This window comes from Camelus ferus, chromosome 15 (assembly GCF_009834535.1).
Source record: "Camelus ferus isolate YT-003-E chromosome 15, BCGSAC_Cfer_1.0, whole genome shotgun sequence".
NCBI classification, from domain to species: Eukaryota; Metazoa; Chordata; class Mammalia; order Artiodactyla; family Camelidae; genus Camelus; species Camelus ferus.
Window position 1 is genome coordinate 55,096,240 of NC_045710.1, and position 110,003 is coordinate 55,206,242.

Below are 110,003 nucleotides of genomic sequence, written 5' to 3' on the forward strand. Positions count from 1 at the left end.
CACATAAATAAGCATATGATTCTGTTATGGGTTGAATTTTAGCCCCTAAAATTCATATGCTGAAGCCCCAAAACCTACTACCTCAGAATGTGACTGTATTTGCAGATAGGATCTTTAAAAGTGGTTAAGTAGAATTGAGCCCACTGGGGTGGGCCCTAATCTATTCTGACTGGTATCCTTATAAGAAGAGGAAACTTGGACAAATGAAGAGACACCAGGGATGTATGTGCCCAGAGGGAAAAAGCATGTGAGGACACAGTGCGAAGGTGTCCGTCTACAGCCCAAGGAGGGAAGCATCAGAAGAAACCAATCCAGCAGGCACCTTGATCTTGGATTTCCAGCTTGCAGAACTTTCAGAAGGAAATTTCTGTTGTTAAGCCCCTGAGTCTGTGGTATTTGGTAAAGTGATACAAATTCTAAATGTCTTCCTGAAACCCTGAAGCAAACTCTCCTCCTGACCCCTTAGATCATGATTCCTTCAGAAAAGAAAGTCCTGTGGTTGGCAGGGTCTTCCTGAGTTAACCCCATCCACATCTCAGAGGTGACCACTTAAAACAATTTTTGCTCTTTAGAAGACAGTACTCCAAAAAATGAAAGGAGAAGCTATGGACTAGGAGAAAGTATTTGCAAGATACAGATCTGATAAAGGCTTGTCTCCAGAATACATAAATCACCTAAATAGGACATGGACAAAAGATTTCAACTGATACTTCACATTTGAAAAGGTACAGATGACAAATAAGCACTGTAAAAGGATGCTCAACATCATTAGTAACTAAGAATATACAAATTAAAGCCACAATGAGCAATCACTGTACACCTACCTATTCAAGTGGCTTAAAAAACCCCGACAATACCAAGTGTTGACAGGAATGTAGAGCAATAGAAATCTTACGCTACTGGTGGGAATGCCAAATGACATAGCCACTAGGGAAAACAGTTTGGTAGATTTTTATAAGGTTTAAACATACTCTTGCCATATGACCCAGCAATCAAATTACTAAGTATTAAACCAAGAGAAATAAAAATGTTTTTACTGAAAGACTTGTGTGGGAATGTTTATAGCAGCTTTATTTATACTGTCTCAAACTGGAAACAATCCAGTGTCTCTCAACTGGTGAGTAGATGAAGCAACTGTGGAACTTCTGCAAAATGGAATACAACTCAAAATTGAAAAGGAATTAGCTATCAATATAGGTAACCAAATAGATGAATCCCAAAAGCATTGTGCTAGAGAAAGAAACCAGAAAACAAAGGCTGCACGCTGCCTATTCCATGACTTTTTGGAAAGATGAAATTATAAGGATATAAATAGACTGGTGGTAGTCAGAAGCTGGGGGATTGACACAAAGGAGGCTGGATGAATTTTGGAGGGATGATATATAATGCTATACAATTGTGGTGGTCCTTACATGACTGCATACACTTGTGAAAATTCATTAAATTGTACATTTTAAATCAGTACAGTTTACTGTGTGTGAATCATGCCTCAGGAAAGCTGATTTAAAACAACAAGACCCCCTCCTGCCTGGACCTGGGGAGAGGATAACTAGGTTATGACCTCCGGATAGATACAGTCCCCTGTGCCCTGACTCCTGCTGGCTAATTCTGCAAAGGTCCCTCTACCACAGTGGTGGCGCAGTGAGCCCCCAGCTGTCCTTGTAGGTGGAGAAGACACTGCAATCACTCACCAGCAGCTATGACAATATACCTTCCACTGAGGTAGTGGGAAAGCAGGGAGGTGATTTTAATGCACATTAAAGTTTGAAAACCACTGGTTTAAAAGAGGGGTCTTTAGAAGTAATGTATATGTGCACACAGGAGACGCTATCTCTGTGTGTGTGTGTGTGTGTGTGTGTGTGTGTGTGTGTGTGTGTGTGTACAACCATCGTCTTGGCTCCAGCTACCTTGTCTACCATTTTTTCCCTGTGACTCCAAAGCCTCTTCCCCATCAGAGTCTCGTCCCTTCTCCTTGGGCTTGTGGGATCATGCCATTGTTTCATCAGCTGCTGTAATACTAGTGTGAGTTGCTGAAATATGTAATAGAAGAGAACAGATCTGACTGTATTTGATCTATTCCTTTAGTTTTGACTACTGTGCCCTGATATCTAGGCTCAGTCTTGCTAGCGCTGCACCTTTTGTGAAACAGTGTTGCCTTTAGCCTGAAATCTACAGGAGAGCCTATTCTTGGGGCTCTGACCTTTAAGGATGTTAGCACTTCCGAACTTATGTAGTGATAGCAAGTTGCACAATAGAGAATAACCTTTGTTTGTTGGAGGTTTACAGGGACACCATGGCCTGGCCCACATTGGTGACTACAAGAACAAAGAATGCCTGCAGCAAGTTTGCAACAACCAACCACACCCCTCCCCTGTTTTTTTTTTTTAATATAAAAGGAGCCTATATTCTGACTGGAATAGGATGTTTCTCCAAGACATTAGTCTGCAATCCTCTCAGTCTGCCAGCTTTCCAAATAAAGTTGCTATTCCTTGCCCCAACACCTCCTCTCCTGATTTATTGTCCTGTCCTGTGGCGAGCAGAATGAGTTTGGACTCGGTAACAAATCTATTGCTCAGTTCTCAATGTTACGCCCTTATTATCATCCACATTTTACAGACAAAGAAACAGGTTTCTTTCTTTTTTTTAATTGAAAAACAATCAGTTACAACATGTTAATTTCTGGTGTACAGCACAATGTCTCAGTCAAGCATATACATACATATATTCATTTTCATATTCTTTTTCATTAAAGGTTATTACATTACATTTCATTAAAGGATATTGAACATAGTCCCTGTGCTATACAGAAGAAATTTGTTTTTTATCTATTTTTTTATATAGTGGTTATCATTTGCAAATCTCAGACTCCCAAATTTATCCCTTCCTATCCCCTTTCCCCTGGTAACCATAAGATTGTTTACTATGTCTGCCAGTCTGCTTCTGTTTTATAGATGAGTTCATTAGTGTCCTCTTTTTTTCTTTTTTAAAGATTCCATATATGAGTGACATCATATGGTATTTTTCTTTCTCCTTCTGGCTTACTTCACTTAGAATGATGACCTCTAGGTCCATCCATGTTGCTGCAAATGGCATTATTTTATTCTTTTTTATGGTTGAGCAGTATTCCATTGTATAAATATACAACAACTTCTTTATCCAGTCATCTGTCAATGGACATTTAGGTTATTTCCATGTCTTGGCTATTGTATACAGTGCTGCTATGGACATTGGCATGTGTGTTTCTTTTTGAATTAGAGTTCCATCCAGATATACACCTGGGAGGGAGAATGCTGGATCATATGGCATATCTATTTTTAGATTTTTGAGGAATTTCCATACTGTTTTCCATAATGGCTACACCAAACCACATTCCCACAACAGTGTAGGAGAGTTTCCTTTTTTCCACACCCTCTCCAGCATTTATCATTTGTGGACTTTTGAATGATGGCCATTCTGACTGGTGTGAGGTGATACCTCACTGTATTTTTGATTTATATTTCTCTGATAATTAGCAATATTGAGCATTTTTTCATGTGCCTATTTGCCATTTGTATGTCTTCACTGACAAATTGCATGTTTAGATCTTCTGCCCATTTTTTGGATTGGGGTGGTTGTTTTTTTGTTATTGAGTTGTATGAGCTATTTATATATTCTGGAAATTAAACCTTTGTCTATCGCATCATTTACAAATATTTTCTCCCATTCCATAGGTTGTCATTTTGTTTTGCTCACGGTTTCCTTTGCTGTGCAAAAGCTTATAAGTTTGATTAGGTCACGTTTGTTTATTTTTTATTTTATTTCTATTGTCTGGGTAGACTGCCCTAGGAGAACATTGCTAAGATTTATGTCAGAGAATGTTTTGCCTACGTTTTCTTCTAGGAGGTTTATTGTGTCTTGTCTTATATATAAGTCTTTAAGCTATTTTGAGTTTATTTTTGTGTATGGTGTGAGGGAGTGTTCTAACTTCACTGATTTACATGCATCTGTCCAGTTTTCCCAGCACCACTTGCTGAACAGAGTGCCTTTTCTCCACTGTATGTTCTTGCCTCCTTTGTCAAAGACTAATTGACTGTAGGTCTTTGGATTAATTTCTGGGCTCTCTGTTCTGTTCTATTGATCCATATGTCTGTTTTTATGTCAATACTATGCTATTTTGATGGCTATAGCTCTGTAGTATTGCCTGAAGTCTGGGAGGGTTATTCCTCCAGCTTTGTTCTTTTTCTTCAATATTGTTTTGGTAATTCTGTGTCTTTTGTGATTTCATGTAAATTTCAGGATTATTTGTTCTAGTTCTGTGAAAAATGTCTTGGGTAATGTGATAGGGATCACATGAAATCTGTAGATTGCCTTGGGCAGTGTGGCCATTTTAACAATATTGATTCTTCCAATCCAACAGCATGGGATATTTTTCCATTTCTTTAAGTCATCTTTAATTTCCTTAATCAATGTTTTGTAGTTCTCCATGCATAAGTCTTCCACCGCCTTGGTCAGATTTATTCCTAAGTATTTTATTGTTTTGGATGCAATTTTAAAAGCGATTGTTTCCTTACTTTCTTTTCCTGCTATTTCATTGTTAGTGCAAAGAAATTCAACTGATTTCTGTATGTTAAATCTGTATCCTGTTACCTTGCCGAATTCTTTTATCACTTCTAATAGTTTTCGTGCGGAGCTTTTAGGGTTTTCTATATATAGTATCATGTCATCTGCGTATAGTGATAATTTTACCTCTTCTCTTCCAATTTGGATCCCTTTCATTTCTTTTTTTTTTGCCTGATTGCTGTGGCTAGGACTTCCAAGACTATATTGAATAGAAGTGGTGAGAGTCGGCATCCTTGCCTTGTTCCAGATTTTAGTGAGAGAAACAGGTTTCTTGTCCAAATCACCCAGTGGGAAGTGGACAGCTTTCAGGCCTCCAGCTCCAGGGACCCCTGGGCGATATGGCTTCCATAATTTCTCATGACCCTTCACCATCCAAGAGTCTAATTCTGAGTATTCTCTTTGTGACCTACCTATCAGAGTGAGGAGGAAAATGGGGCAAAGGGGTGAGGGGACTGGTAACAGGGTTTCTGCCCCAGGGTATTTGGCTGGGGACAGTGGGGACAGAGTTGGGGAAGGTACACCTCTGCAAGGGAAAAAGCTGCTAGAAGTGACAGTGTGATTGTCATCGTCAGAAGACCACCTCAGGCAGCGGTCAACCACGCTGTGGGACTAGCTACAAGACCTTGACGGAAAACCTCATCACGTCAGAAGAGCCACAGGAAATTTCACCACGTGAAATCCTGGAGGCAGAAGACCAGGATTTCAGTCTTGACTTGTTTATTAGACCTTGAGTGAATCACAAATTTCAGCAAACACTTAACCCAAATAAGGCCACATATTCCAATATGTTTTGTGAAATGCTACACAAGAATAAGATATGCCCAAGTTGGCAAACCTTCACTAGAAGAGCAGTCATTGCAGCAGGGAAGAACGGCTTATACCGCCACCCTTCCCGAGGCAATGCTGCCGCTGCACCCCTTGAGCATGGGAAAGAAAGCAGGCACTTGAAAGGTTTTTCTGGAGGCAAACTTTGCTCCAAAGTAACTTGCTGGCCACTCATTCTATTCTTTCTAACCTGGCACAGCCAAATGTCAGGGTCAGTTACCACTGGGCAGCAGAGTTAGAGTGGATTCTATTTTTTTTTTATATGGTTCTGTATTTAAAGAAGACAAAGGCATGAACTGGGAAATAGTGGGGAGGTTTGGGGGAACCACAAGAGTTCAGGAGTGTCTGGAAGATGGGGAATTTGGGGAAAGAGATGGGGTAGCAGTTTGATGACAGCCATGCTGCAGAATGGGTCTGTGGAGTTCTCTTTTCTTTTTAAACAACTTTGTTGTGGTATAATTTCTGTACAGTAAATGATACATATTTCAGATGTACAATTTAATGAATTTTGATAGATGTATACAGTTCTGAAACCACCACTGCAATCAAGATAGCTAACATTTCCATCACTTGGAGTTATCTTTCCAAAGACCCTTAACCTACTCTGCTCTGGGTTTAAAGCGGTGGTCCAAAGTGTGGTCCCCAGACCAGGAGCATTGGCCTTGCCTGGGAACTTGTTAGAAATGCAAATCTTAGGCCCCATCCCAGGAGTATTGCAGCAGAAACTCTGGTGCTAGAGCCCAGCTCCATCTTAATAAGCCCTCATGTTGAAGTCTGAAGTGTACCTAAGTTAACTATCTACAATAGCTGAGAGATGGAAACAACCTAAATGTCCATCGACAGATGACTGGATAAAGAAGTTGTTGTATATTTACACAATGGACTACTACTCAGCCATAAAAAGTGATAAAATAATGCCATTTGCAACAACATGAATGGCCCTGGAGAATGTCATTCTAAATGAAGTAAGCCAGAAAGAGAAAGAAAAATACCATATGATATCACTCATATCTAAAATCTAAAAAAAAATCTAAAAAAAAAAAAGACAAATAAACTTATATATAAAACACAAAGAGACTCACAGACATAGAATAAGGCTTGTGGTTGCCAGAGGAGAGGAAGGTGGGAAGGGATAAACTGGGAGTTCAAGATTTGCATACTGACTGGTATATATAAAATAGATAAACAAGTTTATATGTATAGCACAGGGAATTATATTCAATATCTTGCAGTAGGTTATGGTGAAAAAGAATATGAAAATGAATATATGCATATTCATGTATGACTGAAGAATTGTCTGTCCACCAGAAATTGACACAACGTTTTAAACTGACTATAAGTCAATAAAAAAAAATTATAGTGTGCCTAAGCTGGAACAGTGCCCCCTGCTCCGAGCTGGCCAGCTGCCTCCATCATTTATTAGTCCACCCTTTAGTGTGGGGTCCCCTGGGTTGGTTCCCCAAGCCCTAGAGAAATTCTCTTCTCTGACACAGTGGCAGGGAGGTGAGGACTGACCTTTGAATGATTAGTTGGGATTTTATGCACAGTCAGAGAAACATCTGGGAGGGACAGACTTCACAGGGCTTGCTCAAATCTAGTTGCTTCTCTCTTTGGGTTAAAAAAGATCTGAAAGCCACCCAAAAGAGGTCCTCAGAAGGCACTGAGTCATCCAGTTCTAAGGTGTTACAATGTGTTCCTTGCTGGTTCTGCAGGCTCGTAGTTGCTCCCTGCTTGTTCCCATTATTCAAGAACAGAGCCTCCCACCTGGGCCTCCTCTCAGAACAAGGAGGCCACGGGCACATTGAATTGCTGTAAATCCCTCAGGGCCACCAGCTCCAACACCTCCGACTCCCAGATCCCTCATCCGGAAACCATGTCTGCTTTATCTGCACTTTGCTCCTAAGTGCTACCTAGAATTTCAACCATCCCTGTATGTCTTGTCTTTCTTACAGTCTAAAGTACTTGGTACATAGCAACGAATTTAGGAGGACGGTACTGCTCAGTGGTAGAAGCGCATGCCTAGCATGCATGAGGTCCTGGGTTCAATCCCTAGTACCACCATGAAAAAAGCAAAAACAAAAACAACCTGATTACCTCTCCCTGCAAAACAAAAACAAACAAAAAACCCTCCAAAAGCAAAGAATTCAGTAAATGATAGTTACTAATATTGTTATTATTATTGTGTGTGCAACAGGGGGAGAAGCGATGAAGGGCATTTCAGGTACAGCACGGTCAGCTGCATAATTTGTAGGATCCAGTGCAGAGTGAGAAAGTGAGGCTGGGCCTGAGAATTCATTCTCTTCTTCCCATGGGCTCACTGCCCCAATTCATGTCTGAGGGGTGATCCCAAAAGATTGCAACCTCTTTGCAAGGACATACTCAGAACCTGTGTCGGGAGTGGGAAAGGGGCCCCCACTGAGTCACCTGCTAAAAATCATCACCAGAGCACTGTCCAGCCCAGGGCAGGGATGGTTGCCACCGTCCTCCAGGGAGCACGCCCCACCCTGACCCTCCTGACTCATGCACCCAGGCCCTGGCTGGGGCTGGAGGGCAATGGAGGAATGACCCAGCTGTCACCCCAGCAGAAGGCAGCTGCTGTCATGCAGTGGGGAGGGGGATACTGGGCTCCAGGGCAAGGAGCAGACAGGCCAAGAACTCATCCCAGGGAAGGTGTGGAGGTGGGATCACACATGAGCCGAGGCTGTGAGCCCCTGTGCATGCTCCATGACCCCAGTGGACTTACAAGTTCAAAGACACAATTATTAAGAATTTCAAGGCAGCAACCATGGAGCCCTCTGAGTGGGGAGCCTTGTGTGACTGCGCCAATCATGTGCCCGAGACCCGTCCTACGGGGCAGACTATGTAAAGACATGGCTTGCCAGTGAATCTGCAAGATGGTCCGCTGTCAGAGAAGGGTAAGTTCTGAGGGGGCAGGCAGAGGAGGTGAGGCTAGAAAGACAGACAAGAATATAATATTTAACAGAGAGACATCAAGCTTTCATTTAAGTTAAAGGATATAGTAACATATAATCAACACAGAAAAATTAAAAGATGGGACTGTGTCAGTTTCCTAGGGCTGCTCTAACAAATGGTCACACACTGGGTGGCCTAGGGCGACAGAAATGTATTCTCTTGGAGCTCAGGAGGCCAGAAGTCCAAAATCAAGGCGTCGGCAGGTTGATTTCTGCTGGAGTCTCTGAGGGAGAAACAAGCTGATGCCTCTCCTGGCTTCTCCTGGCTTCCTAGTTGCCATCAATCCTAGACCATTCCTTGGCTTGTAGACACGCCAGTCCCGTCTTCACCGCCATCTTCACTTCACCTCCTACTCTGTGTCTTTGTCTTCTCTTCCTAGAGGGACACCAGTCCAGGATTAGTTCATCTTGAGATCCTTAACTAATTATGCTTTTTACAAATAACGTCACTTTCTGAGGTTCTGAGTGGACATGAATGAAATTGGGTGGCGGGTGGGGATGCATTCTTTGACTCACTACAGGGACAGTAAAAAGAAGAATAAAATCATCCTTGCTTCTGCTGCCAGGAGCTAACACTGCTGATCCTTTAGGATCTAGCTTTCCACTATATTTTATGTATGGCTGTAGCTTGTATTTTCATTTTGTGTAATGATGATCTCCTGGGAGACAGTGGTGTGTTGGAGCTGTTGGTTCTGGCTCCCGAGAGGAAACTGTCTCATTTCAACTTCCTATTCAGTGACCTCATGTTGATAACCAGAAATCAGCCATAATGGGAATATTTACATCACAGAAATTGGCGAGTATTACAAATCAGGGCTTATTTGTTTATTTTCAGGAGAGTCCATTTAGTAGCTACATCAGTGGATTCGTACCTGGCAGAGAGAGTGAAGGGTATTCTAGGAAAGGAATGATAAGAGACAAGGCAAGCCTGCAGGGAGGCACTGGCTTGTTTGGAAAAGCCACCCCCCCCGGCTGTCCCTGGAAAGGGCTAGCTGGGCAGTGCTAAGAGCTAAAGGCTGGAGCGAAAAGATGGGAGACTGACTTGAGGGGGCCTTGTGAGCCATGCAAAGGTACTGGCAGTTGAATTTTAGAAAGATAAAAACTTTGGCAATATAAGATTTCCTTCTGGAACTGAGCCCAGCTAATCCCACCAAGCTGCAAGTCTTTGGAACCAGTGGTTCCAGTAAACACACCTCCTTCTAGCCTGCATCTCTTTAAAAATAAATAAAAACAAACAAGCAAACAAAAACAAACAAAGCTTTCCCTGCCTTTTTCAAACCCAGTTCTCCCTGGAGAGCACTAGGCTGTTCATTCACCAGCTCCATCTATGGCATGGGGGCAGCTCGGCAGAATTCTTCCAGCATCTTGTTGCCCTTCCCCAAACATTTTCCTCCACCCTCTTCTAAAACCCTTTCTCCTTTGGGACAGAAGCAGCCTGTCTCACCTGGTGTGCTCTGTGAGCTTCTTCCTGGTCCTTGAGCTTCTAGGGACCCAGATCATGGTGTTTATGCCCAGCCCAAGTTCTGTGTCATCCTGGACAACTTTAACCATGAGGCGGATCCATCTTCTGTCTGGATTTAAAGTAGATTTAGGTTCATGGCCCAGAGGCTTCCTCTCCACATGATGTCATGCTCTGCAATTTCAACGTTCATTTGGTGGATCCACAGTCCAGACATACACATTTTGGAAAAAGACAGTGTATTATCTTAACATACAAAGTGGTATACACATAGAATACTTAGAAAAAAGGATCCGATTTTAGACAAGGATGTTTATTACCAAACTTCTTATAATAGTAAAAATTTGAAAAATGCATAGGGACTATGATGGAATGTAACATCACCTCTTCCCTGGGTCTCCAGCCTGCTGGCTGGTCCTGCAGATTTCAAATTTGCCAGTCCTCATGACTGAGCCAATTCCTTAAAGTAAGTCCTTCTCTGCACACACACCCACATACTATTGGTTGTTTCTCTGATGAACCCTGACTGATAGAAGGTGCTACACTTTTCTTCACTTATCCACGTCTACGACCACATCTGGACCGTGATCAGAATCAGCACAACCTCTGAAATCTTACACCCACTCGGCACGTCAGATGCCACCATCTGACCTTACACCTGCATCTGCACGTGTTCCTGCAGTCTCACTGAGACCTCGGATCCTGTCATCCCTCTGTTTTCTCACCATCCATCGACTTTCTTCTGGTTGACTCCTTTGTCCGTCCCATCCAGCTGAAGCTTCCACAACCCATTATTTCAGTCACTCACTCTCATGCCCAAACTTTCAACTCCCTTCTCCTTGCCCTTTTGCAGCAACTGCCTTGCCAGGTCGCCAACTAACTCTGGATGAACCCTGACAACTGCTGCCTTCACTTCTATACCCACAACTGATGTATTCAGGTTCCCTAGAGAGGCAGAATTTCCTTCTTCCTCTGGGAGAGGTCAGTACTTCTCTATTAAAGATGTCAATTCATTGGATGATTATGGAGCTTTGCCTGGTTTGAAAGACCCTGATGAAGGTGCTGAGGATCCCAGAAAGTTGTAAACTCTGATGGCCATGTAGGATCCGGATCAGAAGGCAAGAAGATCAGGAGGGAGGAAGGAGAACTCTTGGTGTGGTGGTGGGGTGAGGTTCTTGGCTGCCCTCTGGGAGGAGAACTTAAAAATGTGTGGTCCAAATGCGTGGCCACTGTTACAGAGGATCATTACTTCCTGTCCCCCTAACTTTGTTCAGTGCCAGGACTTTTTGGAATAACTTCTGAAAGAAGCTTTTGAATTTAGAGTCTCAGGTCAAATGCGATACTATATATTTGTTCATGCAGTCTGACAATCTGAAGAATAAAATAACTCCATCTGGGCTGTCAAGGGAATTTTATTTGAAGGACTTAACTTGGTTCTTGATATTGCTAACACTGTTGTTAGGTCTTGTGCTAAAATTACCTATACAGTTGCCCACCAGTCAAGAATTGTGAAGGGTTTGAGATTTTACCCGACTTGAAAGCTAACAAGACTGCCTTGTGGATGCTGGCAGAAGACACGAGACTCCTGGGCCTGAGACAAAGGACAGTTTATTACTCACAGCAGTAGCCATAACCAGGGTAACATCATTTTTGCGTTAGTTCATCAAAACCGTTTCCACGGGGTGACATGAAGGAGCCAAGTAATGTCTGCACATGTAGTGGGTGACATTACAAGAGAGGAACCCCAGGTTTAAGGAACCCATATCTTTTATAGTGGATAGTAAGCCTACCTGAACTTTGTCCTGAAGGGAGACACTATCTTTTAAAAAATTTTTTTAAATCGAAGTATAGTTGATTTACAATACTGTGTTAGTTTCAGGAGCACAGCAAAGTGATTCAGTTATTTATTTTCAGATTATATTCCATTATAGGTTATTGCAAGATATTGAATATAATTCCCTGTGCTGCACAATATATCCTTGTTGTTTATCTATTTTATATGTAGTAGTTTGTTATCTGTTAATCCATATCCCTTTTTTGTCCCTCCCTCCTTCCCTTTCCCCTTTGGTAATCATAAGTTTGTTTTCTATGTCTGTGGGTCTGTTTCTGTTTTGTATATAGATTCATTTGTATTATTTTTAGATCTCACATATAAGTGATATTATATAGGTTTTGTCTTTGTCTGACTTGCTTCACAAGTATAAAATTCTCTAGGTCCATTCATGTTGCTGCAAATGACAATATTTCATTCTTTTTTATGGCTGAGTAATATTCTATTGTATACACACCACACACACATCTTCTTAAGCCAATCATCTGTTGATGAGCACTTGGGTTGTTTCCATGTCTTGGCTATTGCAAATAGTGCTGCTATAAACATGGGGGTGTACCTATCTTTTCAAATTAGAGTTTTGTTTTTTTCTGGATATATATCCAGAAGTGGGATTTCTGGGTCATATGGTAACTCTAGTTTTAGATTTTTGAGGAACCTCCGTACTGTTTTCCATAGTGGCTGCACCAATTTACATTCCCACCAACAATGTACGAGGGTCCCCTTTAGGGAGACGCTATCTGTATTACACTGGAGAGGAAACAAATTTATCTCACGCTGTGGAGGAAGACACTATCTCTGCCTTCCAAGGCTGTTTCCTATACAGACAGCCTTGAAAAAGATAGTCTGGAATAAAAGCAGGTAGAGCTCTGATCCCAAGATATGCAGAAATGCCTGAGAACTGGAGAATCGTCTCCTAAGGTGACAAAGCTCTGATAAATGATCAGCTAGGTGGGTGATTTAATTTCCTTTGCTCCCTGTTTCTTTCTTCCATCAGACCTATAATACACAGGTGACTTTTCCAGTTGACCTAAAATGTCAAACCTTCTATTACACCGGCATTTTAAAAAATGTCTCAAAGATCTGACCACTATGGATCTGAAGTTCTCACCTAAAGGGAAGTTCAACTTGTCTATAATGATTAGTTTAATGAACCTTCACTGATCAGGTCTTCAAGCTACTTTGAGTGTTTTACCTCAAAGCTCTCAGGTTCTTTGTCAGCTTGAAATTGTGTGAAACTGAATCAGTTTTATTTACTTGGACCCAAATGCTGAACCTAAGAGATGTATAAGGAATGTTGAGAAACGTTCCTAAAGAATTTTCTCAAGTTTGAGAGAAATAAAATGCATATAAAGCTTTGCAGATAGGAGTTGTAAAACAGAGGAGCAGTACACCCCGATGGAAGATTTTTCTGAGGCAGTGGAAGAGATTAAGTTTCCACATTGTGAACATCCTTCTATATGCCACCAGTCTGGTCATCTTAAAATCTCAGTGGAATGGAGATTCACACTCTGGCATCTTCAGATGCAGATGAGTTATTAGCAACAGCCCTGAAGATGGGACTAGGAACTGCAGTTCCATCAAGCCAGTCCTCAGCCCTTTCTGAGACTAGAGGGCTGGAGTGGAAGCTGCATCTTGCTGCGGTCGCCTGTACGTTGAATGAAACTCACCTTGTTTCCGGTAGGATGGCTGACTGAATCAAGGATCATTATCTATCCCAAAGGCAACTACATATAGATTGGACATTATGGAGCTCAATTCATTGTGAGATGGTTTGAAGAAAAACTTAGCTTAGTGAAAGAGACCTATACTGGATGGGCCAAACAAGCCCAACCAAACCCTCTCTATTGAATATAAATGTCAGATCCACAGAGAGACACTGGCAGACCCCCTGGTACGCAAAGCTAGCAGGTTTGAGTTCTCTTTGAGGCCTGCTGGTTACCCAAGCCCTGGATCCATCAGAACCCAGACAAACTGAAGACTTAAGAAGAATAAATAGATCCTTCATGCCCTCACATTCTCTTGTGTCCTCATCTCTGTTCCTGATCTATCTTTTAAATCTTAAAGAAAAGCATTATTAGGCCCTAACTGATTAAAAGGCCTTTTAATCAAAGTGTGAATAGACCCAGAATCAGGTAAAGAAGTAGAGAATAAATCAAGGATTTTCACATGAGAGCGAGAGAGAGCCAGCGAGCGAACGAGCTGAGACTCCAGCCCAGGACATCATAAATACCAAGTCGGTGGGCTCGTGGGCTGGGCTCGGGCGGTGGCCGTGGGGAACAAAGGGCCGGCGGATCGGCGGGGAGGGGCGGGGTGCGGCCAGGCTGGGCCCTGGGGCTCCGCGTGCAGCAGCTGCCCCCGGGCGCCCCCGCCGCCGCCGCTGCCGCCCTCCCGCGGAGCCAGCGGCCCGGTGCCAGCCGGCGGGCGTCCCGCAGGCGGCGGCGCAGGGAGGGCTCGACGCGCGCGCGCGCGCGCGGGGCCCCGGCGGCCGCCTAGGCGGACAGCGGCCCCCTGTCGGGTGCGGCGTTGGCAGCCCCTGCCCCCAGGCCGGGCAGTGGCGGCCCAGGGCCCCGCGTCTACTTTCGGAGCCCCCCTGGGGCTGCAGGCGAAGGCCTGGGCGGCGAGGACGACGAGGGCCCAGTGAGGCGCCAGGGGAAGGTCCCGGTCAAGTGCGACCCCAGAGCTGGAGATTGATACGGACGAACTCCTGGACATGGAGGGCGATGGTACTCGGGCTGCCAGGGTCAAGGAGCTGCTGGTTGACTGTTATAAACCCACTGAGGCCTTCATCTCTGGCGTGCTGGACAAGGTCCGGGGCATGCAGAAGCTGAGCACACCCCAGAAGAAGTAAGGGCCCTCCACCCAGATGAACAACGGTGGCGCCCACAGGACAATCGCGGCCCCGGCCTCGTAGCAACAGCAATACAGCCAGGCCCGGTGCCATGAGCAGGGCTCCCCGTGCCCCTGGCCCAGGGCCCTCTTCCCTGTCCCCTTGGTTTTCCACTTTTGGGGTTTTTTTATTATTAAACTGGTGGGATTTTTTGTGTTTTTATATTGACTGTGGCACGTGCCCTTTAATGAAGCTAGGACACGCCTTTGCCTTTGGTACAGTTAAGAAAATTTTAAAAAATTTAAAAAAATATACATACATACATACCAAGTCGGTCAAACATCGTTTGGTAAGAAAAGAAGCCAGTTTCACTGTCTGTCTGCTAAATAGAAAGGTGGAGACTCGCTCCCAGATGCTCCAGAAGTTTATGCGACATGGCCAGCAATGTATGGGAGACTGAAAAATTTCAAACACATTAGAAACTTTTAAAGCTTCTCTGCCTCACTAGGGAGTCTTCCTTTCCCATGACTTTATTTTCTATTTTATTTTTTTTCTAGTAAAGTAGATAGAATTTTATTTCAGGTTATAACCTTAATCATCATTCCTTCCCATCTTCAGGAAATTTCCCATTAAAAGGTCTCTTGACACGATGTTCTATTACTGGATTAGTAAACTGAGTGGATCCTGTTTGACTGGTACCCCATGACTTGAAATACAACGTTATGCTGACAATTCCCATGTTTTATCTCCAGCCAGATCTCTGATATGAAACAAACAAAAAAAAAAACAGCTCTTAGAACCAGCTGTCTACTTGTCATCGCCACTTAGATTATTGCAAATGTTTCAACTTAGCTTGTCCAGCAGGACTCTCTGGATCTACCTACTTAAAGCCATTCTTCCCCATATTCTCCTCAATAAAAGGTACTACCTGTTTGCTTAAGCCAGAAACTTGGAGTCATTTTTCACCTTTTACATCCAATCTACCAGAAAGTGCTGTGAGTTCTATCTCCAAATGTGTCTTGACTCTACACTTTCCTTTCTCTCTGCCACCATCATTCTTTGCTACATCCTCTGTCTTTTGTCTGATTGACGCAGTGGCCTCCTAACTGGTTACCAACTCCTTCTTCTGCTCTCTTCCAATTCATGCTCCAAACAGTAGCCAGAGGGGCTTATAAAAATATTTACACATTGAACCGTGTCACTCCCCTACTTAGTACTATTTAGAACTTAGAATAAAAATCCCACCGTCCTGTCATAGCCCTCTAAATGCTCCATGAATCTGCCTCATTTCACACCCCTTCCTCCATGCTGCCCCTAGTGGCTTGTCCTTGCCCAAATGTTTCTCACTCTGGGGGCTTTGAGCATGCTGGTCCCTCTCCTGGGAGGCTTTTTGGCCCCACTCTGTCTGGCTGGCATCTGGGGATGCCGTGTGCATTGTGCAGTGCCCACTTGAGCATCCTGGCTGCCCTCTTTCCTGACCACACAATCCCAAATAGGCTGCAGCTTCTGGCTCTCAGGGCATCGCATTCTTCCCTCATAGCATGCGGCATAATTTGGATTATATATTTATTTGTGTTTTTAGTTTTTAACTGTCTGTATTTTCTCTAGATTGTAAGCTCCCTGAAGGTAGAAATCGTATTTGTCATGTTAACCGCTTTGTCTCCAGGCTTAATACAGTGCTTGGTATAATAACTACTCAGTAAATTCCTGTTGAATCAATGAATGAAGAAAGGAATGAATGAATGAAAGCCTTCAGGGCAAAGGGAACCGAGTCTGACAGGCTGAGTAATGATGGATGGATGGTACCAATACAGAGAAAACTTGAAGCCCCGGGGAGCGCCACACTGGGTGCTTCCCTGAGAGTCCCATCTGTCAAGGCTCTCAGAACTGTGTGCTGATTATCCTCTAAGTGGGGTTAAACATTAACGCACCATTATTACCCTGAATGTGAACTCAGGCTGCACAGTGCTCGACCTTATCTCTTGAGATGATCCCCGCGACACAAAATGAAGGGAGATGAGTGTTCTCCTGCCTCAGCCATAGTGACCCTCGGCCTTCCTCCCACCTCTCACACCTCATTCCCTGCCCTGATATTCTTTGCTCTTTCAAGCTGCTACTTTCTGCCTCGGCTGCTTGTTTATTTTTCTGCATGCCCAGAGGCTGAGCTCTTTGCACTTTTTTTTTTTTTTTTGATTCCTGTGTTCCAGAGGGGTCTCAGGCATTCTGGCCCTGGCCTTGGGCTCTGAGTGTTGAATCAACAGCCCCAGTGCTTCGGTCTTTCTCTCTGGGTTTGCCCCTAGTGAGCCCCTACTGCCTGCCAGCCCCACCGACCAGCACTGGCTCTCATGGATCAGTGAGTGATGGATCTTTGCCACCCGCCACCCACTCTTTGAGACTACACTATAGCCATTCCTCATAATCTTGTGGTTTGAGAAAACAGGCATTACTTCATCACCAGATGCCTAGAAAAACCAACCCCCAGAATAAAAACAGGTCCTCCCTAGAGTCTCTTTCTACTTCCTTTCTAAACTTTCTTTTTGGTTTGTCAATAGCAATTAGAACCATAACTCAATAGGTGTCAAAAGTTTCTGCTGGAAAAACTGGTAGCATTTGCTGTATGTATTTATTATTACATTTTTATTACATTTTGTAATGATTGCACATACTGTAAAATTCATCGTGTCAGAAAAGGATAACACAAAATGTTGTCTCCCTCCCTTGCCCACACTGTCCCCACATCCTCTTTGTAAGTTTCTTGCATAACCTGCTGGAGATCTCTGTGCTTACAAATATGCATATATTTTCACTTGCTTTCCCCTCCTCCCCACTTCCACGTTGTTGTCCAACTTTCTCTGTCCTCTAAACAATATGTTCTGCATCAATAGTCCAAAAGATTTACAACTTTTTATAGCTGCATATAGTACTCCATTATTTAGACAAATCATAATTGGCATTAATAAAATGACATGTAATTTCACACATATTCAAGTATATTTGTGAATACATTCCGAAAGTCAAAAGATACGTCCATTTTAAATTTGACAGGTTGTTAAATTGCCCCCTTGAGTCATTTACAAGACTGCCTGTTTCCATAAACCTTTGTTAGTAGTTTCTAAAATCGTTCAAAATTGTCAATCTATGAGCTGAAAAATACATTGTCATTATTATTCTAATTTGCATTTTTAAATCACAAGTGATTTCAAGCATATTCTTGTATGTTTAGAGCATTTATACTTTCTTTTCTGTGAACTCTCCATGTTGTCCACTTTTTCAAATGAGACAGTGTTTTTTCTTATTGATTTGTATAAGTTGTTTATATTTTAAGGAAGTGTATTTATGATAGGTTTGTCTTTAGGAATTAAAAAAATTTAATGTAGCTAAATTCATCTTTCTTTCAAGGCATCTGGGTTTTTGTATAGTGCTTAGACAAACTTTAATTGGAGGTTATTGCAAAACTTTTCCCATGATTTTTTCTAATAATTAATTTTTTAACATATAAATATTTGCTTTGTCTTGAATTTATTTTGCTGTAAGCCATAAGATAAGAATCCAAATTAATTTTTCTTTACTGATGGTCACCCTAATATTTCAACACTTTTTATTAGTTAATCCATCTTTTCCTCACTGGCTTGGAAAACCACCCTTTAGCATATACTAAAGCCCTGTGTGTCTCTGGTTCTGTTTCTGGGCTTTTTACTCTATCTCATCCTGATTTAAACTTCTGCCATTATGTCAAAGAGGTTACAGCACCATTTTAGGTTAGTGTTAGGGATGCTGTTGGTATCTAGCATAGCTAACTGGGCCACGTGGAGACTGAATTCTCAATCCTGAACTAAGTCACTCACCATCCTGCACTTTGCCAACTACAACAGAAGAGCTTCTGACACTTATGGAGCAATGGACTGAGGACATCTAGACACCACATCCCTCTCTCAGTTAAGCTCACAATGATCACATGAGGTAGTGTGTTCCTTACGTAATTTTAGTGGCAAGAAACAGAGACTCTCCGGGGGCTGGTTCAAATAATGAGGGGTGCATTCTTTTCTGTATAAATAAGGGGGACATGAAGCCCTCAAGACCTCATAAGAATGTCTTATGTTTTTTTCCTTGTAAATTGCACATCGTTTACATAATTTAAAAACATAAGTATACACAGTTAATTTTACAAGGTTGAATGAGTGCATATTTAAGGACCTATATTGAACAGACTGTAGCATGCTGGCCTATGACAAGGGCTGGGGAGGGAAAAGCAACAGGTATCAGGGTGGAAGAGTTTTTAAAAAATGAAAATGAAAAGAAATAAACTACAAGAGGAAGGACCTTTCATAGGCTGATGAGAGTGTGTTATGCATTGAAGAAGAGTGAATCATTTACGTCTGAGACTCTTTAAAAACTTAAAAGTCAAAATCCCAAACTCCAGGCAGAACCCACAGTTCACTGGATTTCTTGAGACAGGTCTCCACTTGTCGGGTAGGTTACGCAGGGATTGATTAGAAGTCCAAGCAATGGTGAGCTCTTCTCATAGGAAGACTAGAAAGCACAGGGCAGCCAGGTCCCATGGTCACTTTGCTCCTCGTGACTTAAAGGAAGGTCCATGGTCCGGTGGCACGGCTGTCACCTGGGAGACTGTTAGATGTACAGAATCTCAGGTCTCAGTCCAGATCTGCTTAATCAGAGTCTGCCTTTTAACAAGATTCCCAGGTGATTAGAAGGAATCATTAAAATTTGACAGCCTCTGCTCTAGGACATAGTTTGGGAAGAGGAAGATTGTCTAGGATCCAGTGCAGCTCTGTTTCCTGAGGCATTTCATTGTTCCTCCATGGTGGTCACACACAGCTTTGACTGCATGAGGGAAACAGTTCTGAGTGGTGACAAGGTTTAGGATGTAGCCTCAGACAGAGTGGCCAGAATACAAAGAGGGTGGAGGTGGATGGATTTGGACAGGTCCAGAAGCTATGAGACCGTGGCGTTAAGTAGTTGTCCACAGGACCACTGAAGTCTCCCAGGATTCTGCAAGACTTGGATAAGACAGGGAGACTATGATCCAGGTGCCCAAGACATCTGAGCAGGATGTCAGTAAAATGAGGAAAGCCCTGGGGTGACCATTTGGAGGCCATGAATCTTAAAGGAGTGGAACTTGTACTCAAGGACAGAACCAGCACTGGCATTGGGAGTACCAATCTCACCTCCCAACCCTCAGTTCTGAGGTGTGTGAGATGAGAAGACTTTAGAGGAGAGCCAGGGTGCAGGTAAGGTCCAGAGGTAAAGGACACATTTTGTGGAGAAGCTAAGGATCTAGGAGAATTTCTCTGGCACAAAACTGGGGCTCCAGAAGGCATGCTGTAGATTTGGGGATAAGGAAAGTGAGGTAGGAAATCAGACAGAGGAGAGCAAGCTTGGGGCAATACAGGGAGAAGATGTAGGAGGAAATGAATGACTGAAGGGGAGCCAAGATTTTGGGAACTGTATCAGTTAGGATAAAGTAGGTTATACTGCTGTAACAAACAGCCCCAACATTACAGGTTGATGGAGACTCTGCTCCATGTCATCTTCACTTAGCGATCCAGGTTGACAGAGGCTGTCTCTGTCCTTCCACGATAGCCTATGCTCAATTTTTTGTGTCTCCTTGCTGGCATTTTCATTGACCAAAGCAAGTCACATGACCACATCTAAATTCAAAGGAACAGGGTTATAAAATCCTACCATGAACTTGGAGAACTAGGAATATTTGGTGGCTAGAACTAATGATTACAACAGATAGTAACTATAACTTATAGGGATGTGAGCCACAGGGTGAATTAAGTTTTAAGTTTAACAAAACTTTGTTTTAGAACAGAACTCAGGGACAAAGCCATGTTGGCATGGAAACCAGCTGCCTTTCACTGGGGGTGGCTGAGACCTGATGACGCTGGAAGTTTGGGCCTGCTCTGTGGACATGAGTTAGTTCTCAAGATATTTCCGGAGACTTTGTAACCAGAAATCTACACAGACATACACAGTTCCTAGGATGACATGTCAACCCTAAAATGTTGGTCTTTGTAATTAATGTTTTCAGGCCAAAGAGATATTGGATAAATAACTGTCTCAGCTAAAAACCAAAGAACGGGGATGTATTGTTCTGGATGTTTTAGCTGACACTTTAATCTTGACTCCCTGAACTCCCATGTCTCCTTGAGACACCAACCCGTGTTGCAAGTGGGAGCAGCCAACCCCACATTTTCCCTGTTGGTTAAAAATCCTAACAAGAGTGACATCACACTGTCCTCTCTGATAAGACTGAAACAAAGTTTTAATGTTCTTGGATTGACCAATGAGCAAGTGTTCTGTGGCCTTCTGGAGTGCCAGCCTTCTAGTTCTGCAGAAACATAAGTATTAATTCACAAATGTTGACCTCATGAATGTTAGCCACACTGGGTTCTGGGACTGTAGATCTATGTCATCTGTTGTGATTAGGCCATCAATCTATAAATTCCCTGTCAGGATTTCTCTGCTGGAGGCAGATGCTGGACCCCAGGATCTTTGAAGCAGTAATGTAGGCGATACTGTTGGTTGAATACCACATCCCTTCTTTTCCCGAAAACAGATCACTCCCCACTAGAGAACCACTGGTGTAACCCACCAGTGATAATCTTATTCTTTTTTCAAGATAACTGGGTTTAGAATGGGTATGTGGCAATTTGACTAATGAGATTAAGGGAGCTGGGAGTTTCAGGATATTTTTTTTTTCCTTAAAAGAAAGAGACTCAGGAGGAGACCATTCCTTCATCTTTCTCTGTGTCTTGCAGTTTGCGGATGAAATCTGGACACGTTGCTGCTACCTTGCTACCAGCATGCAGAGGAAACCCGTTCAGGGAGTGAGTCAGGGTGAAGAAATTCTCAGAGGAGTGGGTGCAGAGTCCTGAGTTACCCAGCCTGGAGCCCAGCCCACCACCAGGCAGCTTTTTATTTGAAAACAACAAGTATCTTTATTGCTGGAGCCAGAGTGTTCTGTTTCTTGCACTTGTAATCATCCGAAGTCACTGGGAAAGAGTGGCACAGAAAGAGGTATGGTCCTTACTCATTCCTGCTGGGACAATTGCCTTCTTAATTAAAAATAATACATTGCCCGTCATAGAAGTGACAAGAGGTTAGGAACTTTACTTGGGTTTTTGTCAAGTTCATAAGAAGATCAATGAGTTCCTGCTGCCTAGAGGGCAGGGATGAGCAGCTTACAAAGATAAGGACCAAATGCTTCTGCGCCATGAACAGATCAGAGAAGTACATAGGGATCAAGCTGGTGCTTAGCGGGTGGAAAAGTCAGATTTAGTTGCTAAGACTGACAGGGGCTCAGCTGATCCTCCAAGCACGAAGGCCAAAACACCCAGAGTAGCTACCACTTGGTTTTTACCATTGACTGCACATGGGAACCACTGAGAAGCTTCAAAAAATATCGATTTGAGTTCTCTGCTCCCCACTTCCCTCTCACCCAAGATTCTGATGTAACTGGACTGGTGTGTGGCCTGGGCATCTTTTTATTTGAACTTAAAACTTCATTTTTGGCGGATTCAGGTATCTAACCCCAAGTTCTTTCCACTCTATTGTGTTGCCTTTAAATTAGTAGGTTCTTTTCTTAATTTAATTCCATTTTTTGGTAAATAGGAAATATTTGTACTTGGTACAAAAGACTACCCAATAAAGTCTCTCTCCTACTCCTGTCTCCCAGTCACCCAGGTCCTCTACTTAGAAGAAAGTTTATGACTATACTACCCAGGTTAAGCTTATTTTCCGTTCCTTTTTATACGCTGATGATAACTTTGTATGCACACTGCTCTAGATCTTACGTTTTTGACTGAACTGTATCTTATAGATTATTCCTTATTAATAGTCTGTTTGTTTTTTTAATATATGATGACTAAGTAATCCCATTGTATGAATGGGCTTTAATTTACCTAACCAGTCCACAAATGATACGATTTAGGTTGATCTCACCCTTACAATGACAAATTACGCCCCAGTGAACAAACTTCCACGGCATGTGCAGGTAAACCTGTAAGAAGAATGGGGTATCAGGGTCAACGAGCAGGTGTACTTTTAAGTGAGGGAGAGGGTCAAATTGACCTGAAGAAGGCTCTGTTCTCCCATCAACAGTGTGCTGGAAGAAAGGGTACCTCTTTCCCCGTGGGAAGGTATGTTATCATGATTTAACTTCTGCCAAACTGATGGGTGAAAAATTGTAGGTCAGTATATTTTAAATTTGCATTTTCACTATTCTGAGCGATGACAATCGTCTTTTCATATATCAGAGTCATTTGTTCCTTTCCTATGAACTCTTTGTTTGTATCCTTTACCCAAGGGTTTTTGATTTCTTTTTCTTATTAATTTGAAGAAGCTCTTTCTACAGTAAGACCACTCTTTCAAAGAGCAGCTAAGGGTGAGCACCACTGTCACGGAGACTTCCCCGTCCCTACCCCTTACAGTCAGTCGTTTATCATGTCCTGCTTGGGTTATCTCCTACTTTCCTCACTAATTTTCACTTCTCTGTCCATCTGCCGTAAGCCCAGTAGTGGCCCTCAGCGTCTTTTTCCCAGGACTCTGGCCTCACTTCCCACCAATCTGTCCTCTGTGTAGCTTCCAGCCCAGGCGCTGTGCTTTTGAGCGCTGATGGGATTCAATGACTTCCCTTTTAGCTGAGCCCTCCCTGCCCACTGGCCCAGCTTCCCTCCTGCCATTCTCCACTGAAATCTGCCCTCTAGACCAGAAGACTGCATACCATTTGGAACAAACCAATCTTTCCCATGTCCCGAAGATTCTGCATTTGCTGTTCCTGACACCTGGAATTTTCTTTAATCACTGAATTCTTATTATACAGAAAACTTGATATTATGAGTGATGTGATTAGGAAACTGGTATTCAGGATCCACCATGAACTGAAGTCTTTGCATATTCCACCTCATGAGCTCCACTTTGCAGATGAGGAAACTGGGGCTCAGAAAGGCCCAAGACCACACAGTGTTCCCATGGCAGCCTCAGCACGGCACCCATGCTCTTCTCAGGCAAGCTGTCTGGGGTATATTTAGCCCTATGGCCATCAGGATGAGGGACCACACATTATAGCCCTCACATTTAGGATGGCAATGGAGGGACGCCTCCTGGCAGTATTTCATAGTGGCCTTTTCCTCCCTGACCGTGACACTGAATACATCTGTGAACAGGCACTGGGTTACAGAATGTGTGCGGAGAGAGTGAATCATCCAGCCAGGGCAGTTCATTCATAGTTAGTTTTCTTGGTGTCATTTGGCTCACTGACTACTTTCTCGTTCCCAAAGAGCACAGATGTCTTATTTTTACTGTTCATTTTTGTTTGTTTGTTTCCTAGATTCCACATATAAGTGAAATCATAAGGTATTTGTCTTTCTCTGTCTGACTTATTTCACTTAGCATAATACCCTCTAGGGCCATCCATGTTGTTGCAAATGGCAAGATTTTTCTGTCTAATAGCTGAGTAATACATATTTCATTGTATATATGTGTATATATATATATATCTTATTTATCCATTCATCTATGGATGGGCATTTAGGTTGCTTCCATAACTTGGCTATTGTAAATAATGCTGCAAAGAACATAGGGATGCCTACATCTTTCTGAATTAATGCTTTTGTTCTCTTTGGAAAATATCCAGAAATGGAATTGGTGGACCATATAATAGTTCTATTTTTAATTTTGGGGGGAACCTCCATACTGTTTCTCATAGTGGCTGCGTCAATTAACACTCCCACCAACAGTGCACGGGAAGTGGGGGTTCCCTTTTCTCACATCTTCACCAATACTTATTTGTTGTCATTTTGATGATAGCCATTCTGGGCAGAGGACCTGAATAGATATTTTTCCAAAGAAGACATACAGATGGCCAACAGGCACATGGAAAGATGCTTAATATCACTAATCATAAAGGAAATGCAAATCAAAACCACAGTGAGATATCACTTCACACTTGTCAAAATAGCCATCATCAAGAAGACAGTGGGATTTTTTTTTTCTTTTTTGCTGTTGAGTTGTATGAGTTTCGTGTATCTTTTGTACATTAACCCCTTATCAGATACATCATTTGCCAATATCTCTTCCCATTCAGTAGGTGGCCTTTTTGTTTTGTTGATAGTTTCCTTCACTGCACAAAAGCTTTTTAGTTTGATGTAGTCCCATTTGTTTATTTCTGGTTTTGTTTCTCTTGCCTGAGGAGACAAGGGACTTCACTAAGCTAGGACTCCCGACTCCGTGGGCCTGTTTCCCTCAACTTCCCTTGCAACTAGGGCATAAGCATGTGGCCCAGGCTCTGGCAACCAGCTGTAAGATGTCAGTTTGGAAGCAAATAAGATAAAGAAGGAGGTGCATCGCAGAATTCCTCCCAGCAAGGATGCTGAAAGACAGATATCCAACAGTCAAAGGTGGCTGTGGCATGTTCTGGCTATAAAATCCTGTGCCCAGGACCAGGATTTGGGCAGAGATGCCTGTGCCCAGTGGCCATAGCAATAGCATCTTCATCAGTGGAGTCTGATGGTAAAACTTGGGTATGATGCTTGGATCTAAGCTCCTCTGAGCTTGATTCTCTGACCTTCCTGAAGATCCTGAAAGGAACTAAACTACTCTTCAGTAATTCCTTTTCTGCTTAAACTAGCTTGAATGGGTTCAGCTTCCAAATCTGATGGATAAAGTGAGGTTGTGGTGTACCCTGAGGCTCCCATTTTTCAGTGTTAACTGATTTCAACACCTCTTTTACCCAACCCCCCAAATTCACACATTATAACTGAACTATGAAACACAAGAGATTGCGCAGACCGTTAGGGCCCAATATTAAAGAAAACAGGATGCAAGGAGTCCTAAGTATTCATATTCAGGGCAGGCCCACTCTCAGTCTTTGCATTCTGTACATAATCCCGTCACTAATAACATGCTGCAAACTTGATAAATCCTAATTAGAAAAAGAAATACTTGGCAAGTAAAGGTCTTTTGGCAAAGTGGCCTCTTCCCAGGACAGCTCCCTGGAGCCTAATGGTCAGGCTCAGGTCAGTTCTGTGTGAGGCAAGAGCCAGTCTTTTGTAAAAGCTGGCATTGTATACATCAGAGCCGTCTTGGCTGACTTTGGCCCGCAGCTCTGCCTCTTCCTCCTCCAAAATTCCACCACATGGAAAGACATACACATGTTTGGCTCTCCATGATAGACTTTTCCATTCTGTAATAATTGTTTTATACCTCTGATTAAACAGCTAATCCCTCAGAGGCAAGGACCACATCTTGTGTTTCTTTTGTATTTCTTCACCGTACCGAGCAGACAGTCCTGAACACAGCAAGGGTTTAATAAATATTTGCTGGTTGATTTCTCTTTGGGGGTTGTGGGATGTAAATTACACAGGTGTCTCATTACTCTTCAACAATTGTGTGTGTGTGTGTGTGTGTGTGTGTGTGTGTGTGTGTGTGTGAAAGAGAGAGAGACAGAGAGACAGAGAGAGATCTGAGAATCAATAAATAATAAATGGAGTTTGGAGTCCCAAAAGTCAAAGATTCAAGTCTTGCCTTGAGTGAGTAATCCCTTTTAGTTTGTCATGTATACATTGGGGCTTATAACAATAACTACTCCAACCACTTCCTGGGGTTGGGAGCTTCTTAAGAGATAACGTGCACTTCAGGCATCTTGTGATTATTAACTGGCCCACAGGAAACGGGACTAGAGAAGGGAGTGGAGAAGAGGCTCTAAAATCAGTATGTGGAGAAAGGGTCATAGCTGACATGACCCATTGCACTTGGCCCCATCTGCCTGGGGCCAGTGGGTTTTGCAGCACTGGACTATTGGGTTTCTAAGTATTTCTAGGCAGTGGGCATCCTTCTCTTGATCCACCACTCCTAGCCAAAGCCATCTGCTTAGCATGCACAAGGTCCTGGGTTCAATCCCCATTACCTCCTCTAAAAATAAAATAAGTAAATAAGTCTAATCACCCCCTAACCAAAAAGTAAATAAATAAAATCCATCCTAGCCAAAGCCATCAATTCCACCCCAGACTTTAAACCATCTAAACGTATAGCCTGACTCTCTGTCCCACCCTCACCTTGGCTCAGGCCCTGATCCTATCTTCTGGGTTCAGTCTCTTTCTGCCTCTGGTCTCAGACCTCCTCTCCTTCTCTCCACTTAGAAGGCAATTATTGCCCTAAAAAAGCAAGTTAGAGCATATCACTTCTCTAAGAATCTCTTTTGGAGAGCTAAACCTACATATCTATAATGTTCCTATATCTAAAGAGGGAAGCCCAGTTATAAGACTGTTGCAATCTGGTGAGAGATGCTGGGTGCATAAATCGTTATACAAAATGTGAACAATGGTTATCTCTAAGATTTTTTTTTTCTATTCATATAACCAACCAACATTCAGTAGGTGACTACAATGAGACAGGTACCATCCCAGGTGCTGTGGAGATGAGGAAGCAACATAGGTGCAGATCCCGCCCTCTTAACGTAGCTCACTGGCTAGTGAGGAGAGAGTGAATACACAGAAAACCCAGAGGAAATCAGCGTCATGTGATAGTGACTTGGGGAACTACTTGAGATAAACCGGTCAGGAAAAGTCCTCTGAGGAGGTGATATTTTGGGTGAAATATGGAGGAAGAGGCAGCTGGACACAGACTTGATGAAGAACATCCCAGGCGGAAGAAGAAGGGAGAGTGAAGGCCCTTGCGTAAGAAAGAGTTTGACTTAGTAAAAGACTTAGTGGTCTTTGTCAGGAATTTGAAATTTATTCTAAGATTGGAAGACATTAAATGGCTTTGAGCCAGGGAGAGACATAGAGTGGTTCATATTTTAAATGGTCACTTTGGCTCCTGAATGAACAAGTGACTGACTATAGGAGTCAGGCATGAATGGAAGCAGGGTGCAAGGTGTGACAATATAGTATTGGGGTGTGACAATATAGTATTGGTTCTGGCTGAGTTGTTGGCGGCTTGGCTAGGAGGTGTCCAAGGACATGGAGAGAAGCCGATCATAAGGTCTACTCTCTGGGTCAAATTGACTGATTGCTGATGGGTTGGATATAAAGGTGAGTGGTAGGAAGGAATCAAGGATGATTTAGGGTGGACGGTGATGCAATTTGCTGAGAACCGTGGAAGGAATACATTTGGGAAGAAAACTTGAGTTCAGCTTTGGACGTTGTGTGAGATGCCAGTCACTTCAGTGGGAGATGAGATGACAAGTGGTAGTTGGAGGAATAAGTCTAGAGCTCCAGGAGAGGTACTTGCTATAGATTTGTGAGTCATCAGCGTGTAAATGATACAAAAGTCACGGGGCTGGCAGTGAACGCCGGGGAGAGAGTGTAACTAGATCAGAAAAGAGGTGAAGGACAGCCCTGGCAGACTCCAGCATTTACCAGCAGAGAAAACGGGGGCTGCAAAGACTGCAGAGTGAGGTTAGAGGGAAACCAGGAGGGTGGAGCATCCCCGGCTCAAACAGAGGAAGGTGTGTCCAGATGGTGGATTTGGTGAACTGTGCCCAACATCCCTGAGAGGTGGAGTGAGCCAAGGCATACAAGCGATGGGAACACAGCCTCTGGCAATATGTAGATCATTTTGGTGACCATGACAAAAGCAGTTTGGGACCCAAGCCTGATTGGAGTTACAGGGAAGGAGGGATGAGAATGTGTAGTTGGCAAGGGTAGGTTAGCTTTCAAGAAGTTTTACTCAGAGGCTAGATCATGAATGTTTTTGTTTTTTTTCTGTTTATTTTCCAACAATGAACATTTAATACTTGTGTTATTATTACTACTATTGTTGTTATTATTTACACATTACAGATAGCATCCCACTGTTTATGAGAGGAGAAACGCTTCAGTAGAACACTGCAAACCCTCACCTTCCCTCCCCTGCGACCTTTCCAACCCCAGGCTTGCTATTCTCCATAAGCACCGATCTTCCCTAGGCTGCACTCTTGCCAGCTTCCACCACGTATAAAAGTCTGGTGCTAGGCACTAGCTGTCGCTTGGACTCCCACTCCTCTCAGCATCCGTAAGCCAGCCCACCACATCCCACCCCATCCCACCCCACACATGTCCAGGATCATTCAGTTACACACTTACTACCCACCCAGTGTCACCCCCGCATCAGTCCTGCAGCTTCAGACAAAGCTCTTTTCCTGCTTTCGACTTCCCTGGCTCTTAGATCTCTTAGATATAAGATAGGATAGGACAACAGGGAAACGGGTAGGGCCTCGAAGTTAGTCGGACTTGGGGTCCTTCCCTTACTGCCACGCATTAACTGTGTGATTTTGGGCAAGTCTCTTAACGGCCCCGTGCCTCAGTTTCCTCATCTGTAAAACGAGGTTAGTAAACCCCAGAACCGTTCAGTTTTGTGATGCACGGCACAAAGTAAGCAGTGGCTGCAGCGGCTCACTTTGCATCAGTATTACGCGGACGTGTTGAGCCACAATAGGTGAGAACTAAGATGCTTCAGAAATGTGACCCAGGAGCGCGCAGGGGGTGGGTGGGGGGTGTTGCAGGAGGCGCTCATATGACCCCAAGGTGCCAGAAGGTGTTTCTCTCCCGGCCCAGGGCGTATGCTGGTCCGGTGACCCGTCTTTCCAGTAGCCTCACGCCCCGGGTCTGTGATCACGCGCCCCCCACCCATAGCTGAGCCTGACGCGGCGGTGGCTCATGCGCCTTTCCGCCCCAGCCTCTTGCCACGGACCACACGTCTCATCCTCGCCTCCTGGCCCCGCCCCCCGCCCCAGGCGCGCCCCTCCAGTTTGCCGGCTCGGGTGTCTGAGCAGCCGCGCCCGCGGGCCGTGCGCGCTGACTGGCTGCGCCTAGGCGGCGGGCGGCCCGTGGGCGCACACACCCTCCTCGCGCAGCCAATGGGCGTGCGCGCGTCACTGAGCAGGAGGCCCGCGAGCCGGCAACCCCTCAATAAGCCACATTGTTGCTCGAAACTCCAGCGCAGGAGTCCCGGGCCGCCGCTAGCACAGCCGTGTCACCAAGCCGGGGAGATCCGCGGGCGAGAGCAGCGCGTGTGTGAGCCAGAGAGGTCCCACTGCCCTAGTAGAGTTGGGCCGTGATTCTTCTCAAGTTGAGCCTTAGGGATCTTGTGGCTGAAGTTAGTATCTTGTCAGTGGGGCATCCCAGCACGTCGCCGGGAGTGATTCCTGGGCTCCTTCCAGTAGTTGTGACTACCAAAACCTCTTTTTAGAGACCCAGGACCCTCCAGCCGGGCGCGCCATCGTGTGCCTTCTTTGTGTGCCTGCCGGACTCACCGCTCCCGGCCGGGCTGCCAAGCCCGGGTACAAAGCGGTCTAACCGCGCGGCCCACCACCTCCGCACGCGCTCCAAGCCTTAGTTTTCCAACTTCGCGCCGTCGGGACGCGCGGCACGATGATTGCCTCGCATCTGCTTGCCTACTTCTTTACGGAGCTCAACCATGACCAAGTGCAGAAGGTAAGTAAGCCACGGGCGGGGTGGCTGGCTCGGCTTGCCTTGTCCCCGGACCTCTCTCTGGGGTCCCGGCCGGCTGGGGCTCTCCTCCTCGACCCAGCGGGGCCCTGCTTCCTCCTCATTCCGGGCCGAAGACTCGGAAAAAGTCAGGAGGGCTGGGATACTCCCGGGCTCGAGGAGCCACGTCCGCTAGGCACTGGCAGGCTTGTGCGCGCGTGCGAGGCGCCGGGGCTCGCGCACCGCGCGGCTCCCTCCCTCCCGTCCACCCTGCGCGCGCTCGCGCTTTTTTTTTCTTCTCTCGGAGGGGCGGGCCACCCGGCACGTAGTCTTAGACTGCCGGGCCCACGTGGGAGGAGTCCCCCTTCCCCTGCCGGAGTTCCGGCGAGAGCACGTGGGGAGAGTCGTAGCTGAGTGGGGGGAGGCTTTGCGGCCGCACAGGTCTGTTCCGGGGCCCGACCGCGCTAAGGGATCGCGTTTTGGGGACCTCCGACTCGCCCCCAGCTTTCGTGACGGCCTTGCGGAGCTGGGCTTGGGGAGAAGACGGCACGTGAAGAGGCTGGGAAAGGGGTAGAGGAACTCCGCCCGCCGCGCCCCTTCCCCGGAACTGAGGCACCCGGAACTGAGGCTCCGTGAGGGGCGTACACCACCCCCCGCCCCAGCGGGGTGCCTCGGGACCCCCCCAACCCTGAGTACCCCCCCCAAGCCAGGCCCCAAGTCGGGGGCGGACTTTCGGATGTTAACTTTTGGTGCTCCTAAAAGTTACCCCGCGAGGGCCTCTCCCCCTGCCCCCCACACACTTTGCCGTCTTCCTGGAGATTTTTGTCGTTCTGAAAACGAGCTTTTTCCTGCCCTCGGCCGGGACCTGTCTGCCCACTTCCCTCTCAGCAGCCCCCGAAGCCCCAGCTGGCGCTTCGGCCAGATCGTTTACGTAAGACAAAGCCTCTGGCCCTGCCGGGGAGACTTGTCCCCGTGCCTCCGGGTATGGGGCTGGGGGTGGGGCTAGGCTGCGCTCCAGGCGCTCTCTGGGGAGAATTGTGTTTCTGAAATGCTCGGGATTTCGAGACTGGGTCCTGGCCCTGGGGCTCTGCTGGTACTTGAGAAGAGGGGATGGGCTGGGGCGAGGGTGGGAGGGGTGTCCAAATCTGTGAGTCAGTGACGGAGCGTTGCTCAATTACATGCTTGAAATTTGTGTCCTAGTGGGAACACATTTTTGGGAAAATGTCTTGACGTTATCTTTCTATGGGGCTACCTGCTCGTACTCGCATCCTAGGGATCCTGAGAGCAAAGGAGAGGATGGTGGGTTATCATCACTGTGTTTTCGGAGCCATGGCAAATGAAACCCCCAATAAAGCATTATATTCCCTAGCTTCAGACTGGAGTGGGGAGCAGAGACCGGCTGGTTTACCCACGTAAATTTACAAACTCTGCTTATAAACCTCTGTTATCTCTCTAACTTATTCCTGGGATGTGGCTCCGCTCAGCACTTTTAATTCAGCTTATTCAAGAACGTGTGAGCTGTCAGGATCTTGGCAATTTCTTTTGTCTTCTTTGCCCAAGAAGTGAGTTAACCCTTGTGGAAGATTGTCATCTCTTGGCCAGTCCTAGTATACAAAGCTGGAGGATCATTAATCCAAGGAAAGTCTTCTCAGTTGGGTGACCACTGCCCCTGGACATTTAAATTTACTCTTCCCCAAATCCAGAGGAGGGAGCCTAGGACACAAATTTACTCTCCCCCAGACCAGAGGATGGAGGTTAGAACTGAAACTGTGGAGCTGTACCACCTTCCTGGCCTGGAATAGTCGGGGTCGTCTCTTTAGTCCCAGATTGAAAAGGGAGTTAGCCAGATTCTGCAGAAATGAATTGTAATCTCAGTTCTGTGGTTTATGAACCTCAGGAGCCTGAGCAAGTCACTTTGCTTCTTTGGACCAGCGATTTCTTTTTGTAAAACAGGGATGATAACAGAAAACTTCTCCACTTTAAAGAGTTGTGACAATGAAGCACAGCAATGTGAAAAATGTCTTACAGTCTTCTCTACCCTTGCCATCTACCTTTCAGCCCGTGAAACGTCTCAGGGACACTTGGATGTATTTCCTCTAAATTACCAGTGGGGGCGGAATTGAGTCAGGCCTTAACTCTGCAGGTGTCAGAACCCGAGATTTAGCCTCCCTGCTTAAGTGAGCAAAGCTGTTTGATTACAGCTGCAATTATTAGGAAGAAGGAAGAGAATCAGAGAGGATGTTTTAGAAGCATCTTTTAAAGTTGCTGATGGAAGGAAGAATTAGGAGAGAAGGTTGAAGCTTGAGTTTTAGAGTCTTGAAAATGCCTTGATTTGGACTCTCCTGAAATCCCCGTCATTTTACATGTTGTGGGTTGTAGTCTGATGCACGGAAAGCTTAGGTTCGCCTGCCCAGAACATAGACAAGCCCCCAGTGTTTTGGGCTATTAGGAGGAGGAGAAGTGTTACTTGCTCACTTTTGCTGACTGACCCTTTGAAACTCAAAAGCAAACACATAAGCATCTACCGTGTACCAGGTAGTTTTAAGCTCTTTATATATGTTAGCTCGTTAACACTGACAGCAGCTCCACGAAGTAGGCACTATTATTATAATCGGTATCCCTGTTTTACTGGTAAGGGATTGAGGCACACAGTGACTTGTTTGAGGTCACTAGCTTTTTTTTTTTTTTTTTTCCTTCTGTTTGTAAGAGCTGGGAATTGAAGCTAGGCAGTTGGGCTCCAGCAGCCCATACTCTTGACCACACCCGCCTGCCTCTGGGACCATTAGTGGGCTCATCCTGGCCTGAGTCTGCGTACACTCTTGGCTGCTGGCAGCTCCCTCACCCAGCGTGTCCAGAAATGCAATTATCTCTTCTCTTGGTTTAGATTAGTGGCACCAGTAGCCTCTGTCTGATGGGAGCCAGGGACTCATTTAACTGACTTTCCTTTCTGATTGCTACATCTTTGTCAGCTGGTCTCTGGGTTACTTCAGAGGCCTCCTAGTGTTTGTTGCCAGTCTCTTTCTGGAGCCAGACTAGATCATTTCAGAAGGCTTTTGTGCATGCTGAATGCACCCCTGACCCCCCAGCCCCCACCTCAGCCTCAGCTTCCTTAGCTTCATTCCCCAAAGACTGGACTTGCAGGTCCTTTGAGTGTCATGCCTGTTCGCACTGGGTGCTTTTGCCCTGTTGTGGCGTTTGTGTTGTTCCATCGGACTCACTGGAGTTGATAGTTTCAGGGCAGGGAGAATCCTGGCTGTTCACCTGTATAGCCAGTTTGTGGCCACTGGTGTGGTACTCAGTGAGTGCAAGAAGGAATGGGGTGGAGGGGACCTTCCTGGAAAAAAGAGGCTGAGAAAGGGCTGCAGGAGGTGGAGGAGGGTGAGAGGCAGCTGCGGGCTAGTACTGGGCTGAAGCGGTGGGTGGATAGGTGGACCCCTGGAGGGAAAGACTGAGCTATTCATCAAAGCCTGAGGCTGATCTTGAGGGGAAAGGAAAGGGGAGAGAGAGACAGGGAGAGAGGAGTGTTTCCTGTTCCCCATCAATCAAGGCTTTTTGTCCTATCTATGGAGAGTTAGCAGATTCTTTTTATTAATCAAGGTATAATTAATACATAAGATACAGGATTTTTATCTCTTAGGAGTGAGAATCAGGGTTTCCCATAGAAATGAAATGAAGTATATACATGCCTTCCTTTAGCCACTGACAAAATTATTTCAAAGCGCATTGACTGGCGACGTGCAGTCTTAGAATATAGATAGCTCATTTAGGTGAGGGGTAGCTTTCAGCTCTGGACTTAATGAGGAGGGGGCGAGTATCTTGGAAGCAGAAAGATTCATCAGAGCCCCCAAGATTCAAGATGAGAGTTTAATGTTTTCTGAGAACCTACTGTGGGTACAAGGCCCTGTAGATACTATGTGGGAAACTGAAAGTGAGGAACCTTTCAGTTGTCTGGTGAGACGAGGCTCCACCAGTAGCTACTTCACAGCCACTAAAGGGTGGCGTATAGCGTCTCCAGGCCGTGGCCATCATTCCCACGGGATGGGGAGTTGGGGACCTCAAGAGAGACTTGATTGATATTTTTGGAGCACCTACTATGTGCCATTAATCTTCAGATACAGATGAAAGTATGTAAGGAAACAGCTGATTAAAACCTTAATCAGGTTATATTTGGCTGAGTTAATAAACATTGACTGGTACAATTTGTCTCATTTATTCACCCTGTAACCTAATACTTAGTATCCGAATACTGTCCCTTCCCTGCTCAAAAGACACTTGATGGTAGCAGGAATATTTTGTAGCTTTTACAGATGATCCATTTATTTTAAGTTGTCAAGCATCTCTTTCAGAGAGCGCCAAGAAGCCCTTTTTTCTTTACCCCTGAATGAATTAAAATTCTCTTTGAGGCTCCTCAGACAAAGCCAAAAGGTTTTGTTGTTTTTTTTTAAACATCACTTTTCAATGTCGAACTTTTCTAGTGCCCAGAGGAGTCTGAGGGCAGCTAGGAGCTCTTTCCCAGGGGCGGGCAACAAAACAACACGAATCACAACAGTTTTTTCCAAATCCAGCAGCCAGAGTAAGGAGATCGGATGAACTGAAAGAACTCAGGAACCCCAGAAAACTGGCTTCCTTTGTTCAGTAACTTCCAGTTTAAAAGATGACTCTTAATAACCAGTTCCTCTTTATCATGGGTTGAGTTTTGCAGTCAAATGCTCTACCACTGAGCTGTACCCCCCATGAAGTCGGCAAGTTTGGTTTGTTTTCCGACACTGTGTGTTGTCTGTCCTGGCCTTTCCAAAGCAGTGGAAGTGGAGGTGTGGCACGTCAAATCACAGAGTTCATTGGCTGCGACTTAATACCTCACACCGTGGATCACAGGTGGCCGCGTCGGCTTTGTAATAAAGCAGGTCTATCAACCTCAGTGCTAGTGACGTTTTTGGCTGGATAATCTTGTGAGGGGCTCTCCCAGCCTGTCATAAACAGCAAGAGTTTTACCCTATTCCAATCTAAAGGGGCAAAGCCTGTTCCTTTTTTTTTTTTTTTTTTAACTATACCTTTAGAGCAGTAGTTTTTAAACTATTAAGTGATTTGTCACCCCAAGTGGACTTTGGTGATGTCTGGGGACCTTTTTAATTGTCACAGGCAGGTGGGTGAAGATGTGTCATCGTACTTAGTAAGAAGAGTCAAGAAATGATGCTAAAACATCCTATGATGCTCAGGACAGGCCTCCCCCAACCTCCCCCACAAAAGACTTCTTTGGCCCCAAATATCTCTAGGTTGAGAAATTGCATCAAAAGAACATAGTCTTTAAGGGGGGCTGTCCTGAGCATATATGTATGAATATGACTAAGATATTATGCTGTACCCTGGAAATTGATACAACATCGTAAACTGACTATACTTCAATTAAAAAAAAAGATAAGGTTAACACAGATGGAAGGCTAAAAAACAAAAGCAACAAAACAGCAAACAAGAACAGAGGCTATCCGAGGGAGGGTATAGCGCCAAGTGGTAGAGCGCATGCTTCGCATGCATAAGGTCCTGGGTTCAATCCCCAGCACCGCCATTGAAAAACTAACTAACTAAATAAACACAATTACCCCCCACCCCCCCAAAAAAAACCCCAGCTATCCCCTGCTTCAGTGTTATACTGTGTCACTAATGGTCATACAGCTAAAGTAGTGGCTGCGGCCAGGGCCATGGTTCCTAGTGCTCAGTGTGCCATGTCATGGGACAGTCATGGTGGGAAGTGGCCTTTTCCAAAAGTTGACTGTAAGGTGAGATCTGCAGACCACAATAGTTAGCAGATGTCCATGACCCCAGGCGCTGCAGCGTGGGTTACTGGGGTTCCTGTGTCTGTCCTCAGGGCAAGGTGAGCCCTCCAGGAAGCCAGTGGGAGAGAAGTTTGCTGCCCAGGAGAATCTCACCCTGGCTGTTGTTGGGGTTTCCCTGGAGGCGGGGCATCTGTCAGGCTTCTGAACAAGGCAGGCATGGGAGCGGAAGAGGGCTGTTGATACCCATGAGGGCCAGTCCAGCATCACTGGGAGGGGCTGTGTGGTGAGATACAGAGCCAGGCTCCCTGGGGTTGATCCTGGCTCACCACAAACCAGCTCTATGAACTTGGGTCAGTTATTTAACCTCTCTAGGCCTCAGTTTCTTCCTCTTGTAAAACAGAGAGTAGTAACACCTTAACAGTGTCATTGTAAGGATTCAAGAGAGATTGAGTGCGAATCTCTTAGAGCTCAGCCTGATCCACACTGTGTCCCCGATATTAGTACGCACTCTCAGATGCCCTACTGCACTCTCCATCTGGGTGGGAGCAGAAGGGGCCCTGCTTCCTTTCTCCCAGTGGCTTTTAGGGCATATGGGTTCTGGCTCATTTATGCTCTCTGATGTCAGATTAGAGCAGAGGACAGGGAGGGCAGAAGGAAGGAACGTTCCTAAAGCTGAGGCATAAAGAAGCATCTTCACTGCCCCTTCCAACTTTTACACCCTTCTCTTTCCTGCACATAGGAGACCCGTCTCACTTGCTTTCCTTCTGGTCCTCGGTAGGCAGCATCCCCACTGGGTGGGTGGGTGGCGGGGGGTCTCTGGGATGCCTTGGCCATTCTGGCGCACCTCAGGTTGAAGTGACCTCCCTAGGGGTATCACGAGAGACCCAGCTGTACTGAATAATCCCAGCATTCGTTCAACCCCTCTTCAGTGCAGAGACCGAGTTCCCTCCCTGTCAGTACCTCCCCTGCAGGGCAGAGTCCCTGAGGCTCCGAGGACGGTTGCTGAGGCCACTTATGCTGGAGTTGGCCAGTGCTGGGTGCCTGGCCTCTGGCTTCCCACTGGGGAAACTGCTTACAGTGCCCTGTGCTGTTGAGTCATAGGACCAGGTCATGGTAGGTTTCAGTCCCACTGACCCCTAGGGACTCAGTCGTTCCTACATTCTTTTGGCACATTGGGTGGAGAGAGGGCCCCTGACCATCTTGGGTCTCAGCTGAGAGCTCATTGCCTCTCAAACACCCTAGGCTGTCCAGTGTGGTCCCTTCTGACCCTGGGGTGCCCGGGGTTCTTGACGAAGCCCGAGAGGACTGTATGGAACCCACGCTCTACCTCTCCCCAACCCTGGGCAGCCTGTAGTCTTGTCCAAACCCAGTTGGGAGTCCTGGCCGTGTTCCTGTGGCGGCCGGAGCTAGACAGTCTCGGTTTCCCTGAAGTGCTGGCCTCTTTTGTCGGGGGGTGGGGTGATGCTTTTGCACTAGGTGTGTGTGGATCTCTGAGCATTTCCCTTATAGTCCTTCTCTTCTGGATGGACCTGGTCTTGCAGTTGACCCAGAGAGTGAGTCAGGCCTGAGAAATGTGGCTCTGGGAGGCCTTGGCCCCCCCCCCCCCTCCCCGCCGCTTCCTGCCTCTTTTCACCCTCAGCTCCGCAGCCCTGCTTTGGAGGCCAGGCCAGAGACATGGTCCATTTTCTTGGAAGGCCTCCTTCCCAGCCTCCAACCTCGGACCTCTCAGTATTGCCTGACTAAGGAAGGAAGCCAGATAGGCCATTGGACGGTCTGAAGGTGCCCCTTTTTCCTTTTTCCCATTTGAGGGGCTTTCTTCTGCTTCCTCTCAAATTTTCCTGTCTCAAAGCCTTCCAGTGAAGCCTTCCAGCCATGTCCCAGGAATTTCCCCCTCGATTTCCCAAAAGTCTTAAAATAACAAACGTGTGCAGCACGTACTACGTGCCAGGCTTTGTCCTTGAACTCTGCGGCAACTTGGGTGTGGTCAGGCAGCCCTCCGGGGTGGGCATCATCGTTACCGAGTATTCACATGAAGGCCGCAAGGCCCAGAAAGGGACCATCCTGGCTCCAGGGCAAGCCAGAATTCAAAGCCAGGCGGTCTGATGCCAGAGCCCAGGCCCTTGGCCCCAGCAGGGGGCTGCCTGGGACTACTGGGCATGGCCCAGGGTTTTTCAGTTTCATGAGGTTATGAGTCAGGTGTCAGGGACTTTTGGGATCATCTAATCCAAACCCCTCATTCTGTAGGTGAGGAAACCAAGTGCCAGGTACTAAGGGACCAGCCAGGAACCCCATCCTATTTCCTTCAGCGTCATTTGCACAGCACGAGCTCTCTTCTCACCGTTCGGGTGTGGGCTCCCCAAGAATGACCACAGGATTTGGTCTGTGGCCTGTACCGAAGGAGACTCTATAATTTAGTGTCCAAACTGGGCCACTTTTAAAAATAATAGGGGACACTATTAACAGTTATGCTGTTCCCACACTAGACTGAGATTGTCCTGGGCAAACTGGGACATATGGTTGCCCTGCTTCTGCTGGGTGTGGTTGTGGGGGGGTCGGGGTGGGGCAGACTGGGAAGGTCTGGGGCCAGATGTAGTGCAAAGGAACAGACCGACGGGGATTTGGTCCAGCAGAGAAGAGCTGGGGGGTTCAGATGCCCCTGTGGGGTAAGAGGCTTGGTGGCAGACTCTGGAGCCTGGCATGGGCGTCGCAAAGATGAAGTTGGGAACATGTAGTCGGTGCCTTTAGTCCTCTGGGACCCATGAAGGCAGGAGACACAAGTGTCAAAAGTATGTCAGCATCACTGGCTGGGAATTTGGGGAAGGATTTGGGGAGAGGCCATCTGTACGGGGGCCCTGAAGGGCAAGTGGGAGTTAGGCCAGATAAGACCATTCTAGGCACAGGGTCAACAAATATACTCGTTTCTAACCTTTTCAAGACAAAAACTTCTCAGGATTGTATTGATGTCTCTGATTTTTTATTATTATTTTTATTTTTTGTTGGGGGGAGGTAATTAGGTTCATTTGTTTATTTAGTTTTAGAGGAGATATTGGGGATTGAACCCAGGACCTCATGCATGCTAGAAATGCACTTTACCACGTGAGCTATATCTTCCCCGCCTTGATGTGTCTGATTTAATGCTTGTATTTTTATCATAGTGAAAGAAACTGCTTACCCTTTGGCCTCACCACCTTCAGTCTGTAGTTACTTGTTGACATATTAGCCTCCCACCGATACACTGTGCACCTTGCAAGTTGAGATTAGGGTCCCTTCAGCGCCTGGCCCTGGCACAGCCCACTCAGTGCTCAGTCAGTCCGTGCGGGTAAATGAACTGCTCCGGGGTCCCGTCCATCTGGCATATAATTATGCCTTTGCTCTGATGCCCCACATTCAGAGTGTAGGAGCGTCCTGGGACGTCCCAAATGCCCATCTCCTGGACATCTCCTGGCAGGTGCTTACAGACTGTCTGGCTGTAACTTGAGGCAGCTGAGACCAAGAACTAGAAGAACAGGAAACCCTGTGACTCACTGTGCAACAGGATCCTGGAGGAGTGGCCTTTGAGCCTCCTCCGCCAGCGCCACACTCACCCTGCTGCTCCAGGCGTGTGGGTGGCAGGTGCGTCAGGGCTGGAATCTCCCTGAGGTGGTCTGGTGGCCCCAGCGCGGGTCCACCTTGTCTCTTCTGAAGAAAGTATTGTGGCAGACCTGAAACTTTTGGTTAACTGTGTTTCAGAGGACAGGAGCCTTAAGGAATCCAGGATCTGCTGTCTTTCCCTCCCTAACTCATCCTTTTTTCTTTTTCTTTCTTTTTTTTTTTTTTTTATTTTAATGTATTTATCAGAAACATCTGGGCTTGGCTTGGCAACTTGACAGGATAAACTTGCTGCCCTGTGCACAGCCTTGGTCCTCCCAGGAGGGGTCTGTGAAGGCATTATTATTAATGAGGTCACTGACAGCAGTTGCCTAGCTTTTCTGGGGTGGGCATATGTATGCCCCAGATGAGGGCACTCAGTTGGCCACTGGATGTTTTGGGTCCTGCCAGGGACTTGACCTATGGTTTGGGGAGGCGTCTTTAAGCCTTGGTTTCCTTGACAAAAGATTTGCAGTAAGGGCATAATTCAATCAGTTGATCTGTTTGGAGTCTAGAAGAAGCTAAAAGTCAGGAATTAGCTAGTGTTCATCCAGCACCTCCTGGAGAGAAGGTTTTCTAGGTACTAAATCAGAAATAACCTAAGACGGGAGAAGGAAGTCCAGCAGAGCAGCAGTGTGCCTCAGGCTGTCCCGGAGCCCTAGGCGCTGACACCTACATGTGTGGGGAACTGCTTTCTTATCACTTAGGATTTGATTTGGTCACTTGAATCCCCGCTTCTACCAAGAGGCTGTGTCCTCACACACAGGAATGACTGATGGGCAGTTGCTCCGTCACGTCTTACTTATTTTCTGTCTCCCTAGTGAAAGGATTAGGTGATATGGTTCAGCTTTCATTAAAAAGATTTCTAGAATAAGAGGCTTGGAACAGGCAGGGGTGATTATCAAAAAACTGATCGCATTGAAGTTGACAGCAGAGTGTTGAGCTTCCTGACAGTCAAGGCAAAAAGGGCAGCTCTTGAGTCAGTTTTAATTTCATTGGCCTGTAGCAGGAAGCTCAGTGATTCTGGGCAACCAGACTTTCTCCTGACCCTGCAGAGAATTGGCTGGTCAGTGAACAACATAGCAACTTTACACAGTGGAGTCATCTTGATGATTCTTCCTTCCTGTGACCCCTTGATTAAAGGTGATAGGATTAAATCACCCGAACACGAAGACATTGCAATAGGGTGCTAACGCAGTGTAGTGAGGTGAGTAACTTTCTGGTCCTAAAATTCATAACCTCCGAATCTTGGGCTGGCCCACACCTTCTTTTCACATGATCTCCCTACTGCCTCCAGGTCAACAGATACCCGCCAACGTGTATGTTGGTTATTTATGTGTGTATATTCTTAGCCCGGAAACAATCCCGCCTGAGTGCCCAGTCTCACGGGCCACTTCCTCAGACACCTGTGACACCCCATGGGCTGCTTTGCAATGTGACTGCCCTTATTATCCACTAACACCCATCCCTCCAGTCATTTCAGAGTTGTTTATTGGGTCTATAATGAGTTCAGTTCTGTGCTATCTTGTAAAGTTCTAGAAAACAGGATTCTTGACTTTTTTTAAAAATTAAAAAAAAGTGTATGTATATATTTTGTTCTATATATGTATTATATATTTATATATGTGTATATAATTTTATATAATATAACTTGTATGTATGCATATTTTATTCTATATTACCTATTTATTCAATATATGTATTCTATGTATATATAGTATATAATTATATATGACATATTATTTGTATATCTTATGTATGATGTATGTATGTGTGTGTATAAATATATACAGGGTCAACTGTATATATTTTCAAAGTGTACAATTCATGGCATTAAGTATATTCAGATTGTTGTGCCAGTGTCACTGCTATCCACCTCCAGAAATCATTTCTTTTTAAATTATGTTTCTGTACACTCTAGCACTTTGTGTATAATTGGTTTTCAACAAAGGCTATAAAATGAGAGAAGCTGGGGTCACAGCCGTGGTCAGGGGTTCAGGAGCTGAATGTTAGAAATCTTACAGATTTAGATGTTGAGATTTAAGGTTTCTTCTCTGCTTTCTTTTGAGACCTCTTAAGGTATTCAAAGTAGGAATTGCTAACACTTTACATAACACACTGTCAAAGTTGGAATATTGCTCTTTTCTGGATGTAAATCATTCTATCAAGACCATTTTCCCACTGGGGCCTGATAGGGTGGCCTCAGCATCCAGGAAGTGGCCACTAGCCATTCAGCTGAAACTGGCCTGCAAATTGACACAGGCCCTCCGGGAGGCTTGGGCGCAGACTGTCATTTGCTGTTACTGATAATGGAGTAAGATGTCTGGGTGATCCAGATTCTGGTCTCAACTATGTGACCTTGGTCAAGGGTGTGCTGCCTTGACCTCAGTTTCTCTGTGACTTCTTTCTGGCTCTCACCTCCAGGCCTTCCCTTTCTGGCCTTCCTCATACCTGGCTGGGGCTGTGTCTGCCACACCTGGGTCACTGCACACTTTGAAGCAGAGGCTCTTCTCGCTTCCTTCTTTGTATCGTTGCTATGACGCAGTTTTTCCTCTTTTTAGTGCTGGTCTGGAGGAAAATGTGGGCACTTAAGAAGGAGATGGGCTTTCCGTCTGGGGTGTTATTTCATAAAGAGTCTGGGGTTAATTTCTCTTTAGAACAGCTCTGGCCTCTACCCACAATTCTGTAGAGGAGGCAGGATGTTGGACCTGTGTGTTATGGGAAGAAAGAAACTGATAAGAATTGTCCAGTGAGGAAGTTCTCATCTCAAGATTGCTCAACAGATGTGTCAAAACTACTGTCCCTTTCTCACGCCCTTGCCTCCAGGCAGGCAAGTGGCCTTCCCTCACCTCACTCAGGCTTTGCCTCTGGAATGCCCCCTCCTTTCCTTCTTTCTTCCTGACAGAGATTTAAAGAGAAGCAGCCCCGCGTGGTAGGCCACACGCCCACTACAGAAAGAGATGGAACAATTTGGGGCAAGAGCCCCTGTTTTGCTTACCCTGAATGTGACTGAGTAGGGTTAAGAAATGTCCCTGATCCTCTGAGGGTGCCACGTGGCAGAGGGGAGTCTAGGAGAAAAAGAGGAAAAGGAACAGAAGGAGAGGGTTAAGCAGATGGAGGGCTTCACCCTGTCAGCTCATTTACGCCAGTGACCCTGTTGTGAGGGTTATTCATCCCATTTTACAGGGAGGAAACTGACACAGGCCCAGTTTTACACACCTGCACAAATACTAGAGCCAGGATTTGAACACTGATTCTTCTGATGCCACAGCCTTTATTTCACCACAACCTGCTACGAAATAAGGGTTGGCCTGAATGATTCTGCTTTGATAGTTTCCAACAACTTAAATCTGTTTCCGCCAAGTATAGGGTTTCTATTTCCAACTCCCAGCACCCAGGTTCGATACTGGATGATTCCACACTTAGCCTAACACCTTAACTAATGACTCAAAGACCCCAGGCAGGAAGTGGTACAAATGACCCTTAGGCAGTGTTGATTGAACACTGAACACAGCCCATCATTATCACATTTTTGGAGTGGTGGATACCAGCCCGAGGAGAGGGGAAGATGTTTGCACACACACAGACAGACCTAAAGCTGTCAGTTTGGTTAGTCTGGAAAGGATCTCTGGAATTCTTAATGTGTCATGCAGCCAAGTTTGGGAGCTCTTATTCCAAGTGGCAGAATGGAGACTAGACAGAAGTTACCCACAAGTAGATTGATCTCAGATTGAGGAAAATCTTTCTAACAGCTAGGGTTGACCAACAGCAGGTGCTAACCAACTTAGAGAAGTAGTGAGCCTATCATGCTTGGAAGCATTCAAACCTGGGCCCTGTGACTGTTGGGGTGCGAGAGACAAACTAGACCAACACAAATGCTGTCTGGGTTCCGTGGGGGCTCTCATTACTCGAGGGCCTCTCTAGGGGTTAGTATTTTTTCAGTTGTAGTCCTCCTGGGCCCTGTAACATTTGCTGTCTCCTAAATGACATTGACCTGTGGCCTTGGGCCTCGTGCTCTCTCCCTGTGGCTGTGCTGTGGGTGAAAGTTGGCAAGACTCTGCCAAGTGTATTTCGCTGTCTTTCCCATCCAGGAAAAAGGTCTTCATGTGGAGGCTGCTTCCTGTTTCTGACTTCTGCTTTCCTTGGCCACCCCTCACCCAGCAGTGCTGGCCAAGGCTGAGTGGGCCTCCAGGGGTGCGTTTAGGAAGCTGTAACATTAGGTGATTAATCATCCCTTCCTGAATGGACCTAATAAACTCAGGGTGGATACATCCTCACAGCCCAAAGAGGAGAAATTTGGGCCAACATGTTGCATTTTCACAGCTGTTCCATATCCTCTCTCTTAGTCTCATCTGATGGCCATCCCTGAGGTCATCCAAGAAACTACAGGGCAGAGAGTGGCTGCCTGCTCTAAGAGGGTCCCCAGGACAGGGGAGGGTAGTGGTCCCAAGGGTCTGGCTTTAGAGCCAGACACGCTTTGAATCCTGGCTCTTCACCTTACCACCAAGTGACATGTAAGACAGCGATGTAGAAATTTTACAAAAGAACAGTGGAAATCAAGTCAGTAAACCTATAGGGTCGTTCCTGGCTCCTTAATGGTCACCATCATCATTTTCATCTGTCACCGAACACTGAAAGATGGTTGTGATCTGTTGGGCAAAGGGCAACATGACTTGAGGAAGGGCTGATGGTTTAACTTGCTAGATTCTTTGAGGGTCAAGGGTGAGCAGTGTTGGCTGGATTTCCATCAAGCTGGGTAGTGGCTTAAACATCAAAATTAAATTAAGAATGGCCGCGGTAGACCTGAAGATTGTCATTTTAAGTGAAGTGGGCTGGAAAGAGAAAGAAAAATGCCATATGACATCATTTATATGAGGAAACTGAAAAATAGTAACAATAATAATAATAATACGGACATAATGAGCTACTTACCATTTATAACTGAGATGATTGATTTCTTGAATATGTGTCAGCACATCTGACTGTCCTTTATGACTGGATCACCGCATTCTGTTGATTCTTATTTTGTGGTTGGCTTTATTCCTTTGATAACTATGTAAGTTTAAAAAGCTAAACTCTAATCTGTTCTTAGAAGCAATGATCAGTACCTATACGTAAACTAAAAAAAAGAAGTGCAGTGTATTGTATATATGCATTTACATGCAATATAATGTGTGTGTGCAGTCAAACTGTAATAATTCTACCTAATAAAACTGAAAAAGGGGAAAACAAACCAAAAAAAACCAAACCAAAAAAAAAAAAAAAAAAGGTGGAATGGCTGCTATAGAATTGTGGCCACTCCACCTTTGCTTTTTTGAGCATGACCTCACACTCCCGGAGGTGACAAGTGCAACCTCTTAACAGGGCAGTGCGGGCTGCGCTTTCCCACGCAGGCACTCTCTCTTGCTTCCTCTGCAACACCTGGAGCCGTCAGTGGAGGCAGGGTGAGGATGGCAGCGAGGCGTCCGCCCTCTCCTTTCTTGGGGAAAACAGGAATGTGGGAGCTCCAGCTTCGTCAGGAGTCAAATGGTGAATGTCCAGAGATATGTTTGCTGCCCTCTTACCTGCTGGGGCAGCCCCGCGGGCCACGCCCTCCACTGTTGGTCCCTCGTGTCTGTCTGGTGGGGTGACTGGATTAGAAGATGGCCTTTTCACGGATGCATCCTGCCTGAATGTGCTGTGCAGCACCACCTGGCCTGTACGGGCCCTGCTGTTCAACAGGAGGAGGGTATTCATCTAGCAGGGCGCACAGGAGCACAGAGGAGCCGGGCTGCCCGGCCCGGTCCTGGCTTGGCCTTTTGCGTTGTGTGGTCTTTGCATTTGCATTTGGGGCGCATTGCCTTCCCCTCTTGGTAGAATGGAGGAGATGACATTACCTACCTCACAGGGCTCTTAGGAGGATTAAAAGAGTTAATGAAGTATATAGAACCTTGAGAACACGTTTTGCTAAAGGGTTTGCCGTTATTGCTACTGCCTATGAGGGCATCTCAGGTTGTACCTGGACGTGGGCTTGGCATTGGCCTCTGGTCTGGTGGCTGGGAATTTGTACGTGTGCAGTGAGATGGCGTAATTCATAATCTAGTGTCCCCGGTCCAGCCCATGCGTTGTTGGATCTGGAGCAGGAGGCCCCTGGGGTGATGAAAGTTACCCTGGGCCCAGAATCTGCAGAGGCTTGTCTCTCCCTGTACCAATAGGGAGAGGACTTGTCTCAGGCTGCACCCCTTCTTTTCCTAGGGAGCCTCCTATGTCATTGTGGGGGAAACCAGTCCTCTCAGAAGCATCCTGACTCCCCAGTAGTGTGACCCAGCTTGGGGTGGGGGTTGGGGGGCTGGTGCCCACAGATCTGGGAGCCTGGGGCAGACAGTGGGCTCAAGGCACCTGAGATGCTAGGAGCCCGAAATCAGAAAGCAATGGGTGGTCGGATCCTTCCTGATTTAGACCAGTGGAGTCTATGGTAGCTCTTTAATAAATGCTGTCCACGAGGGAGTTTGGGGAAATTCTCATCTTTGCAAATTTACAACCCTGCGGGACAGGCCTGGCCCCTCCCTCTGCTGGCTGGGAACGGGGTGGAGAATTGGCCTTCGGCCTTCACACTTCTCTCCTGCTCTGTCCTTTCCCACAGGGGACGGCTGGCTGATTGACCACAGACTCTCCTTGGCCTTGCTTTCAGCTTTTTGCTCTAGATTCTGATCTTCCAACTTTGTGGATCTTAGAAGAATGATGAAAGATTAGAACTGGTCAGGATATTTGAAATGATCCAAGGAGGGCCAATCTCGTAATTCCTCAGAGGCAGAAACAAGCCCAAAGAGAGAGATGGACCCCAGACTCCATAGGCAGTTAGGATATAGCCTGGAAGAGAGAAGGTGTGAGTGAGGAGACCCTCCTCTCTCTCTCTTCCCTCCCCACCAAAGGAGGCCTATGGGTTTGTTCTTTTCTTAAAGGCTGAAACACCTTTTGCCGTTCCTCTGGAAATCCTAGGCTGCAAGTTTGGTTAAAAAAAATTCCAAGAAGAGCTGTCAAAAAGTGCTGAAAAATATAATAGGCTATTAATATGAATGAGAATGTTTGTCTGGGAAAGCTAATTGTAAAAGTTTCTGCTCCTTGGTCAGAGCTGGGCAAGGGACAGGTGGGCATTCACTCGTGTTTCGCACAGGAGTAAGAGTGGTCGTGGCCACACTTTGCCCTTGGGGATCCTGGAGTTTGGGAGCTGGGAAGGGCAAGGTCCCTTCTGGTTCCCCAGTTTGCCGACCAGGCTGGGAGGACCATGACCTTCAGACCTTGAGGGCACAGCTGTGACCTGGCTCAAGGGTCCTGATTCTCTTCCTCCCCTGCCGCAGGCCAGCAGCCTCAACCTTTCCCGGACACTGCTGCTGAGAACAGAGATCCTGTGGAAACTTGCGTGCCTCCTGGATGGATTTCTACCCGACCTCTTCCTGACTGGAGGAAACTGGGAATATCCGTGGCCCAGGCAGATGACAGCTTTCAAGAAGCACACTGTCTGAGGGGACTCCTAATATTTCTCCTCCTGGTGTTATGTCTGGGAGGAGTTCCTGTAAATTTAGGTTGGAAACAAGAGAAACGAAGTAACTCAGGAGAGCTGAGCCAGCCTCTGAGGATGGGGGAGGTTGCTTTACCAAGTATGTAGAGCCTCTGCTGTGTGTCAGGCGCTGTGCCAGGCTCCAGGCATGCGCAGCTGAACAGGTGGTCACGGTTCTTGCCTTTGATGCTGAATGACTTGGACATTAATTAATTAATAAATAAATATATATATATATATATTTTTTTTTTTTCCAACTGAGGATGGTGTTGTGAAGGAAAAAGTCTTGAGTTTTCAGAAAAACAGGGAGGCCTGATTGTTTTAGTGGGAGGATCAGAGAAGGCCTCCAGGGCGGGGAGGACTGGAGGGGTGGTAAGGGACCCACAGATGGAGAGCAGGCTCAGGAGCTGTGGGTCTGCGTGAACAGTCTTCTTGGCAGGAAAGGGCCAGTTGGGTGAGTTTCGGAGGACTGAACCGAGGATGGAGTCTGCACAAGGAGTGCAGAGGCACGCAGGAAGATTAAGAGTGGGAGAGGCCAGCTTATATAGGGCCTCAGAAGGATTTGCGGTTTGGTTGTAATGGGAAATCACTGAAAGCTTTTAGGGGAGTAGTGGAGTCTGTCTGGGGATGGAAATCTGGGATTGTGTAAGTCCAGGCAAGAGGCAATGGCCGAGGGAGACTAAGGCTGGCATGACTGGCTTTATGAGGTGTTGGGGAGGACCAGAGGTGATGGTCAGTAGCGCACCCCAGTTCCAGGGATGTTGTCACAGACATTTAAACTCATCCTTTCTGAAGAGAGCCCCCCTTTTCCCTAATATGCCTTTCCCCCAGTCTTTAGCACTCTCCAAAAATAAAAATGAGCCTTTGGGTGGGGGGAGGGTAATTAGATCTGTTTGTGTGTTTATTTATTTGATGGAGGTACTGGAGATTGAACCCAAGACCTCATGCATGCGAAGCTGTACCCTCCCCCACTAAAAAATGAGCCATTTTCTAATTTTAATTTTTAGTCATTTTTTAATTTTAATTTTTTGAAGGACAAAGTTCTGTCATAGATTCTGGTTAAATGATCTTTAACCTTCTGGACCTTCTGTACATACCAGGTTTTATTCTTTTGAAAAGCTAAGTGATGGTCCTTGACCTAGACGCATGCCGTAGTTCATTTAACGCAAACAACGTGAGGTCACTCCTCTCACTTCCCCCTCTTTCAGGTTGACCAGTATCTCTACCACATGCGGCTCTCTGATGAGACCCTCCTGGAGATTTCTAAGCGGTTCCGCAAGGAGATGGAGAAAGGGCTCGGAGCTACCACCCACCCCACGGCTTCAGTAAAAATGCTACCTACCTTTGTGAGGTCAACTCCAGATGGGACAGGTACCACCCCCGGGGATGGCTCTGGGTGCTCCATTGCTGGGGGAGGTTTGGGGGACTTTGTTCAGGGAACCAAAGAACTATATATATATATAGTTATTAGTGAGGGTTCTTTGGTTTCAAGCCTCAGAAGCCAACCTGGGCTAATTTAAGCACACAGAATTTACCAGAGGTCTGTGGGACAGGCTCAATAGGCAGGCTGGGAAAGCAGGCAGCCCTGGCCATCAAGGGAGAAGTCTATCTTTGTCAGCCCCCCCCCCCCCCCCCGGGGCGCTGCTGTCAGCCATTTGTCTCCCATCCGAGTGCTGAGAAAGGCTGCTTGGCTCAGTTTGGGATCTTACAGCTTCACTGAGATCACACACAGAGATGCTGATGAACGATGCCCCTAAGTCATGTCTGAGACAGCCACCGCCCTGGGCCATGGCGGTCACTCTTGGGCCCACCTAAGTGGCACATGCCACAGGCTTGCTGGGGAAACAGCGGGGTCCACATGGTCCTGGATCGTTTCTTGAACCCCATGGGAAAAAAGAACCCAGATAAACTTGGGGGCATGTGAAGAGCCCGGGTGCCTGTTGAGTATTGAGGGCGCTGAAGCTGTGCAGCAGGAGTCCGTCAAGCTCTGTTAACCCCTTACTGGGAGATGAAATCTGCCTTTCCCGGTGCACCGCCCAGCCAGTGATCTGATCAAGCTGGAGAAAAGGCTCACGGTGGAGACTGAAGTTGGAAGCTGGGCTGGAGCTCCACCCAGGGGCCTTGTGTGCACGCCTCAAACATTGAGTCTCTCCTCAGGAAACACTGGGAGGTGTGTTGAGGGGTGTGATGGGCAGAAGTGTCTCGGTGATGTGCACCGTGAGCAGTTTATGCAGAGTGGAGGGGTGGCCGATGGGCGGCCGGTTTGAGGAGCGGCTGGGTGTCTGTTCCCACGTCGGGCACGGCCCTGGTGGAGTGTACTGGGCAGGGACCGGAGAGGATTCCAATGTGATGCTGGGGCGTTGCGTCCAGCTGCCTGGGGGGTGCCAGCATCCTCAGAGAAGGGAACCGAACTAAGTTGTGCCAACACTTTTACACAGTTTGTTTCATTTAGTCCTCATAATGAGCCTCCTGTTTAGAGATGAGGTTACCTACGGGGGCCATGAGGGGTGAGAGGTGTGGGACAGCTCCTTGATGTAGAAGAAAGGGCCCAAGGGGCAGCCGCCAGGGCAGTGGAGGACCCAGGAAGCACAGAGCCTGAGAACCTGAGGGAGGGGAGCGCCAAGGAGCTCGCTGGTGCACCAGCTGCAGAGAAGCCCAGGGGACAGGGGTGTGGAAGGGACAGGGCTTGTTTGTGCACCACATGCCTTCGGCATTTCCATCACCTCTGTGTCTTTGAGGCTTACTCGCCTGAGAGCCTCTGGGGACCTGGTTTGTCCAGTAAGACTTTGTGCCTTTCCTGAAATCAGTAGGTACTTGCTGAAGACTTGGGACCTAGCACTGAGGGTGTGACCTCTGAGTGTGTGTCTCAGCCCTTCAAAGAGCTCCTCGAGGTGAGAGGCCCCCTCCAATTTTTGGGTATCCCTCTTATGCCCTCTAGAATGGCACGTTTACTATCCCTGCCCCTCCCTCCGCCTGGCATCCACACCCGCTTTTATTGTTTTTATTTGACATGCTGATAAATTTACTTGCTCCTTAAGGCCAGGGGCTTTGTCTTTATTTCAGGCACTAGTGCTAAGTGAGCACCCTGAATATTTCCTAAATATACATTATGGGCTTAAGGGCTTCTCTGAGCACTTCTGTGTAGTAATGCATTACTTTTCACAAAACCCCGTAAGCTAGGTACAAATTTTACTTTTTTTTTTTTTTAAATAAAAGTAGATTTATTTAGAGAGATGTCCATGGGGTCGGAGGTGTGGGGGGGTGGTTAAAGTAAAGTAGGTACACACTCCACAGACAGAATGCAAGCCATCTCAGAAGACAAGGGAGAGAGAGAGAGAGAGACAGAGACTTTATGTATTTTTTTAGGTGAGGAGTTGGAAGCTTGGATGGTCACGTAACTTGCCTAAGGTCCCATAGCTAATGAGAAGCTGAGTCAGGATTCAAACTCATATATGCCAAGGGTCAGGTGTCAGAGATCGCACCGGATATGTTACGTGCGGATGTGCACTTGCCAGCCCATCCACTCAGCACCAGGGCACCCAGCGTGTGCACAGCTGAAAGCTTTCGAAACGAGGCTGGAGTTGTGTGCCTGGTCTGTGCTATAGGCACGGTGAATCCGTTTGCTGGGGAGAATTAGGTGTGGGGCCAACTTTTTCTATTCTCATTGCCTTCCTGAGACTGGAGACGTGGAGCCCTCCCTCGTCTCTGAGAATTGGCTCTGGTTGCTGTACTGTGGGGTCGTTGAGTCTCTGGGTCTGGGCTCGCTTTCCACGCGGAAGCAGAGAGATTTTACCTGACTGTTGTGGTGCCCAGCCTGCCTCTTCACACCTTGGGTTCTACAGCGTGAATATTGCTGGTGCGTAAAAGCAACGCTGGGTGTCGGAATGCTTTCCTCATTTAAGCAGAGCTAGTGCCCTCTAGAGAGCCAGGGGCCAGACTGTATGAATTGTGGCCTCCAGCCCCTTTATTCCTCACTTGCCGGGGGGGGGGGGAGGGGATCCGTGGACCAGCTCCTCACCCAGGCCTCTGGGACTCAGCCATTCACTTTTGTAAAAGTAAGAGGTGGGTCCAGAAGTCCCGGTCGGTTCTACACATGTTCTAGCCTGTCAGTGTGTTTATGCACAAAGTTCCTTGAGTTACCGTAATGAGGGAAAAAATCCTTAACGTCCCGGTGGACACCGGTCACTGGCTGTTGGTCAGTTAATGCAGAAAGCTGTCCTCTGCAACTCATCACAATGCATGAGAGAGCTTCATCTATGCTCATATTCTGTGAAATCATGTATATATGTGCATGTGCAGGTGTGTTAAGTCTCAAGGACCTGTATTGAGCTATTGTTAGTGGTTAGCCTAGGATGTGAGGTTGGCAATAACTAGTTACGTTGCGACTACGTGTATGTGATAACTCAGCCATTCTACTGCCGACTATACCTTGCACAAATCCCCATATGAACTGGAGGAGAAATGGCCAAGAATGTTCACAGCAGTGCTGCTTATAATGACAGTATCTTGGGGACAGTTTAGGGACCGTCCATGTGATGGGATACTATACGGCACAGAAATGACTGTGTATACATATGGATACATCTGAAAAACATTTGAGTGAGAAATTGCAAAAGGGCAAGTACCTCGTAGTAGTTGAATGTAAATTAAAAAAATCCCTCAATAATGCTGTTCATCACTCATGGACATGCACGCATCCTAAAATTATTAGGATATAAACTGGAAAATCAGCACAGGATAAATGATAGGGGTTGTTTCTGGAGGGAAAGAGAGGAAATGGAACTGGAGACGGGAACATGAGGGAACGTGATAAAAGTGGTCAACATCAGGTCCTTCTGGCTTGTATTTTGTTAGTTGGGGCTGTGAATTACGGAATGTGGCCATGGGAACCAGTGATTCTTCAACCAGATAAAGCCTGTCAAAAATGCAAATTCTCCTTTATTATTGGCACCCGGTAAGGTGCTGAGAGTGAGCAGCTGTGTGCAGGGACAGCTGCCTTTCCCCTTGGATGTGGTCACGTGCCCGCTGGTGAGGCTTGGCTCGTGCACCTGCTTGGGGCCGAGGCCACAGTCTGGGCACTGTTGCTGCTACTGGTGACTGCTTCTTGCGCCCCCATTCCTTTCCAGCATTACTTTTTTTTTTTTTTTAATTAAATTGGTTTTTTTCTTTTTTGGAGGGCAGGTAATTAGGTTTACTTATTTATTTATTTTTTAGAGGCGTTACTGGGGATTGAACCCAGGACCTCGTGCATGCTAAGCATGTACTCTGCCGCTTAAGCTACACCCTCCCCCACCTCCAGCATTGCTTTTCATATCTGGGAAATTAAACCTCATATTGAAACCTCTGATTCAGGGGGACTTAATCAGTGACTCTTAACTCTTCTGCCCCCACAGCAAGAAACACATACATATAAATACTGATACACAACTGAAACAAATTTCAGGAACCAATGTTTGTTCTTAAACGTGACACAGTCAGCTCTGTTACCTTCTAGCCTTTAAAAGCGTTTCTAGTCAGAACGGACTCATTTTTTTTCAGCTTGCAATGTGAAAGCCACCGTCTTTGATGCTCCTCACCCAGTTTTTTTTCTAGACAAGCATTTGTAAAATTGGCTACTTCTTGCCAGAGGTGATGGGTGGTTTCAGGACAGCGTGTGGTAAGAAGTGACGATCAGACAGAGTTCTAGGTTTAAAAAGGGTTGCATCACATGGTAAATCTATTTTTAGTTTTTAAAGGAATCTCCATGCTGTCTTCCATAATGGCTGCACCAACCTGCATTCCCACCATCAGTGTTGAGAGGGTTCCCTTTTCTCCACACCCTCTCCAGCATTTATTGTTCGTGGACTTTTAAATGATGGCCATTCTGACTGGTGTGAGGTGACACCTCATTGTAGTTTTGATTTGCATTTCGCTGATAATTGACAACGATACTGAGCATCTTTTCATGTGCTTATTGGCCATTTGTATGTGTTCACTGGAGAATTGCTTGTTTAGGCCTTCTGCCCATGTTTACATTGGGCTGTTTGTTTTTTTGCTATTGAGTTGCATGAGCTGTTTTGTCTATTTTGGAAATTAATCTCTTGTCTGTTGCATCAGTTGCAAATATTTTCTCCCGTTCTGTAGGTTGTCTTTTTGTTTTGTTTATGGTTTCCTTGGCTGTGCAAAAGCTTATATATTTAATTAGGTCCCATTTGTTAATTTTTGCTTTTATTTCTATTGCCTGGTTAGACTGCCCTAGGAGAATATTAAGATTTATGTCATAGAATGTTTTGCCTATGTTTTCTTCTAGGAGATTTATAGTATCTTGTCTTACGTTTAAGTATATATTCAGGGGAAACTCTAATTTGAAAAGATACACACATCCCAGTATTCATGGCAGTGTTATTTATAATAGCCAAGACATGGAAGCAACCTAAGTGTCCATCGACAAATGACTGATAAAGAAGTTGTGGTACACAAACACACACATACACACACACACACAATGGAATACTACTCAGCCATAAAAAGAATAAAATAATGCCATTTGCAGCAACATGGATGGTCCTAGAAATTGTCATACTAAGCAAAGTAAGCCAGAAAGAGAAAGAAAAATACTTTATATCACTTATATATGGAATCTAAAAAGTGGCACAAATGAACTTATTTACAAATAGAAATAGACTCACAGACAGAGAAAACAAACTTATGGTTACTGGTGGGTAATGGGAGGGTGGAGGGATAAATTGGGAGTTTGGGATTTGCAGATACTAACTACTGTATACAAAGCTGATAAACAACAAGGTCCTACTGTAGAGCACAGAGGACTCTATTCACTATCTTGTAATAACCTATAATGGAAAATAATCTGAAAAGGAATATACACATATACATGTATAACTGAAACATGTTATGCATTACAAATTAACACAATGTTGTAAAATGACTATACTTTAATTTAAAGAAAATTTTAGGTGTGAAGACAGTAGCAAATTCAAAGTGAATCTTCTTTATTTATAGAAAAATGTTAATGGAAAAAGAAAAGGGTTGAATTCAAGCTGTGTGTTTTGGAGCAGTTCATTTATGCCCTCGTCCTCCATTTTCTGATTTGTAAAAAGAGGAAACATCAGAGGGTTAGCTCTCTGAGAATTAAGAGAGAATCACTTGTGTAACCTCTTACGTGTTGTAAGTTCAGCCACCACAACAAGAGGCGCAGCAGCTCCCATTTTACTGAGAGAGGGTTGGTGAACCTCCCAGGACCTTTCTTGCAGAGGGAGCAGGGTTCATCCCTGTCGCTGGAGGCGCTGCCTCTTGGAGCGAGGACCGGGTTCCAACTTTCTTTTATACAGGTCCCAGGAAATCAAAGACCTGGGAGATAATGTGGTAGAGACCTCAGCAAGTTTCAGCCATTCATTTATGATGGTGGCCTCTATTCCACACAAGAGAAATGAACCTCCAAATGACGGCTTGAGTTCTCTGTGAGGAAGGAAGGAAGTGTCGGTAGCTGCTGACCCCTCTCGGGGCTGATTTTGAAATATCTGTGCTTCACAGATCGTGTGGACCATGCAATGCAAAGAAACATGGTTGGCACAGATAAAAATGAAATGTTTATGAACAGTTCAGGAATGTCTTACTAAGATCACTGAATTTGTTGTCAGCTGGGGTATGTATATGAAAAATGCCCCCTACTTGTTCTTTTCTCCCAAACAGTTTTAAAAAGTTGAAAGAATTACGTAATGAACATCCACATACAGAATACCTAGACTCCACATTGGTATTTTACTAGATTTATTTTATCACACTCTGCCATCCTTCCAGTCATTGGTCCATCTTGTTTTATTTGAGGCATTGCAGAGTAAAAATTGCAGAAATCAGTTCATTTCAACCCTAAAACTTCAGCATGCACATTATTAACCAGAGTTCAATATTTGCTCTTTTTTCTTTTGGTGTAAAATTTCATATGAGATACAGATCTTAAGTATCATCTGATGAACCGACAAATACATATACCTGTTTAATACAACCTCTGTCAACGTGAGAACGTTACCGTCAGCCCAGGAATTCCCTTGTGCACCTTCCCAGGCGATCCCTGTCCCCAACCCCCAGAAGCAATCCCTGTTTTAAATTTTCCACTGTATTAGTTTTGCCTGTTCTAGAACTTTCCATGTATACAATCCTACAGTATTTACTCTTTGCTGCAAGGCTTCGTTTACCCACCGTGATGGGCTGTATCTGTGTTGTGTATATCAGTAGTTTGAAGGCTGTTGATTCCAGGATCTGATTGGAGTCCTATATGACCCAAATGCTGTGGACACCTGGGCTGTTTCCAGTTTTGGCCTATTATGAGGAAAGCGACTATAAACATTCTTGCACAAGCTTCTTTGTGGACATATGTTTTCATTTTCTTGAGTAAACTAGGAGTGGAATTTCTGGGTTATAGACTTTGGGATGTGTTTAATTTATTAAAAAACTCCCAGACCTTTTCCCAAGGTGGTTGAACTATTTTATGCTCCCACCAGTGATGGAGGAGAGCTCCACTGGCCTCCCATATCACTGATATTTATTGTCTGTACCTCCCCCCAACCCCTTTTGTTTCTGGCAGTGAGTATCTGCCAGGAATCTCACCATCTTGACCTCTCTGTGGGCAGCTCTGGCCTAAGCTGTGACTCTGCATGTGACACATGCGTTTGCAGGACCAGCCCCAACAACAGTCCTGTCAGGGGGCCCACGACATACAGCGCAGGGATCTGGCCTTCAGGCGACAGTTCCGTCTTAAAAGGAAATTCAGGAATAATTGACACCATTTCATGAGCACCTGTGATAATCTGTTTACATTGTCTGTCTTAATCTCTATGCAAATTCTACAAGAGAGACACTCCCACTTGAAAAATAAGGTAACTGAGGCTAAAAGAGGTTGCCGAGGTCGCCTGTGGCCACTTAGTGGTGGAGTTGGAATTTTAGCATAGATAGTCTTTTTTTTCCCCACATTTAAAAAAATAAATTTACTTATTTATTTATTTATTTATATTTATTTTTATTGAGTTATAGTCAGTTGACAATGTTGTGTCAATTTGTGGTGTACAGCACAATTCTTCAGTCATACATGAACATACATATATTCATTTTCGTATTCTTTTTCACCATAAGCTACTGTAAGATATCAAATACAGTTCCCTCAGCTATACAGTATAAGCTTGTTTATCTGTTTTACATACACAAGTCAGTATCTGCAAATCTTGAACTGCCGGTTTATCCCTTCCCACTCTCCTCCCCCCTGGCAACCACAAGTCTGCATTCTATGTCTGTGAGTCTGTTTCTGTTTTATATATAAGTTCATTTGTCTGTTTTATTTTTAGATTCCAGATATGAGTGATCTCATATGGTATTTTTCTTTCTCTTTCTGGATAACTTCATTTCGAATGACATTCTCCAGGGACATCCATGTTGCTGCAAAATGGCATTATGTTGTCATTTCTTATGGCTGAGTAGTATTCCACTGTATAAATATACCACAGCTTCTTTATCCAGTCATCTGTCGATGGACATTTAGGTCAGCACAGGGAGTCTTGATTCCATGGTCATAAGATTTGTGCTTTACATTGGCTCATGTCACTGAACAGAAGATCCTAGAGCAAGTCAGATTTTTATCTTTTTAAGTTGATCATTAATCGGGGTTGGCTTTGTACCATTATGATAAGAAGCTCAAGTACTACCCAGCTGAAAATCTACAAATACTCTAACCCCACGTTCTCATTTAAAAACAGATTATCTTTGTAATGTCTTGATTGCCCTCACTGTCTTGGCAAGATTGTTTAGATATACGTATGTCAGAGGCAAAGCGAGATGAAAGCTTTTCCATATTGATCTTTTGATCCTTCCCCACTTCCCTGAATGGTGAATTTTTTTTTTCCCCCCGCAATGAGTGTATCTCCATCCTCTAGCTAGACTTAACTCCCTAAAGAGCAGGGGATGATGATGATAATTTAAAAACGTAGATTTATCAAATGCCAGGTACTGTATTCAGCACTATATTGGAGCTGTCTCAGTACTCAGTAATTCTCACCGTGATCCAATGGTAGACACCCTAAACCCTATTTTGGAGAAAAAGAAACTAGATTTAGAGAGATGAGGCAATTTGCCCAAAGTCACTTAGGACACAAGTGGACGCGCTGGGATTGGAACCCAGCCAGCTATGTTCCAGTGCCAGGGGGCCCTTAGACCTACTGCTAGTGGCGCATTTTATGCTCACCTGCTGGCACAATGCATTCATTCTTAGTAACTGAAGCCTGGCTGTTCAGTTCATTCAGTTAAGAGTCCCCTCTGAGGCTGGTCCTCTGGGGGGCAGCGGTGTCCTGAGCAGCCTTGTGCCCCACCTTTGAAGAGTAAAAATGATCCTGGGGAGCTAAGGCTTACACAGATGGAATGATTACAGGATGGCACTGGGGCATTTAATGCAGGCACCCGATATGATAAAGAGAGACTAGGCTGGTGGGAGTTTGCATGGCGGCTGGTATTGCCCTGAAAGGGCCCTTTTCTTGGTTGCTCAGCGTTGTCTCAGTAGCTCCATGGTGGAGACATAGTTCAGTAGTGAGCATCCGTGCGATGTAATACGTGAATTTATATGGTGCCTGCAATATAAACTGAGGATTGTATTGATAGAGTCTCCATTTAGTGGTAGCTGGAGTTGATCAAACATTTACACGTGCCAGGCATTGGGCCAAACACCTTGTGCATTCACTGCATTGAATCTTGACCAGAAACTGTGTATGTGTGTCTGTGTCCCTGTGTCTGGGGGAGTGATGGGGAGATACTTGCTAGAGAGGAAGTTATTACTGTCCCCTTTTAACAGAGGATGGAATCTGAGTATCAGATTTCTAATATCCAGAATTGTATGACTGACTAATACACGTGAAAACAGGATTTGGATCCAGGTCTGCCAGTGTGAAATCTTAATACATTCGACGCCTGCACAGCATTGAAATGTAATCATGTTTTAATCCTTCGATGAGTTGGTTCCACATCTGTGGAGCGAGGATAACACCCCTCTGTGAGTGGCCCATAGTTCAAGTTTAAGAAACATTCGCTGAGCATAGAAGCCCCAGGATGGTACTTTGTGATGGTGGTTTGGGAAGCTCTGGGGGGCACTTACAAGGTGGTTATGCGCTCCAGGCCCCTCCCTTCCATTGGAGCAGCTCTGTTTTTCTGTTCCTGCATTTTGGCATTCAGCATCCTGTTGCTTAAAATGGTTTGAAAGCCAGCAACATCGACTGTCACTGTTACCCCTTTCCTTGACAGTACCAGATAGCAGAATTAACTGATTGTGATTGGGTGCCTTTAATAACATGGAGCTGTTTTTCACCTCTGAGCTCTTGAGTGGAGACTATTGGAGTATCTGGGATCTTAGAGCTGAAAAAGAAGCAGCCAGATGTGGTAGTGACTTGGGTGTTTCCAGGTCCTTGAGAAATAATGTGCTTTGAACCCTGTGTCTGGGAAAATTAGTTTTGCTGGATCATCCAGCTGAGACCTGGAGATGTTGGGTTGTCCTCTCATTTGGGGTTCATGCCGAGCATTCTCAGAGCAGCCTGTTGTGGTGTGCTAGCAGGCCTTTGCAAACCAAGGGTAAGCACGGGTCCCTCTCAGCCCGGAGCTGGTCCATGAAGGGAGATCAGAATGTTCAGTGCAGTCACCTGGGGCCCTTGGAAATATTCCTGCTGTTGCAAGGCAGGTAGGAGCAAGACCCTTTGGGACCAAATAAACAGGAACTGGATTTGAAAGTATGGCTGGATGCCTCGGGCATTGGGTGACAAGGAAGGGCTGGTGGCCCTGGGGTTGGATCTGTCTAATATTGCCCTGGGGTGACCAGCCATCCCCGTCTGCTTGGGACTCTCCAAGACTTAGTGCTGAAAGTTCTGTGTCAGTCCTGGGTAAGCCAGGGAGACTGACTACCCTGCATGGCCCTGGAACCCAGGCTTCCATCACTGCTTGGCTAGACTATCTTAAATACTCCTCACCTGCCTTCCTGGCTCTACAGTTGCTCATCTCCAGTGCTACTGGAGCCCATCTGGAACTGCAAATCTGACCTTCTGCTTAAAAACCAAAGTCCTGGGCACTGGCATTTGCTGTGTGCTTGTAGCCATGTCATGGGAGCCCTGTGTTGGACCTGCCATGAACTTCCACACCTCTCTGTGTGTCCCCTTTCCTCTCTCTGGCAACTTCATACCCATCCACTAAGCCCTGGCTGTCTTGTGTTGCCTCTTGAGAAGCCTTCCTTGTCTGAGCAGAAATATCATTCCTTCTGTAACACTGCTATCATGGTACTTGCCGCGGTGCATCTAACTGTTCCCATCCCCCTTGTCCGGGCGGGGACTTAGTTGCATACAGCACCAGGCAGCCAAGAAGCTTCTGGTGACTGTCTCCAGTGCTTAGTGTTGAAATAACTAATAGCAGAATGGAGAATATTTTGTTGGCAGGTCCTAGAATAGATTTAGTGTTTGATGCTCAAAATTGTGATTTTTAAAACATTTTTCAAGTAGTGGAGCCCACTCCCAACTTTAAACAGAATGGAATCTTTTATATTGAGTGCCATATGTAAGACAATTAAAGAGTAGGGAAAAGAAATGGAATTGGAAGTGAGGATGTGGGAGGCGAGACTATGCCGTCTTCATGGATCCCCAGAACTCTGGGCATGCTGTGTCAAAGCTGCTTGTTTAAAAGCTTCTGGAGCTTATGATTCTGAAGAAGTCCATTTAATCACCTGAAGAGGCCCTGGGGTGAGGGGCTGGGCTCTGGCTCCAGCCTTAACCAGACAGGGCTCTGCCACTTCTGAACAGAGTTACCTACAATTAAAGGGCACCGCTGTATTTTGTTTTGTATTTTGTTAAAAATATGAAACCAAGCCAGACCTGTCCTCAGTTCACTCTTGGTGCCCTGGTTGGCACACTGCTCCGAGCGCCTGATGGGTGGAACAGCTGGCAATCTATTTTAATTAGTGGCAAGTACCTAGTGATTGAAAACAGACTGTTAGAAAACTCAGCCGGCCTCACCCCTCATGCCTGACAAATGGTGGGGATGCTGTCCGTGTGGGATTTGAAGAGGGCTGGCGCTGAGGCCTGCTCAGACGCGCGCCTGGTGTCCCATTGACTGGGGTGATGGTGACTATCGTGTTCAGGCAGTGACATAGGTTTTAGTCCTCTTCAGCCTCGCCCTGGGACAGGTGAGTTCCCCGGAGAAACGGAAGCCCCTTGACCTTGCTGGCCTTCTGTGTTTGATGAGCGCCTCACTGAAAGTGGGAGGAACGGCAGCCCGGGACGGGAAGGGAGCCAGCAGACACGCTCTGCCAGAGGGGACGCTTGAGTGGGAGCCGCCGGGCAGTTTGATGGCGGGTGGCGAGACCTGCTGCCAGTCCCTCGTAGCTGTGAGCTAATCGTTTCGCTGCGAGCTCTCTCTTTGTAGAGGGTTGCTACCCCTTCTTTTGTCCGTTTTTGCAGGGGACGTTCTTAATTAGGAAGACCTTCACCAGAAGGGGCTTGGGGAGTGTCCGGTAAGTTGGGAGCAGAGGATGCTATAATTGTATGAGATGGCACTGATACAGGAGGGGAGGGGGCAGGGCACAGCCATGCAAGGGATGACAGCAGTTAACACTGAAATGGTGGAAGATTCAACTTCTGCCAGGCTTTGAGGCCCAAGGTGGCGGGAGATTTGACTTCCACTAGACCTTGAGCTTCATTATATGCTCATTGTAATATGTTAACATTTTAAATGACACGCCCACAGGTGCCATGACAGCTCCGGGTCTAACCTTCAAAGGCTGAAGAGTGGGCGGTGGCCCGGTTCCTGGGAATCCCAGCCCCTTCCCCAGGGCAGTTGGAATGGTCCTCCTACTTGCTGGGATGTGAAGCTACCGAGCCCATAAAAACTGGCAGCACTGCACCTCATGGCCACTCTCACTCCCTCCTCTTAGGAGACGGCCCACGCTCTGTCTATAGAGTGTGTATCCACTTTACTTTAACCTGAGCACTCAACCCCCACACCTCGTGGCCTTTCTCTGGACTTCTGAAACAGCCTGCACTCTATGTAGTATGTATCTCTCTAAATAAATCTATCTTTACTCAACTGTGGCTCCCTCTTGAATTCATTCCTGTGCAAAGCCAAGGGCCCACATTTGGCAGGGCATGTCCCAGGGGCTCAACCGAGACCTGGGCACGGCCCTCCTCTGACCCCACATTTGTTTTCCCTAGCATCAGCCCCAATGGGTGGCTGCATCAAAACGCTTTAGTGGGTCCTGGGTTTGTTTTGGGGAGAAGCGCCTGTCACCCTCTTGCTGGTGAATGTGTGTCTGCCATCTCCCCCCTCAAGTCTGAGAGTATTTGGCCATCTAGTAGGTCCAGAGGGATGGGCCGAAGTTACTGATAAAGATTAGGGCGGTTTTGCTTTCTTTTTCACCACTTGATGGCTTATTTGCTTCCATCCTGGGTTCTGTGCCAGGTCATCCTCGCCTTCCAGGAACCAGCATCTCAGGTGCCATGGGTGTGGTGCACAGGGACAGGCACGGGCTCTGGGGTCAGGTGAACTTGGGGACAAACCCAGCAGTCATTTCCCGCTGTGTGATCTTAACCAAATGACTCAGCTTCTGAACCAGAGTCACTTCCTTTGCCACCCAGGCCAGCTTAGAGTCTGTGGCAGCCTGTGGGTTTCATGCTCTTGGCATTGTTAATGAAGAATTCCTTATGTGAGGATTTACAGCTTTCTCAGGAGCAGCAGCATCCTCGCTCATTGCAGTAGAAAACTTTTTTAGAGAGCTAGACCTGGGTTTAAATCTTGGTTTCAATTACTTGACCTGAGCCTTGGTTTTCTCACCTGGAAATTGGGATCATAATGCCCAATAGGGTTGTTGAGGATTAACTGAGATAATGTTTATAAAGTGACCATCACTTAACGAATATTTCTCTTCTGTTAAAATTATCTACATGTGGGGCCTTAAATAAATAAACTAAACCTTCCTCATACTTGCCTCTGTCTTCGCATCTTTACATTACCACCATAATCCAGAGGCAAGCGCAAAAGTCTGAACTCTGCCCCAGAGACAAGAGATGAAGACAATATTCTGGGCTTCATTTTTTTCAAAAAAGCCATATAGAAGTCAAAATAGAAGATGAATTTGATCTTTTAAATAAATCAATGGTGAAACCTTGCTTCCTTGATTTTAGCAGTGGTTTTGACCACATTTAGAAGGAATTGAAGAGGTTTAGAAAGGGCATTGAATTAATGTAATCCTTCTATAGAACTTTTTGGGGCACACCATAAACCCAGACACCATACATATTTTGACAGCATAAAAATTAAGCATTTCTGTATGGCAGAAACACCATGAACAAAATTAAGAGACAAACATCCAATTGGAAACAAGTAATTGCAAATACACAACCAACAAAACTATTTTCGTTAAGAGGGGAGGGGAAGAACTCAGTGGTAGAGCGCGTGCTTGGCACGCACGAGGTCCTGGGTTCAATTTCTAGTACCTCCATTAAAAAAAAAAACTTACTAAAAAATGATTTTCGTTAATATATGAAGCGCTCTTTTAGGTTATTAAGAAAATAATGAATATTTATTTTTAAAAAGGCAAAACATGAGTAGAAAATTCACAGAGAAAGGAATTCACACGACCAGTCAACAGTTCAAAAGGTGTTAACCCATGCAAAAGAAAGATACCAAGTTTAAAAAAAAATGAGACCAGTTTGATCTAGGAGGTTGGCAAAGATTAATTGTACGTAACATAGGACACTGGTGAGAGGGGAGCTCCCCTGTTGGTTTACGTGGGAATTGGAGAGACTTTTTAGGAAGATAATTTGGTAACCTCTTCCAAATTAAAACCATAGAACATATGTATGTATCTGCAAGACTGGGACACCGTACTGCCCATGAGAAACTGACACATCATAATTGACTATACTTCAATTTAAAAACCTTTTTTTTTTTCTTAAAAAGCCATAAATCTTTAGAACCAGCAATTCAAACCTTTTTCTTAAAATATGTCAGTTAAGAGCCTCCTATTTTTATACATTTTTATATATGTATATATGCTTTATAAAATATTTACATATGTTTTCATGTGTGTACCTAAGGCCACTCAAGAAACATTAATAATGGTTACTTTTGGGGTGTGGAGAAGAAGAGAGATGTTTGCTTTTCATTTGTTTCATTTTTGTACTGTTTGAACTTTTAAAATCAGCTGTTTATATTTGATTAGTTTTACAAAGCTCAAATTGTTTTCTAGACATAACAGCGTGCTCAACAATAAAAGGAATCTTACCTGCAGCCTTACTGTCTCTTACACAGATCCTCCAGTTGGCACTAGCATTTTGTTTAACAAATGAACCATCAGGGAGCAAATGCAATATGAGATGTTTTCTTACTACATTGCCTCAAATACTGCCCGTAATCATTGAGCAGAAGGATCTCGCCGCACCTTCCTGGGTCCTCTGCCTTGTGGCTGTGTACCCAGGCTATGTACCTGTATATTCTCATATAACATGTTCTGTATTTTCTGTAAGCCTCATGACCCCCGGGGAAGTCTGCATTATGAGCCCTGTTCTGCAGATGAGGTCCACAGAGAAAGCCATTCAGGTAGTAAAGCAGGTGAGCTGGATTTCAAAACAGCCTATCCCCCTCATCTCTAAGGTCCAGCTCTTAACCACTGCTCTACGAGGGCCTGATTCTGTGTGGTGTGAGGCGGGCGCTAGGGGAGGGCGTCCACCCACTGTCCCAAGGGGGTCACCTTAGGATTAAGATTTAGCTCCAGGAACCACAGTGCTGGGCCTGCCTCAGAGATACTGGACCCTGGAAAGAGCAAAGCCCTTGGCTCTGGCAGTTGTGATGGAGTGTGCTTGTGGTGGGGGTGCCCGGGAGGAGGGACGCAGACGAATGTCTGTTTTGATAGAGTCTGAAAAGAGAGGGAGGCGTGACATTCCTTCCTGGGCACGGAATTATCAGCAGCACTTTATCATTTGTGGTTTCCCTTCAGCCCATCAGCAGATACTGCAAAACCGCCATTCTTGATGGAGCTGTCCCCTTCAGTGAATCCAGCTGGGCTGGCCTCGACTCCTGACCAACCGGGGGCAGCCTCAGCCGCCTCAATCCCCCGTGGCCGCCGATTCAGCAGATTGCACGTGTCCTGGGCTGCAGAGTGCTGATGCAGGCGGATCTTCTTTGATTTTCCTTTTCATCCCCCATGACAACCACCACATAGTTTTCCCTACAAACTGGCTGACGTCCCACTCGTAGGGGAGGCTCAGAACAGGAGTGCCTGGAAAAGTTACCCATGGCCACAAAAGGGGCACAAGTCACCCTGGATGGGGTTGAGGCCACCCCAGTTATCTAACAACTGTAGCTGGAGGGGTGGGGGGACCTCCAGGTGCCAGGGAAGGGATGGAAAATGAGCACCCCTGAGGAGGAATGCTGAAGTCACTGGGGAACATTCCAATGGCTTTTATTGGACAGCTTTCTTCAGTCTTCCCTGTCAGAGCTGCTTTTACTTTATCAGTCTGAGAGGCAGCCCTAACACTGGGCCTGGGAGACTCAAATGTGGGTGTCTGGCGGTGTTTGCTGAGACCCCAGATGGGGAGCTTCTAGTACTTATTGTGAGTGTGTTAAGTTCTTGGCACTGTGCTGGGTGCTTGAGGCACGTTAACCTGGTTCTCTTCCTCACATCAACCACATGAGGTATGATGTTCCCATTTTAGAAATGAGGCTGCCGAGTCTCCGAGGCTCAGGAGTTTGCTGCAGCCAAAAGGGGGCTGGAGTTCTGATGTGGGTAACGTGGGCTCCAGGCCCAGTCTCTGTGGTCATTCCCACCAGACCATGGTTGTGCAGAGACAAGTCCCCATGGCATCGTGGGTGGATATGACCACCCCATGTTGCCCCTCTGACTACAGCCTGTGGGTAGCGCCCTCAGGGAGCCTGGGAGAGGTAGCTTTTCTCAGGGCCAGTTACTGCAGCCTGAGAGGACCTGGGTCAGAGCAATTCTTGTTTCATGTGGTCAGAGCACTGCCCTGGCCCTCCGATCGGTTCTCCCTTACTTCAGTGCCAGTGTCCCATCAGGAAGGGGCTGAGTGTTGACAAACATGCCGGTGAGTGAATCCTGCAGGAAAGAATCCTGGCTCCTTCCAGCAGGTGTGTGGCAGGGCACTGGTGGAGCCACTACTGGTGGAGGAGGCTGCTGAGTGGATGAGCCCATCTTGTGCCCCAGCCCTTGCCCGCCTCCCAGCCCCAGTCCCAGCCCCGGCTCTGGCCTCTTCAGCACTTTCATTCTGGGCCATACAATGGTACATGTCCCATTAACTGCTATTATTGTCTGGAATCTGGATGTTTCCTGTTCTGCACTGCTTGTTTCCTGGGGGGACTGGACTGTGCCTCCCCGGTGACACCTGAGATCCTGACCCACCTGTGTCCATGGCGTCTCCCTCTCCCTGGCTCCATCTCAGCGCTCTGGCTTGTCTGAGTGGCACAGCTGAGTGGCCTGACTCTTGTCTTAAATACTCTTAGGTCAGTATTCTCTCACATTTGAATAAGCCTGGAGTCTTTTTTTGGAGGGTCAGGGGCACCTGTTTGACTTATTTGCTCGGCTACTTCATTCATAGCCAGCTGGATCCCATTCCACTCCATCACGTGACCCTCTCATCCTGCCCAGCCAGGGACGTTGCCATCACTGTATACAAACATTAAAGAGTGAATTTTGTAAAGGGATTGTAATTGGGCAGAAGGCCCAAGGGCCTGCAAGCTTGTAGCGGCCTGTTGGGTGTCCCGGGGGTCGCGAAGAACAAAGCCGAGGCATGGTTTTCTGGTGCGGGGGTGATGGGTCCTGGGAGCTCAGTGAGGACTTGGCTGAAGGCCCTTGGGAAATAGTCAGCTCTTGCGAGGGGTGGGCATCCCATTGCTGGCTGTGACATTGTCTCATTGTTCATGTGAATTCTAGAAGTGATATGCTTGGCATTAGGGAAAGGAACCAGCAATACATTAAGGTGTACAGACAAAGGGAAGACCTGCTGGCCACCTCATCGCCCGGAGGTGACCAGGGTTTGTGGCGGATTCTTAGGTTTTAAGTTTTGGTCTCTGGTAAACAGATACACCTTGTCTTTCTTGAACCAACAGTGGCTCTTTTCTCTGCAGAGCATGGAGAGTTCCTGGCTCTGGACCTCGGAGGGACCAACTTCCGGGTGCTTTGGGTGAAAGTCACGGACAATGGGCTCCAGAAGGTGGAGATGAAGAACCAGATCTACGCCATCCCCGAGGACATCATGCGAGGCAGCGGCACGCAGGTATGACCCTTCTCTCAGGACGGCCCCGGGCTCTGGGCCCCGGGGAGCAGAGGCCGCTCCTTCTCTGTGGTCCAGAGGAGGGAGACCCTGACTGAGGCTCGGGTTTCCCATCCTCTCTTTGCCTAGTCCCCCCCTTCCATGCCTGGAGGCTAGGCAGGGGGCCTCCATCTGGAGGGGTGCATGTGACCAGAGGGCAGGGAGCATGTGAATGAAGCCCCAGGGTCTGGATGTGCTTCTGTGGGAGGGATTTTTCTTTTTTTACAACTTTATTGTGGTTTAATTTCTGTAAAGTAAACTACACATATTTCAGATGTACAATTTGATGAATTGTGATAGATACATACACGTATGAAGCCACCACCACAATCAAGATACTGAACATTCCCATCACTTCCCCCAAAGAGGTGCAAATTTCAAACATGGGAGGGATTTTGATTTTCCATCTTATTTGAGGCCTGCCTGCATGTGCTGGTTATTGAGGAAAGCCTGCTGTCAGGAGGCTGGGCCAACACACCCAGACACCTAACGGTCAGTGGTGTCATTGATGAGCACGTCAGTAGAGCACATGATGGGCTCAACACTGTCACAGCCCTGGTGGCCATTCTACAGCCCCCCGACTCACAGGTGTTAGCATAACATGGCATGAAAATGGAACGTGCCCCTTTGCCTTTTTGTTATTGCACTCTCTCTCTCTCTTTCTGACCTTTTAAAGCAGAAGAGGTTTTGCACAGAGGGGTGGGAGCCTGTTGAGAAAAACACTAAACTCCAGCCTTACAGGAGTGGGAGGGGCCAGAGGCAAGACACAGTAAAAGAGCAGATGGAGAAGAAATGTGAAACCCAACTAAGAATCATTTCAGTAATAGCTAGAAAAAAATGAGCAAGGATGAATTTGCCATCACAATAGTGTCCAGACGTGTACTGAGCATCGCCTAGGCATTGGGCCACTGATCCTTGCTGGGAATTAAAGTCCTGGTCCTTCCCTTCCAGGGCTTCAAGCCCAGCCGGACCACCAAGACATACATACCCACCCACAGAAAGCAACAAGTGTTGGGGGGCAGGCCATAGCTCAGTGGTAGACTGCATGCTTAGTATGCCCGAGGTCCTGGGTTCAATCCCCAGTACCTCTCCATTAAAAGGTAAATTAATTAAATAAAACCTATTTACCACCCCCGCAAAAGAAAAAGAAAAAGAAAAGAAAAACAATTAAAAAAAAAGAGAAAGTAATAAATGTTTTGTTGAAGGGGCTGACACTGATAACCTGTTGTGTGTCAGGCTGAGCAAAAGCGCTTTGTATGGATTTTCTCATTTTATCCTCATACTAGCTCTAAGGCTGAGTGCACCTGTCGTTTCCACTTTACAGATGTGGAATTGGGCTTTGAAAGACTGAGTGACTTGGCCTTACAGGAGTGGGAGGGGCCAGAGGCAAGACACAAAGCCAGATCCCTATGACTGGAGCTTGTTCGTGCAACTCTCGGGGGCTCCTTCCACTTTTTAGGCCACGTGATGTGGTCTGTGGGAATGGTGGTGCTACCTGGAATTAGGCAACGTGGTGGTCCTGGGTCCCGACTACCTGTCCCTGCTTCCAAAGTAGGAAGAACTCCCCAAAGGGGCTGATGCTTCTGGAGACAGGAGATCCTGCAGGGCAGTCTCCGCCTCTCAGAGAGCCCTCCTACAGAGGGGGCGCATTGCCGCCACCACACCAGGAGTCTCCGGCTGGTGGGAGATGGCCACAGGTCCGGCCATTGTTCTCTGCTCTTAGGTGTCCCCTTTCACTTGCTCTGCAAAAGCTCCCTTGGGATATTCTTTCTAGTCCTTCTCTAGCTGCTTTCAGCCATGGATAGGAATCACTGAAGACATTCCTGGATATTAGAACAGCTACAGGGATCACTCTCGGCTACAGGGATCATTCTCGGCTATAGGGATCACTCTCCATTACAGGGATCACTCTCCGTTACAGGGATCACTCTCGGCTACAGGGATCACTCTCCATTACAGGGATCACTCTCGGCTACAGGGATCACTCTCGGCTACAGGGATCACTCTCCGTTACAGGGATCACTTTCGGCTACAGGGATCACTCTCGGCTACAGGGATCACTCTCCGTTACAGGGATCACTTTCGGCTACAGGGATCACTCTTGGCTACAGGGATCACTCTCCGTTACAGGGATCACTTTCGGCTACAGGGATCAGTCCTTGGCTACAGGGATCACTCTCCGTTACAGGGATCACTCTCGGCTACAGGGATCACTCTCGGCTTGAGCACTGGCTCTTCCTGCTGTAGTTTATTGTACCTACTATGTACTCAATCAAAGGGTGAATGGAGGAAATGAAATCCAAGTAAGACAGTCTTCCTGCGTGGTTACCTCTTGAGACTTAGAGCTTGGAAGGGGTGGCCCTTCTCATTCCTAGTGCACTATTCTTCCCGCCACTGCAGGTCACCTCCTGGGAAAGGAATTTTGGACCAAGACTAGAACACATGGGGGAGATATTTTTAGACCCTTTACATGTCCTTGGGGGTGGCCCTCAGGGTAAACCTACTACTTTCCTTGTTTTAATGCTGGGGTTGGACAAGGAAGGCTAAGTCCCTGGGACTGTGGGATTTGAGCACTACTGAGGTTGTCACATAGCCCCAGTATAGAAAAACAAAATGTTTCAGTCCAGGAAAAATCTGAGACCGTTCCGGAAGAAACTATGAAACTATTGTGATATTAAAAAGCCTTCAAATAAATGGGAAAAAAATGCTATATAAAAAGTGAAACGAAGAAAATTAGAAAATATAGGTGCTTAATCCTGGAAGGGAAAGATCTCTGTTGTCCTAAAGCAGCAGAGAACACTTGGTATAAAGATGGGAAGGAACTCACAGTGGCTATTTCAGTGGTGGGATTACTGGCGCTACATTCCTTTTTCCTTTCCTTTTTTTTTTTTTTTAAATTAAATCTTAGGTATCAATCTTTTAATTAGAGGAAACAGATGGATTTAAAAAATAAAGTTTAGTTAAAACCAAGACCAAAAACTCAGAGCTTTGCAGAGGTTTCTGAAGACCTGTGAACCTGGGCAGGGTGGGTCCCTGGACAAAATCTGTCTCCTGACGCGTGAAATTCCACTGGAGAGCAGTGAATTGCAAATTGTAATTGCAATTTGTTATAAGTGTGTCCTGGGAAGGAGAGTGAGCAGATTCTCAGACCAATAAGGAAAAGGAAACCTATTGAGAAGATGATGCCCTTTGAGCCTTTTTATGGCAGAAGGGTGTTAGCTCTTTCTTCCCGTATCTTACCCTTAGATCACCAGCTAACAGGAAAGGAGTAGTCTTCCAGTAAAGGAAGCAGATGGTCTCCTTTTACCCACTTTTAAAGAGCTGCAGATTATTCTAACCCAGCACTGTCCAATACAACGTTTCGCAGTAGTGGAATATTCGGTATCTGCCCTGTGTGGTGAGGCAGCTCCCAGCTGCCTGTAGCACTGAGCACTTGAAATACAACTAGTGTGATTGAGGAAGTGACTTTTTAATTTTTTTTAATTCTTTTTTTTTTTTAAAAAATCTTAGTTTTCTTTTTAAAAATGTTTTCTTTTCTCTCCAAACCCTTGTGTCGAGGGCTGACGTTCAGTAGATCGCAGGGAGGAAGCTGCTGTGCTGTGTACGAATACCCGATCCAGACACAGGTCGTCTGGGAATGGTTTAGCGCCAGGTTCCCTAAAAATTCTAAGTAATTGACATAGCTGCAGAGTTCTCATGGCTGCTATATGGGGCAACACATTATTTAATGCCTCTTCACTGCCTCTTTTCTTTCTGCCTCCCCCTGTTGGTAGTGCAGTTGGAAAGAGCAGTGATCGGGGCTGAGTAGGGGGGACCGTTTGGCTCCCCGCCCCCCTCCTCTGATGACTGGCCTTATCTCTATGCGCAGCTTCTGCAACTCCCTTATTTTTGGGATAAGATCTATTGTACTAAAAAAAAAAAGTTAAGGAAAAAAAAGATCTTTTGTATTAAAGACCATCTTGACTAGAGAACCAGGAAGAGGATGCTGGCAATTTGTTTAACTCTATTATAAATTTTGTCTCTGATCAGCTTCCAAACAGAAGAGTAGAACTTGCTGAATATCTGTCTAGAAATCCTACTTACGTATTGAAAGACTTGACCTCGGCTCCAGGGGGCTGGCACCGGCGCTCTGGGGGTCTTCTCAGTGAGAGAGCCCTGACATTGCCCAGCCTTTGCTCCTGAGAATGTTCTGGTTTGGAGATTGAGCGTTTCAGCCTCAGCTGAGGTTAACTTTGCACGTGGTCCAACACATGGCCAGGATGGATGCAGGAAGTTCAGTTACAGCCGGCCGCCTTCTAGATGGCGGTGGCCTCGTCTTCCCCGATGCCTCCCACTGAGCACACCCGAGACATCTGGGGAGCCAGTACACCTCTCAACCGTTTCTGATTTAGCAGGTTTTGGTTTGGGCCTTAGAATTTGCCTTTATAACATGGTGATGCTGCAGTGGACCACGTTTTGGGAACCCCTGATTTAGTGGAAACTTTCTTGCTTCTGCCTGGAGAGGAAAACGAATGTTGTCCTTATTAACCTCCCTTGGTTTTTCGATTTTGCCATCTGGTCAAGCTGGCCCTTGGCATCTGCTCAGTCTCTTTGACTTTTGCTTACTTTTGTACCAGAATGCTCCTGGTCTCAGCCTCTGCGTGTCTGGAGTGGTCACCAACTTCTCTTTGGGGATGCTGAGTGGGCAAAAAGGAAGCCACGGGGCTGTGGGCTTTGTGGGGTAATTGTGACTACAGCTTTTTTTCTTAGGTTTAAGGTTTTCCCCAGGAGCTTTGGGTCCTGCTTAGAATAGTCACAGTTGGGAGGCGGTCCATCCCCAAACCCTATTTATTCTTCAGCGCCCTTTATGGACTCACTGGATATTCCATGTTGAAGTCAGAAAAACAACGATAACTTCTTTGAATTGTCCCCAGGAAATTAGTTTTCTAGAATGGAGGAAAAATATAAAAGTTACTTATTTTTGTGAAGTTCGTTTATAGAATGCCAACAGAGAATGTCCCGTCCCCTCCCCCAATCACACAAGACAAGGAGGCTAAAACACTTCTTGGCAGTGAGATGGGCTGCCCTTTCTGGTAAGACAGTCAGCTGTGCACCCATGTCAAGGGAGGTTCTGACAGAGCCACCAAAGGATGTTCTGTTCCCAGGGCCTGCGATGACTGTCTGATTGGCTTTGGCTGTGATTCCCCCTGCCTCATCGGATTATTTTGATGGTGGTTTGGATAAAGGCCTTAAGTAGCAGGCAGTATTTAATAATCACTAGCTGGTGTTAAGCCCTTATATGTATTGACTCATTTAATCCTTTTGGGAGCTCATGGGCATGTACAGTTATCACCCCCATTTCACAGATGAACAAATGAAAGCCTCAGAAGGAATACATATCCTGCACACATTCAGCTAGTTCCTTTCTGAGCCGAAAGTCCCCGCTCTTAATCTCTCTACCGTTCTGCCTCCCTGCTCATCTTCCTGTGTTGTGTGCCCTTAGCTGTTTGACCACATTGCTGAATGCCTGGCTAACTTCATGGAGAAGCTACAGATCAAAGACAAGAAGCTCCCTTTGGGTTTTACCTTCTCATTTCCCTGCATCCAAACAAAACTAGACGAGGTAAGATGAATTCTTTAGAGACTTTCGTTGCTTCATTCTTTGGGCTGGGAGGAAGGACTGGGAAGAACTCTCAGCCACCTGCTACTGTGGTGTACGGGGTGGCTCTGATGGATGGTGTGGACAACGTTAGAGTATTGAGAGTTCTGTCCTGCTGGGTGCATGTGTGTAGGTGTGTGTTGGGGGGGTGCTTAAGAGGCACCAGAGAAGGGGGGTCTTTATCACTCTCCCCTCAAATGACAATGTGCAACCCCACATACATTGCACATCATCCTTATTCCTCTTAGGGAAACAGGAATGAGAAGTGCGTCAGGGATGCCTTTGTTCTGAAGTGTTGTGATAAAGACCCTTGACAGTTAAGGATGTTAGGAAACGAGCATCTTATTTTGGCAGCTCAGTAGCCTGCTGCTTCCACTTCTTGGGGCAGTAAATCATTCATTTAATCTCTTTTCTTGGTCTTTGACCGAGTTTCTCCTTCCTAGGCTAGACAGGAAGCAATACACAAATTCAGTCATGACCTGTTTAGCCTCACGGCAGAGGTGTCCTAATGATGGTTGTTAGAGGGGCGTGGCCTGAGTTTTGTGTGGAATCAATATTCCTTGTTCCTTTTCCAGAGTTTCCTGGTCTCGTGGACCAAGGGGTTCAAGTCCAGTGGTGTGGAAGGGAAAGACGTGGTCACTCTGATCCGGAAGGCCATCCAGAGGAGAGGGGTGAGTGGTGGCAGCAGAGATGGCCGGGCAGGAGCTTGGGGACTGGAAGCTCTTTTCATTCTTTGGGGTCCACTCTGAAGTCTTTCCCTCTCTGCCCTCAAATCAGCATGAGAATCTTTTGTGATTCTTTTTTTTTTTTTTTTTTAATTTGTTTTTGGTTGGGGGAGGCCATGAGGTTTATTTATTTAAAAAATACATATTTTTTAACGGAGGTACTGGGGATTGAACCCAGGACCTTGTACATGCTAAGCACACGCTCTACTCCCTCCCCCTTTTGTGATTCTTAAGGAGAGGTCTTTTCTTCTCTGCTATTTTTACCCAATAATCTTCTGTTTCTTTTTCTTTTTTTCTTCCAGTTTTATTGAGATACAGCTCTGTGTAAGTTTAAGGTGTGCTGCAGAATGACATACCTATATTGACAGAGAGTTAGCACACCAGTGACCTCACACGTGATCAGATGCCTTTGGGGTCTTCAGATTAGCATGATGGATAACGAGTCTTAGCCTTGGTGCAAGAAGAACCCTTTAGCTCTTAACCTGAAGTAGACTTGAATGTCATTTTCAAACAAGAAAGTGGGGATGCTGTTGGTTTGAGGGTGGAACGGGGCAGAGAAAGGACACGATACAGGTCTTGTCACACAAGACCTGGGAGGGAGGGAGGGACAGAGAGAAAGAAAAGAAGGAAGAGAATGAGAGGAAGTCAAGGATGACAAGACAGGCCCTTCCCACTGCAGGGATGCTGTGCGCGCTGGACTGCGCTAGGTCCTCCGTGATGAGGACAAGCAGGTGGGAAGTGAGATGCTGCTGTTAGACTGGCTGTGGACCTGATTTCCAGCTCTAACCTTCTTTGGCTTTGAGTAGGGTCAGTGAGGGCAGCCCTGTGCACTTGAGCTGTGTCTTCCTGTGCTTTGTCTTCATGTCTGTAACCTTTCTGTGACGATGAAAGACAGAGCCCCTCTTTTATCCCTGCAGGACTTTGATATCGACATTGTGGCCGTGGTGAACGACACAGTGGGGACCATGATGACCTGTGGTTATGATGACCAGAACTGCGAGATCGGTCTCATTGTGGGTGCGTGAGCACTGGGTGTGAGGGCCAGTGCTGGCCCGTGGGTGTGGGTGGGGGTGGGCTGGAGACGAAGGAGGGATCCAAGGCCTGGGTGTTCCTCGGTAATTCATATTAGAAGCTAATGATGCAGTCACTTTGGAGGGCTGAGCCAGGACTTGTGGAGTTGGGGGTGGTACTGGGTTGGACCATGTTGGGATGCCCCAGGAGTCTGCACCGAGGACCACCAGCGCCCCTCGGCAGTCTCAGGACAGTGGTACAAGATGGGGACTGGGGGCTGGGGGAGGACGGTGCTGAGCAGTCCCCTGTGTCATCCAGGCACGGGCAGCAACGCCTGCTACATGGAGGAGATGCGCCACATCGACACGGTGGAGGGCGACGAGGGGCGGATGTGCATCAACATGGAGTGGGGGGCCTTTGGGGACGATGGCGCGCTGGACGACATCCGCACCGAGTTTGACCAGGAGATCGACATGGGCTCTCTGAACCCCGGGAAGCAACTGTGAGCAGGCCCCCCGCGGGCGGCGGGCTTGGGGGGTGGCTCAGGAGCTGAGGTGGAGGGCGCTTCTCGGCTTTACTTTATATGTAGTCTTATAGCACCACCCCTCCCCCCAAAGTCGCCAAGGCACCTGCGCCCTGGCTGCAGGAATGTCGTGCAGGCGGACAGACTGGAGTAGAGGTAATGATTTGGCTGCGTCTCTCAGAGCTGTCATTCTAGGAGGTCGTAGTCTGCTATGTGTGTGGCCCTGCACTTTCACGCCGCCTTCCGTTTATGAGTTGCCCATAGAAGCAGTCTGTGCTCCAAGTAAGAAAAGTCACGTTGAGATGGCCAAGATTAGGCGTGTGAATGCTCCTTTCAAAGCTCCCACCCCCATCACTGCCCAGACGATGGGGCTGTGACCGCTGGCTCCTAAGCACTGGCTGAGGCTCTGACTCAGACCCCTGGCAGGGCTGCCTGTGAGCTAGACCAGGTCCCAGGGGCCCCAGGGCCTCCTGACCCAGCTGGAGACAGACCCAAGGCCTGTGGAAAAGTTGGTTTTAAGGAGCCCCTTTGGCCACCTTCTCTGGACCTGTGGTCCAGCGTGGGTCCTGGAGTGGACTGGAGGCGGGACCGTAGCATTTTGGACCCAGAATGTTACATTCTCCAGCCTGGTCAGACTTGGTTTTTAGTTACTTTTGACTCTTACAAGACATTATCTCACTCTCACAAACGTTTGCCCAATGTCCTTACTAAAGATCCTGAAACAGGGCTTGGTGTAAGCTCTGAAGGCAATTACAAAACGTTTTGAGCAATCAGGCCCTCTCTGGTCTTACTGGAGCTGTGACTGTTGCAGGGAACCTTTTAACACGGATCCCCACTTAGAGAGGAAACTCTACCCCTATAAACCAGCTTTGTAAAAAAGTACCCTTTTCTTTATGGGGGGAAGGGGAGTTCCTTGCTTCCTGAAAGCATAGTTTATTTAAGTCACAAGCTTCTCTCACACGTTGAAATGTTAGCCCATTTACTTGGAACTTCCATAGGCTTCTGGCTGTGTTGGCCATGGCTAGTGAGAAATTTTATGGACTGAAAAGCTGCTCAAAACAAAGCAAAGCAAAAAATATGCTGAGAGGATATATACCAATGTGTCAGCTCTCCCTGAAGTTGGGCTTGAGTGGGAACTTTTCTTCACTCTTTGTATGTTTCTAGATAAATATTTTCCAAGCCTTGACTGAAACAAAGAATGTTTTAAAAAACAAAAAAATAAAAATATAAATACATACATATATATATATATATACATAGCAAACTGAAATAAGAGTTTTTACTAGCCACACTGCAGAGCCCCACTGGCCCCCTCCCCTCGGTCTCATAGAACCGACTGCTCTGGGGGAAGGTGCAAAAGCAGACACACGAATTCTCACTGTTGAAGCAGGGCAGTGTGCCCGTGCTGGTGCTTAGACATTGCAAACAAACCTTCTGCTCGAGCACTTGGTCAGTTGTCCACTTAGCTCCCGGTCTTCGGTCTTGAGCAGGTCGCTTCCTGAAGGTCCGGCCTCCTCTTGTATTTCACACCTGGTGACACTGGAATCCCTTCCACACCCTTGTCTGGGCCTCCTCCCTGAAGGCTGGTGTGTTAGTGTCCAGAGGCCCAACTGCCTCCTCTCTCTAGGACCCTTGGTATCTTTCTAAGATACCAAGAAAGAGCCTTTTTGGCTAGAAAGAATTGTGAGGATTTGCTTTCTCCTGTTACATAGTCTGAGCCAGTGTCTTCTAAAGAAAACAGTGTCACCTAGTGTTGACAAAAATAAATTACCCAGCTGCCCTCTCAGCTATTTGTCACCTGCCTGCTTGGAAGCTTCCAGCCTGTCTCAGATTGCCAAGACCATTTAAGGTCCTTCTCACCTGCCCCGACCTGCCCACCTACCTTTGCGCCATTCTCCTCCCATCCCAGGTTTTCACGGTCTTCTCAGGAATCCACAAGTGTCCTGCGAAGGGAAGGGCTATGTGAGGTGATAAGTTGCTGGGCCTGGGCCCCAGATTTAATCAGATTGCCTCCCCCGCCCCCCACCTTGTAAATAAATATCGAGGTTCTACATAAGATTTCCTTTTTTTTTTTTTCCTTATAATGGGTCAGTTTCTGGTGTACAGCACAGTGTCCCAGGAATGCATATATATATGTGTATCTCCCGGCAGATTTGAGAAGATGATCAGTGGAATGTACATGGGGGAGCTGGTGAGGCTTATCCTAGTGAAGATGGCCAAGGAGGAGCTGCTTTTTGGGGGGAAGCTCAGCCCTGAACTCCTCGCCACAGGCCACTTTGAGACCAAGGACGTTTCGGATATTGAAGGGTAAGCTGTGGGCCCTTCTCTGTTCACTGGGTCTTCAGAAGGGCGGACAGGCAGTCTGGGGAGTGAGGAAGAGTCACCCTTCAGATGTGGATGGCGGGGGGGGTCTTACCCGGCGTGGGCCACGGCGGGCCTACGGCTCGACGTCACTTGCCGGGTCGTCTCCACACTCGTCTGTGTTGAACGTGCTGCCTACCAAAGTGACTCGGGGTCCCTGGGGACACCCGGCCCCCATGCAGGGACCTGTGCTTTGGCACCGGTCTTCCTGCCTGGCAGAGGGGCCTCAGCTTAGTGCTAGAGGCGCCCAGCGGGCCTCTTAACTGCTCCTTGCACCTACTTCCTTTCCCTCCTCCCGAAGCTCCGACATTTCATTCCCTATTGGCGAGTTTCAAAAAGGGCTCTGTCCTGACCCCCTGCTTCGTGACAGAAAAATTGGTCCTTGGACGACACTGAGATGGACTCATTTAGTTCTAAAAGGTAGAGCTGAGGCCTGCATTTTCACAGAGCAGCAGGCGTGGGTGTGAAGATGGCCTGGTTTTTTGTTTTTCACTTAACAATATCCAAAGAGCTGGGCCGAGTTTCCTCTCCCTGAGACCTTCCACTTGTCGCCTGAGGAGGCTTTGTTGTTTCAGGGACCAGATGGTGGCGAGAAGGTGGTTTTGGTGTTCAAGGGAGCAGTGAGACCGTTCCAGTGACTTAAGTAGAATTCTTGAAGGAACTGTGCCTCCTTGTAAAGCTCAGAGGGGATAAAAGGAGGCATATTTGTGAGGCATTTAGTTCCACTAAGAAGAGTGCCCTTTCTCACCGTCTTTAGACACAAGTTAAAGCAGTGATGGCTCTGTTGTGGAGTGTAACAGACTCTGATTACTTTAAAGAGAGGAAATGGGGTGGGCTGCTCAGCTCAGCGAGCACCGTTCCCTCTGACCCGAGCACAAGTGAGCTCACACACAACTTGGTGTTTAAAGCCCCAAGAAAAGGGCCTTGTCCCTACATAGTACGTGCGTGAGAAAAGTTAGGAGCATCCAGAGCAAGGGGCACCGGAAGTACTCTGTGTGCGTGTGTGTGTCTGGGAGAGCAGCTTGGCTTGTGTTTCCCCTCCTCCTGGTTCAGCCCCTGCAAGGTGCAGGCAGAGCAGTGAGGTGGGCGTCTGCCCTCACCGGGGAAGGGCGTCTGCTGCCGCTGTGGGCCTTCCCTGCCAGCCTGCACGGCCCCCTCCCCCTGGCCACAGCGGGCGGCACCTGCCCACGTGCTGTCTCTGTTTCCCAGGGAGAAGGATGGCATCCAGAAGGCCCGCGAGATCCTGATGCGGCTGGGCCTGGACCCGACCCAGGAGGACTGCGTGGCCACTCACCGGGTCTGCCAGATCGTGTCCACACGCTCGGCCAGCCTGTGTGCAGCCACGCTGGCGGCTGTGCTGCGGCGCATCAAGGAGAACAAAGACGCGGAGCGGCTGCGCTCCACCATCGGGGTGGACGGCTCTGTCTACAAGAAGCACCCACAGTGAGCCGGCATGCCAGGGCCCCCAGTGACGGAGCTCTCAGGGCGGGGGGGAGACTTGCCAGTCTGGACTCCCTGGAAACTCTGTTTTGCATTGTGGGCTGGTGGAGATGGACCACAGCGTTGAGGTTCTTGGTAGAAGAAAAGTTCCCAGCTGGGCAGGCGGGGGCTGGGAGTGTGTCATCCTTGGTGTGGGTGGAGGCGGTTTCTGAAGGCTGCCAATGACCAGGGGTCTGCTCAGAGCTCTCCTGGTATCTGGGAGCGCTTTCTGCCACCCTCTTGCTTTCATTCACTCGGCTATCGAGGTAATCCTGCTCTACCCTCCACGTTTTGCTCCTTTGGTCATAAGGGCTAGAATACTCAAATTTCAGCTGGGACCTGCAGGATATCTCTCTGTTGTGCCCATTTACCGTCCCATCATTTTCACCTCGCATGAGTGCCCCATCAGTGGGCCTCCATTAGCTGAAGGTCGGTGCAGAAGGTCTCAGCCCTTCCATTCCCTGGTCTCCTCATCCAGTGCTGCAGAAACTTTAGGGGCCAAAGTCAAGAAAAGCATTTCGACTTTTTCCTTTCTGGGCCTTTCCTCGGCAGCATCCAATGAAATGAGCAATGAAACGTGAACAGTAGTTGGTGTCAGAATCACCTGGTTTCCCTGGGCTGCCCCATCAAAGAACCACTAAGTTGGGCAGAGGGGCTGTGGCCTGTGGGAACGGGGGGAGGTCTTCCGTGACTGCACGCAGGAGATAGTGGCTTCCCAGAAGGGGCTTTTCCTTTTAGCTGGGTGGCCTCAATTGAATATCTGCGCTTTTAGACAGTCACCCTTACTCAGGAAGGAAGAGTAGGGAGAGGATGTTAGGGTACCACTGTGGGCTGAGGCGGTGAGGTACGGCCCCAGCCATTTGTACCACTGACCCTAACTGTGGACACCCTGTGACTGTAGTTTTGCCAAGCGTCTTCACAAGACCGTACGGCGCCTGGTGCCTGACTGTGACATCCGCTTCCTCCGCTCTGAGGACGGCAGCGGCAAGGGGGCTGCCATGGTGACAGCAGTGGCCTACCGGCTGGCCGATCAGCACCGAGCCCGCCAGAAGACCCTGGAGTCTCTGAAGCTGAGCCGCGAGCAGCTGCTGGAGGTCAAGAGGAGGATGAAGGAAGAAATGGAGCGAGGTCTGAGCAAGGAGACTCATGCCGTTGCCCCCGTCAAGATGCTGCCCACCTACGTGTGTGCCACCCCTGATGGCACAGGTATGTGGCGGGGCAGCCACCCGGCTCACCACGGTGGGCCTCTGTCCTGATGCTGAACACTCCGGGAGGACTCCCTGAGCCTCAGCGCTGGGTGCTTGGACCAGACAGTTAAACAAGTTTTTTCAGCTCTAGTCCTGGGAAATTCTAATGACCAGTGAGCTCAACCAAGGCATTCCTCTGCTAAAATCTGAACAGTACTAATATGTAAATACTTCATGAATGCTTCCTCTGTGTCAAACACGTCTCTAAGCAGCTTACACATATTAATTCATTTAATCTTTACCTGTTAATAGAGATTGGTAGTTAATTTGGTTTGCTAATGAGCTATGAATATTTTGCACAAAACTTAGGCACCAAGAAATTAAGAAACCTCTTCACACAGCTGGGAGATGGCAGAGCTGGGATTCAAAGCCAGGAATTTTGGTTCCAGGTCAAGGGTTGACAAATTAAAGGCCAGGGGCTAAGTCTGGCCCACTGCCTATTGTTTTAAATGAAGTTTCATTAGTACACAGCCATGTCCATGGCATAAGTATGGCCTTTATGGCTGCTTTGTGCTGCCATGGCAAAGTTGTATGATTGCAACAGACAGTTGCTCACAAGGCCCAAGATGGTTACTGCTCAGCCCTTTACAGAAAAAGATGGCTGACTCCTTGCTCTAAGTCTTGCAATTCAAGTAATGGAGGTCTTTTTCCAATTCAGAAAAATGACTCTTGAGCAGGCCAGTGTAGCTCGGCTGGTCCAGGTTTCAGAGCTGAAGACTGGGGCTTGGTCCTGGCTCCACCCAATCCTGGCTGTGTGGCCCTGAGCCAGTGACTCACTCCATACAGCTCAGCCAGGTCTTGCTCTGCCATCAGAGGGGAGTGCAGCGCCTCCCTCTGCAGGCTGCCTGAGGGTTGCATGGAGCCTGTGTGTGAGGCACGTAGTGCATTGTGACTGTCCTGCAAAGGAGGGTTTCCCCATTCAGAAAGATTTTCTTCAGTTCCCTTTAAAGGGCTGGACTCTTCTGCTGTTGCTTCTGTATTCTAGAACCTAACAGAAGGCGGCCTCTGATTTAGCACAGATTGTGCGTTTGGATATTTTTGAGTTACTGTGTCACCATTTCTTTCCTGTGTTCTGGGGCTTTTTGGGGACTCCTGAGGTCCCTCCACTTGACATCATTCGAGAACCACTGAAGAGCCAGCGGGTCTCTGGTCCCCGGGGTGGGAGAGGGAGGGGCTTACTGTCTTTACCGTTAGGTGGCGCTCGCACACCCCGCCCCGAGGCTGCCCAGGGCCGCCCAGGAGAGCTGCCCGGGAGAACTCCCCGTCGGGGACGGCGCTTTAGACGGTCGCTCTCTGGCCCCAGCGCATCATCTTCCTGGGCTTATTTTCCAGAGAAAGGTGACTTCCTGGCCTTGGACCTGGGCGGCACCAACTTCCGGGTCCTGCTGGTGCGCGTGCGGAATGGAAAGCGGCGCGGAGTGGAGATGCACAACAAGATCTACTCCATCCCGCAGGAGGTCATGCACGGCACAGGGGACGAGGTGAGGCGGCGGCACCGCGGGTGGGGGCCCCCGGGGACACCCTTTCTCGCCAGGGAGGACAGCGCTTTCTCTGCTCCCACGTGTTCCCAGGGAGGGCTCCGCGGGCCAGGGCCCTGGGCTGGCCTTTACTGAGGTTTGCATGTGCCGAGCTAGCGTACCTCCTGGGTGGAGGCCCCAGGCTGGTCGTGCTCAGGGGGCAGCCTGCCCAGGCCGGGGCGCCCCTCGTCCCCCCCATCAGAGCCCGACTTTCCCTTGTAGCTCTTTGACCACATTGTCCAGTGCATTGCCGACTTCCTGGAGTACATGGGCATGAAGGGCGTGTCCCTGCCTCTGGGGTTCACCTTCTCCTTCCCCTGCCAGCAGAACAGCCTGGACGAGGTAAGGGTGCCTTCCTGGAGGGTTTCCTATGGGCTGTCTTGACTCTGATGGGCCAGAGTGTGGGGCGGGGGAGAAGGCTGAGCTGAGAGGAAGGGAAGGAGGGCGTGAGTGACAGGTCCTGGGGGAGGGACGGGAATAGGTAAGTCAGAGCTGGTGGGGGTGGGTCAAGTAGGGAGCAGTCTTTGGGATGATGATGATGATGCTAATCAAAATATGCACAACTGTCATCTTTTAAGCCCTTTATTCTAGGCTTCTCATGCATCTCATTTAACCCTCACAGCAACCATACAAGGTAGTTGTTTTTATACCCATTTTGCAGAAAGGAAAACAAGGTCTACAGAAATACTGGGTATCTTGCACCAGGTCATAGAGCGTGGGAGCGGCCAAGCCGTGATTTCATTCTGGTTTCCTGGCACCTGAGCCCAGGCTGTCAGTTAGGGCTCAGCTGCTCCTGGGGCCCCTGCTTTGGGCTCAGGACATTTCCCTCCATCTCCTGTTGTTTGCATGCCCTGGTGTTTCTCTAGTCTCACCTTTGCTTTTCATTCCCTGTCAGTTGCCTTGGCTGGATGAAGCAGATGGTAAAGATCTGGTGCTCCCACATGTGCTGGACATGGTGTGTTGAAGTTAGGATGGCTGGATAGGCAATGCTGAGACTCGCTCAGGGTGGCTGAGTGGTATGTCAGAGATCAGAATACTATTATTTAAGCATTTGTTCCTCTGTGTCTTGATCAGTGTTCTAGAAGCTTGGTACAAGGGGACATATGCTGTGGATGGAGTTGTCGGGGTACAGAAGGTACTAAAGTTCCTCCTTTAGGTGCTTACAAACAAACTGGACGGATGAAGCAAGCTCAGAACAGTACGAGCTGCTCTTTGGAACGTGGCACCAGCAGGGCGATGAAGCGCTGAGGATGACGCAAATCTGAGCACATACCCGGAGGGCACGAGGAATACTTGGTCAGAAGAATGAGTTGCTGGGGAAGGCAGGCAGGCAGGCAGGCCTGGCAGTGTGGAGGCCACGTAGGTGGGAACCGTCCCAGGTAAAGTGGGCTTGGAGCAGTGATGAGGAAAGGCCTGCATTTCCCACGGCGTCCCCGGAACAGCGAGCCTTAATTACATCACTCAGCTGAGTTTTGTGGATGCCTCCCACCCCTCCCCTCTGAGAGTTAATTCGCCACGTGCACTAGTACAGGGGAGGTTTGAGAAGTCCTGCCTTAAACCCCCCGCCTAATCCAGTATCTCCCAACATCTGTTAGCATTTGCCCGGTATTACTAGTCCAGGAGGGCTTTTAGCTTGTCCAGCTTTGTCTCAGTGTATTACTTTTTTCAGTGTCAAGGCGTCGGATTTTCAAAGCCTTCTCTTTGCATCCATTTACCAAAAGGAATTATCAAACATGTGGAGAAGGACTGTTGGGATATTTAATGAAACACTACTTACTATAATAGCCGTTAGAAACAAACCTAATGGTTACAACAGGGGGGAAATAGTTAAGCCATGAGTCACTCACTGCCCTGTATCAGTGACTAGTTTTTTGGAAGAAATTTCAATGATTTGTGAAAAGTCATTGGTGGAAAGACTAAAACATATTTTTAAGAAAAGTATAATCTTTGTAATATAGAAACATACAAAAAATGCGATTAAAGGGAAGATAAAAAACATAACATTCTAGTGTATATGCTTCTAGATTTTTCCTACTGAAACATTTTTGACAGACACGATCCTAATTTTCAAGAACAGCAATGTGTATATATGTGTTTATACATTTATCTGGTGGCCCTCAGACATGTTAACTGTTTTTGTTTTTGCCTGAGTTGTAAACTTCCAGGTCATTGTATTGGCTTTTATTCTATAATGTTCCAAGTTTCTGTAAGGAGCACGTGTTCAGTCTACAATTGTGAAAATTAAGAGCAAATGAAGCAGAAACAGGGTTTCCGTCTGTTGTTCTGTCTGTAAGCTGGGTTCTTGCCCTGGTGAGATCACCCTGTTGATGGGGAAAACCAGCAGGGGCCGAGGTCCAAAGGCCTCAAGCTGCCTGGACGAGCTGGTGGCCCCGGGCAGCTCTCCCCATCTGCTGGGGCCTCTGCCTGCCTTAATTATTAAGGACCACCTGCAATAATGTTATTCGAACATTTTGTAAACTTGAAAGTGCCAAGTTCAAAATTTCATCAGAGATACGAAGCTAATCTGTAGGCAAGAAAATTAGGTGGCGATAAGCACACGGTTGTTTGGATATAGGTGTGTAAACCAGGATACCGCTGAGATTGTACTTTGTTTTTTGGAGTCTCCTGGGATCTGAACACAGCATGACACATACAGGTTGACTCGTGGTGCCAAACTTCTGGGCATGAAATGCCGCATTCGAAGCCATGATGCATCTGCTCCCGGAAGGCTCTGTGACCCAGCGAAATGTACTTGCTTGCTTACTTCCTACTAGAGTTGGAAAATTAAGAGACACAAATCGACCCTTCTGTACGAAGGACAGGGCAAATCGCTTATCCCAGTGAAGGAAACAAGCGTACAGAACTTTGTTCCCTGGCAGGGGCAATTGTGTGGTGCTTGCGAGCCCATCCGTTGGAAGTGGTGGGCCCGGGGGGGGCGTCGTCCTCGCCTCCAGGCTGCAGGCCAGAGCCACAGTTACCTGTAAAATGTGCATGATAATGATGAGTATTTCCTGAGGTTGCTGTGAGGATTCAATGACGTACACATGTGATATGCTTGGCCCAGTACCTGGTACATAGTAGGCGCTCGATAATCCTAGTAGGGGAAACAGGTTTAGGATCATTCGTGGGTGAGATGATTGGTTATTTTGGTGGGAGGTAATTTGGGTTTTTTAAATTTATTTTTAATGGAGGTCCTGGGGATTGAACCCCTCGTGCATGCTAGGGAGATGATTGGTTATTAAAGGGCACCTGTCTAACCTGTGAGGTTGAGAAACATGCACAGCTGGGCCCTTGGGAATGACCCAAGGGCCCTTCTCTGCTCTCCTTATCCCTGTCCATGTGTGATTTTTAGAGCATCCTCCTGAAGTGGACTAAAGGCTTCAAGGCGTCCGGCTGCGAGGGCGAGGACGTGGTCACGCTGCTGAAGGAAGCCATCCACCGAAGAGAGGTGGGAGAGGTGTGGCAGGTGGCCTGTGTTCCCAAACTGGGGGAGGTGCTGAGTGTGGTTGCTTTGGTCAGAGGCAGGATCAGGAGGATCAGCTTAGTCCTCCAGCTGTTCATGAGCATCCATTGTGAGCAAGCCCTGCGCTTGGCAGCTGGGGATCTGGAAATGACCGCAGCAAGTTCTGGGTCTGTAAACAAAGCCATGGGCTGATGTCGGGTGCTACTGAGCTAAGAAGGAAAATGAAGTTGGGTGAAGACACAGTGAGTGGGCTGGGGAGGGACACTCTTGTAAACAGCATATCCAGGGGAAGGTCTCTGAGGAGGTGAGACTGAATGAAAAGAGAAAATGAGCCCTGCCATATAAAATAAGTTTTATACACATTTAAATCTCCCTTGTGAGTGTCCGAAGGGAGAGTATCGTGGTTCATTTGGGGACTGGGGATCTGCTGTCGCCTGCTCAGGAGTTTGACTTAGACGTGGTCGCTGTGGTGAACGACACGGTTGGGACGATGATGACCTGTGGTTACGAAGACCCTCACTGTGAAGTCGGCCTCATCGTTGGTAAGGACTCGGGCCGCCTTTCCCGTGTGGGGGACACACAGCCCAGGCTGGGTGGGAGGCCGGTGCTGAGCGAGGCCCTGACGGATGTCACTGCGGTCGGCAGGCACGGGCAGCAACGCCTGCTACATGGAGGAGATGCGGAACGTGGAGCTGGTGGAAGGGGACGAGGGGCGGATGTGCGTCAACATGGAGTGGGGGGCCTTCGGGGACAATGGCTGCCTCGATGACTTCCGCACAGAGTTTGATGCGGCTGTGGATGAGCTGTCCCTCAACCCGGGCAAACAGAGGTAGGCACCCAGCTGCCCATGGGCCCTGGTGTGTTGATCCGGGAACCGGGATTAGTGGTGAGCGATCGGACCCTCTACACAGCAAAGCCCAGGACGCTTGTTCTCTTGTGACGTTGATAGAAAAGATCTCTTTGGAAAGGGCTTCTTGTCAAGTACATCTAGAAAGTTCTGGGTTAAGTCCTTCTCCCCCTGCTGGACTCTGATGTTCTTGAAGTCTATCGGGGAGAACAAATCACAGCGGTTCTGTTACAGCGGGCATTTCGTATAGGGAATTTGGGATTTAGAGGGATGCTGCGGAGCACAGACGCCAGCACATGGAAGAGCAGCTCCCACCCCGAGGGCAGGGAGGACAGGCAGGGGAGAGTGTTAAGAACTATTTCTGGGACTTGTGGGAGAACCAACAGCTGGACCACCTGCTGCCATCAGAGCGAGGAAGCATTGCTGGGCTGAGGCAGACCGAGCAGGAAGCAGACAGGAGCACTCTCTTTCTCCTCCGTCCATCCATCAAGAATGTAGCGCCCTCTACTGTCTAACTGGACAAGGAACCAGCCCCAGCGTCACAGAGCCCCTAGTACTGGGGTGGGGGTGGGGGTGGGGCTCTGAGCTGAGGGACGTGGTGTTAAGATCCAGCACACATCCCATGAGCAAGGGGTTGCATGCAGTGTTTTCTAACTGGATTAATCAGGGACCAGAGTTCTGCAGAGACTTCTTTGCAAAATATTTCTCTGTAGTAGAGGTCACAGACGCAGAGAAATGCCTCCAGGGGTTAGGCAGGAAGCATTAATGAAAGAAACAGACTGGAACAAGACAGATTGAATGGTGGTTTTTTTTTTTTTAAATTGAGTTATAGTCAGTTTACAGTGTTGTGTCAATTTCCGGTGTACAGCACAATGTTTCAGTCACATGAATATACTTGTGCTCATTTCCGTATTCTTTTTCACCATGAGTGACTACAAGATCTTGTATATATTTCCCTGTGCTGTACAGTATAAACTTGTTTATCTATTCTGCATATGCCTGTCAGTATCTACAAATCTTGAACTCCCAGTCTGTCCCCTCCCACCCCCCTCTCCCTGGCAACCACAAGTTTGTATTCTATGTCTGTGAGTCTGTTTCTGTTGATGGGGTCTTGATTGAAACTGGGAATGTTGACTTTTTTGAAAAGTCACTGTGCAGAGCCAGAAGACCCTCAACTCACTGAGTAGCCATGTTTAGTTCTCGTGGCCAGGATGGGGGGGGGATTGGGGGGCTTCAGCTGGCACTGGCTTCCTGAGTGATAGCTGATTAGGTCGAAGAGAAAGCATGCTAAATTCTCAGCAACATTAGGGATTGAGACACTGCATCCTAGCCTTCTGAAGTGTGGGGGTTGGATGTGCATTCCTTCTTGAGGAGTCTTGGAAGGGACATGAACCCACAAGGTGGGGTCAGTCTCAGGGAACCTCGTGGACCTCAGTCTGTGCATCAGTCAGTATGTGTGGACACCAGGAATCCTGCCCCAGTGAGTCAAGTGGCGTTTCCTTTCCCACCAAGGGAAATCTGTCTGCCCTCCACCTTCTAATGCAGTGGGGAGGGGACCGAGCTGGTTTATCTCAGCACATCCTACCTACCACCTTCCTCCTTAACACTCCATGAACATTACCCTCACTGCAGGTTTGAGAAAATGATCAGTGGCATGTACTTGGGCGAGATTGTTCGTAACATCCTCATTGATTTTACCAAGCGTGGGCTGCTCTTCCGTGGCCGCATCTCAGAGCGACTCAAGACAAGGGGAATCTTTGAAACCAAGTTCCTGTCTCAGATTGAGAGGTGAGAATTTAGGGCCTGGAATAGGGCGGGGCCATTTACCTCCTCCTTTTCACAGACAGGTGAGCTGAAGGATTTCCACAGCTCAAGTAGGATCAGGGTGTGGCTTACTTAAAGGCCAGTTTAGTAGCTAACACATTCCATAGTGCTGTTTTAAAGCACTTTATGAACAGTTGGCATTTTAAGGGAAAATATATAATATTCTTTTGAAAAACCACGTGAAGCTGGCATGAGCCTGTGCAAAGCAGTATTGTTGGGTTTTAGACCAATTTCAAAGGCAGAAAGAAAGAGAGCTGCCCATAGAATGTAAACTGGGATGCACAGAGGAAGGTAATCCACTAAAGCACTTATGCTCGGCGCGAAAGTCCTTCTTAACTGCTGGCTCCAGTGACAAGGCAATCAGGATTAAGTCAGGCAATACAGAAACCTGTTTTGTGGCAGCTCATTAGAGCAAAGCCTGCTTCCTCCAGTCTAATGGTGGGAAAGTCTGCTCCAAATTAGAACGCTGAATTTCAGAGCCTTTTAAAAATTGATACTGTGTTATTACTCTCAGGCATATAGAAAAATGGGAACTGGATGACCCACATGAGTGGGGACCGAGGATATCTGCACTAGTGAATAGGCAGAGTATGTTCTGGTTCGCACGTCTTGTTTATTTTCTCCTTGGAGTGTTATTTGCACTTCATGCACACGTAGATTTCAGACCACCCAGGCTGGGAGAGCAGAAGTAGAACAGGGGTCTGATGGTGGTTGGTGATGCTTCCAACAGTGAGAGCCTGGACAGGAAAGGGCTTTGCAAGTTAAAACTTGTCACCTGTGAGCATCATCCCTGCCTTTACTATTTCCAAGCAAGTGGAACACATGGACAGTGAATGTCTTCTTGTTTTGAATGTCAGGTTTGTTTTTTTTTTTGGTTTTTTTTTTTTTTTGGTGGGGAGTGATAATTAGGTTTGTTTATTTATTTTTAGAGGAGGTGCTGGGATTGAACCGAGGACCTTGTGCACGCGCTCTACTGCTTGAGCTATGCCCTCCCTGCCTTGAGTGTCAGTTTTGTAGCAGCAGTGGGTTACGTTGCCTGGACAGAGTGGCACAGGGAGCTGTTTCTTTGTGTCCCTGTCCATGTGGGCCAGTAGTTCCTGAACTGAGTTTAAGAACGGGAGCCATTGAGGGGAGGTTATAGCTCAAGTGGTAGAGCGCATGCTTAGCATGCAGTGGGTTCAATCCCCAGTACCTCCGCTACAAATAAATAAACCAAATTGCCTCCCCCACTAAAAAAATAAATAAAAATAAAAGAACAGGAGCCACCTCTCAGGGTTGGTGGGCCATCCGGCCCTCTCGGTACATGCCTGACCGCTCGCTGTCTCCCCCCGCCCCAGTGACTGCCTGGCCCTGCTGCAGGTCCGTGCCATCCTGCACCACCTGGGGCTCGACAGCACCTGCGATGACAGCATCATTGTCAAGGAGGTGTGCACCGTGGTGGCACGGCGGGCAGCCCAGCTCTGTGGTGCCGGCATGGCTGCTGTGGTGGACAAAATACGAGAAAACCGTGGGCTAGACACCCTCAAAGTGACCGTGGGCGTGGACGGGACCCTCTACAAGCTACATCCTCAGTGAGTGCCTGATGTCCACTCCTCCTGCCCATCTGTCTCCCTCCAGCTCTCCATTCTTTCATTGCTGTCTTCTCTCTCTCTCTATTTGATGGTGAATTATCAGGCATTCCAAAGAGTGTATATAATGTCTATATTATAGTTTAAAGATTAATGACCAGAAGTAGGGCTGGGTTTCGCCACCCGGCTTGGAAGCCCCTGCGAGCCCCTCCCAGCTGCAGCCTTCACATCCACAGAATCACATCCCTCACCAGGAGTAAGTGCCATGGTGACTAAGGCCCTTGCTTTCACCCCCCACCCCCCGGATGTCTATGTATGCATCCACATTGTTTAGTTTTACTTAATTTCGGACTTACAGGGGAATCATACGGCACCTTCCCTTTTGTGACTGGCTCTTCTCACACAGTGCTCACGGTTTTGAGATGCATCCACATTTGTTTTTTTTTAATTTAAATTTTATTTATTTTTTAAAAAATTTTGTTGGGGGGCAGGTAATTGAGCTTATTTTTTTTTTATATATTTTTATTTATTTATTATTTTTAGATTGAGGTATAGTCAGTTTACTATGTGGGAAGGGCTTATTTATTTTTAATGGAGGAACTGGGGATTGAACCCAGGACCTTGTGCATGCTAGGTGTGCACTCTACCACTGAGCTACACCCTCCCCCTTTTGTTCACGTGTTGTCTATGACTGTTTTCAACTATAATAGCAGAGTAGTTGCAGCAGACCATATGACCCACCAAATTCAAAGTATTTATTTTCTGACCTTTTGTAGAAGTTCACCACACTCACCCCCTATATGGAAATACTGAATTCTCTTTTCTTTTCACTGTTTCCTGTCTTTCTCCATCTCTTCCCCTTTGTCTCCTCTCATCCCTGTTTCTCTTCTCCTTTCTCCCCTCACCTACATATGTTTTGAATAAATTATTTTAAACTCAGGAAGCTCCTCAGTCCTCCTCTGGAAGCTTCTCAGCTACAGGTTGAAAGGACAGAGCCGTGCCCCTTGTCTGGGCAGTACGCAGGGTGGAGGGACTCATCGACTGGATGGTTACCTGCTGTCACCACGATTGTTACAGGGAGTTGAGGAACTTGCCCAGAGTCTATACAGCTTTAGTGAAAGGAGTGGGCCTTGAGAAGTTCCAAGTTTCTCTTGCTGATCAGTGTCGTGAAAATGAGAACCTGAGTCCCACGTGGGGGTCAGGAGGCAGGGCAGAAGTCCCACCACCAGCGCTGGTGCTTGGTGTTGGGAGCCTCTGTCCCCAGCTTTGCAGCTGGCGAGGAGCAGCTTGACCCTGCTGTGGTGGGGCAGATGATGAATGATCTCTTTCTCTAGTCCCATATCAGGGAGAGTCTGAGACCCCTGTAAACTCCCAAGAGCACCTCTCTTAAGTCTGCGCCTTTTGCCTTTGATGACATTTTGGGTTAGACATGGGTCTGATGTCTGTCAATACCTCTGGGAAGTAGACTGTCACATGTGTGGGGCTTGGCCCTCCGCTCCAGAGTTGACAAACAGGTTATACACTTCTGCCAAGGCATGCTTGGGGCACCCACAACTATTAAACTTCTCTTTCACTACTTAGTTTTAAGAGCAGAGCTTGCCAGAATCTCAGACTTTTGTGCTAGAGTTGAATCTTGCCTTCCCGCCCGCCCACTGTGACATAGAATTTGGGTAAGTTGCTGGTCTCTCCAAGCCTCAGATTTCTGAAACACAGTACCTAGTTTCCAGGATCGCTTCTTAGGGTCCCATCTCTGAGGACACAAATCAGTCATGAATAAGGTTTTTTTTTCCCTCTGTCTTTCTTCCAACTTTTCCAGCTTTGCCAAAGTCATGCATGAGACGGTGAAGGACCTGGCTCCAAAGTGTGACGTGTCCTTCCTGGAGTCAGAGGACGGCAGCGGGAAGGGGGCGGCTCTCATCACTGCTGTGGCCTGCCGCATCCGGGAGGCTGGACAGCGGTAGAGCCCCTGAAGTTGGAAGGACTTCCTCTGGTTTCCCCTCTTTCCTGCCTTAAATTGTAAGATGCCACCCCCTATGTCAGAGACGGACCCCTTGGCTCTTCCTTGGCAGAGAGGACCTTATTGAACTGAGTTTTGTCTCTGTCTACTCAGCCGTTAGAGTTTGGTGCCCAAGCATTGCCCCTCCCAAGATAGATGCAATTTGAAGTTAGGATTTATTCAGTCTTCACAACCATTACCACTGGTTCTCTTCAAACTTGAAAAAAAAAAAAAAAAAGAAAGAAAGAAAAGAAATTGACCAGTAGTAATCCCCTGGCCAAATTCCATGTCGCTGTATCATCCTACCGGATGGGGACACTAATGACAAGATGCGGTTGCTTCACCTTGGAGCCTGAGCGTGACATTTCTAGGTGGAGAGCATCGTCCAGCAAGGAGGCTGATGCTGTTCCTCCTCCCAGGGACCTGGGGGGGTCTCCACCAACTCCAGCCGGATTCTCCCACAGGCAGACCGTTGCAGGGAGGAGAGGTGGCAAGGGAGGGGAAACCCACGGGTAGCCATGCGGCAGCCCCTCTTCAACCTCATCTACAAGCATTTGCCCAGTGGGTACCAGTGGATGCTGTTTCTGGAACTAAAGCATCCTGAGTCTGAGCAAACAAAACCAAAGCCAGGAATTGACGCATCCCATGAGTGGGCTTGTCATCACATCTCCTCGTGGGGTCGCAAGTCATCCATCAGCAGTGGATCTTTGGCAGAGGGTCTGTTAAAAAAAATTTTTTTTTCCTGCATAAGTGGAAACACTGTATTTTCATTTTAATTTATATTTGAAATGTATTTAGTTCATGAAGTACATCTGTTCCTTTATCTTGACACTGTACGTACCTGATCGGTTGTATGTAATGTATTTATACGTTAATTTGGTATGTATATAAATCCACAGGATCTCAGACTCAGCCTCATTAGTAGATGAGTGTAGTTTAAAGGGTGGAAGATGAAGATACTGACTGGTTACTAGAAATACCTCATTCACTTGCCAGAAGAGAAGAAAGCCTCTTTGGGGTGAGTGAATGGTCAAGCAGCTGTTCCCACCTCGTCCTCTCCCTGCGAAGTCAGCAACTTGGAAGGAGGCTGGGGCTATAGACTGAAGAAACCACACCACCTGGCTGCTCCGGCAAGAGTTTCCTGGAGCTGTATTACCCGAGACGTTAACAGAGGAAGCGGGAAGCGTTTCGAATAGACTCTGCTTAGAAATCTTCATCCATAGGGAAGTTAGTAGTATTTTCAGCCTCCCTAACAAGATAAAGGAAGCCACCAAACACATGAAAACAACGTCCAATTGTTGCTAGCAAACCAAAACAATTCAACAATCAAACCAACAAACAAAACCTCAGGGGCAACACTGTGCTGGATTTGTGTGCCCTCCACTAAATTTCACCTCGAGTTTGTTTTGTAAATGTTGTGCAAGAGGTGTTGTCCACAGACTTCCCTGGGCTGAGCTGTTTTAACAAGGATTTCAGACTCCTTTGAGGGGCGGGAGAGAGACATTAAAACCTTTCTTACTCTGCTTTGAGAGCGCGGTTCATTCTGAATCTGAAAGCCCACGTCTGCCCTAAACTATGCACACACATTACACCTGAATACTTCGCAATAAAGAGGGAATGGCCTTGTAACCCTGTTGAGTAGGATACAAGGTTCAAAATCAAAAGATGGAACTGCATAACGCAGTAGCACCCAGTTTTTGCACATTTATCAAACTTGTCCTGAGAACAGTGTCTAGATTTGTGTGTCACTAAGGGATGCCCAAGAAATAGAGATGAACTTAAACTTGAAAATTAGGCACCGTCTATGAACTTGTACATTTTTAAAAGGTAGAGCTGTGTGTGTGTATGTGTGTGTTTTGCTATTTAAGATGTGCTGTTGGTTTTCCAAAAAGGAATGCTGGAAAATGCATTTTGAATGTTTGTGTTCTCACTTAGGTGACAGTTCCTTGCAGATGCTGCTTTGCCCATGTCAATCTTTGACTGGAAATGTGCTCAATGGCAGATCATCTCAAATCTTCGAGCACTCGGTTTAGTGAAGACGTTGTTGTGTACAGTAAAGAACTAGTTGAATTAACTGTGTGATGTTAACTATTATTAATAAATTTTAACATTTTTCAAAATATTCAGTGTGTGATTCATGAGCATTTTCAAAAGTGTAGTCATCTTTTGAGCATATTAGCACTTTCTGGCCCATCTGAGTAGTTGATGAGTGTCTTGATTTTGACTGTATGTGCTTGATAGACGTGTGGCCAAGATTTCGTCTTGACTCCAGATATTTCTCACTCCAGAAACTCAGTCCCAATGGAAGTGGGAGATAAGCAACTTTTCTAGGCCGCCTTTGAGCCCCTAAACCTCAAGCATGAAGCCCCTAAACTGAAGCACCATGAGTGGCCCACCAGTCTGCTGTTAAAGCAGCTCAGCTGAGATGTAGCAGAACCCTCAGGGACTCTGGCTAGTCTCTGTGGGCATGTGTGATTCGCATTCAGAATATAAAGCCCTTACATGAACATCTGAAAAACACCTCTGTCCTCTCCTTGCCAGTCTTTCAAACCCTCTCCCTAATAAGCAAAATACAAACCTGGGAAATAAACTCACAAATCCCCTGTGATGCTCACTGACATTGACACGGCCCTGCTTGACAATAACTGAGGGAAGAGACAGATCACGGCTACTAGGATGCTGACGATAGCCAGGATGCAAAAATCCTGCCTTGCTAGTTGGTGAAGAAAAGACCATTTAAATTAGATCCCATTGGGGTACGGTATAGCTCAGGGGTAGAGTGTACACTTGGCACACATGAGGTCTTGGGTTCAATCCCCAGTACCTCCATTAAATAAATAAACAAACAAATAAATAAACCAAATTACCTCTCCCACAGACGAAAAGTGTCCTCTTTAAAAATAAGTAAATTAGATCATGTTTTTCTGACTTACTATTTCTGAGACTGTTAGCAGATAACGACCCCGAATTGGAAAGCCCACCAAATGTGTGGGTCCTTGCCTGCCGATTGAGAAAGAATTCTCAGTAGAGGCAGAGCAGCAAAGTGAAGAAAAAAAAAAGGCTTCTTTATTGCTCACAGGGAGAAGGGAAAAAAGGCGGAAAAGAAGAAAGAAAGAAAGAAAACACTGGAGCAGGTAGCCTGTTGAGATAGCTCTGGCCCGGGATCGGCCTGTGGGGTCTGACCGCAAGGCTCTGCCATCTTTATCTTTATTCTGCTGGAGCCGATCACCTGTTCCCGGCTCTTCCCTCCCATGGGGCTCAGCCCCAAAGCAGAAACTCGGCAGGACAAAAGACAGCAAGGAAAGCGGGGTACCGGGGTATGTCTTTGGGATTAAGGCAGCAGTTGGGAAACAAAATGTCTTGTTGTATGGCTATGTCCTTGGAATCAAGGAGCCAGATGTGGGACAAGAGGAAAAACTTGTGTTTTTTGTTTTTGTTTTTTTTTCTTAACAGTCTGGCACTTTCTCTCCCTTGTTAATCAGCCAGTGTCAGTAAGCCTGCTTAATCATCTCTCTCAAGATTATGGCAACATTCTCATATACTGTTGGTAGAAATGCAAATGATACAATCATTTAGGAGGGAAATACATGTTCTGTGTGTATTTGATACCCCTAATCAAATACATGTTTTGTGTAATTTTCTAGAGATTTGTGCAGATAATACATCTAGTTGGATTCAGATGTACAAAAAAAAAAAAAAAAGTCCAGTTGGAGACCAAGATTTAGCTTTAAGGGTATTGGCTACTGTCTGACTTATAATAACAGGACAGAGAAACTCCATACAATGGGTCTGTCTACCCCAGGCCAAGGTCTGGTTACGAAGACAAATCTCTAGTTATTTCAAACAGATTTTAACACAGGGACTTGGTTATATTCTTGGTGACGGAAGAGCTGAGAAGTCCCACAGTATGGAGAAGCATCTCAGAGATTAGCAACGTCAAAAGAAGCCACTTCAGTCCCACTGGCTGGGCCAGAGCCCAAAAGCTGGGGAGGAGGTGCAGAAGCTGGAACCACAGAGCTGGGGTGAGGAGTGGTGAGAAATACCTTGGCTTCTCCCTCCCACCCTCTCGTTTTCTGCAGTGTCTCCCATTACAGAACAGTATGCGGGCCCAGCCCTTTTTCTAGCAGCTCTGGCTCAGATTTCTCTGGGACTTGGGTACCCCCGCTAAGCCCTGGAGGGCCAGCAGGCTGCTCAGGACAACTTTGGTAGCACCGCCCTCCCTAGGTCCTTGCTGCCCCATTGTAATAGCAAAGAACAGATCTGACTGCAGATCAGATCTGTTCCTTTGGCTTTAACCCTGTGCCCTGTTTCCTGGGCTTAGTCCTGCTCGTTCCGCAGCTTTTGTGAAACAGTGTTGCAGAACGAGTTTGGACTCGCTAACACCATCACAAAGCCTTGGAAAAGAGCTGCTTTCCTCTTTTCCCACTGAGCTCCCAGGGGATGTAGACCCTTAATTCCCCATAGACTAAATACTGGACAAGGTACTCAGAAGGGAGTCTTTTCAGTGTAGACTTTAAAACGGTTTCCTGCTCTCGGAGGCCCTGAAAGTGTTTGGGATGCCTGTGCTCACAGGTTTCCCTCGGGCTGACCCTGCCCAACTCCCAGCTCTTCCGTGGGGCTCCTCACCACGGGGCAATCTGTTCCCTGCAAACAAGCCGGCAGTCTGCATGTGACTCAGCAGGACCCTGTGGATCCTTCCGGGGTCAGACCCCACCCCCATATCCTTTGTTTTAGCTCCTCCCTGAAGTACCCAGATAATTGTACCTCATGTGTATTTCCTGAGTTTTTCAGATGCTTAAAACCACCACCAGAGGGAAGAAATGAATTACTTGATGACTGGGCGCATGCGGCCCCCAGACCTGCTGGTGTGTAGGGGTTGATGGTGTTGACCACCCTGCTACTTCAACATCAACCAATCAGAATTGTGCAGGAGCTGACCCTGTAACCTGTGACCCCACCCCCTTAACTTGGCCTTTAATATACTTTGCTGAACCCTTCGAGGAGTTTGGGGTTTTCCTGGGCATAAGCCCCCTCGTCCTGCAATAAACCTTTTTCTAGCTCCAAGCTCATGTTTCAGTTTGGCCTCACGGTGCGGTGGGCACGTGAACTTGCCTTCAGTGATGTGCACCCAGGTTGCTTCCAGCTTGGAAATAGATTTTCCAGCCTCTGCCACCCTGTCTCACCTTTCACTTCCTTCGTCGTTGCTTTGTTTTCTGTGGTTTGGGCCTCAGGGGCAGAAGCTAGATTACACACACTCCTCCTCAATTCAGGGCATTTTCTAGTCTTTGCAAGGACTTCTCTTGGTTTTTAATTTTCGTGTTGCCTTTTATCCTCTTTCCCATTCTCCACTCAACAAGAGGCAACCATCTTATCGTGCTGATGTGCAAATTATTTGTACGTCTTTGTGAAGCATACACTGTTTTGTGTGTATGCTTTTTTAATTTACAAAATGCTACTGGCTAAAAGTCGCTTTTTGGTTTTAAAAAAAAAAGACTCATGAATGGTGCCATTATGCACATCTGATACATTACTTCTCATTAATGCATAAATATCCTTGTGTGCATGCACTCTGTTTTCCTACCCGTGGTCCTGATACAGGAAAAATGAATGTGGGGCGAGAGGGTGGCTGTGCCCCAGGTCTCAGTTGAGTCCCTGGGGCACACCCCGCCAAGTGTGGGTCCTTGGCTTCACATAGGAAAGAATTCAAGAGCCAGCCACAGTTGAGTAAAGGCAGAATTATTTATAGAGATACATACTCCATAGACAGAGCCCAGGCCCTTTTAGAAGGCCAGAGAGAGGCCACGAGGTGTGGGGGTTGGGTGCTTAAAGTAAAAGCAGGTACACACTCCACAGACCTCATAGAGTGTGGTCCATCTGATTCGGAAAGGAGAGCAGCCGCGAGGCATGGTGCTGCCCGTTTTTATGCGCTCAGTAGCTTCACATGCCTACAAGTGGGAGGATCATTCCAACTACCCTGCGGAAGGAGCTGGGATTCCCAGGAACTGGGCCACCGCCCACTCTTTGACCTTTTGTGGTTAGCCTTGGGACTCTCATGGCACCTGTGGGCATGTCATTTATCATACTAATATATTACAGTGAGCATATAATGAAGCTCAAGTTCTACTAGAAGTCAAACCTCCCGCCATCTTAATCCTCAAAGCCAACTGGGAGTTGAATCTTCCACCATTTTGTTGTTAACTGCTGTCATTCCTTGAATGGCTGTGCCCTGCCCCTTTCCCTCCTGCCTCAGAAAGTATGGCAGCCTGCTGACCTTGGGGACTGGGAAGGGGGTACCAGTGGGCTTCTAAGCTTCCATTTTTAGTTTACTCAGTCATGCCAGAAATATTCTTATCTCAGGTGCCAGAGTTGCCCCAGGGTACCAGCTCTGTCTTCTGTCTGGGCCAGCTCAAGCAGGACCATGTGATGCTTTCCTTGGCAACTTTCTAGCCCTGAATGTTGCTGTAAGGCAATTTCCCTATGCTCCATAGAGTGAAAACATTGCGAAAATGGCATTTGAACATGTGTCCTATTCAATTTATGTACATTATGCATGAAACAAGTATGAATTTGCTTCACAACATTTGGATGCAAGAAATGTCACAGTACTGATACTAGCTCTGAGCCTCCCCTCATCAGGGAGAATGAGATGTCCAACATTGGGTATTATTGGGGTGTATTCCCCTTCCCCAGATGGAGCGGGAGTCTCTGGAAGTGGCACAGTCCAGTGGCTCCTGAGAAAGGGCCTCCAGTCTTCAGCACATTGTGGTCCTCCTGTTTTCTGAGCCCAGGTGGCCTGTTGAAGATCCCCTGCTCCCCAGAGCCTGCTGTGGCCTCTTCCCAGGTATCCACCCCACCTGGCACCAGACACTCCCCAGACCCTGCTAAGGAGGTGGCACCGGCGTCCCATCCCTGGGCTGCCAGGAGCTCTGCCTAAGGGGCACCCTGTGTGATTGCACATGGGAACTGCATCCTATGCAGAAACCATCCCCGTGTTTGTGTCTTGATTATCCCTGTCCCCAAACTTGTCTTTGAGTCTCTGACTCACTGTGAAGACTGGAGGCTGCTCCAGCCTCCAGTAGTCACTCAGCTTCAAGACCTAAGAAAAAGCCTGGAGTCAGTGGCAGAGAAATCAATGGTTTAATGGGTAGGGGGGTCTTACAAGTCTGAAGCAAGGTCCTGAAGCTGTTGCTGGTGACTAGAAAGAATTCAGAGATGGGACGTGGAGGTTAAGAAAGTAAAGTGAGGATTTATTAAGGGATGGATAGTGCACTCTCAAGGGGAGAGCAGGCAGACTCAGGTGAGCAGCTGCCCTGAGTTTCTTTGGCAAATTGGTTACATAGGGTGTAAAAATTAATGGGCAGAATATTCACTGGGGAGGGAAGGGTCTGGGGTCATAGTCCCTGATTTTCATCCCAACTCCACCTTCCTGAAGGAAGAAGGGATTTTTGTCCCTATTTAGTCTGGATCAGAAGGGTCATGATGGATACTTCTAATCTGCAAAGCTAATTAGATTGAAATGAGGCCATAATGAACAAAAGGTTACATTTGTACACTGGAAATTCCTGCCTTTTCCCACCTTTCTTTGTCAGCCCCCAGGCCACTTGTCACCTCAAAACATGTGACGCGTATCAGCCTAGAGGTTCCTACTTTTCTTTCTCTGCCCAGGGCCCCTGTGGTTTACATGATGTATGATTTCCTGCGTTTGGCCTGCACCCCCTTTCTCTGCTCATGTCTAGCTACCTGCCTGCTGTAACAGAGCAACTCTCCCACTGTGTGCAGTGGGTGGTGGGTAGGACCCGGCAGCAGTCTTTGCTCCCAGGGGCAGGGGGAGGTTGGAAGTCATAGTAGGGATTGACAACAGGTTGGTTCATCAGTTACCAGGGAAACCATCAGAAGGGCACACCCGTCACCCACCCCTTTGATAAGAACAATCACTAGCTGGGGCCTGGGGCAATTATGTTGGAAGGTCAGTCCCGAGTGGGTGTAGGTGAAGCAGGCGCTGGTCCAGCAGGGGAGGTACAGAGAGCAAGAGAACAGTCACCTTGAGTGGCCTGACCACACAGCACCGGATGGATACTTTTCATTTAGATTCCCCCAAAACAAGCAGAATAGTTTAAAATCATATGTTTCCCTTTGTTTCCTACATTGTAGACAATGTTTCAAAGGAGGGAAAAGGAAAGGGAAGAGGGAGGAAGAAGTTGCTAAGAAGGCTTGTCCACTCCAGGTGAGAGTGATGAGGTGTAGGGAGAAGGGGCAGGGGGCTTTGTCTGGCATGTGTGTTCAGGGCACAGGTGCACCCTGACCTTACTCCGCCATCAACCCTAGCACCTCTGGGTTCCCATCTTGCATAGACCATCCTGTACTGGTGCCCTTGTTAGAGCAGACAGACAGCTAGATATGAGGAGAGAAAGGGGGGACACAGGCCAAATGTAGGAAACCACACCTTATGTAAACAACAGCGTCTCCTGGACAGAGAAGGAAAAGTAGGAACCTCTGGGCTGATACGCAGGTCACACATTTTGGATGACAAGTGACCTGGGGGCTGACAAAGAAAGGTGGGAAAAGGCAGGAATTTCCAGAGTCTGAACGTAACCTTTTGCTCATTATGCCCTCATTACAATCAAATTAATCTTGCAGAGTAGAAGTACCCACCATGCACTGATGCCATGAGCCTTCTGATCCAGGCTAAATAAGGACAAAAATCCCTCCTCCCTTCAGGAAGGTGGAGTTGAGATGAAGATCAGGGACTATGACCCCAGACCCTTCCCTCCCCAGTGAAGATTCTGCCCATTCATTTTTACACCCTATGTAACCAACTTGCCAAAGAAACTCAGGGCAGCTGCTCACCTGAGTCTGCCCGCCTTCCCCTTGAGAGTGAACTATCCAGCCCTTAATAAATCCTCGCTTTACCTTCTCAAACTCTCATCTCTGAATTCTTTCTGTGAGGAGACAAGAAACCTAATCACGGCAACACCCTCAAAAGCACCAGTCTACCACTAGAGAGAGCTGCGTGTCTTAAAGAGATGGCCAGACTTCCCAAGGCAGGCTGTTCACCCTGGGCAGTCTAAGAGAAAAGCCACAGTGGTGTACTATAAACCAATAATCTAGTAACTCAACAGTCAGTTAGGTTTATTGTACATCAATAATTTAGATTTCCCACCTAAGTTCTATGGAGCAGAGAGCAGACTGGCTCTGAAGAAGTGTGCTCTCTGAAATGAGCATGTGGGTAGTCCCACCTCTCACTGGGTTGCTTGGGGCCCTGCCTAGCTTTGTTTTGAATTCAGACACTTCCAGGTTCTCTCTTCTGTTGTGTTAATGGAAATCCTAGTGTGCTGAGTTTTCTCCTGTTCACACTGTTTCTTTTGTCTTTATATTATTTTCTTTTCTGGCTCTCCAGAATACATTTTTTTCTCATGATTCAGTGCTAAATCCTGATTATAAATCATCTGTAAATTGGATGAAGGATACCTTTGTAGAAGGCTAAGAAGGGACATTTAATCAGAGTGTGGAACTAGGAGGGCTATGTAATTTTCCCATCGACAGCACATCACCGGGTACATTGAGGTCTGGGATCAGCACCGCCTCTGTCAAAAACTAAAGGAGAGGCCTCCAGGCCCCTCACTGCACAAGTTCACCATCGCTGGGCAGAGAGCACCCCAAGTAGGTGGAGCCAAATCTTGTTCATTAGCTCCAGCACCCACCCTGTGGGGGGCCGGTGGGAAAGCACATGTGACATGACAACTCTGATTCCATCAGATGGTGTGCAAGCATCCCTTCCCTGGGGGCCTTCTCTCTTCTTCAGCCCCAATAACCTCGGCCCAGCACTGTCTTCCTTTAATCTAATCACTCCCTCCCTCCTCTCAGCCCTTCCTCTGGGCCCCCCGGAACTCCACAACCAGCAAATTACCTCAGATGCCCAATCTCGTCTCTGAATGTTCCCTGCCCTCTCACCTCAGCTCACTCACTCATTCAGTCGCTCAAGAAATATTGGTTGAACTACTGCTAGGACCGTTGTTTTTGATGCTAGGGATATGACAGTGAGCAAAATAGATAAACCCTTGCCTTGTATCCTTGCAGTGCAGACTTGATGCCTAACATGTATTACGTCACATATGGTTGGCGCTCTAAAGACAAAACCAGCAAGGTAAGAGCGTTGCGGATGAAGGTGTGGGGCAGTGTGGCTGCTTTATACAAAGGGGAGAAGAAATCCCTTGCAGATAAAGGGAGAGTCAGGTGTACATGTCGCGGGAGGACCTTCCAGGCAGAGGAAACAGCAGGCGCCATCGAGAAGCACCAGGAGGCCAGTGTGTCTGCGCAGAGGGTGCGAAGGGGAGAGTGGGAGGAGATGAGGTAAGAAAGTAGATGGAGGTCAGGTCACGTTAGGCTTTGAAGGGGCTCAAAAGACAAATGAGAAAAAAATATGCAGTTAAACAAATTAAAATTTTTGAAAAAATAGAAAAAGGTTGACTTGGGCATAAGCTATCTTCAAAAGTAGTCATCACGGGTTAGAGAATCTTCAGGGGATGTGCAATGCTCACAGATAAAATTTGATTTAGCAGCTCATAGTCTCATATCTTGAACTACTCGGCTCTGTGATAGTTGTGATAATATTTAATAGCTCGGGGGGGCGGGAGAGGGTATAGCTCAGCGGTTGTGTTTCTGCTTAGCATGCATGAGGTCCTAGGTTCAATCTCCAGCACCTCTGTTAAGAAATAAATAAATAAACCTAATTACCTCCCCCCTCTAAAAAAATATATATATATTATATTTTTTATATATATATATATATAATAGCTCATGAAATCATCTTTCTATCCCATGCCTCTTTTTTTTTTAAAAATTGAAGTATAGTCAGTTACAATGTGTCAATTTCTGGTATACAGCACAATGTCCCAGGCCCATGCCTCTCCTTATGGGATAACTGAACACACACCAGTCATTACTCCTTGCCTTGAGTGAGGGGCTGTGAGACTCTTCGCTTGTATCATTCTTGGTTATATAAAATCAAAACGCAACAATATTTTTAAATATTTGGCAAGTAATTTCATTTATCCAGGAGGATGGCTGTCACTGATGAGGAAATCCTCTGGACAGTCAATACAACTGCAGCTGGGTATTGTTGGAAGCCAGGTGCTTTTCACATGTCATAAGCCATTCTTTATTCCTCTCAACTACCTATGCCCCAACCTTGCCCCTGCAAATTATAGAAGTGACTTGCCCAAGTCGAGCTTTGTTACAGACGAGTGCTGTGTCTGAAGGTTATCTCCTTTCTCTCAGCACGATTTTAAAAAATTAGATAAATGGAAACAAGAAAGAATGAGGGAGGGTAGGAAGGGATAAATTTGGGAGTTTGAGATTTGCAAATTTTAACTACTATCTATAAAAATAGATAAAAAACAAATTTCTGTATAGCACAGGGAACAATATTCAATATCTTGTAATAGCCTTTAATGAAAAAGAATAAGAAAATAAACATATGTATATACATGCATGACAGGGACATTATGCTGTACAGCAGAAATCAACACATTGTAACTGACTATACTTCAATTTAAAAAAAAAGGAAAGAATGAATGAAGGACGGCTAACAGCCCAATAGCAAAATAGAAGGGTGAAAAGCAAAGTAAAAAACTCAGGCACATGGACACAACAAAGCAAGGGGCTCTATGATGCTGTGAGGGAGGGGTGGCAAGCAGCTCAACTTTCTATAGCCCACTAGCCTCTGAATTCACTTTATATTAAATTAGGGTGGAAAACGTGCTACTCAGTAATGAAAATTGTAAACTATCAAGAGAAATGAGATTATTATTGACGTAGTCTGTCTAAGAAAACAAAAGCATAACATTTGACATTAAGAATATTCTTTAAAAAGATTATTAAAATCAGGATATTTTATCATTTAATCTTGTCAATTAAGTGTAGCCCCTTTTCCCTATATTTAAAATATATATCACAAATGCCATTTGATACATGAAAACATTAGATATTTTATAAAGTACATGAGAAAGCTACTTTATGAAAAGGAAGATGGAAAGGTTTTGTACAAGCATATTCCTTTTATCTTCATGAATCTAAAGACTGAATTATAAAAGTTCTTGATAGACAAATTATACAACGGTATTGAGCTCTATAATGCAGTGTCTCCATAGCATAATACTAACTAGATACAATGTATAAAATGCGTTGTCTGCACCAGGCACTCAGTTATGAAATATGATCTTCATTCTGAATTCAGCTCAAATGGTAACGCATTATCTCTAAATTAATTTCTTTTTTATTTCATGGACCACTAAGCAAAGTACCGAATTCTGAATTCTAAAGTACACATTTTAGCAAGTTTTCTCTCTTGAGACAAATCATGATCCTTCTTTTCATTTTGAAATGAGGTCAAGTCATGTTTATAAATATGGAATAAAAATAGAATGAAAATGTAAATAAAAAAGTCCTTACAAACAATTGTAAGGTTTTTAGAACCTGCTCTGAGTGAAGTGAGAAGGCATTGGAAATGGTTTTGAGCAAAGTAATGCCAAGATCTGAGTTATGTTTGTAAAAAGAGCTCATTTGCAGCTATGTAAAGAATAAGCAGACACAGAAGAATCAGGTATGAGGCTATTGCAGTAAATCAGGTGAGAGACGATAGACCAGGCAAGAAGCAGTGCCAGAGGTGAGAAGCTGTCAGAGTCTGGATGTAGGGTATTTTTTTTATAATTGTCATATAGTCAGTTTACAATGTTGTGTCAATTTCTGGTGTACAGCATAATGTCTCAGTCATACATGTACATGCATATATTCTTTTTCTTATTCTTTTTCATTAAAGGTTGCTACAAGATACTGAGTATAGTTCCCTGTGCTACACAGTATAAACTTGTTTATCTATTTTATATATAGTAGTTAGTATCTGCAAATCTTGAACTCCCAATTTAATCCCTTCCTGCTCCCTTCCCCCACTGGTAGCCATAAGTTTGTTTTCTATGTCTGTGAGTCCGCTTCTATTTGTAAATAAGTTCGTGTCTGTTTTTTTAAGATTCCACGTATGAGTTATATCATATATATACATATATATATCTTTTTCTTTCTGGCTTACTTCACTTAGAATGACCATCTGCAGGTCCATTCATGTTGCTGCAAATGGCCATATTTTATTCTTTTTCATGGCTGAGTAATATTCCATTGTATAAATATATCACAACTTCCTTATTCAATCATCTGTTGATGGACATTTAGGTTGTTTTCATGTCTTGGTTATTGTATATAGTGCTGCTATGAACATTGGGAGGCATGTATCTTTTAAGTTAGAGTTCCTTCCTGATATATGCCCAGGAGTGGGACTATTGTATCACATGGTAAATCTATTTTTAGTTTTCTGAGGAATCTTCATACTGTTTTCCATAAAGACTGCACCAAACTACATTCTCACCAACAGTGTAGGAAGATTCCCTTTTCTCCACACACTCTCCAGCATTTATCATTTATGGACTTTTGAATGATGGTCATTCTCACTGGTGTGAGATGATATCTCACTGTAGTTTTGATTTGCATTTCTCTGATAATTAAGGCTATTGAGCATTTTTTCATGTGCTTATTGGCCATTGTATGTCTTCATTGGAGAATCGCTTGTTTAGATATTTTGCCCATTTTTGGATTGGGTTGCTTTTTTGTTATATAAAGTTGTATGAGCTGTTTGTATATTCTGGAGGTTAAGCACTTGTTAACTGCATTATTTGCAAATATTTTTTCCCATTCTGTAAGTTGTCCTTTTGTTTTGTTTATAGTTTCCTTTGTTGTACAAAAGCTTATAAATTTTATTAGATCCCATTTGTTTATTTGTGCTTTTATTTCTATTGCCTGGGTAGACTGCCCTAGGAGAACATTGCTAAGATTTATGTCAGAGAATGTTTTGCCTATGTTTTCTTCTAGGAGGTTTATAGTGTTTTGTTTTATGTTTAAGTCTCTAAGCCATTTTGAGTTTATTTTTGTGTATGGTGTGGGGGAGTGTTCTAACTTCATTTATTTATATGTGTCTGTCCAGTTTTCCCAACAGCAGTTGCTGAAGAGAATGCCTCTTCTCCATTGTATATTCTTGCCTCCTTTCTCAAAGATTAATTGACTATAGGTGTGTGGGTTTATTTCTGGGCTCTCTGTTCTGTTCCATTAATCCGTATGTCTGTTTTTGTACCACTACCATGCTGTTTTGATTACTGTAGCTCTGCGGTATTGTCTGAAGTCTGGAAGAGTTATTCCTCCAGCTTTGTTCTTTTTCTTCAATATTGTTTTGGCAATTCTGTGTCTTTTGTGATTCCATATAAATTTTAGGAGCATTTGTTCTAGTTCTGTGAAAAATGTCCTGGGTAATTTGATAAGGATCGCATTAAATCTGTGGATTGCTTTGGGCAGTATGGCCATTTAGACAATTTAAATATTCCAATCCAAGAGCATGGGATATCTTTCCATTTCTTTAAACCATCTTTAATTTCCTTAATCAATGTTTTGTAGTTTTCTGCATATAATTCTTTCACCTCCTTGGTCAGGTTTATTCCTAAATATTTTATTTTATTTTTTGATACAATTTTAAAAGAAATTATTTTTAAATTTTCCTTTTCTGGTATTTCATTGTTAGTGTAAAAAAATGCAACTGATTTCTGTATGTTAATCCTGTATCCTGCTACCTTGCTGAATTCTTTCATTGCTCTAGTAGTTTTTGTGTGGAGCCTTTGGGGTTTTCTATATATAGTATAATGGCATCTGCATATAGTGACAATTTTACCTCTTCTCTTCCAATTTGGATTCCTTTTGTTTCTTTTTCTTGCCTGATTGCTATGGATAGGACTTCCAAGACTATGTTGACTAGAAGTGGTGGGAGTGGGCCTCCTTGTCTTGTTCTAGATTTTATGGGAAGGCTTTCAGTTTTTCACTGTTGAGTATTATGGTGGCTCTGGATTTGTCATAAATAGCTTTTATTTTGTTGAGCTATGTTCCTTCTATACCCACTTTGGTAAGAGCTTTTATCATAAATAGGTGTTGAATTTTATCAAATGCTTATTGTGCATCTATTGAGATGATCATGTGACTTTTGTCCTTTCTTTTGTGGATGTGGTGTACCACATTTATTGATTTGCCTAAGTTGAACCATCCTTGTGTCCCTGGGATGAATGCAACTTGATTATGGTGCATGATCTTTTTTATGTGCCATTGGATTCTGTTTGCTAATATTTCCTTGAGGATTTTTGCTTCTATGTTCATGAACAATATTGACCTGTAATTTTCTTTTTTGATAATGTCTTTGTCTGGTTTTGGTATCAGGGTGATGGTGGTTTCCTAGAATGAGTTTGGCAGTATCCCTTCCTCTTTAATCTTTTGGAAGAGTTTGAGAAAGATCAGTAGGAGTTCTTTGTATGTTTGGTAAAATTCCCCAGTGAAGCCGTCTGGTCTTGGACTTTTGTTTGCAGGGAGATTTTTATTGCTGATTCTATTTCACTTCTAGTGATCAGTCTGTTCAAGTGGTCTATTTCTTCTTGACTCAGTCTTGGTGGACTGTATATTTCTAGAAATGTGTCCATTTCTCCTAGGTTGTCCAATTTGTTTCCATATTCTTTTATGGTTTTTTTTTGTATTTCTGTGTTACTGGTTGTAATTTCTCCATTTTCCTTTCTTGTTTTGTTTATTTGTATCCTCTCTCTTTTCTTCTTGGTGAGCCTGGCCAGAGGTTTGTCAATTTTGTTCCTCTTTCAAAAAAACCCAACTCTTGGTTTGATTGATTTTTTCTATTTTTTAATTTCTATTTTATTTATTTCCTCCTTGATCTTTATTATTTCTTTCCTTCTACTGACTTTGGCTTTTGTTTGTCCTTCTTTTTCTAATTCTTTTAGGTGGTAGGTTAGATTGTTTGTTTGAGATTGTTCTTGTTTTGTGAGGAAGGCCTTTATCACGATGAACTTCCTTCTTAGGATAGCTTTTGCTGCACCCCGTAGGTTTTGTGTGGTTGTGTTTTCATTATAGTTTGTCTCGAGGTATTTTTTAATTTATTCTTTGATTTCATCATTGACCCATTGGTTTTTTTCATTACAATGTTGTTTAGTCTCCATGCAGTCATTTTTTCCTTGTTTTTCTTTCTGTGGTTGACTTTGAGTTTCATGCCATTGCCGTCAGAAAAGATGTTTGAAGTAATTTTTTTCATCTTAAATTTGTTGAGGTTTCTTTTGTGTCTGAGTATGTCTTCTATCCCAGAGTATGCTCTATGTGCACTTGAAAAGAATGTATATTTGAGGGGGGTAATAATGCCTGAAAATATCGATTAAGTCTAACTGTTCTGTTGTGTCATTTATTACCTCCATTGCCTTATTAAAAATCAGTCTGGAAGATCTGTCCAGTGATGTTGTTGGGGTGTCAAAGTCGCCTACTATTATTGTATTCCCATCAGTTTCTCACTTTATGTCTGTTAGTATTTGTTTTATATATTTAGGTCCTCCTATATTGGGCACATATACATTAACAAATGTAATAACCTCTTCGTGTATTGCTCCTTTTACCATTATATAGTGTACTTTATCTTTCTTCATGGCCTTTGTTTTATTTTGTCTGATCTGAGTATTGCTACCCCCACTTTCTTGTCTTTTACATTTGCATGAAATATCTTTTTCCATCCTCTCACTTTCAGTCGATTTGTGTCCTTCGCACTAAAGTGGGTCTCTTGTAGGTAGCATATCATTGGCTCTTGTTTTCTTATCCAATCTCCCACTAAGTGTCTTTTGTTTTTTTCATTTGGTCCATTGACATTTATGGTAACTATTGACAGATGTGTGTATTTATTGCCATTTTAAACTTTCTTTTCCAGTTGATTATGTATTTCTTCTTTGTTCCTTTCTTTTTGTTTTTCCTTTTGTGGTTTGATAATTTTCTTTTGTATTAGCTTGATTTCTTTTTGTTGTGCTTTTCTGTGGCTGTATTGCATGCTTTTGATTTGTGGTTATCCTGTTTTTCAAGTATGTTAACTCATCACTACATCTATTTCCTTTATATTTGTAGTCATATAGGCTCAGACACACCTTAAAAATAATTTACAAATCTACATTTTCTTGCTCTCCTCTCCCACATTTAGTGATCTGATGCTCTTTTTTACATCTTGATGTTTATTCTCTTGCTATTCATTGTAGTTACTGCATTTCCAATTGTGGTTGTCTCTTTTCTATAGATTTCTGCTTGTTTTCTATTTAGAGAAGACCTTTTAATATTTGTTTTAGGATAGGTTTAGTATTGTTGTATTCTTTTGGTTTTTGCTTGTCTGTGAAATTCTTTATCCCTCCTTCTATTCTAAAGGATATTCTTGGGTAGAGTATCCTAGGCTGCATCTTCTTCTTTTTCAGCACTTAGAATATATCTTGCCTCTCCCTTCTGGCCGGCAATGCTTCCATAGAGAAATCAGCTGAGAGCCTTATGAGGGCTCCCTTGTAATTGACTCTTTGCTTTTCTCTTGCTGCTTTTGAATATTTTCTTTAACTTTGGCCATCTTAATTATAATATGTCTTGGTGTTGGTCTGTTTAGGTTCATCTTTTTTTGGACACTCTGTGCTTCCTGTACTTGGATATTTGTTTCCTTCTTTAGGTTTGGGAAGTTTTCAGTCATGATTTCTTCAGATACCTTTTCAATCCCCTTTTCTCTTTCTTCCCCTTCTGGGACCACTATTATATGTAGGTTGGCATGCTTTTTATTATCCCATAGGTCCCTTATATTGCTTTCATTTGTTTTTACTTGCTTTTCTGTCTGCTGTTCTGATTGGATGATGTCTATTATCCTGTCTTCTAAATCACTCATTTGTTCTTCTGCATTATTTAGTCTGCTATTGATTGTCTTTAGCTTGGCTTTTATCTCAGCAACTGGGTTTTCTGATTTTAACTGGCTCCTCTGTGTAATTTCAATTTCCTTCTTTTACAGTATTTGCATTTCAGTTGATAACCTCTGTTATTTCCTTCAGTGCTTTTATCACCTCCTTTCTAAACTCAGGATCTAGTAGACTGTGAAGGTTTGCTTCATTGTTCTTTCAGGGGACTTCTCTTGTTTTTTTAATTAGGGGAGGTTCCCGTGCTTCTTCGTTTTACTTACATTTCTCTGACTCTATGAATTTAGAAATAACAGTTATCTACCATGGCCTTAAAGGGTGATTTTCTTTTGTTTTGTTTTAAATGTGGGAGATCCCTGTGTACACTGTGCACATCTAGTATTTTTGTCACAAGAGCTGTTTTTAGTGTGGATGATTGCCATGTCTTCCCTCCATGTACGCTGGCTGTTGATTGGGAGTGTGGTTGGTGTTGTGGTGACCAGAGCCTGCCCTGGTTGGTAAGTGGGAGCTCCTCTTTGTTCTGTGGTTGTCACAGTCCTGACAGGGGCTGGGTCTGCTTCTCTGTTGTTGGGAGGCTTCCAGACCCGTTTCCTGAGCTGCGGTGTATGGCAGGTCAGACTGGAGCACTTCTGCTGGAAGAGGAGCTCTGAGTGTTCCTCAGCAGGAGACGTCCACCAGAAACAGCCTTTATTGTTCATCTTTACAAGATGCATTTTGCTGTCACCACACTTGTCCCCACTTCAGTCACAGAAGTGTCAGATTCTGTGCCCACAGTGCCACCAGTACAGATTTGCTGATGTCAGACACAGGGACCCACTGTAGTGCACGTGCAGTCCCACACCTGGATCCACTGTGACCCACAGGGTCAGCCCAGCCTCCAGCTCCTTCTCTGCATTCACAGGCCCACTGTTAATGCCAGAGCTGCTCCTGCTATGTGTCAGAACTCTGCTCGGTTGTCTCAAAGGCGCAGGTCTACAAAGGCACCAGTGGAGCAAATCCACCACTGCTGCCTGGGGCTCAATTCAAATCTCAGTTCACCTGGGAAGTCATGGGACCCCTGGGAATGAATTCAGATTCAGCCCTGCCTCTGCCTGGGAGCTGCACACCATTGATTGTGTCTCTCTAGAGCAAGCCAAGAAGACTGCTCCATCTGAACTGCCCCCACTACTCAGGAGAGCTCAGTGCCAACAATGGTGCTGAGCAATGCCCTCTGGGCTAGTGGTTAGGGCTGCTATGGCTGGACTGCATTACACCCCTTCCCGCATGCGTACAAGCAGTGTTGCTCTCTATGGGTGGGGGGAAATGCAGGCTGTCTACACACACTCCCAGCCACAGCCCACACCACACTCCAGCCCCTGAGGCTGCCTCTGTGTGGTCAGCCCCAGTCCTCTCCCCTGGCTTTTCCAGGAAGCCAGAGCTCCAGCCCCCAGTCTCGGCCTGCACCTGCTGGCTCACATCTTGGGCTAGGGACCACAGGGGCCCTCTGTGCTGGTCTCTCTCAGTTCTGTCTGCCAAGTGGCTGCTATCTTTCCCTCTAAGCCTCTGGAGCTCCCTTTCTGTCCCTGCTGACCTCCCCACTGGAGAGGGGGCTTCCCAGGGTAAGGGCGCTTTTTCTCCTTTGCTGCTCCCTCCCCAGGGGACAGGTCCTTGTCTGCTTTCATTTTCCTTCTTCTTTTTTTTAAACCCAGTTCTGCGAGTTATTTCCTTGTAGTTCCAATAGCAAGAGATATTCTACCAATGTTCAGTAGGTATTTTGT

At 46.3% G+C, this 110,003-nt stretch overlaps 1 protein-coding gene, 1 long non-coding RNA gene and 1 pseudogene across 4 annotated transcripts; all 3 read left to right on the forward strand.

Annotated features, from left to right (window-relative positions):
- The first annotated feature begins 13,433 nt into the window (after positions 1 to 13,433).
- LOC116668832 lies at positions 13,434 to 14,584 on the forward strand (annotated as a pseudogene).
- Positions 14,585 to 29,426: 14,842 nt separating this feature from the next.
- On the forward strand, positions 29,427 to 90,663 carry HK2 (hexokinase 2). 3 transcript variants are annotated; one of them, XM_032497933.1, is made up of 19 exons: positions 29,427 to 29,618; positions 29,712 to 29,956; positions 48,094 to 48,256; positions 66,029 to 66,177; positions 71,696 to 71,815; positions 72,427 to 72,522; positions 73,494 to 73,593; positions 73,906 to 74,089; positions 76,262 to 76,417; positions 77,681 to 77,914; positions 78,852 to 79,156; positions 80,530 to 80,678; positions 80,937 to 81,056; positions 84,067 to 84,162; positions 84,620 to 84,719; positions 84,823 to 85,006; positions 86,657 to 86,812; positions 88,186 to 88,419; positions 90,233 to 90,377. In XM_032497933.1, exons 2-19 carry the CDS (start codon positions 29,894 to 29,896, stop codon positions 90,375 to 90,377), a joined length of 2,754 nt encoding a protein of 917 aa, XP_032353824.1. In that variant the 5' UTR covers positions 29,427 to 29,618; positions 29,712 to 29,893. The 3 variants fall into 3 exon arrangements, with proteins under 3 accessions (XP_032353824.1, XP_032353823.1, XP_032353821.1); XM_032497932.1 differs by having other exon boundaries at positions 29,427 to 29,956; XM_032497930.1 differs by lacking the exons at positions 29,427 to 29,618; positions 29,712 to 29,956 and adding an exon at positions 30,367 to 30,881 and having other exon boundaries at positions 90,233 to 90,663.
- LOC106728728 lies at positions 57,199 to 60,989 on the forward strand. The gene is made up of 3 exons (XR_001364996.2): positions 57,199 to 60,077; positions 60,352 to 60,404; positions 60,638 to 60,989. It is a non-coding gene; the product is annotated as an uncharacterized LOC106728728 (long non-coding RNA).
- Positions 90,664 to 110,003: the final 19,340 nt, after the last annotated feature.

What these genes read in the sequence shown, in the direction of transcription:
- HK2 (XM_032497930.1), top strand. Translation starts at nt 30,687, where the DNA reads ATGTTAACTTTTGGTGCTCCTAAAAGTTACCCCGCGAGGGCCTCTCCC. An exon ending in TGCGAGGCAGCGGCACGCAG is followed by an intron (nt 66,178 to 71,695) that starts GTATGACCCTTC and finishes GTGTGCCCTTAG; the next exon opens with CTGTTTGACCACATTGCTGA. An exon ending in TGCCACCCCTGATGGCACAG is followed by an intron (nt 79,157 to 80,529) that starts GTATGTGGCGGG and finishes CTTATTTTCCAG; the next exon opens with AGAAAGGTGACTTCCTGGCC.